The sequence below is a fragment of the Dama dama genome, chromosome X (assembly GCF_033118175.1).
Source record: "Dama dama isolate Ldn47 chromosome X, ASM3311817v1, whole genome shotgun sequence".
NCBI lineage: Eukaryota > Metazoa > Chordata > Mammalia > Artiodactyla > Cervidae > Dama > Dama dama.
This window is the reverse complement of record NC_083714.1, coordinates 114,943,570-115,059,902: the sequence shown is the minus strand read 5'-3', so window position 1 is coordinate 115,059,902 and position 116,333 is coordinate 114,943,570. Positions and strand designations below refer to the sequence as shown.

Below are 116,333 nucleotides of genomic sequence, written 5' to 3'. Positions count from 1 at the left end.
TCATGCTCACTTCTCTTTAAAAGGAGGATACACAGTGACATGTCTCTTGAGTATATGATCTGGTACATTCAAACCCAATGTTTGGTATATCTTGTTCTCAAATGGATGCTGTTGCATGACCATAATATTACACAGTTTCCTCCAACTCTTTCTTTCCCTTTCAAAAAAAAGTTGCCTAAACTCTCTGCTTCCATCAGCCTACTCCAAACTGAGTCTGTGCACACTGGTCCTCTGAAAATAACTCTTGCTGTTGTGACCTGCGTGTTGTTTGTGCCAATGGACATGTATTAGTCCTCGTTTCCATACACTTCTCAGCATTCAGTACTAATGACCACTTGTCACCAGACACGACTTAGTGACGGAACAACAACACTTCAAGTAAGTGGATAATCTATAGATTCCAGGACACCACACTATCATACCTCCAAAATCTCTGGATGCTTCTTAGTGTTTTGGGCCACCCATTCATCTCGGGGCAACCATTAAATGTTGAATTCCATGGAAATCTCTATTCTCTCTCCTAGGTGATCTCATCCATTCTCAGAGCTTCAATTACCAGCTAATCATTAAGAATTCATAAATATGTATCTTTAGACTCTCCTGTGGGTGCCTGACCTTACTATATATTTAATAACTTCTCTTGATTGTTCAGATGCACCATCAACTCCACACATACTGAATAGATTCACATCCTCTAACCTGCAAACTTCGGTGTCCTCCAGCATTCTCTGTGTCTGCGACTGGTACCACTATTCACCCTTGAATTCTTTCCTCTCCAGCCGACTCATCCCTCAGTCCTGTATTTTCCTCCTTATGATGCTTGAAACCAGCCATGTTGCTCTGTCTTCATTGCCACCCACTTGGCCCATGCTCTGTCCTATCACCTCTCAACTGGACCCCTATCAGGGACTTCCTAGGTGGTCCCTTGCATCCATTCCTGTATCTCCTGTGACTTCCATATCCTCTCCATTTGCTGCAGTCAGAGCAAAACATCACTCACTGGCTTAAAACCCTTTGCTGGATTACTGGTACATGTACTGATACATAAGAGAACAAGATTCTGAGCGTAACATACAAAGCTCTGTTTTGTCCAGACACTGTCTACTTATCCAGCCTCAGCTCTCACCACCCTTATATCAGTCTTACTATTGATAGCACTCTGACTTTCTTTAGTCTGTGCTCTGTTCCTTTCTGCTTCAGGGACTTTGCAAATACTTTCTTCTGCTTACATTTTCTATCGCTTATTCTAGGTAACATCTCCTTATTTTCAGATTTTATCTTATATACCACTTCAGGGAAGCTTTCCTAGACTCCCTAGTAGATAAAATTTCAGTCCTATGTGCTCCATATGTTCCAAGATGGCTGCAAAGTATCTCCCATCCCATAAGTTATTCTTCTAATGTGACACTGAATACTTCTCTCATCAAGGGAGCTCTGTGTTGTCTCCCCTGGAATCAAGGTGGGTCTGTGATTATGCCAGAAGCAACATGGTGTGCTTCCAAAGCTATGACACAAGAGGAGATGCAGCTTTTGCCTGGTTTTTATTTTTCTAGAAAGTTGCTCTTGGAAGTTAGCAACCATGCTGTGCAAGAATCCACATGGAGGGGTCATGTGTCTATGAACCACTTGAGAGCGCAGCTGAGATCCCAGTCAGGAATGTGTATCAACTGCCAGACACGGGAGTGAAGGAAGCCTTCAAGATGACTCCAACCCAAGTCACCGTATGACTACAGCTATATGAGAGATCCTGGCCGACAATTGCCCCCTGAACCCAGTTAACCCTAGAACTGTGAGATAAATGGTATCTCATTGTTTTAAGGCACTGAATTTTGAGCTGATTTATTACTCTGCATAGATAACTAAAACATGTGTTTCTTCAAAAAACCAAACAACTCAATCAAAGAATGGGCAGAAGATCCAAATAGACATTTTCTCCAAAGAAGACATATACACGGCCCAAAAGCACATGAAAATTTGCTCAACATCACTAACTATCAGAGAAATGTAAATCAAAACTACAGTGAGATATCACTTCATAGCAGTCATAATGGCTATTATCAAAAAGTCTACAGATAAGAAATGCTGGAGAGGTGGAGAAAAAGGAACCTTCCTACACTGTTGGTAGGAATGTAAGTTGGTACAACCAATATGGAGAATAGTATGGGAGGTTCCTTAAAAAATATAGAATGACCATATGATCCAGCAATCTCATTCCTAGGCATATACTCGGAGAAAACCATAATTCAGACAGATAGATGCACCCCAATGTTCACTGTAGCACTATTTACCTTAGCCAAGACATGGAAGCAACCTAAATGTCTATCAACAGAGGAATGGATAAAGAAGATGTGGTACATATATACAATGGAATATGACTCAGTCATAAAAAAGAACAAAATAATACATTTGCATCAACATGGATGGATCTAGAGACTGTCATACTGAGTGAAGTAAGTCAGAGAGAGAAAGAAAAATATGTTATTGCTCATATGTGGAATCTAATTTAGAAACCAAAATGATACAAATGGAGTTATTTATAAAATAGAAACAGACTTACAGATATTAAAAACGAACATGATTACCAAAGGGGAAACATGGAGGAGAGGGATAAATTGGGAGATTGTGATGAACATACAGATACTACTTTATGTAAGACAGACAACGAACAAGGATGTATTGTATAGCACAGAGAACTCTACTCAATGTTCTGTGATAGCCTGTAAGAGAAAAGAATCTGAAAAAGAATGAATATATGTATATGTATAACCGAATCACTTTAGTGCACACCTGAAACTACTACAACATTGTAAATCAACTATACTCCAAGAAAATTTTTTAAAATGACAAAAAATCTAAAAATAAGATAAGTGATTCATAGTATATACATAGCATGCTGCTGCTGCTGCTGCTAAGTTGCTTCAGTGGTGTCCGACTCTGTGTGACCCCACAGACAGCAGTCCACCAGGCTCCTCCATCCCCGGGATTCTCCAGGCAAGAACACTGGAGTAGGTTGCCATTTCCTTCTCCAATATACATAGCATATGTATACTTATTTGTGTAAAGTATCTGAATTCATCATAATATTTATGTATTTGTATAAATCCCACTACCAGTATCTGTATTCCCTGACAGACTATGATTTCTTTGACACAAGCAGGGACAGTGTCTCATTTCATCACTGTATTTATAGCACCTAGTAGGTGCTAAAATAAACTTTTAAAATAAATTAATAAATGAATGAGTTTCTATTGTTTGTACAAGGTTTAATAACTTTAAAACATGACAGCTTAAATGAACTATTCAATATATCTAATTGTGAAAGCTCTTATGCTTATTTGAGGTGACATTTCTCACTATAAAGTTAATTAGTCAAAGTATGATGAATGATGATTCAACATTCATTCATCAAATATTTGACTATGTGCAAAGGCAATTTGGAAACATCAAGAATTATACTACAGGGGTTCTGTACTGTAGTTGTTCATACGTGAAATGCTTCAAGAATTTACCAGAGACTATTGTCATTCAAGGACTCCACATTCTTTGTGTTTATTTTTGTGAGAAATTACTGAGGCATTTATTTGAATCTGGAAAGTTCTGATGCTTTGTTGTTAAGTAATGAGTCTTGACTTTCCACCATCAGGACCTTGATAGACTTTTGTTTTCTATCTGGTAATGTTCTTGAGGGTTTCCCTTGTGGCTTAGTGGTAAAGAATCTGCCTACTAAGCAGGAGATGTGGGTTTGATCACTGGGTCAGGAAGATCCACTGGAGAAGGAAATGGCAACACACTCCAGTATTCTTGCCTGGAGAATCTCACAGACAGAGGACCCTGGCAGGCCACAGTCCATAGAGTCGCACAAGAGTCAGATACAACACAGTGACTAAACAGCAACAATGATGTTCTTGAAGTGATTGAACCTCTGTGTCTCTGTGGCAGTAAATTATACTCTGGCCACATTCAGGAATCATTCATCTCTATCAAAATGTGATTAGAAAAAAAGCTGCACTTAAGTCGTTCAGTCGTGTCCAACTCTTTGTGACCCCATAGACTATAGCCCACCAGGCTCCTCTGTCCATGGGGATTCTCCAGGCAAGACTACTGGAGTGGGTGATCATGCCCTCCTCCAGGGGATCTTCCCAATCCAGGGATCAAACCCAGATCTCCCACATTGCAGGAGGATTCCTTACTGTCTGAGCCACCAGGGAAGCCCAGAGAAAAAAGCTAGGAATGTATAGAGAAATATCTGTATTTGACATTTTAGTGATTTAGAAAGCCTTTGTTAATTTTAAGTGTCTGCTGACTGACACTATGGGTGGTGTAGTCAATGAGAGATCTCAGTAGACTTGGGTGGGGGTGGGCGTCAGGAAAGCCATTATAGAGGAGGTAAGGCTTAAGATAGATTTTGAAGGAGAGAGAGCAATGTGACCAGAAACACAGAAGTGGGTGTGTGCATTGCAACAAGCCAGGAGCAGAATGGTCATGTAGGGACACAGTGGGAGAGGCAGCTGGAAAGGAAAACTGGAGCCAAATTATATAGGTTCTTTTTTTTTTTATAGGTTCTTGAAGAGTGGCGAGAAGCTATGCGCTTGATTCTAAAGCCTAGAACCTATAGGTGATTGATTCTCATGGAGAATGCAATATGGCCTCTTAGGGTTGTCAAAAATACCTGCTTCTGGATAGCCTGATTTGCACCACCTTGCCAGGGGTGGCTTTCTCCTTTGCTTCTTTTCCAGCATCCCTTTGTAGTGAAATAGTAAGTAACAAGCCTTTGTGGCTGATGGGTGTGTGTGGTTTCTCTAGGTATGCTGAAGGAAGAAAAAAAATAAAAGGAGTACAAGTATCTATAATATGATCTGTAGATACATGTTTAGAGTTTTTAAAAGCATGGAAGTCATATGAATAAAACAGACTCTGAAGAAGATGACTATGGCAGAGGGCTCCATGAGTAAGAAGGAAAATCTAGAGGTAGAAGCTGATGCCTCAGACGCTCTTGGCTGCCAACCCAATATCCATCCTTTGCATCTTCATTGCTGGCAGAGCCCCGATTTTATTCATTTCCCATCCATGCCCCACAGAATTAGGGGAGGGACTTCCCTGGTGGTGCAGCGGATAAGAATCTGCCTGCCAACAGGGAGGACACTGCTTTGATCCCTAGTGTGGGAGGATTCCACATGCCACAGAGCAACTTAGCCCATGTGCCTCAACTACTGAGCCTGCACTCTAGAGCCCGGGAACCACTGCTAGTGAGCCCGCTTGCTGCAACTACTGAAGCCCATGTGCCTAGAGCCCATGCTCCTCAACAAGAGAAGCCACCACAATGAGAAGCCTGAGCACTGCAATGAAGAGTAGCCCTCGCAAAGCAACAAAGACCTACTGCAGCCAAAGATAAATAAATAAGAATATGGGGAGTGTGACACCTTCCCCTGCTCCAGAGGCAAATCCTATTTGGTCTAAGTCAATCATGACAGTCCTGTTCTCTCTACCAGGAATCTGCTTAAGGGAGTGTTTAAGACACAGGGGTACATTGAGATTTGAGGGGATATCTGAGAAAGACTTATTCACGTCCTGTTGCAGATCAAATTCCCTAAAAAGCAGACTCTAACATTGCAATGAATATACATGAAAGGAGTGTGTGTGCAAAGTCGCCTCAGTCATGTCAGACTTTCTGTGAACCTTTGGACTGTAGCCCACCAGGCTCCTCTGTCCATGCGGTTCTCCAGGCAAGAATTCTGGAGTGGGTTGCCATGCCCTCCTCCAGGGGATCTTCTTGAACCAGGGATCGAACCCATGTCTCTTATGTCTCCTACATTGGCAGGTGAGGTCTTTACCACTGGTGCCACCTGTCAGTCAGTTCAGTTGCTCAGTTGTGTCTGACTCTTCGCAACCCCATGGACTGAGGCATGCCAGGCTTCCCTGTCCATCGCCAACTCCTGGAGCCTATTCAAACTCATGTCCATCGCGTCAGTGAAGCCATCCAACCATCTCATCCTCTGTCGTCCACTTCTCCTCCTGCCTTCAATCTTTCCCAGTATCAGGGTCTTTTCCATCAGGTGGCCAAAATATTGGAGTTTCAGCTTCAGCATCAGTCCTTCCAATGAATATTCAGGACTGATTTCCTTTAGGATGGACTTGTTAGATCTCCTTGCAGTCCAAGGAACTCTCAAGAGTCTTCTCCAACACCACAGTTCAAAAGCATCATTTCTTTGGTGCTCAGCTTTCTTTATAGTCCAACCCTCACATCCATACATGACTACTGGAAAAACTATAGCTTTGACTAGATGGACCTTTTTTGGTAAAGTAATGTCTCTGCTGTTTAATATGCTGCCTAGATGGGTCATAGCTTTTCTTCCAAGGAGTAAGCATCTTTTAATTTCATGGCTGCAATCACCAACTGCAGTGATTTTGGAGCCCCCAAAAATAAAGTATGCCACTGTTTCCACTGTTTCCCCATCTATTTGCCATGAAGTGATGGGACCAGATGCCATGATCTTAGTTTTCTGAATGCTGAATTTTAAGCCAAATTTTTCACTCCTCCTTCACTTTCATCAAGAGACTCTTTAGTTCTTCACTTTCTGTCATAAGGGTGGTGTCACCTGTGTATCTGAGGTTATTGATATTTCTCCTGTCAATCTTGATTCCAGCTGTGCTTCATCCAGCCTGGCATTTCACATGATGTACTCTGCATATAACTTAAATAAGCAGGGTGACGATATACAGCCTTGATGTACTCCTTTCCCGATTTGGAACCAGTCTGTTGTTCGATGTCCAGTTCTAACTGTTGCTTTTTGACATACATACAGATTTCTCATGAGGCAGTTCCGATGGTCTGGTATTTCCATCTCTTGAAGAATTTTCCACAGTTTGTTGTGATCCACACAAAGGCTTTGGCATAGTCAATAAAGCAAAAGTAGATGTTTCCTGGAACTCTCTTGCTTTTTCCATGATCCAGCGGATGTTGGCAATTTGATCTCTGGTTCCTCTGCCTTTTCTAAATCCAGCTTGAACATCTGGAAGTTCACAATTCACATATTGTTGAAGCCTGGCTTGGAGAATTTTGAGCATTATTTTGCCAGCGTGTAAGATAAGTGCAACTGTGTGGTAGTTTGAGCATTCTTTGGCATTGCCTTTCTTTGGGAATGGAATGAAAACTGACCTTTTCCAGTCCTGTGGCCACTGTTGAGTTTTCCTTATTTTCTGGTATATTGAGTGCAGCACTTTCACAGCATCATCTTTTGGGACTTGAAACAGCTCAACTGGAATTCCATCACCTCCACTAGCTTTGTTCGTAGTGATGCTTCCTAAGGTCCCCTTGACTTTGCATTCTAGGACATCTGGCTCTAGGTGAGTGAGCACAACATTGTGGTTATCTGCATCACGAAGATCTTTTTTGTATAGTTCTTCTGTGTATTCTTGCCACTTCTTGATATCTTTTGCTTCTCTTAGGTCCATAACTTCTGTGTCCTTTATTGAGCACATCTTTGCATGAAATGTTCCCTTGGTATCTCTAATTTTCTTGAAGAGATCTCTATTCTTTCCCATTCTATTGTTTTCCTCTATTTCTTTGCACTGATCACTGAGGAAGACTTTCTTATCTCTCCTTGCTATTCTTTGGAACTCTGCATTCAAATGGGTGTATCTTTTCTTTTCTCCTTTGCCTTTAGCTTCTCTTTTCTCAGCTATTTGTAAGGCCTCGTCAGACAACCATTTTGCCTTTTTGCATTTCTTTTTCTTGGGGATGGTCTTGATCACTGCCTTCTGTACAATGTCAGGAACCTCTGCCCATAGTTCTTCAGGCACTATGTCTATCAGATCTAATCCCTTGAATCTATTTGTCACTTCCACTGTATAATCTTAAGGAATTTGATTTAGGTCATACCTGAATGGTTGAGTGGTTTTCCCTACTTTCTTCAAATGAATCTGAATTTGGCGATAAGGAGTTCATGATCTGAGCCACAGTCAGCTCCTGGTTTTGTTTTTGCTGACTGTATAGAGCTTCTCCATCTTTGGCTGCAAAGAATATAATCAATCTGATTTTGGTTTTGACCATCTGGTGATGTCCATGTGTAGAGTCTTCTCTTGTGCCCCCTATACTTGTGGTCAATACCTGTGAGATCAAAGTGAAGGCAGCAAGATGTGGTAGAGGGAAAAGTTCAGCTATAACGTAGCCTCCACAGAGGCCTCAGTCAGTCCACCAAGGAACTCTATGGTCTCACAGAGTTGTTCTGAGCTGGGTGGAAGAGGCTGGGTCCTTATCCATTTGAGATACTTGGATGTGGGCTGCTCCCAGGTAGGCAACATGGACTTGGGAAGACAGTTATCTTCAGCAAAGAGCATTTCCAAAACGAGCTGACAGCTGTGGGCTCTCAGAAGGAAACAATCTCGGTAGCTAGGAAAATAAGTCCCTTTAAGCCTGAAGAGGGATATAGGCAGCATCCACCCTACTCCTAAAAGAATCATACAGACAAGAGAAGTCCCTCTTTTCCACTAATGTTATGTATGGAGGAGATGCATAGAATGCATCAGCCATTTTCACAACCAGCTTGAGACTGGTGCCAACACACGTGGGGAAGGGGGGAAATGAAGAAAACTGCAAAAGAAACAAGCCCAGAGCCCAGATCTAGGATGCCTGTAGCCTACCTGGAATTCTGGAATGCTTGATATCAGTGGTAAGACATATCCTTATTGTTTGTAATAGTTGAGTTAGGGTTTTCTCTTACTTGCATCCCAAGAATCCTAGCCAAGGAGGGTTAGTTCTAGCAACAGATAATAAAGTTTGGAAAAACACAAAGAATGGGAAAGAAGGCATAGGTAGAAGAAGCATGACAAAGACAGCACCAGGAAAACTGAGGTCCTGGCAGAATATGGGATATGATGGTGACTTCTTTTTTTATAGTTGCCACAACTTTGTTTTCGGAATGGTCAAATAAATTAGATGGTACTAGTATTCTGGCAAATATTTAAAGTGATTGATATGGTAGATATGTGTTTTGTGATAGCCCAACACCCCTTCCAAATAGTACTCCGATTTCTTTCTGGGGAACTCCCACTCCTGGACAATCACGGGATTTCAGGAGGTCACATTCATCAAATTCTTCCTTATTTCCCAATACAGTGTAAGTTAGGTATCTTTTCTTGGTCATTTGGACCTTGAATCTAGAACAAGTGACAGAATAATGACAAAAAAGTTGGAGGTTTGTTTTTTTCCTTTAACCCAGGAGCAGTGCCCAGGTGTTCCTACAACGCCTGTTGTTAGGGAACTTAAAATGCAGGAAGTCTTGCTCAGGTTTCAGAAGCAAGAGAGCAGGCCTCTGACCTGTCTGGACACTGCCCGGATTACATGCCTGCCCTCAAGCACATCAAGTTAGGCAGCACTTTAGATAAGAAAGAGAGTGGATCTTGAATCCTCTTAAGCTCCTGAGGGCCTGGCCAGCCCCACTGGGCCTAACAAGTTTTATGACTCACAAGGTAAAGCAAATAGCATTGTAAAAGTTAAACCAGAGCAGCATTTTTGCATGCAAACTGATGATGCCTGGTATTTTAAGCGGGAGCCCCCCCAAACTCCAATTTGAAGTCTTACCCATGGGATGGACACACTGCCCGAGACCTTTTTCCAACTGGGACTCCAGGTTGCTGTTAACCAGGGACTTCCCAGCAGTTTAAGTCTGGATATTGGTTGGCCAATTTGGTGATGTATGTGCTGTTACTTTTCTCTATTGTTTCTATTTCTCTTCTTTTAATGACTGCATATTGAAATGAAATCAAATACTATTCTATAAAAAATTGAAATTGTTTGTAATGAGTGGTTTCTTTTGGTAATGAATCCTTTGAACCTAAAACTAAAGTAAAACTTGTAGAAAAACACCTGTTTCCTGTGCGCCATGCCCCCCCAGTCAACACTGGCCTCCTTTTGCTTGTTTCCAAGTCTTTTTCTTCTGTCTCATATTGTGCACTCCTGGAAGCTTACTCATTTTCCACCAATACCTAGTCTCTCTCTTTAAAAAAAGAACTCCTACAAGGTCCTACTGTATAGCACAGGGAATGATATTCAATATCCTGTGATAAGCCATAATGGAAAAGAATATTTTAAAAAAGAATGTAGGGACTTCTCTAGTGGTCCAGTGGTTAAGATTCTTCCCTCCCAATGCTGGGGGCCTAGGTTCAATCCCTGGTCAGGGAACTAGATTCCTCATGTGGCAACTAATATATCCTGAGTGCTGCAACTATGATCTGCTGCAGCCAAATAAATAACTAAATATTTTTTTTAAAAAAGAATGTGTGTGTGTGTGTGTGTGTGTGTGTGTATACATATATAAAACTGCTGGATAGCATAAATTAATACAACATTGTAAATCAACTATACTTCAAATTTTTAAAAAATGACTGACACCACCCACTGCCAGAACTCCTGAGCTTTAGCTAGGCACTTGGATTCCCAGCTCAGGATGATATTTCATCTCTGTTTGCTATTTGGTGTCTTTATGAGGTTAAGTGTTGGTCACTGGAGTGAAGCAGAAGTAATGATATTTCCAATTTGTTCCCCTACAATGGAAGGTTCATGTGCTCTCATGAGCCTTTCCCTTTAATCTTGGCTGGGACACGATGAGAACTAGACCCAAGCTAACTTGAACCATGAAATAAATGGAAGCCCTCTATTGAGGATAGCAGAGCAGCTTTACTAGCCTTGGACTGCACATTTCTGAACTGAGAGAGAAACATATACCTTGAATAAGCCACTGAATAGTAGTTCTCTGTTGCAGCATCTTGACATGTGCCCTGAGTGATATAACTTCCAATAAGTTCTTAATTTATGATCAAATATATTTATCTGACATGCAAAAGAAACTAGTGTTAGCAATATGAAAGTTTTAATAAAATTCAAACTTTGGTGGGGTTTAGTATCCTAAATATTGGTGCATAAGAACTATTTAAACAGTTCAGCAGCCAAGAGAAGCTTCTGCAGACACTGGAATATTTATAGCGTAAGACAGGAAGAGTCATGGTATTTGTGTTTCCATAAGGCCAAGGAACCATTTTCATCTTGGATCCAATCTAGAAATTATTTTTCCTGCCAAAGCCCAACTTGGAGAAAATCCTCTCTTCACCAATGTGGAGCAGAAGCCATAGGAGGAGAAAACTGAGTTTCCACTGAAGAGAACAGAGCCACAGCACAGAGAATATGATCTTATTTCCAGAGTTGTACGATAAAAGCCATGTGTTTTTTTGCAGGGTTGGAGGAGACAAGCCTGCCTAGTAATGTAGTTGCTACATCTCACAACTGTAAACTTTGAACAATTACTCAAAATAGACATAATTTTCTATAAATTTTCCAAACAGCATATGGCACAGATATTTACTGACCACTATATATCTATGTGCTCCCCTACATTTCCCAGCCTTCTTGCAATTAGTCAGAACCATGGGGTTGATTCTGGTTACAAGTATAATGTATCATGCCTAGGTTCTAGTATTTAAGAGTCAACAAGTGTAGTTAAAAACCTCCCTATAAAGAAAATTCCAGGCCCTGTTGACTTCACTGGTGAACTCTACTTAACATTAAGAAATACCAATTCTCATAAACTTGTAGAGAAAATTGAAGAGGAGGAAGTATGTCCTAACTCGTTCTATGAGGCCAGCATTATGCTGATAGCAAAACCAGACCAAGATATTACCAAAACACAAAAACCACCGAAGAAAACTACAGATCAATTTCCCTCATGAACACAGATGTAAAAATTCTTTAAATTTTAGGAAACTGAATCAAACGATATATAACATAAAAAGTATAACACATCATGACCAAAAAGAGTTTAGCATAGGAATACAAATATTTTAACATTCAAAATTCAATCAATCTATTTCACATTAACAGACCATAAAAGAAAAACTATATGATAATCTCAATACACGCAGAAAAAGTATCTAACAAAATTCAACATCCATTCCCCATAAAAATTTTCAGCAAACTTGAAACTAGAAGGCAACTTCCTCAGCCCAATAAAAAGCATTTATTTACAAAAGAACTACAGCTGATATTATAATTTATGATGAATGACTGAATGTTTTTCCCTTAAGATCATGATAATCACTCTTGCTGCTCCTATTCATTATTATACTGAAAGAACTAAAGCAATCAGGCAAGAAAATGAAAACAAAGATATTCAGATTGGGGAGAAAAAGTAAAACTGTCTATTCAAAGATAAAATGATTGTCTATGTAGAAAACAGAGTCTTCAAAAAAAATTAGAACTAGTAAGTGAGTTCTCTATACTATATATTATACAAACAATTGAAAGTTTAGGTATAAATCTGACAAAAGCTTGTAAGATCTGAATACCCAAAACAAAAAAATATTGCTAAGTGAAATTAAAGTTCATGGAGCAGAAGACTCAAGATTGTTAAAACATCAATTCTTCCCAAACTGATTTATATATTAAATTCAATTCAATTCTCACAATCTCAGTAGACTTCTTAAATAGAAATTTACAGATTGATTCTAAAATGGATACAGAAATGTAAAGGGCCTCGAAGACAAAAAAAAAAATGTTTTAAGAAAAACTTGTAGGAACAACACTCAAAGATTTACTAAAAAGCTACATTAAAGAAGACAGAGCGGCACTGGCATAAAGGTAGACAAATCAATCAATGAAACAGAACAGAAAGTCTAGAAATAGGCCCACACATATAAGGTCAACTGATTTCTGACAAAGGTGCAAAAGCAATACAATACAAAAAGGACAGTCTTTTCCTTTAGTGCTGTAATAGTTTAACATGCATATTGCAACAAAAAACTTTGAGCAATACCTCACACTAAAGACAAACACCAATTCAAAAAGGGTAATAGTCCTGAATGTAAAACAGAACTGTAAAACATCTACAAGAAAATATAGGAGAAAATCTTAGTGATCTTTGGATAGGCAAAGATTTCTTAGATATGATATTGAACGCACAATCCATAAAAAATATGTTAAAATGACTTCATCAAAACTAAAAACATCTGTTCTTTAAAAAGCAGTGTTAGGAAAGTTAAAAGACAAGTCACAAATGGAGAGAATATATTTGCAAATCACATATCCATAAAGAACTCTCAAAACTCCATAATAATAAACAACCTGACAAGTTTGGAAAACATAATCCAAAGTAGATAAATAGATGACAAATAAGCACAGAAAATATTCTCAACATCATTAGGGAAATTCAAATTAAAACCATGAGAATGCTATGTACTATTCAGAATGGCTAAAATTCAAACGACTTACTGTGTGCACGAAGTGTTGGCCAACCCACTTTGCTGATTCACACTGAATTTCTGATCTGAGCTCAAAATAAATCATTGTTAAGCTACTGGCTTTGAAGTTTATTTGTCATCATAGCCCATTCAAGTTCGATTAGGAATGCAGAACCACTGTAAACCACACAAAATTAGAAATTTATCATAAGGATTAGATCTTAGGCGATTGTGGGAACTGGTGAGAACTCTAAGAAATGCTGTTGTCTCTGCACCTGGTGATGAGCCTGGACTCCCTGTAGATAGCAGGGGTAGCTATCAGAAAAGAAAGCTGAATGTGAAGTGGGAGAGAACAAGTGGAAACCGGAACATGCAAGGACAAAGTGAAAATTGTCTGTTATCACCATCTCCAGCTTCAGTGATGTGGGTGACCTTCAGAAATTGGCATCATTTGTTACGCAGCTGCACATGTGTGTAGCCCAGAACTTGAAGAAGCTGAAGTAGGTCAGGCAGAAGCTGAGGAACCTGTGTGTCCAACTGACATGTGGTGCTAACAAAGTGAGTCAGAGTATCAGTGGCAATGTGCGTGCTCGGCAGTATTCCCTGGCACCTTACACTGACCTGAATCTTTACCTTCTAAAACCTCTTGTGGCCAACCAGAAACCAGAACCATACAAAGGCAATTCTCAGAAACACAGTTCTGGGGTTAGCTAAGCTGACATAGTACAAAGGCAATACATGTAGCCTAACTCAATACAGACCCCAGCAGAGATGGCAACATGATCCCCAGAAGAGGACTTGTCAGCAGAACTTGAGTAACACAAAATAAAACAATACAGGATCAAAATGATCATTTTATTAGCCACACCTGGCTAAGGATATTCATCAATTCTTCAGAGGAAAACAAAGGAAATTCATGTGGAAATGACTGTACACAATGCAAAGCGTTGTGATTAACAGCACAGGTTTTATAAAGTTAGAAATCCGTTTAAAAGCTGTGCGTTCTTATGCAAGTTCATTATCTTCTCTGTGCCTCAAGTATACATTGAAAATTGAGAAAATAAAACTCTTCTCATAGTGTGAGGATTAACTGACTTAATAAAAAGAAAGCACTTAGAACAGTGTGATGTAGCAATGCTTATTAAGTGCTATTGTAATAATTATTATATATAGTCATGCTTTAACTTTGTAATGAGATATACACATGTATGATTCTTGGTAAATTTCTGGGTTGTCTTCAAGAAGTTCTGAATGAAATGCTTCTTCCATGTGTTACGGTAGGTAGATACTTGGAATGGGAGTTTCTGCCTGATAGTTGTAGGCAACATTCTGGTGTCCAGAATGGGGAAAGTCAAGTTTAAAGTCTCTCTTGCTGAATGCTTCCATTTGAGAAGGTATCTGTTACATTATATACCTCATTAACATGAATTATTATCACTTCTACATATTTATATGTCTCATCAATACAGGAGTTCTGACATAGGAAAATGATATATTCATTCCGTGAATAATCAGAGAGAAGGCAAAACTGTTTACCTTTTAAAAATCTCTTCTAAAAGCTGCCCTGTGTGTTCAGTGAAGACTTCTTCTCAGGTAAAGTCAAAGTAGTTAAGTAAGTGTGATTGCAGTTCATCAGACTCAATTCTGGACCTGGGGTGATTTTTCACTAGACTGTGTATACATGTGCACGTGTGTGTATGTGTGTATAAGACAGGCTGTTACCAAATGAGAGTTTGTATTTAGTAGATTTTCACAGCCAATTTGGTTGACTGTATTTTGCTATTTTAAAATAGCCAATACCTTTTGGGAGGAAGGCCTGGGGAGCCACGATTATGCAAGACCAAACTGGTTAAGAAAGTTTATATAAAATCATCTCTTTTTTGTAACCCAGATGTGGCTGAGCCTTTCAAATTTCTGTTAGCCTAAAGAAAAGAAGTCTTTAATGATATATAAAATATCATGGAGCTGCGTCCTAATGAATGTCATGTCTGGGGTCTTTCCAGGGTCTCCAGAGGAGTGAGCAGGGCTCTTCTCTAGTACCTGGTGGTTGTGGACAATTTCATGCCATGGTTCACAAAAGGGGTCGAATCTGTCCTTTTGTCTCTAGCGGAGCCCATAAGAAGAAACATTGCCTCAAGTTCCCGTCTACTGCTGCCCACTGTTCAACTTGAAAAAATAAATCCATACTTAAAAAAATTTTTTTATTTTTTTAAAATTAAAAACAATTTTTTTATTTAATGGATTTTTTAAAACTGAGGGATCATTGTGGAAAATATTTGTTTGATAACAGAAGCCTGATTTTTAGCTAAGGCACACTGCTTCCCAGAATAAATGACTACATCTTCTGCCTCTGACCCCCCTGTTGTGGAAACATGATCAAGTTCTAGCCAATGGGATTTAGTAGAAGTGCAACTTTGGGAAAGTTGTTTAAAGGAGCTGAATCAGTTGGGGGTGGGGGAGGGCTTTAAGTAAGCCCTTGTTTTTCTTCATTCTCTTTCCTAGACTACATATAAGTAATGGCTGGAGTTTCAGCATCCGCCTTGGAACATGGGTTGACCTTAAGGACAGAAGTAGCCACGTGGTGAAAATGGCTGAGTAAAAGTGAGGAGGATTCTAAATTACTGATGGATTTTACGGAGTTGTCCTAACAATTGAAGACTGTCTACCTGTGAACTTGTTTTATGCAAAAGAATAAAACCATTGCATTCATAGCTACTATATTCAGGTCTCTATAATTAATTTCTGAATGCAATTACTGATACAGTTAGGAAAACTTGGGTTATTTATCTCCTGGTTCAGGTCTTTGCCAGGATGGTACCCTCTGTGGATCCTCCTTCAGCTCCTAATCTAGCTTTCCCACCTCAGGTTGGTGACAACTGACTAAATTCCAATGGTCACTGAATCTTCCTCTATATGATTGCCTCATTCCTTTCTACAGGAAGAATTTAACCCCTGGGTTTCTTCAAGCATCGAGCAGTATCTTTGATTTCAGCTAGTAGACCTGGATAGAGACCAGTTGTTAGTTCTAGAGCAGTCTCAGTTTTATGAGTGAGGATGGTCTGAGTCATCCAATTCTAATTTACACAGCTCCTCAGTGAAAACTGTGAAGTGGATGGCCCATTTAACACTACACCACCCATGGTATCAGTTTAGGTCCTCCAGAAAGCAACTGCCAATGTGAATTAAATATAGAAGAGATTTATTGGGGGTAACACCTGTAAAGGACAAAGGGAAGAGGATGAAAACCCACAGATGTGCCAGACAGAAGTAATGAATTTGGTTTGTAACAGAGGGGGAAATCTTCCCAGCTTTGCTACTCCAAAGCTAAGGTCCTAGTTTGGGGCTGATCACAGCCAGATATTTAATGGGGAGATCCTAAAACCAGTGAACCATAGCAGTGCTGAGGTAAGTCCACACCAACACATGGACTGCTAAACTAAAAATATGGGGAAGATCCAAAAGATCCTGGGGAAAAGTGAAAGCCAAGGGAAATACAAGACCTGGCTGCAAGTTGGAATGCATTCCTTAACCATGCACAGTTCAATCGGCAGAGGGTAAGAAGTCCAACGAGCACAACTGTTTGAACACAACTTCTGCCAAATTCACTGGCTAACCAACTAAGCTATTCAGACACATGGGCAACCTTTAGGAAGTTGGGCTAAAATGTAAAACTAATTAAAAATCTGAATAGAGACATCAGCAGGTAGATGCTGAGTGAGGTGATATGGTGGGGGTTGGAGGTAGGTGAAGACAGATTCTATGGTTTAAGTTCAGACAAGTAACTAAGCATCAAACAAACAAAACAACTATACAAAAAACTTTCAGAAAAATAAAACAATCAAGTTATTAGAAATATTCTATAAAATATTATTTAAAATGTCCACTTTTAAACCAAAAATTACTGGACAAAGAAACGGAAAAATGTACCCCAAAATCAGGAAAAAGTAGTCAACAGAAATCAACTCTGAGTAGACCTAGATATTAGATTTAGCAGAGAATGTCTTCAGAGTAGGTATTATAAATTTGTTCAAGTAATTAAAGAAAACTATGCTTAATGAATTAAAAGAAAATATGTTAAAAATGAGTCAATAAATAATCTCAATAGAGAAATAAAAATCATAAAAAAGGACCAAATGAAAATTCTAGAGTTGAAAAGTATAATAACTGAAATAAAAAATTTAACAAAGGTGTTTAAATATCAGAAGGTGTTAAAAAAATTTAACAAAGGAGTTTAAAATTGTTTTAAGTTCCATTTTTTAAAGGCAGTTAGGATAAATTACTAGTCTTTTCCTACTAAAACAATTTCTAAAAGAAAATTATTTTCAAATGTTGCTTATGTTTCTATTTCCTCTTTTTCTGGGAACTTTTGAGGTGGTTAATAATTAATTGTTGAAATATTAAAATAATTTTCCAACTACACTGAGCCTTACACAAATATAAGAAGAAATTTCCTGCAGTAGTTTCTGAAAGGTCAGATTTTTGCCCCAAGACTTAGAGCATTTGGTAGGCTATTTTATCATTGATAAAACCATTTGTATTATTTTCAGAAACTTGGGTATGGCAGGTAGTTGCTCAAAGGAAAATGTACTATGCTTGTATTATGCAACCAAACTCCTTCAGCTTCTTCACCTATGCTTAAATCCAAATGGTTCGGGGTGGGGGGGGGGTGCATGTTTCTTTGCGTTATTTGGTTTTCCATTTCTCTTTCAACCATAGCTATTTCAATCCCTTCAAGGCCTCTTTTTACTGCCTATAGTTTACAAAATGTCACATTTCTTCCAACTTCTCTATTTTCTCTTTTATGACCATTCCCCTTAGTATTAGATACCAATCCTGACGAAAGCTAGGCCTCTTTTTGAGAATTCAAAATCTACAGAATCGGGAATTTTAAGGAAAAAGCGACATATAGGCTTGCAAATCAAACACCCACTACCTAATTGACACTGATTTTATCAGTTTACATATACTTCTTATTCCTTTTTTTATTGCTTCTCCCACACACTGTCTGAACCCTGTGTCTTATATTTCAATTCTTGTTGGAAGTAAACTTCGCTGGCTTTCTAAAGAAAAATCCTGCCACTGTGAAGTCATAACCCTATGATAGAGTTCTGACACTGACCTCATGCTGAAGACTCTGTGGTGTGGTCTTTTGGAGTACTTTCTCTTCTGACCCTTGAAAATACTTACTTTGATATATTTGTGGCTGGAGTAATCCCTTTATTAATGATTGTGAAAGATGGCCCAAATACCATGCAATTATGTTACTCTATTCAGCTTTGCGGGAAGGAGGCATAAAATCCCTTGTAAGCCATCTCTTCTTGGAAACAAAACTTGCTTTCAAATCAATGCAAATGCAGTCTGTTACAAACACAGGAAACAGACAAAATGTATTATTTCATTTGTTTGATGTTTAGGCCCTTATATAAAAATAGGGGATAAACTCCTGTTTCAGTAGATCATAGATATTTTCTACTTTTCTATTTCTTCCTCTTTCTACCTCTTCCCACATGTACAAATGCTATTGCCATCACTACCACACAAGCCAAAGAATCACTTTTCTAGCATTTTTCTTAATGAAAAATGGGGTAAGGTTACATTCCACGTGTGCATTCTTCTTGGAGTACCTCTGTGATATTCATCTCACTGACCACATCCTATTTATCATATGTGCTAAGACATACAGTACACATGTTGTGGATATAGATAACAGTTTTATATACTGTAATAATGTGTAATAAGTGAATTTTTCTCAAGTCCCTATGACGGCATGGGAAGTAGGAAGGGAGGAAACACATCTGTGTGGATCTTCACTGAATACACTGCAGAAGAACAGAGCTGATAAACAAAACCTAGAGGGCAAAACCATTCACTAGGGTACAAGGGACACAATCAGGGGTGATGTCAGCAGGTCCTTGTGATCAAAAGCAATAATAGGCTGAGAAATAGGGTGGGAGGCCTCCAAAGCCTAAATTAAACTCTTTTATGTATTTTCCAGTATTCTTAGTAACACGCAACTATGCTTTGGAAACTTGGCTTTTTATGCTGTTGGCAACATCTTAATAATGAGTTTTAAATTATAAAAAGTATAAAGTATTCCATAGTCCTTCACTCTTATTTGTGAAAATACAAGGACATGCCCTCCACTGGCACACAGATTAAGTATATTCCATTGTGTAGAGCCCTTGTTTTCCTAGGCTTACAATCACCCAACATTTTTCAGTTTCCCTTATAGAAAGTTGGGCCCATGCCATTGAATGCCAGTGGAATCTGGGCATAAGTGATATATACAACTTCCAGGCCTGGAGGATGGCAAGACTCCAAGGGAATACTAAAGCCACCAAATGATAAGAGACAAGGTTCCTGAAATACTGTGTGGAGCAAGGTCATCTACACACTGCTGGTGTATTCTGACATGATCAAGAAATAAACACTCAGTGTTAACTCAGATTTGGAGAGTCTTTGTTACAGAAATTTAACTACTAAGACTAATACAACTAGGATCTTTCAAAGAAAATGATGTGGAAATTTCTTCTAATTATTATAGTAGTTTGCTTGTGAGAGATAACATTCTGAAGTTTTCTAATAATTTGTCAGTTCAAATAAATTATTCTCCACTTGATGTTAGATCATAATTACCTTGGAAACTATTTTAAAGAGACATAACCAGTCCTAGCCTTGCCCTAGTGAATCAGAACCAGGTAGATCATAGGCAGTCACATTTGAAAAACTTTCCTGTGTTTTACACATAACCTTGGCTAAGAACTACTACTCTAGGATAACCCAAATTTTACCTTTAGATCAAAAGTTAGATTTTCAAGTCTCATTATTTAAGGTCCACCTAATTTATTTGACTGAATTAGGTTTTTTAAAAAGTCTATTTGATGTTATTGTAAAAAATCAATGTAATAAAATTGACCTTTATTCGGTGTACGTACAGTTTTTATAATGTATAGTTTTAGGCAATACCACCAAAATCAAGATATAGAACAGTTCCATCACTCCAAAAACACTGCTTCCTACTATCACTCTGTAGTCACATTCTTCTCCTACTACAACCCACTGCAATCACCCAAGGTCAGCAGAAGGAAGAAAATAATATAGATTACAGAGGAAATAAAACAGATAAAAAGCAATAGAAAAGATCAATAAACCCAAAAGCTGGTTTTTTCTGAAAAGATAAAACCAACAAACCTCTAGGCAGGCTTATCAAAAAGCAAAGAAGGAGGATTCAAACAAACAAAATAATAACTGAAAGAGGAGAAATAACAACTAATACCACAGAAATTTAAAAAAATCATAAAAGAATACTATGAACTTATGCCAATAAATTGGACAATGTAGAAGAAATGAAAATGTTTCTAGAAATATACAGCCTGCCAAAACTGAGTCAAGAAGAAATAGATAATTTGAACAGGCTGATCACTAGAAGTAAAATAGAAACTATAATTAAAAAAAAAAACTCTCTGAAAACAAAAGTCCAGGAACAGATGGATACACTGTGAAATTCCACCAAACATACAAAGAAGAACTTATACTTGCTTCTTAAACTATTCCAAAAGATTGAAGAAGAAGGAAAAATTTCAAATTCATTCTATGAAGCCATCACCCTGATACCAAAACTAGACAAGAACACTACAAAAAAAGAAAATTACAGGCCAATACCTTGATAAATACTGATGCAAAAATATTAAACAAAATATTAGCAAAACAAATCTAATAATATATAAAAAGTATCATACACCATGATCAAGTTGGATTCATTCCAGGGTCACAAGAACAGTTCAAGACATGCAAATTAATCAATGTGATATAACACAGAAACAAGAGAAAAGAACCACATGATCATCTCAATAGATACAGAAAAAGCATTTGATAAAATTCAACATCCATTTGTGACAAAAACTTTCACCAAAGCGGTAGAGGGAACATAGTTGTATATAATAAAAGACATTTACAACAAACCCACAGCCAACATAATACTCAAAAGTGAAAAGCTGAAAGCCTTCCTGCTGAATTCAGGAATAAGACAAGGATGCCCATTCTCACTACTTCTACGCAACACAGTAATGGAAGTCCTAACCACAGTAATCAGACAAGAAAAAAAAAAAAAAAAAGGTATCCAAATTGGAAGGGAAACTATAAAACTATTACTATTTGCAGATGACATGGTACTCTATATAGAGAATCATAAAGACTCCATATAAAAACTATTAGAACTAGGGAATTCCTTGGTGGTGCAGTGGTTAGGACTTGGTGCTTTCACTGCAGTGGCCCAGGTTCAATCTCTGGTCAGGGAACTCAGATCTTGCAAGCTGTGTGGCATAGCCAAAAAAACCAAAAACACAAACAAAAAACAAACCTAAAAATCTATTAGAACTAAGAAATTCAGTAAGGTAGCAGAATCCAAGATTAATATCCAGAAACCAGTTATATTTCCTTACACTAACAATTAAATATCAGAAAAAGCAAGTTAAAAAAAAATGTCAAAAAATACATATGAATAAATTTAATCAAGAGGTGGAAGACCTATATGCTGAAAACGATAAAATATTGATAAAGGAAACTGAAGATGATTAAGAGAAATGGAAAGATATCTCATGCTTTTGGATTGAAATAATTAATATTGTTAAAATGGCAACACTACCCAAAGCAATCTACAGATTTAATGCAGATTTTATTTCACTGCTGTACAATAGAAATTAACCCTACATTGCAAATCAACTATACTTCAATTTAAAAAAAAAGTACATCACATACTCTGCTGAAATTCCATCACCTCCACTAGCTATACTGGAAGCAGTGCTTCCTAAGGCCCACTTGACTTCACACTCCAGAATGTCTGGCTCTGAGTGAAAGACTATACCATCGTGGCTAGCCACATCATTAAGATCTTTTTAGTACAGTTCCTCTGTGTATTCTTTCCATCAAGGAGATCAATAAAGATAGTGGAGGTGATGGAATTCCAGCAGAGCTATTTAAAATCAAAAGATGATGCTATTTTAATATGTGATGCACTCAATATGTCAGCAAATTTGGAAAACTCAGCAGTGGCCAGAAGACTGGAAAGTCAATCCTCATCCCAATTCCCAACAAGTGCAGTACTAAAGAATGTTCAAACCACCGGACAATTGAACTCATCTCCCATGCTAGTAAGGTTATGCTCAAAATCCTCCAAGCTAGGCTTTAGCATTACATGAACTGAGAACTTCCAGATGATCAAGCTGGGTTTAGACACAGCAGAGGAACCAGAGATCAAATTGCCAATATTCGCCAGATCACAGAGAAATCAAGGAATTCCAGAAAAACATCTACCTATGTTTCATTGACTATTCTAAAGCCTTTGACTATGTGGATCATAACAAATTGTGGAAAACACTCAAGAGATATGGGAATACCAGACCATCTTACCTGTCTTCTGAGAAACCTGTATGCAGGTCAAGAAGCAACAGTAGAACCATGAACAGAACAACTGACTGGTTCAGGATTGAGAAAGGAGAACAACAAGGCTATTTATAGTCATCCTGTTTATTTAACTTATACTTAGAGCACATCATGCGAAATGCCAGACTGGATGAGTTACAAGCTGGAATCAAGATTGCCAGGAGAAATAACAACCTCAGACATGTGGATAATACCACTCTAATGGCAGAAAGTGAAGAGGAACTAAAGAGCCTCTTGATGAAGGTGGAGGAGAGTGAAAAAGCCAGCTTAAAATTCAATATTAAAAAAAAACTAAGATCATGGCATCTGGTCTCATCACTTCATGGCAAAAGAAGGGGAAAAGGTGAAAGTAGTGACAGATTTCACTCTTCTCAGGCTCTAAAATCACTGTGGATGGTGACTGCAGCCATGGAATTAGAAGACGATTGCTTCTTGACAAGAAAACTATGACAAACCTAGACAGTGTGTTAAAAAGCTATGAAAAACCTAGACAGTGTGTTAAAAAGCAAAGATATCACGTTGCCAACAAAGGTCCATATAGCCCAGGCTATGGTCATCCCAGTGGTCACGTACAGTTGTGAGAGCTGGACCAGAAAGAAGGCAGAGCACCAAAGAAGTGATGCCTCCAAACTATGGTGCTGGAAAAGACTCCTCAAAGTCCCTTAGACAGCAGGAGACCAAACAAGTCAATCTTAAGGGAGATCAACCCTGAATACTCACTGGAAGGACTGATGCTGAAGCTGAAGGTCAAGTATTTTGGTAATCTGATGCAAACAGCTGACTCACTGGAAAAGTCTCTGATGCTGGGAAAGATTGAGGGCAGAAGGAGAAGAGGGAATCAGAGGATGAGATGGCTGGATGGCATCACCAGTGTAATGGATAGGAACTTGGGCAAACTTCGGGAGATGGGGAGAGACAGGGAGGCCTGGCATGCTGCAGTCCATGGGATCACAAAGAGTTGGACATGACTGGGCAACTGAACAACAACAAAAATGGATATATATGTATTACTCAATTACTCAGCCATAAAAAATAATGCAAGATACCACTGCAGCAACATGGATGAACCTAAAAGAATATCACACTAAAATGAAGTCAGACAGAGAAAGACAAATACTATATGGGGGGGCTCAGAGGTAAAGAATCCGCCTTCTGATGCCTGCCACTGCAGGAGACACAGGTTTGATCCCTGGGTCAGGAAGATCCCCTGGAGAAGGAAATGGCAACCCACTCCGGTATTCTTGCCTGGAAAATCCCATGGACAGAGGAGCCTGATGGGCTACAGTCCATGGGGTTACATAGTCGGACACAACTTAGTGACTAAACAATACATGGAAATCTAAAAAATAATACAAATGAACCTATATACAAAAGAGAAACAGACTCATGGACCTTGGAGACAAACTTATGGTTATACCAAAGAGGAAAGAGAAGGAGGGAGGGATAAGTTAGGAGTATGGGATTAAGAGATACAAACTACTGCACATAAAATAGATTAAGCAACAAGGATTTACTATATAGCACAGAGAACTATAGTCAATATACTGTAGTAACCTATATTGGAAAATAATCTAAAATATATACACACAAACACATATATAGCTGAATCACTTTGATGCAGACCTGAAACTAACATACTACTGTAAATCAATATTCAATTCAAATATGAAAGCTTCAATTCAGTTTTCCCAAATTAGTTTACATTTTTATATAACTTTTGTTAATTCTTAATTACTATATACAGTAAGTTAAATAATTATACCAATTAAGGAGTTAATATAAATCTGATGCCAAGTTGGAAATTATAAACTACCTAAAAATATGAACTGAAATATTCCTATGTACAGAATTTTAATGATTTTAAGCAACTGATAGACAGAAATTATAAAAGAAAACTTGTTATAACAAAAAAGCTCATAGGGAAAATTCTGTAAAATTTTAGAAGTATTGTGCTAATATTTTGACAAATTCTAACAAATTACTTGTGAAGATTACTTCTGATAAACTTCAAAAGCTCTTCTAGAATATAAAACATTTTTTCACCTTGGGATAGATATTTATCACTAAATCAGACAAGTTTTCTTAAAGTTTTTACTTTACCATCATTTAAATTTAGATATAGCTCTCTAATCCACTGCTAACCTTACCTTTAAGACATCTCATCTATCATACCTGGAGAAGGGAAAGGCTACCCACTCCAGTATTCTGGCCTGGAGAATTCCATGGACTGTAGTCCATGGGATCGCAAAGAGTCTGACATGACTGAGCAACTTTCATTTCACTTCATCTGTCATAACATACATATTTATATCATATCAGATGAAAATAAAAGCAAATTTGGGAATGCAGCTTGCCCTGGTCAGATAAGACTTCCTGCTGTAACTTTTGTAAATACTTTTAGGGTTAGGATACTATTTCCTGATGTTTCAGTGACTAGGATTGTGTATTAACAGTACACCAAAGTAGTCATCCATCACAATTGTTGGAGGAACTGCTTACTATTAAGCTTGTTTGTTGTCTTTTAACTTTAATGTAGATTCTTCCAGGAGAAATATCTTACTTCATTATATTCAAGATAATAATATTCCATCATTCTCCCTCAACTCCCCATACTCCCAAGAAGGCTTAGTATACATTTGTATGCAACAAAAAATTACCTTCTTAGCAGAATGATCACTTTCTAAGTAATTCTTTAACTCTCATTTCCAGAGGCCAAACAAGGGAAGATTACAACTGAGATAAATCCAGGACCTAATTAATTATTTCAACATATTTTTCCTTGTAAACAAAATTCTCTTGCCAAAATAATGTACTTTGTTTAAAACTGAGGTCACAATTTGCCCTTTGTGGCCAAAATTGGGCCTGCAGCTACGGTTTGGTTCTCCCTGTTTATATACACATGCATGCACGCATGGACATGCACATGAATGAACTGCCTATATAAAACCCTGCTTTTCCAGGGTGAGATGTATGGAGAGAGTAACATGGAAACTTACATTATCATATGTAAAAGAGACAGCCAATGGGAATTTGCTCTATGGCTCAAGGAACTCAAACAGGGGCTCTGTAACAAGCTAGAGGGGTGGGATGAGGTGGGAGGTGGAAGGAGGTCCGAGAGGGAGGAGATATATGTATACCTATGACTGATTTATGCAGATGTTTGGCAGAAACCAACAAATTCTGTAAAGCAATCATCCCTCAATTGAAAAATAAATAAATTTTTTAAAACCCTACATTTCCAGCTTCTTTTGAAAACAGTTGAGTGTCTGGCAATACAGGGCCCAGTATTGAGAAATAGCAATTACCAGCTAGAACAGATTGGCAGCAGCTCCAATATGCTTATCTGTTTAGCCTCTGAAAATACTTTAGTTATGCGATCCCTGATTTAAATGCATTTTTTGTCCAATTTAATAAAATATTCCTTCACTCCCGAGATGAAGACTTTCCAACTTTCTAATCTGAGGCCCTTTCCCAGAATAAAACTGATATTAGCTTTCACTGCTGCATAACAATTTACCATAAACTTAGTGGATTAAAACGACATGTATTTATCATCTTGTAGTTTTCATAGGTCAGGAGCCTGGGTACTACTTAGCTAGGTCCTCTGTTCAGGGCCTCACAAAGTTGCAATCAGGATCAGCCAGGGCTATGGTCAAATATAAGCATTAAATTCCTCTTCCAGGCTCACTGGTTGCTGGAAGAATTCAGTGCCTTGCAGTTATAGAATACATAGGACCTTCAGATCCTAGAGGCGTCTCACTCTGGCACATGACTCTCTCTATAACATGGTAGTTTGCTTCTTCAGGGCTTCGCTGGTGGCTCAGACAGTAAAGAATTAGCCTGCAATGAGGGAGACCTGGGTTCGATCCTTGGGTTGGGAAGATGCCCTGGAGAAGGGAACAGCTACTCACTCCAGTATTCTGGCCTAAAGAATTCCATGAAGTCACAAAGAGTCGAACACAACCAAGCGACTTTCACACACACACACACACACACACACACACACACACACACACACACACACAAGGCTGCTTCTTCAAGGCCAACAGGAGATCATCTCTACTGCATTCTGATATCTAGAGCTTTTTTGATAGGGTTAATTCGATTATGTCAGGCCCACCTAGGATTGTCTCTCTTTTGCTTAACATTAACTGATTAGGAATTTTAATTATATCTGCAAAATATTTCACCTTCTCCACATAATATAACATAAGCAATGGAGTGCTAGCTCATCATATTCACAGTTTCCCCCCTATACTCAAGGAGAAGGGATTACTCAGGGCACATATACCAGCAGGCGGGAACCTCAGTGGCCATTTTAGGATATCTTGCCTATCACACTTGGCATGTCTTGGTATTATTTGTGAGTTTCACTTCCACTTGGTTTCTATAGTTTATATTTTTGGCGAAGTATTCTTACAATATTGTACTATAGTGGCGACAGCAAACATTTTTTATTCAATTTACCTTTAATAATATAAGAATTCTACTAAATGTAGTATGAGACTGTTTTGCAAGATTTCAAAATCAGGTCTATTCTAGACTAACATCCTTTTAGCCCTTGTGCATGAAACACAAAGATGGAGTTTATCTGTTCAAATGGAGCAATGGTCGCTGTGATTGAATAAGAAAATGATTTAGTCAGAAGCTAGAATGGGAAAAATGAAGGCAGTTGCTCAATTTTTTTTGAGTTGCTCAAAGTAGCATCTGTGAGCATAGGAAAGCAATGTTTCTATTCGACCTGACTTAGCAGCTCTACCCTTCCTATTTCTTGTGGCGGAGCCAACCCTAGTTACCACTGTCAGTGCTAGAGACAGCTGGAATGAGCCAGCCAGGCTGTGTCTGCTTCTCCTAGGTTGGTGATCTGTGGCATGGTCAAACAGTGCAGATCACACCACATAACCTGCAGTGTTTTCATGTCAAACCTCAACAGTTTCTCCACAAAGATGTCCTGTTTACAGAGATGCCCTCCTATTTTCTTTACTCAAAGGTAGATGCATTTTATGTCTTTCAATATTTTAAAATTAATATTTTTGCCCCTGTTTTGTATACTGATACCTCCAAGTACCCCCAAATTTTATTCATATTCATCCATGTAAACAGTGGAACTGACCAGATGTAGTTTATTAAAATATGTTCATTCAAAACAATTTTGACTCAGTTTTTGAAAATTGCAAATACATTCAAAACTGTTACAGTGTCATGAGGTTGCAAATATTGTCTTATGAAATTATAATAAAGTTGTTTAGCAAAACTATGAAATATTATAATTTAACTTTCACATATAAAAATATATTTTATATTGCAACACTGAACAGTTAAGGCCACAACACTTGAAGGAGAGCTTGAGATAAACATATTCTGAAACTGCTTGTCAAAACTGTCAGTATTTAAATAAACATCAAAACTGGTCATACTATTCAAATCAGATAAAAGATAAGTTATATCTTACAAGTTTTTCATCAGAAATTTCTTTCAGAACTCAAGAAGTTTTTCAAGTATAAATTACAATGTGCTTGGTGACCATGAACACACATAGATTCAAAGTATTGTACAAGATTTTGACCTTCTCTCCATATTGGGGGGTGAGGTATCCTGATGATTTTGCCCCATGTGGTTCGGGTTGGCATCTTTCTTATTTCTTTTAAAAGCTATTTGGTCTCCTATTGGTTTTCTCTCTGGGAGTGGCTCATTATTAATCTGCATAATTTTCTGACTCGTCAATGACATTCTTTTAAAGAGGAAAATCTAGGAAAAAAGCACACGCAGAGAATTCACTTCAGTAAATGAAACAGTTACTTAATAGTATTTAGAGGGTATAATTTTCATTAAGTCTTAACATTATTTCATCACATTTTTATGAGGCACCACAATGGTACATTCTCAGCATCCGCCAGCCTTTTTTCTTTTACCAATTGCTATCATGATTCTTCCCTAAAACAAGACCTTTTGGGGTTTACACTTCAACACTATCAGTAGTATTGATATCTGCTATTTGTTATATGTCATTTTTCTTCAAAGAACTAATTTTACTTTGTTTTGTTATAAGAGGAAAAAAGATGAAAACCGAGATATTCTACAGGAGGACACACCTCCCCGTTCCTTATAGATCAGAATTTCTGGCAAAATGTTACTGCTGCCAAATGAGTGGGAGCCCCAGGGGTCTGAGTAGGCAGTTCAACGCATGGACCTATGGCCCAGGCAGGGCCGGGGCTACAGCAGGCAGAATGCAGATAACAGCTGAAGAGATCAAAGTACCTCATAACCCAGGGACTCCAGGTGGGCAGAAGAGACAGAAGAAGAAAAGAAACAGAGGAAATGCCTAGTGTAAAGGGAAGCAGAGGAAGAGGAGCCAGCACTGGGAACTGAGTTTTCTAGGAACAAAATCAGCATAAAGAAGGATCTCAGAAATCAGAGGAGAAGTGGCCAAGAAGAGAGTGGCCATCAAGGCACACGCAAGACACATCAAGGAAGATGATAACTGAAAAGTGCCAAATGATTTAAGGCCTTTGAGGATTTAGCCAGAGAGAAAACAGGGTTCCTAAAGAATGGCAATCCAAATAATGGTTTTGACATGATGCCAAAACCAAAAAAGCACCCGAAGACCTGGCTCTTTCAGAAATTAAAATGGTGCTAAAAATAATAGCTCAGCCTTCTTTATGGTCCAAATCTCGCATCGGTACCTGACTCCTGGAAAAATCATAGCTTTGACTATACAGACCTTTGTTGGCAAAGTGATGTCTCTGCTTTTTAATACACTGTCTAGGTTTGTCATAGCTTTTCTTCCAAGGAGCAAGTGTCTTTTAATTTCATAGCTACAATCATCATCCACAGTGATTTTGGAGCCCAAGAAAATGAAGTCTATCACTGTTTCCAGAACATAAAGAAGGCTGAGTGCCAAAGAACTGATGCTTTTAAACTGTGGTACTGGGGAAGACTCTTAAGAGTCCCTGGATAACAAGGACATCAAACCAGTCAATCCTAAAGGAAATCAACCCTGAATATTCATTTTAGGACTGATGCTTGAAGCTGAAGCTCCAATACTTTCACCACCTGATGCAAAGAGCTGACTCACTAGAAAAGACCCTGATGTTGGGAAAGACTGAGGGCGGGAGAAGGCGGAACAGAGGATGAGATGGTTGGATGGCATCGCTGACTCAATAGACATGAGTTTGAGCAAACTCTGGGAGATGGTGAAGGACAGGGAAGCCTGGTGTGCTGAAGTCCATGGGGTCGCACAGTCAGACACGACTGAGTGACTGATCAACAACAAATATTAATAGCTTAGCTTACCTTTAAAGAATGGAGGAATGAGAATGAAAAGTTCTAACCCAAAAAGTCAAGAGTCTAGAAAAAGAGTCTACGAACTAAAATGCAATGTTCCTGTTAAATGTTCCTGTTATTGTGTAGGAATACACATCTTGAAAAATCCTGCCACGACAAAATAACTAAGAAATGCTGAAGAAGTATACAAAATATAATTTTATACTGTGTAGGCAAGCTCACATAAAAATGAAGGGAAATTCCCATGGGTCAAAAAATGAAGAGGGAGCAGGAAGCCTCAGAGATAAGTTGAGTACTGAAATGTTATTTATTGATCTCATAACTCTTGGATTTTAATGATTTCATCTCACAAAATGTGGAGAACTAGAACTGAGACTCCTGTGTAAAGTGGGGGCCCTCTAAGGACTAGGCCTTTAATGTAAGTATATCTATAAATATTGGAAGATAACAAAATAACATCTCTCTCAGCTTAACAATGTTTTCCTAACGTGAGTTTGGGGTTCACATGTACAGTAATCATGGGAAACTCTTAACTGAGACATTAACTGAAAATGGTCCTGGAACGGTAACACTAAGCGGAGCTAACAGAATTTTATACAAATTCTCTATGGATCGACTTACCCTAATCTAAGCTTTAAAGCATTTCTACAAAAAGTCCTGGTTAAACATGAACTCACAATCCAAATTTAAAAATACAGAAGGAAACAAAAGACCATTAGCAAGTGAGCCAAAGCAACAAACAGATTTAGACTCTGGAGGATGTTTGACATTGGAATAACTATATACAGAATATAAAATAAGTATGCTTACATTACTTACAGGACTATAATAAAAAACACAAACATAAAACAAGGTAATATCAGATAGATTTGAAAAAGAGTTGGAATAGAATATTTCACTTCAAAATGTGAAAGATAACCGAAATTAAAACTCAATAGGGAGGTTAAATAGCAGATTAGTCTTTAAATGAAAAGATAACTGTGAAAAAGACAAGCCCTGAAATTCCCCAAATATCACTTAGATATAGAAAATATTAAAGTAATATTTAAAAGACACAGATAACAGAATGAAAAGTTTTATTATATTTGACTTGCAAAGAGAAGAGAGGAAATATTCAAAAATATAATGGATGAGAATTTTCTTAAAATGATGAATGACATGAATTTTCAGATTCAAGAGTCATAATGAATTAGAAGTAAAAAAAAAAAGCCTCACATCTAGGCATCATATAGTGAAATGAAGCACATCAAAGACAATGTAAAAACCAGCCAGAGAGAAATGACAGAGTATATGTGAAATTATCAGACAATATACTTAAGTAAATGTCTTAATAGTAACAATGGGAGCAGATACTAAAAGAAAATAACTGTCAACCAGCCATAATATCATTTATTTTCAAGTGAAAGAAACTGAAAAAGTTAATTACAGAAAGAAATTTATGACAGTAACTTCCAAAAGATTTCTTCAGGAAGAATAAAAACAACATTACAGAAAGGACATGTGAGATGTGAAAAGGAGTGGTGAATAAAGAAAGTGGTATAACAATAACGTTATTTGACTGATGAGGTTAAAAAATTAAAATACTTGATACAATAATATGTAAAATGGGAAGAAAGGGGTGATAGAAAACTCTTCTAAGATCCTGATAATATTTGGGGAAAAGGAACATTCATTAGCATTAGATTTTAGGTACTGTATATGTTAACACTTTTAAAGTCAGAATCCAGCTTATAGGCATTTACAAGAGATGCATCTAAACTACAAATAAAAATATAAGAATGAAAAAAGATATATCTGATAAAATCAAGTAGCATTTTTTTAGGGACCAAGAAAAATACTACCAATGGTAAGAAAATAGACTTAAACCTAATGGCATCAATAATCAGATTAAATATTAAATAAAGATTAAATATAAATGGTCTAAATACTCTAATTAAAAGGCAGAGATTTTTAGATAAGATTAAAAAAAAAAGCAGGACCCATTTATGTGCGTGTGTGCTAAGTTGCTTCAGTCCTGTCTGACTCATTGCTACCCTATGGACTGTAGCCCTCCAGGCACCTCTGTCCAATGGGATTCTCCAGGCAAGAATACTGGAGTGGGCTGTCATGCCCTCTTCCAGGGGATCTTCTCAACCCAGAGATCAAACCAGCATATCTTACGTCTACTGCACTAGCAAGTGGGTTCTTTATCACTTCTTATGTCTCCTGCATTGGCAGACGGGTTCTTTACCTCTAGTGTCACTGGGGTCTAAATGCTCCAATTAAAAGGCAGAGATTTTCAGATTAAATAAAAAAGCAAGACCCATCTACATGTTGCCTAAATCAAATGTACTTCAAACGTTAAATCACAAATGGTTTAAAAGTAAAGTATGTTAAAAGATAACTCTAATTCAAAAAAAGCTATAAAGTGTCTATATAATATCAGATCAAGTAGATTTTAGAGCAAAGAATATTATTAGGGATAAAGAAAGTCATTTCATGATGACGGAGTCAATTCAGAGGATGTAACAATTCTAAACATTATATAGAATACAACCAAATAACAGCTTTAAGATACATCAAGCAAAAATTAATAGAAGCACAAGGAAAAGTAGCAAATCCACAACTCTAGTAAGGGATTTTAATACTTTTCTTTCAATAACAGAACAAGTAGACAGAAAATCAGGAAGGAAATAAACTTGAACAACACTATCGACCAACTTGACCTAATTGCCATTGATAGAACACTCCTCCCAACAACAGTATTCTTCTCAACCTTCTTCTCAAATGAACACTTACCAAGATAAACCTGATTCTGGGTGATAAAACATGTCTCAATAAATTTAGAAGGAATCAATTCATACTAAGTATTTATCCAGTCACAATGTAATTAGAAATTAATGACAAAAAGATGACTAGAAAAATCCCTTGCCTTGCTAAGACATTTCAGCCGTGTCCAACTCTTTGTGATCCCATGGACTATAGCCCATCAGGCTCCTTGGTCCATGGGATTCTCCAGTCAAGAACACTGGAGTGGGTTGCCATTCCCTCCTCCAGGAGATCTTCTCCACCCAGGGATTGAACCTGGGTCTCTTACTCATCCTTAGCAGACAGGTTCTTTACCACTAGCACCACCTGGGAAGTCCAGAAAAATTCCCAAATACATAGAAGTTAAATAACCCATGAGTCAAAGAAGAAATCAAAAGGGAACTCAGAAAGTATTTTGAACTGGATAAAAATGAAAACACAACATATCAAGTACTTCAGGGGAAATTTACAGCACAAAAAGCCTAAAAGAGAAAAGAAGAAAGGTCTTAAATCTGTGACCTCAACTTCCATGTTAAGAAAAATTTAACAAAATATTGCAAAAGGAAATTTGAAAAGATATCAGTAAGAGAAATGTCATGCTCGTGAATTAAGAGACTTAACATTGTTAAAATATTAATTCTCCCCAAATTTATCCGTAGATTCAAAAATAATTTCAAATCAAAATCTCAGCAGGCATTTTTTTTTCAGTCATTGACAAATTGGTTGTAAAAATTCACATTTTAAGTACAAAAGGTCTAGAATAGCCAAAATATGTCTGAAAACGTACAAAATTGGAGGACTAACTTTCTGATTTCAAGACTTATATTAAAGGTATAGTCATCCAAACAGTGTGGTACTGGCACAAGATAAACAGATCAAAGGAACAGAGTCCAGAAATCGGTTCACACATAAAAAATCAATTGCTTTCTGAAAAAGGTATGAAGGCAATTCAGTAGAGAAGGGATAGGCTTCTTTTTTTCAACAGATGATGCTAGAATAATTGTCCATATGCAAAAAAAAAAGAACTTCAATCCATACCTTTACCACAATAAGAAATTAACTCAAAATGGAACACCACTCAGCAATATAAAGGAATGAACTACTGATACATGCATGGATGAATCTCAAAACAATTATCAGTGATTTGCTGAGTATGGCAGGGGGATGTGGGGTGTAGACAGAGATTACAAAGAGGCACAAAGAACTGTATGCTCATGATAGCACTGTTCACACTCTTGATTGTGATTATGCTTTCACGGCCATATATTATGTTAAAATTAATCATACTACATACTTCAAAAATTCATAGTTCATTTTAGGTCAATTATATCTAAATAAAGCTATTTTTAAAAAGCAGGGGAGTAATTATTGGGTGGGTATGAAAGAGATCCTCTCATGTATTAAGCCTGAGAAAACTGATAGCAGCAGGAAACTGTAAGTGTAATTGACCTAAGATTTTCTTCACAACACAGTAAAGCTGTGTACTTGGGGCAAACGTGCTGAGTTGTGCTGCCATGGTGAATAAAGCATAGTGTCAGAGAAAAGGAAGCCATCAGGAAAGGTAAGACCCCACATACATAATTTTTGGTGGAGAAATTCTCATCTCAGCTTCTTGTTATTTACAGTCATGACAATAAATAAGAAATCAATTGACTGCACCGGCATGGGGAATTATCCAGGAATCTGCCATGTTCTAGCTAGTTTCTGAGGGACAGCAGTGGTTTTTTAACCTCTGTATACCTGCAGCTTTCAGCCTTGTGCCTGGCACATAAGAGGCTTCCAGTAAATATATGCTAAATAAATACATGAATAAACTAATTTCACGATGGGAAAAATTATTATTAATGGCTAAGAAGCTTCCTGCTTTTTTCATTAGCTTACTTAGGTGGAAATTAAGCCAATAACACATTTTTCTTAGTGGCTAACTGTGGATCCAAATTTGCTACAGTTTAGAAAAGCGTATTTGGCAATTTCCAGATATAACAATCATCAAAAATCTCTGCCACCAATTAAAATCATGGGTCCTAACCTGGCTATCCGAAACATTTAAAATCATCAAAACAAAATTCAATGGTGAATTCCGTCTTGCAGACACCAAGAGTGTAATTATTTCTTTTCTTTTTTGTTTTTTAGATTATCTCTGGAGTGGCTGTCTAATTAAGGGAAGGGATGTAAAATTTCAAACACCTAATTATTTTGATATGAGTTAATGCATCATTTATTTCCCAAATTTTAAAAACAGTTTGATTTGTTTGGCTTAGATGGTACAAACAGGTTAGAGACATTGTAAATTAAAATATATCATGTGGGAAGGATTGGAAAAAATCTCACCCAAATCATCTATTTCCTTTTTAAAATATACAGAATAACAGCCTATTCTTTAAGTTCGAAGTATATTTATTACTGCTTGACTTTTAAAAATATAATTTCCATTACCTTTTGTTTCTTTTCTTTAACATGTATACTTACTGAATTATATTTTTCCATTAGGTATAAATGAGAAATTAAGCAGAATCAAACCTTGAGACTGAATTCGTCAGCCCGGCACTCTGTATCCTGGCCCGGCCTCACCTCTGTCGTGTGGGCTGGCGGGGCTCCCTGCTTGGCCCGCTGTTAAAGGCGCCTGCCACACAGTGTTCCTTCTCTGGCTCAGGCCTCCCCTGTCCCGTGTATTCAAATGCTACCATCTATCGACAATGCTGAAGACTGGAGAGCCTGAAACATTCCCTAAACTTGACCACGTATTCTAGAATAAGCATTTTCATTTGGTCAGAGGTGTGTTTCAGTTATTTTTTTTTTTTTTTTTTTTTTTTGCTGCTTTGTTTCACTTTTCCTCTCCTTGGGTTCTCACGTCTCCTGACTCCTTTACTTTTCATCCTTCTCCCTCATATTTGATTTTCTTTGCCAGACTCTCTCCCTGAGCTCTTTATAACTGAAAAAAGTTTTCACAGGAAAGCTACACAGTGTAGTGGTGGAGTATCTGTTAAATGTTCTGTTCTACTAGACAGAAAATCTAGGAAGTTCCTAAATCCTGATGTTCTAGCGATGCTCATTATGATTCTAAAAAGGATAATAATTCTGAAGTGTCCTTTGAGCCAGGTCAAAGACATCCTTAGGTACAGTAATCCAAACTTATAAGATACTTTTAGAAAGATAAAAATGGTCATGAAAAAATTTTTAGTAAAAGATAACAATATGGATATTTGGGCTAAAATAACTGTTGACATTTCTGAAGTAATTCTGAAAGAAATTTCAGAGTGGCACATTTCCCACAAAGATGGCAAAAGACAACTGTTTACTACCCTAACAATGGCTCCTGGCTTTACCTTCATTCTTTCCTTTTTCTTACCCCCTTACATTTTACAATTCATTGTCAACCAAAAATATTTACTGAGCATTTGCCATATACCAGAAACTATGATGTGCACTACTAGAAAGCAAAACAGAAAATAGTTTCTGTCCCCATGGAGCTGAAGGCCAGTGGGGAGACAGAGACATAAAGTAAACAAATATACAAATGACTCTGTAATTGCAAACTGTGACAAACACTAAGAAGTATAAGAAAAAGGGTGCTATGTAAGAGAATAATAATGAGACATAATTTAAATAAGTGCTGTTGGTCACAAAAGGCCTCTGTGGAAATGACATTTAAGCTGAGACCTAAGGTTGAATAAGAATTTAACAAAGCTTTTCATTTGTCTTATCTTCCATGTTTCCTTCTAACACTTCTACCTGGAAATGTGGCCTCATGATTAAATAAAGTTCTTCTTCGAGTAGAAAGACTAATTTACTTCCAAGAAGAAGAAACGTATCTACCAGACTTGTAAAAACTCCAAAACAAGTATCAGCCAGGAGACACTGAAGTAGCATGTTGTCTTCTAAGCACAATCATCAGTTTTTTTTATCCATACTATTTCTTGTCTTACTCAGCCTTACTCTCTTCTAGACTCTCAGGATATTATACTCTTATAACTAAGCAATAGAGTTCTTTAACGTATCTTTTCCTGTATGATAAATCAGTATGCATGGGATGATTGAAAGGAACATGCTATCACATTTTGGCAGAGCAACTTGAATCAGAATCTTGAATCATAATGTCCAATAAGTAAATAGGCACATTAAAAATGTGAAACATCACCTGGAATTCATCACATGTTCTTGGGCCACCAAAACTCATATTAAGGGAGTTAAATTATGTGGATCATTATATAGAAGTAGAAGAAGCAATTCAATACTTTGGCCTTAACACTAAATGAAAAATTCATTTCACTTACCTTCGATTTTTTTATGTCTTTAGCTGGTGTTGATTCACTATCTTCCAGGATTTCTGAAGAACTACTCTTGGCACGATCACACATATTTCCTATAATAGGATATATTATGAAATATTTTTTCTAACTAATGAGAAAAAGAAAAGTCCTGCTGCTTTCTGTGAAACACTATCAACCATGAATTATGGGGTAATACTAAAGAGTAGTGGACAACTGCATATTTCTTGAAAAGTTAAGGCAAAATTATCAGAATGACCTAACCAATGCTGTAAATGTTTAGATGATCAGTACCCAAATATAGCAAAGATAACTATAAATGTTAGGGAAGACCTCTGTAAAATATAAAGTACCTTTTAAAATAATAAACTTAGTTGTAATGAAATTATCTGTACCCAAATGGACATGTTATATCTTTTGGTGTTTCATATTAATCCGTATGTTACATAGCTAAATAATGATCTTGCAAGTATACTCATGAAGCATGTGCATTCTTCTAATTTTATATTATCAACAGCCTAAATCTTAAATTTAATTTCTTTTTAACACTTTAGGTTATAGGATGTAGAATACTTAGCAATGACAAATATTTTAACATTTTGCTTAAAATATTCTAAAACATACTACCTTTCTGCAGAAGTTAGAAGGAAAAAAGTATTAGGGGAACTACTCCTTCTTTTGCTTAAATTCAGATGAGATATGCACTACTATGGAGAGTTATTTGTAATGACACTGCAGCAAAAGCACACAGTGATGTTATGGTATGGAAAACAATATAGGGCTCATAGAGCAAAAACACCGATGGTTTGGGTGTAGAAACTGCAGGTCTCAAGGGCAGTCACAGTCTCTTCTGTTCTGCGGCACCTGTTCTCTGACACCAGCAGCAAGGCATGGGAAAGGATTCCTCTGAAGCGCCTGTGGTACCATCAAAGACTCAGGTCTAGGCTCTGGGGGAAATAACTAGATGGCTTGCTGTGGCTCTAGGCCAGCATGGACATTGGTGACAGGGTCTGGCAGTGCTCACCAGACATATAAATGGGGATCTGGGACAAATGCCCAACTTCATAGTACTGATCGAAAAAAACCAGTAGTAAAAATGCTGTTCTAAATCACTTAACACTGACACATGAGCAGCCATGAGTGATGGGAATATTTCCATGTAAAGAAGCCATGGTGGTGATCAATGAGAACACATAATACTGTGCCACATACTTCATAGCTTATGAGGATCATGTGACAATAAAAAGTGTACAATAGAATATATGTGTGTAAGCTATGTGCTTAGTTACGGCACATATATGTATATATATCTGTAGGTACATATGAATGTAGTATGCTACATATCTAGCCTTTTTAAAAGTATGCTTTTGAAGTCAAATATGCTCGCACCTTTTGGATTTTCATTGTATTCATGAATGGCTCGTTCTTCTTGGTTGACTTTTTCATCCTATAAACAATAAAGAAACAATATAATAAGAAACATATTTGTGCTGGGCTAGAAAACCTAGTCTTGGTTTTAAGCAGAGTTCTAGAGTCGGTCTCTAGCTAATAACATAAACATGTGACAATAACTTCTCTTTGCTGGACTCTTGCCTTAGATAATTGCTAATGTCCTTCGCTAGCATAAAACTGTATGATTAACAAGAAGTGTATATTCAAGAATTCTCCTCAAAGAAGATTCAGGAACATTGATTGGTATATGAATTAGCTCAACATTTTATAATGTCAAATTGGAGTTTAATGAATTCTATACTAAATAATTTCAGGGACCACCATACCTGGAACTCATAAATATTCCTTATAAAACAGAATTTTCCCCTTATTCTGAAAGAAAACAATAACTGCTAGAATGTATTTTTCCCTCAGTGAAAGGAGTCTCGGAAAAAGAAGTAAGGGAGAGAATGACCTCTAGAGCACAATACCATTTCGTAAGTTAAAAATACATACATACAAAACATGTTTTACAAATATACATTCAAATAAAAGGAAAGCATGTTTTAATGGTTGTCTATGTTGGCAACCCACTCCAGTGTTCTTGCCTGGAGAATCTCAGGGACGGAGGAGCCTGGTGGGCTTCCGTCTATGGGGTCGCACAGAGTCGGACACGACTGAAGCGACTTAGCAGCAGCAGCAGCATGTTAAGGAAAAGGGGAATGTGGGGCTCAAAGGGAATCAATTTAAATAAAGAGAGAAGAGCCTCACACAGACAAGTGATGGTAGTGTTTCATTAATGAGATGGCATGATTAACTCAGAGCTCTTTGCAACCAATCTAAAAAATGAAATGAAAATGAATCAATACAGTATCATTCGGTTCGGGTTTCTGAATTCCATACCTCTGAAATGAATCCAGAGTAGTGCTAGAAAATGAATGATTTCAAACCTACCACTTGTCTCCTAGCAGGTTCACTCAGGGAAATCTGCCTATTGGAAGAGATGGTTTCGGCATCTCTAGCTCCACTTTCAGTATGACTTTCTTTTCCTCACGGAGGCCTCCTCCCATTCCTCCTATAAATACTTTCTCCCAGACACCTGTGCAGAACCAATCACAACCTCAAACACTGCTGTGAACAACTTTCATTTGTCCATGGCCATGTAAAAATACACGTGTGTGTGCACATACACATCCCATTTCTGCCACTAGTACTGGGCTGCTAATGTTGTAATTTTATCATTTCAAGGACCTGGTGCTGAATCTCTTGGTTAATTTCTCAAGAGTGTACTATACTGGTCCATATTAATTTACTTTCACTCATCTGAAGAACGGAATGCTACCAAAAAGTGTGGAAAGAATGCTAGAGGGAAAAAAAAAAGGTGCCTGATTCATAAATCTGCCTAAGTTTTGTTCTACAGCACATGAACAACGTCATTCACAGAAGTATTTCTGTTCTCCATGGAAGTTGGAATCTGCCCTCTGCAGAGACCAGGAGACCCATAAGCTTTTTCTTGAGCAGGATCTCAGGATTTAAGCACATATCATCATACATTTTCAATGGTTGTCAATACCTTTTTAACTGAGTTGTCAGTGTCACTGTGATTGTCTTCAGGAACACTGTTATTGTCTTCGGTATCTTTCTTCTTGCCTTCTGTATATTCACCAGTTACCTCAACCAGGTCTTCATTTTTGGAAAGTTCGTGATCCTGTGACAAAATTGATAATCAAGGAAGAGTTAAAATTTTCTTTCTTAACAAAATAAGAGATGTGATATTGCTGTCATAAATAATTTACACCATTTCAGAGAACACACAGACTATGAATTCAAATATGAAAGTCAAAGAAGTAAAATACTGAATAATCCATGCCCCATATCAAGTTACTATATTACCGAGGATTTTATACATGTTACTCTATTTCAACACTTTCAATGACTAGGGTTCCCAAAGTTCTTTTCTGCACCTACAGTAAGGTTAAAATGGAAAAACAAAATGCTTTCTGGGCTTTCTCAAAAGAACGCTTTTAAATATTAGAGAAGTTCAAAAGCTTTCTAGCATACTGTAGCATTATAACATAAGCTAATCATATGTATATACTATGTTCATTTCCCAAAACATAGGGATTTAAGATCACTTCAGAAGTATAATTCACCAGTATCCAAGAGAGAGGTAACTATAATTACTTACATTCTGGGAAAAAGATAAAAGGGACATAGGCAGTTTAAGTGGTTTGTTCTTGGTTTTTTGAAGCAGATGGAAAACCAAACAGAGGCAGAACTTTGTCCATCTGGCTCCTGTCCTGTTAATCCAAATTATAAAATAGCCTGTCTATGGATTTGGTAGACTGATAATAAATCATGTAATGCTCGTTAAAGGCAGAAAATATTAGTTTTACCCTTTATTCTATATTGATTATATATTTTTTGCCATTTCATGTTTTGGGTGGAAAACTGCTTATTTATTGTCACTAAGAGACTGGACTCTTTATTGGACATTTTTACCTACGCTTTTCATTTATGCACTTCACTAAAGGCACAATGGCCCCTAAAACAGGTAGTTTTAGGCCCCTAAAACACAGTAAGTAATCTGTGCCATTCACTCCTTTGAAGAATGTTTTTACAAAGTTCACCTTCGCCATATTTGCCTGAGGCCATATAGGTCCTTTATATCCCTTCAACACTGTAACTAGCTGCTCATGGTCACCTTCCTAGTGACTCTTTGGCTAAGGAGAAGCCTGACACCTGACAGAATCTTTATTGGGTGGTTAGAAAAGAATGTCTCTAATAATTAACTCACTTTTTTTTTTTCCCTGGCAAAAAATATAAATTGTGAGAGTTCAGGCTAGGGAAAGAATGTATTTCACACCTCAGTAACACACAGAAGTGGCATCCTCAGGCCAGTAGCACTAAGGGTATGGCCTGATAGCACTCCCACTGAGGACAAGCAATCCAGAAGTGAAGCCTTGAGATTGTAATAGAGAGTTTCAGAAGCTACTGTGGGAAGGCGTAATTTCAGCTAATCAAGGTCATGAGGTAGTGCACTCAGGAGGGGAATACAGGAGAAGGCAACAGGGTAGAGAGTTACACTGAAGGATGTGCTACATGTTTAGGTTGGCTAGGGTTCATGACAAGGTTGCTACCCTTTACCAAGGACTCCTAAAGCTTTCTTTTTCTTCTGCATGCTTTCCCCTTTAAGTGACTTATATATTATGGCTAGCCAAATGCACATGACAGTTAAATAAAATAATCAGAGATCACTTTACCTTGGAAGAGAACAGGAAACAAGATTACTAGAGTTAAGACTTAGGTCTGATAAGTAGATGTATTCATAAATGTACATTATCTGAAGGCCAACCAGAAAGGAACAGAGCTCTTGAGACAGAGAACTTCAGACTCTGCTCACTTATCTCCCAGAGGGAGGAGCAGTGAGCTGTGTCCCATCAAAGTCCTCGTTTCTTGGACAGTTTGGATAATCTAGGACCTGGGTCAATTGTAACTGTGCTAGTCTACTAAGGTATTAATGTAACCATAGGATATCATGCTCTTATGAAAAGAAACATGGAGTTTTACCTGATTTTAGAAGCAAGACATCTTGCTTTTTTTAATAATCAACTACTGGGTTGGCCAAAAGGTTCTTTTTTTCCCCCCATAAGATGGCTCTAGTAGCACTTAGTTGTCTTTAACTTCATTCAAAACAATTTTGCTAGATTGTATTGTGATGGCTATCATATCAGCATACATTAAAAAAACTTATCAAAATTGGTGAATTTTTGTGTAGCCATTTTGATATTGAAGATGGAAGAAAAAAGCAACATATTATGCTGTATTATTTCAAGAAAGGTAAAAATACAACAAAAATGTAAAAAAAAGATTTGTGCAGTGTATGGAGAAGGTATGGAGAAGTGTACGGAGAAGTGATTGATTGAATGTGTCAAAAGTGGTTTGTGAAGTTTCATGCTGGAGATTTCTTGCTGGATGATGCTTCCCAGAGTCAGGCAGACCAGTTGAAGTTGATAGTGATCAAATCGAAACATTGAAAATAATCAATGTTATACCATGAGAGAGATATCTGACATACTCAAAATAATCAAATCAAGTGTTGAAAATCACTTGCACCATTTTTGGTTATGTTCATCACTTTGATGTTTGGGTTGCACATAAGTGGGGGAAAAAACCTTCTTGACTGTATTTCTGCATCCAATTCTCAACGAAAAACAAAAACATTCCGTTTTTAAAACAAATTGTAAGCAATTAAAAGTGGATACTGTATGATAATGTGGAATGGAAGAGACCACCAACCACACCAAAGGCTGATTTTCATCCGAAGAAAGTGATATAGTGTATGTGGTGGGATTGGAAGGGAGTCCTCTATTATGAGCTCCTTCCAGAAAACTGAATGATTAATTCCAACAAGCACTGCTCCCAATTAGACCAACTGAAAGCAGTACTCCACAAAAAGCGTCTGGAATCAGTCAACAGAGAACACATAATCTTCTATCAGGATAATGCAAGACCACATATTTCTTTGATGACCACACAAAAACTGTTCAGCTCGGCTGGGAAGTTCTGATTCATCCACTGTATTCACCAGACATTGCACCTTCAGATGCCCTTTTGGTCTTTACAAAATTCTCTTAATGGAAAAAATTTCAATTCCCTGAAAAACTATAAAAGGTACCTAGAACAGTTTTTTGCTCAAAAAGATACAAAATTGGGGGAAGATGGAATTATTAAGTTGCCTGGAAAATGGCAGAAAGTAGTGGAACAAATCGGTGAACACAATGTTCAGTCAAGTTTTTGGTGAAAATGAAAAATGTGTCTTGTATTTATACCTTAAAAACCAAAAGAACTTTTGGGCCAACCCAATACAATTTTACTCATTAACTTTATATAAATCTATAACAATGAAGAACTGTTGGAACTATGTCATTTTCTAAGTTTGAGAAAGCTCTTAGAAAATGCATTGGTGATAGAAATCACATCATCAATTGCAGCACTTTGCACCTAATTAAGCACGTTTAAAATTAATCTATACACATCTGGACAACTACTTTAAGTCACATACAGCACTTACCTTCAAACTGAAACAATTTAGGAGAGACTGGCAGAATACTGTCATTTTATAAAAAGAAAGGATAAAGTTTAAATACATTCTTGTCACTAGAACCACATTAGATGTAACGAGGTATTCTGGAGTGATCAGGGGAAATCATCTTTGTGCTAGGACCCCAGTGAAGCAGTGACTGGGCCTGACTCCCGCAAAAGAACCCTTGTTTCATTGGTCAGACACAGCGAGGGTACCTGCAGTCTTTGGTCTAGACCAGGGCAATAGTTTTTACATTTCTTAGGGGAAATACTAAGAAACCAAATGTTTCTCAAAAGGTTTCAGTTTCCTTAAGAAATGAATATACTGTATGCTTTAAGAACTAGAGATTGCAATCAGAAGTTGGCCAAGTGGTGACCCTGGAGGGGGTGGCGGATGGGAGGAGATTGAAGAGGCGCTTCCTGGGAGCCGACACTGTGCTTTTCCTTGATCTGGATGTTGACTATATAGGTGTGTGCAGTTTATAGAAAATATATTGAGCTATATATGCATGAGATATATAACTGCCTATGTATTAACTTCAAAAGTTTTAAGTTAAAAAAAGACTATAACGTGTAAAATTTTGCTCTACAATTCTGGATTCATGACTTGCCTCAGTGTCACAAGGATAGAAAATATTTTCCAAACAACAAAATAAAATATAGCATAGAACTTTATACCTAAATCATCAGGTGGGAAAGTGCATATTTTAAAATCTCAGTTTCAAGGTATTTTTTTTTTTTTTAGGACAAGAAGAGCTGACATATAAATGCATGTTTTAACTACACTAGAAATAACTGAGGCTGAAGTGGAGAGTGGGAAGAGCACTAAACACAAAGATCTAAATACTGTTTTCTAAGCCTTGCTCCACCACTCTTGGCCTGAGCAAGGCACCTACTTAATGTCTGTCTATAAAATGGAAAAATTATCAAATGTTGACATTTATCAACCCCTATCTAGGAGGGTCTGTATCAAGATGAAAAAGACTGTTTACAGAGAAAATAACATGAGCAAATAAGTATTTGTATGTAAACAGAAGTGATTTTGTGAAGTCCATTCTATAAAAAGTAAGATAGAATCCCAAGTGTGCATGGAGGATTGTCACAAAACAAGAAGCTTGGACACTTTTTGCCATGTCCCAGATCTTATCAATAGAAAGTAGTTCATTTAAAGTGTACAATTCTCTGTTCTACCCTCTTGTAACACATCCCTTTATTCTCTGCCAGGTGCCTGGCAGCCAGAGCAAGAGCGGGACGAAGGTCTATCAGGAGGCCTCCACTGGGCTATAGGCCTGTGCTGCCACCGGGCATGATACTCTTAGATACTCAGGTTTTCCAAGCAAAGCCCACAAAACAGTATTTTCAATGTAAAATCTGATATTTCAATGCTGGCATCTGATTCAAATGTTTATAAAAGCACTATGTATACCAAACAAGTCTATAGGCTGGAGTGCACCCACAGGATGCCAGTTGTGACTTTCCAATTCTTTGCTTCTAAGGACACCATTATCTCTAAACTTCCCCTTCTTTCTATGTGCCCATCTGTTACTTCGTTGCTAATCCTATATTTTCAGCAGCAAATACGTTACAGTAAGACTCTGAAAAGAGGCCTGAAAAAAGGAATGTAGTCTTATTCTTGTTCTCAGCTTTACTCTATTATTTCTCCGTTTATCCTTAGAAGATTGACCTTCCTCTTTATCTTAAACAAACACATGAGCCATGATTATAATTTATGTGTCTTATTTTTTAACTATTTGATAAAAAATTAGGATACAGAGGGAACTCTGGTCCCCTGACAGCACTAATATCTAAATTTTAGGCTGAGGCTAACCATGTGAATGCCATCAGCCTTTCATCATGGTTCAAATGCTGAGGGGCAGCATTTGACTCATGTATGGTGTGGAACAGGAGTTTCACTCCACCCCATAGTTAAGGGTTATCATTATTGTAATCTATTTCATTCCCATGGATCTACCTCCATAAGCTAATTTTTGAGGGGTTGCTATGTTGTATTTAAATAAAAGTAAGGTTTACAGGCACATGAAACTATACTGATGCACATCGGCCAGTGACTTGGAGATTCATGATGATAGCATTGTACCTAACCTGATGTGATCAGAGAGGATAATTAGAGTGATACAGATTAGCATTTGCTGAGTATCGCTAACATGTTCCATGTGTTAACTAACTTAACTATTAAAAGACCCCCCTTCCTTTACTAAAAGAAGGAAGTAAAACTCAGAAATGTTAAAAAAAAAAAAAAAAACTTTTCCAGGTGTCCACTCAGCTAATCAGTAAGGGCTGGGACAGGAACTCAGGCCTACTGGACTATAGAGTCCATGCTCTGAACCAACTCTGCCCAAATAATTTGCAGACTGTAATGGCTGCCCTCAGAGTTGTTTTTGTTTTTAAGAAACCCTTACTGATATTTAAAGCACTGCAAACGTTTTTGTTGATAAGCTCACATCAGTAATATCCTATTCTTATGTATCATCATATATAATAATAGTAGATAAAAATTGAGAATTTTTCACCCCAGAGCTCCAAAGTCTCTTGAATATACATCTCCCTTCCTAAATTGAGAAATATGCCAGCAGAGCTCTTTGATATTTATTTCTCAGAATCTAGTTCTGATTCTATGTCTCTGCAAGGCAGACCTCTTGGAGTTCACTCTTTGATGAAACGTGGGCTCTGCCCCAGCCCTGTGGCCCTGCACTGCTCCTTCTTCCTTGGCTTTGGGGACCCCTGTCTCCTAGAAAGTATTCTTACCCTCACTCCTTCTTAGACTTCCCTTTCTCAATCTGCCCTTACCTACTCATGTTTCCCTAAATTCTCTCTGCAGTTCTCTTTTCTTTTCACATTCTGAATGCTGCCTCTCATTCAAATCCACAGTTTTAACTACATGCAAAAGCTGGTGATACTCAGCATCTTCCCTGAGTGCCAGACCCAGATGTGTGTTTGTCTATTGAACATCTCCTGGATGAAAAAGCCCCAAGCAGTCTCCTCAATTTGCCCCTACTCCTCAGTTCTCAGCCTCCATGCATAGCAGTCTTTCTTCCCAATTCTCCAAGCCAGAAACAGGAAAAGCTTGGCCTTTTCCCTCCCTCCAAGCTCTGTATCTTTACCCAATTCTACGCCCTCCAATTCTATCCCTATATCTCTTGTAATTACACGTTTCCAACCCTCCATCCTACTGTCCTAGTCCAGCCCCACTTCAGTCTCTGCCTGTTCAACTGTAACTGCCCTCTGACTGCTATCCCTGACTCTGGTCCTCTCACTTTCTATTCCACCCTCCATCCTGTTGACAGATGGATGCCACAAAAGCCCAAGTGTGATCAACCTTACTCCTGTTTAACACCTTTTATAAACACAGAAGGTCTCACGCCTCTCTGTCTAGTCCAAGGGTACTCGAGGCTGCAGTCACACTGAAACACTCTCCTGGCTTCCATCGCCCAGCTCACTCTTTGCCCGGATAGGTTTTACTTTTCATGACTCATTTCCCATTTCCCTATCACTCCCGGGAAGCCCTTGCCTTGTCTTTCTCGGTGGCAGCTGAAGTGCCACACTTGAAGCACTCTATTATGCTGATAAATTTTCTGGTCAATCTGTAGAAACAGCTTAGAGTATAAAAACCACGTTCTTCTTATTCATTAAGGGATTTAATGGAGGAAAGCCAGAGATTCATCTTCAAATCGTATTTTTATCATTGGGCAGATAAAACTATCTGCCCAAGAACACAGGGGTATCGGCAAATACAAGGGCACTGTTAAGCAACAGTTCAGGCAGAGTTATAGGAACTCTTTCATCCTGGTGTTCCTTCAAGAAATCTATACCTACCTAAAGTCCCTGATAGGCTGGAGGGCCACAGGAGGTTAACTGAGAGCAGCCCTCACTTCTTGAGATCCATCTGATTTGGGGTAGCTTCTGTCCTCTTTTTGGTGCTTGGTACATAAATAGTTGTTGACCGAATAATATGCACCAAATATAAGTTATGTGTCAGGTACTGGGCATGAAATACAACATTTAACTTTCACAATGGAAAGAAGGACGGAATTACGGCACCTTCCTCCGTGGTAGCATTTTATTTTTAATCTACATGTATACAGTAATAGAAATACAGTATAGAAATCAATGATTTCTATAGTGAAACAATAGAGAACATTTCAATTACACTCACCTGGAGTGCTGCTGGTCCGCAGCGGCAGATGTTTCTGTTGTCCTCCTTTGTATCTTACCTTATTTTTCTGCCAGAGTGCTCATTTGAAACTGTAATTCAATGGATTCTACTTACACAACTCACACTTGCCTCAGAAATGATCACTGATACTGCCTCAGAAATGATCACTGATAAAGTACAGTAAAAGCCTGATCAACCAGCAGATGTGGACAATAAAGAGGGAACTAGCTACTCCAATCTACCTAGCCAAGTATTAATTCAGGTCTGAAGATGAGTAGGCCAGTGCTCTTTTAGGCAGAGCACTAGGCCTGCATGAATGAATGCTTCTAAAAGAGCACATTTTTTTTGTTTGTTTTTGGCTAAAGAAAGGTAAAGAAAAGGGTACAAAATGCTGTTTATAAATGGCTATCTCAACTGGTTCAAATACTGAGAAGGACATATTTTAAGAGCATCATTTCAGTATTGAGGGCTGATTATCTCTTGAGTGGAAGATGAACACCCACACCTTTACCACTGTACTTGAGCTGAAGAGTTTCTCATCTCCTTGGAGGTTTTTCCTCTATGAACTCCACTTCTGTCATCCATCCTATTTAATCCTAAATCTACTTCTAAAACAACCACGTTTGGCACTAGAATCAACACAACACATACATTTTAATCTAGGTATTAATTCAATTCTAACACTAATGAGTGTGGTAGAACATTGCAATGCCAAACCCACATATTTGGTTAGTTAGTGGAAGCTACCAGAAAGTCTCGCAGCTAAAAGAAGATTTACAACTACCTTAAGGAAATTTTCCACTTTCTGAGTCTTTCTCCTGATGGAAAATCAAATGTGTAAAGAATTCAACCTACACAAAATTCACAGGATGTCTACCATCACAATCCTCCTTGATAAAAGCAAAGTATAAGAAATCCATCATGTCTAAGATATTGAAGGGGCTAAGGAAGGAAAGCTTTCAAGAAACAAACAAACTGGCTGCATTATATACAATGGAATTACTCTAGTGGAAATCTAGCCTCTCTAAAATTCAATATCTAAAAGTTTCTCTTTTCACAAACAACTACTGACTGTATACATTTAATTTTTATTTTACTTGAAACATTCTGACAAACAACAAACAGAGAATTACAGAATAGTGAATGAAGAATACATTGACGATAAGTAATAGACATTGGGAATGGCAGTACTGGGAACGAAGGTCTGACAGTATAGTGAAAGCTCAGAAATTATAGGAGATGGAAATACAGAATTACAGAAGACAAAAGATTATTAAAGCTGTCATAATTTAAGAGTAAATAACATTTTATAGAAAACTGGATTAATTGTAAAACATGATTTTTCTTCCTTAAAAATTTTCTTAAGCAAATCACAAACATGTTAGAGTGAAAGAATCTAAGAGTTACAAAGGGCTTTAATCATTATACCATCTAATCCAGTCTATTTTACAGATAAGGAAACCGAAGCCCAGTGAGTAGCTTTGCCTGGCCAGCAACCACTTAAAAGATTTTCATACTTCTAGAATATATGTTCATTTTCATTTCATTATATATTCTGTCATTTACCAAACAGTAACGAAAAGAGACATTAGAGTCTAAACTCTGAACCCAAGTGTCACTTTGTAGATTGTTGCAAAAGGGACACATTAAAGGTAAAAAGCACTACTTTAAAAAAAAAATGCGAATTCCTCATTTAGCTTTAAAATAACACCCGTTCTTATAAAATTATTCTATATGGTGGGCAAACTGTAGTCATAGACTGAAAAAAACTATGCTAACATAGATAGTTATAAGAGATTAGACATTTTTATAACCCTTAAAGATCTGTGCCATTTTTAAAGGGACTTACTCATATACACAAACAAAATACTTTTATAATATACTCCTTCCTAAACACTGTCTTTAGTGAGGAATTAGAATATTAACTATATGCTATGACCTTTTGATATTTTTCAACTATATATTTATAACTTGGGGGGACACCAAAATATTAGTTTAAGAGAAGCCAAAATTTACCAGTGCCTCAAGTTATCTTTATGTACCACATGTAAAGTAACCATGACACAAAATCAATGTAATAGAATGAGTGCCTATTATGCATAAGATGTTAAAATTGTTTGGCTGGACATAATCAGGTCAAATTTTAAATCTGTTACTTCAATTCCAAATAATGTGGTAATACATTATTCCAAAATTTTTTGGAACCTGGTGGCCCATTTTCTAAAAGTTGTTTTGACTGCACTGGCATTTTGAACCTCTGTACTTCATGCCCTTCCCCCTTCCCCTCCCTGTGAGTAGTAAACTTTTTTGGATGTGTTCTATCTTTGTCATATTTCCCAGATCCTCTGATTTGGCTCACTTTGGATTCCCTTCCCCCACCCTTTCTTCCCTGCCTTCCACTTTCTGCACTGCCTGTCTCCTGGCACTTTCCCTTCTCTTCCTCATCGTTCTCATCTTCTCCCTTCTCCTCTTCTCGGCCATTCTCCTTCTCTTTCCTCTTCCCCACTGCCCCCTCCTCCTCTTCTCTCTCACTGCCTTCCCTCTCTCTCTCCTCTTCTTCCTCCACTCTTTCTTCCCCCTCCTCTTCTCCCTCTCCCTCTCCTCCCAGTCCCTCCCCCTCTTTCTCTCCTCCTTCCTCCTCTTCTCCCTCCTCTTCCTCTCCTTCCCCCTCCTCTCCTTCCGCCTCTCCCTCCTCCTCTCCTTCTCCCTCTTCTAACTCTTCTTCCCCCTCTCCTTCTTCTTCTTCTCCTCCCTCATCCCCTCCCCCCTCCTCTTCCTCCTCTCCTTCCTGCTCCCCATCCCCTTCCTCCTCTCCCTCCTCTCCTTCCTGCTCCTCCCCATCCCCTTCCTCCTCTCCCCCCTCTCCTTCCTGCTCCTCCCCATCCCCTTCCTCCTCTCCCCCCTCTCCTTCCTGCTCCTCCCCATCCCCTTCCTCCTCTCCCCCCTCTCCTTCCTGCTCCTCCCCATCCCCTTCCTCCTCTCCCCCCTCTCCTTCCTGCTCCTCCCCATCCCCTTCCTCCTCTCCCTCCCCATTCCCTTCCTCCTCTCCCCCCTCTCCTTCCTGCTCCTCCCCATCCCCTTCCTCCTCTTCCCCCTCTCCTTCCTGCTCTTCCCCATCCCCTTCCTCCTCTCCCTCCCCATCCCCTTCCTCCTCTCCCCCCCCATCCCTTGCCTCCTCTCCCCCCTCTCCTTCCTGCTCCTCCCCATCCCCTTCCTCCTCTTCCCCCTCTCCTTCCTGCTCTTCCCCATCCCCTTCCTCCTCTCCCTCCCCATCCCCTTCCTCCTCTCCCCCCCCATCCCTTGCCTCCTCTCCCCCCTCTCCTTCCTGCTCCTCCCCATCCCCTTCCTCCTCTTCCCCCTCTCCTTCCTGCTCTTCCCCATCCCCTTCCTCCTCTCCCTCCCTATCCCCTTCCTCCTCTCCCTCCCCATCCCCTTCCTCTTCCTCCTCTCCTTCCTGTTCCTCCCCATCCCCTTCCCCTTCTCCCCCTTCTCCCTCCCCATCTCCTTCCTCCTCTCCCCTCTCTCCTTCCTTCTCCTCATCCCCTACCTCTTCTACCTCCCCATCTCCTTCCTCCTCTCCCCCTTCTGCTTCCTGCTCCTCCCCATCCCCTTCCTCCTCTCCCTCCCCATCTCCTTCCTCTTCTCCCACCTCTCCTTCCTGTTCCACACCATCCCTTTCCCCTCCCTCCCCATCTCCTTCCTCCTCCTCTTCCTCTCCCTCCCCTTCCTCCTCTCCTTCCTGCCCCCCCTCCTCTCCTTTCCCCTCTCTTTCCTCTCCTTCCTGCCATCTCCCCTCTTCTAACTCCTCCCCCTTCCTCTCCTGCTCTTCCTCCTCTTCTTTCTCTTTCCCTTCTTCCCCTTCTTCCTCACCTCCCTCCTCCTCTCCCTCCCCGCCTCCCTGCTCCTTCTCTTCTGCTTCTTTCCTCCCTGTGCTTCTTTCCTCCTGGTGGCCCTGTTCCCTCTCCTTTGGCTGTTGTTCCTCCTCCTCCAGGTCTTTCTCTCCCTTCCCCAGGCTCTCTATTACTCCCTCTCCCATGTCTTCCCCCTCTTGTCCTTCCTCACTTCCTGTTCTACTTCTCTGTTCTACTCCTGAACTACCTTCCTTCCTGATTCCCTCACCTCCACCTTCAGGCACGTGTTCTGCCTCCCCCGCTAGCTTTCCCTTGCCTTCACTCACCTTAGCTCTGTCTGTAAGGTCATCTGACAGGAGCTCTGCTTCCTCCTCCTCTTTTTCTCCACACTCCTCCTCATTTGCCTCTATCTCTTGCTCCTCTTTTCCACTTCCTTCTGAATCATCTTCTCCTTCCTGTTCCTCTGGGATCCTTGATAAGTGATCACACTTAAACTCATATTTTGCCATGATTCTGGATAGCCTGTGTTTGGCCTCTTCACGTTCAATAAATTTTCTGCTATACCACAAGTTTTGATCAATTTCCACTTCATCATCCTCTTTCTCGCCATTGCTAAATTCTATTGACTCAGGCTGCTCGAAACCATCAGCTATACTTTGCTGACTTTCACCTTCCAAATAACTGTCTTCCTCCTCTATAGATCCTTGTTCACTGACAAAGATCATATCTGGCTTGTTCCCTTTACTTTCCTTAACAAAATCTTTATCTTCTTCATCCTCAATATTCATGTCTCTATTTGGTAAGTCGTCAAAAAATGTATCAATATTTTTTCTATTCTCTTCAGTTTTTCTTATATCCTTCAGATCTGTCATTTTCACCAGATCAGTTTTCATATCAGAGACTATTTCTTTTGCTTCTGAATCCTTCTGACTTTGTCCTTCATCACTTTCCTTTTCTATTTCCTCACTATAAAGCGGATAGACACCATGCTTATTTTCATGTCTAAAGGTCCCTTTTTGCAAACCCTCTGCACTGGTGCTGGTCTGAGGACTTTGCAGGTCTGAGTCACTACCTACGTCCTCATCTGAAAATGCTTCCATAGATAAAGCCGCTGGCATCACGTACATTCCTTGTGCCAAAAGTTGTTTATATACTCTCCCATCTGTCACTTCTGGGGACATCTCTTCATTTTCATATTCATTACTATCATCATTTTCAGTATAAGTTGTATGCTGCTTCGGTTTCTCAATTATTTCTTGTTTCTGTAAATTTTTTGAAGTAATCGTCATACTACTATTAGCTGATAAAGGTAACTTATTTACTACAAAATACTGCCAAGATTTTGAATTATCATAAATTTCACCTGGAGAATTAAAATGCCCAATTTTACCAGACATTTTCCTCAGACTTTGGTGGGTTTTTTTTGGAGGAGGATAATTTATGCCATTCTCTGTCTGTGGAGCATCTAATTTTGATTCAGTAACATGAATCTGTGTTTAACTTTCAAATTTACCACCTGCCTTAACTTTGCCATTACTCACAGTACCAATATTTAATCTCTGCCCCTTTTCTTAATCTGAATCAATTCTTAAATATGTTTCCAGACTGATTTTGAAAAATACTGTTAAAAAATTCACACTTTTCTACTTTCCCTATTGTTTTGTCAAATTTTGATTGGTCTTTTGAGTCCACAAAATTCTCAAAATGAAAGAAACTAAATGAAAATATGAATTTTTAAAAAACTTGAAATAAGAAAAAGCTTATTTCTAGAAGAAAAAATCTGAAAATTACAATGAAATATTTTTATCAATACACTACATAATAATGAATATGTTTTTCTTTTCTAAACAAAATCTTTTGAGTTTTCAAATTTTTGACCCTCTTCCTTTTATTTACTATATTCTTTAATTATAATAATTTGCATACATAAAAAACTATGAGAAAAATACTGAAGGCAAAATATAAAATTTTATAAGCTTTCTATAAAAACTTATATAATGAACCATTGAGGTTTTAATGATACATTAAGAATATGAAATTAACTTGTTGCTAGACAAAATAAGGCAAATCAAATTGTTGATCTAAATTCTATAAGCTAATGGACTGAAATAGTTGACGAATTTGAGTCTCTAGATAGTAAAAGCTCACTAAATCAAGTTTTATAAATTGTGAAGCGTGCTAGACCTAGGAAGAGGTCATTTTTTTGCTAAACAAATTATTAAAGCAGCACACGTTAAAAATATATAGAAATGCTATAATAAATCTTTTTTATTCACTAAAGTAGGCTTGGTAGGGCCTCTACGTAAAAGGACTATGTGAAATATAAAATACATATTAGTTTAAAAGAAAGTGCCTTCCTTTTGTTTGTTCTAGGTCTCTTCTTTAAAGTCACAATTCTTTCAATAGCCTAAAGACAGAGGCCCAGCTGCCAAAAATGATTTGTAAATGCATGTGCCTTTATTTCCTTAGCACAATAAAGCAGCAGAGAAGAGGCAGCGCCCAGAGTCTAAGAGGAAGGAAAGACACACAAAAGATGTCTGCTTGGAAGTACAGTCAAGTCAACAAATCACTGAGCTTCGACAACTGTGTTAGGAAAAAAGCCCTCCCATATTCAAAAAGAATGTTGTTACTCAACATGCCTCTCAGTAAGATAGAGATATGACTAATGAGGACTGGCACTAAATTTTTATAATTTACCCAGATTCTCTTGCATTTCAGTGACTTTCATTTTAAGAATTTTTAGTTTAACAATGTGGCAAAGGTACTAGAAATATAAATGAAATGCGTTCTGTAGCCTTTGTCCCTCAATTTGCATTTCTCCAATTTATGTTTCTAATCCTGAACCCTTCATCATTTCACCTCACTGGTCTTTCAAGCCAGAAAATGCAAATGATTTCAGGTCAGGTTTTTATCTCTCCAGGGTTGTGAAAAACCAGAATATTCCCTCCTCTTCTATTCGTTATTCATTAAAAGTCTCTATCACTAATGCATGGTTTCTGACTAATTTCCAAATGTTCAATATTGTTTTTATGCTACCAATTCCTTGATAAATTAAAGCCTATTCCAAACACTGTAAAAGCAATTACCAAATATTTTAACTAAAAACCACAAAACTTTAGAACTGGAAAAGAGGTTAATATCATCCTGTAAAGTCAGCAAGGTAACTCACCCAAAGTCACACTCAAACAAAGGGTGAGAGGCACTCATAAACAACTGGAGCCTCTTCTAATACTTAAGAATGGTAATAAATATCTTTTGCCTTGATGGTAACCAAGTATGGATATTGTCACTTATTAATGACTTCAAAGAGCAAATTTCAGCAGTAAAATTCCGCCAGTCTTGTTGTATCACAGAAAATACATACCAACAGAATAAGCCCAAATGGAGACTATACATATTGTATCCCCGTCTTTTAAATCCTAAAATAAGTTGAATACTTACCTTTCTTGAGTTCTTTCCAGAAACCTTTCAACAAAAATATAAACAATTTAACCTGTTCTTCCCACCATAGTGAAAATAACTTTCTGTATCATACCTTTTGCTTTTGAATTGGCGATAATTTTAGTTTTTCATTGGAATTCAGGTGCAACATGTGTGTCTGAAATAAATTTTAAAAAATATGTTCTAAAAAAATAAAGACTATATAACTGATTATATACTTATACATATGATTATATATTTATATATCATTATATGTTGATTTAAAATACATATAAATAAAAGTAATACAAAATAGTTCAGACAATCACATAATCAACTTTCAATTGCATACTAATAATGAGGGCTGAAGTTAATTTTACAGTACTTAATCTATACTTCACTAAATCTGAGTTTAAAATAATGAATGAAACCAAGACAAAAACAAAAAGCTTTTTTCTATGTATATAATGGCTTAGGAAGTACACATATACACAGACATACACATACAAATACATGAGGAACTAAAACTCAAATTTGTATCTATATTGCACAAATAGGAAAACCAGTACCATATTTAAGATATCAGCAGTTTCTCCAAGGCTTTCTGAATCCTCTGCTGAAAGACTGTCTGTTTCTTTCTCTTTGGTCATTTTATGTTGAAAATAATCTGAATGATGAACATAGAAAAGATAGAACCAGATTTCAACAGAAAAGTGAAAGACAACTAGACAATAAACAGAAATTATTCTGCAATATAAAAGTACAGTTATAATTTTACTAATAGGTCAGTTGGTAAAGAATCCGCGTGCAATGCAGGAGACCCTGGTTCGATTCCTGGGTGTGAAAGATCTGCTGGAGAAGGGACAGGCTTCTACAGAATACACTCTGGTATTCTGGCCTGGAGAATTCCATGGACTGTATAGTCCAGGGGGTCGCAAAGAGTTGGACACAACTGAGTGATCTTCACTTTCTTTCACTTTCAAATGTCTTTTAACCTCATATTAAGGGAACTGAACAGAATTCATTCACAGTGATAGCAGGTTTTAAAATCTTTCTGAAAATTTAAAGACCCTGACACTGATAAGATAACAACTGCTTCATTCATATGAATAGAGAAACATTATTCCTTTGGGAGAAATACTACGAGGTATCAAGCACTATGATGGCCAGTGCCCAAAAAATCCCCATCAACTTATACCCTCCTGCTATGCATACACTTGTGTAGTTCCCTTCCACATTTTACCAGGTTGGTCTGTATGGCCAATAAAATAAGCAGATCAATTTGATGTTACTGTGGCTTATGTCTCAGTCCTCTCACCCTCTCTCTCCCTCTCTCTCTCTCTCTCAGATCACTTGGCTCTGGGAGAAGCCATGCTGTGAGTATACCCAAGGAGAAGCCCATGTGATAAAGAAGTCCAGCCTCCTGCCAACATGAGTGAGCTTGCAAGAGGAGCATGAAATATCCTGAACCAGAATCACTGTTAGACTGGTCCTGGATTCTTAACCCTTAGAAACTGTGTGAGATAGTAAATGTTTGTTGTTTTAGCCTAAGTTTTAGGGTCACTGCTTATGTAGCAACAGAAAAATAGTACAGAGACCCAGAAATTTTCACAGAAAACCATAAGATTATTACATCATAAAGCAGATAATGGAAAGTTACAAGCTTCATTTGACCTTACGTTTGTCTCAATTACTATATCCCCATTTAGCACATATATACTTATTTGAGAGGAGCTCCTTAATGAAGTCTTCACTGAAAATGCCAGTCCACAGTGCTCTCTCCCTTATAAATTCGTTCAATTCCAATGAATGAACAATCAGTTTGTCTTCATTCCATGTGAGGTATTAGGTAGGGGATACCAACTTAAGTAATTGCTAAATCTTAATGAATAAGGGAATATCCTTAATCTATAAGGGAATACAAAATATGTGATATAGGAGAATGAGAAATCCCATCCAAATATGGGAGATGAGGAAATTTTTCACTAAGGAGTTACAGGGAATGATGGATGAGTAGAATTCTGAGAGGTAGGGATGGAGGTAAATGGGGAAGAAAAGAAGTCTAGTGCTAACAGAAGCTGTGGAACAGCTGCCCTGAAAGCTTACCATGTGCTTGGGACAAAGGCTTTTATACATGTCAAGTTAACTTCATGATAATAAGAGAGGTAAGTGTTATATCCCCATTTCACAAATGAATACATTAAGGTTCAGTGACACTCTGCCTTCTGTCCTGATCTTTCCCTGGAACTACTCTTGTCAGGATCACCAAAAATGTCCAGGATGCCAGATCCATGGGATGCTTCTTTACACTCCTTTTTCTTGAGCTTTGAGCAGTACTTTGAATTTGTGACCCTAGTCTCTCATTTCCCTCCTTCTGCCCTACTGGCTGATAAGGTTGAGAAAAGTGGCTTTGCTGGTCCTCCGTCTCTCACCCTCTAAGCGTCAGACAGTCTTGAGGCAAAAATGCTGACTGCTCTTTTCTACTTCCATGAATTATAAATACCATCTCCACATTGATGGTTTCCAAATTTCTATTTCTTGTCCAGACCTCTATTCTGAATGTTATGCTTTCATTTTCAACAGCCTGCTTGATATTTCTACTTGGATGCCTCACAGGGATCTCAAACTCAGTTTTTAACTTTTTTCCTTCAAAGCAGTCAACCACCCTCCTGCCTACACATCTATGTGTAACTTATGAACAAGTTTAACAAGTTCACCTGGTTCTATGTGTAAAATATATTTCCCATGGGCTCACTTTTATATCTACTGTGAACACCTTAGGTCTGTACACCATCATCTCTTGCAAAAGGTTCTCAAGTTTTCTTCCCACCTCTAGTCTGGTATCCTTGCATCCACATGTAGGCAAAAATGATCATCTTAAAACATAAATGGGATTGGAGCACATTACTCCACTGTTTAAAATCCTTTAATGACTTTCTATTACACTTAAGAAAAACACTCAAATCACTTAGGCCTCTCATGGCCTATAAAACCATGAATATTTTTTTGCTGTCTCTTTTTCCAACATCATCTTGCCCTGTCTTTTCCTTCACTCTTGATTTTCCTTCACTCACTTTCTCTTCAACCGCAATGATCTTCTTTCCTTTTCCTATAGACTGCCTTTAACTACATTATTTTCTTTGCCTGGAATAGACACATCCTCTCTCTTTGTGTGGTTCTTTTCTTACCCTTTGTTTTAGCTTAAATGTTACCTTGTCATCCATGTCTTCCCTAACCGCCTTATCTCCATAAGAAACACTGAAGTCTGCAAATAATTTAGAAAAAGTCACATTATATGTTGGATGTGTGCTCAGTCACTCGTGTCTGACTCAATGTGACCCCAAGGACTGTAGACTGTCAGGCTCTTCTGTCCATGGAATTTTGTAAGCAAGAATACTGGAGTGGGTTGCCATTTCCTCCTCCAGGGATACAACTTACAAAATACTTCTTATTAAGTTTGTTTTAGTAAACAGTCACAAGAAGATAAGGGATGGCTTTTCCTTTTACTCTAAAAAATTCTATCTTCACATTCTAATCTCTGGAAGTGGCAAACAACTTGCCCCAAACCATAAACTTGTCTTTTCCTTGCACACACTGTTGTCAGAATCTACTTTTCCCAGGTACAGGGCTGAAGAGTACCAGTGATTCTTATTTCCAAAGGAAACACAAAAGTTGTGGCAAGATGTAAGAAACCCTGCTCCTTATCAAGGTCCTGGATGTAGGGAATATTCCATTCCCATGGTCCACAGTCCTTGCCTGAGTTCCTGATCCTTTGTTACCTCAACCTTTTCTGTAGGTTCCTGAGCCCAAAGATATTAAAACGATCTGTCCCACTGTTTTTAATCCCAGATGCCCACATTATCTTAATTCCAAACCTACTGCTTACTCTGCTTTCCTAGTCCTGGCTTCCTGCCCCGTCCCTATCATCTGAGCACATGCCATGCGGCAACATAAACACATTCCTAAGATACATATAGTTAATAAATGTTGGCACTGGCATCTGCTCCCAGATCAACTGGACTCTACATCCCATACTCCTAGCCATGATGCTATATTGCCTAAATACATAACTTCACATAGGGCCAAAAGACCTGTATGCAAATCCTGTTCATTTCATTTATAAAACTGAGTAACCTTGGGCAAGTCAATCTCTTCAAAGCCTTGTTTTTCTCATATATAAAAATGAAGAATCTAACTCCCACCTATTTCGGGTTGCTTCTGGGTTTAAAGGTGATAATGTAAGAGAAGGCGATATGTATGTTATACACTGCTCTATAAAGATATGCTGCTGTCATCACATGGGATTTTTAGGGTCATCAGAGATGCTTTCTATTAGTCAGCGTATTCCTGGATTTGAATTCGAATGAGATGTCAGTCTCTAACTAGGAAGAAAACAATTTAAGTGGAGAAAATATCTGAAGATGAACATGAAAACAGTAAGAATAAACGGTACATTTCTTCTGAGAGCAAGCAGAGCATCAAATGTTACCTGGCTCCATTGGGGGCGGAGAGTTTTCATTTTCAGTCATCATTTTCTCTAGCAGGTTAGTTGCAGACATAGAGAAAGGAACTAAGCGAGGCAAAAAACAAATGGGTTGTGGGGAAGTCCCTTCAACTGGAGGTAGTGTTCCCGTCATTCGAATAGAGTCTGGGGATTTCTCCTTTAAAGCAAACAGATTAAATAGACTGTTAGATGATGTCATATATTTAATATTGATGTAAACTGCCCTGAGGTTGCAAAAACTATCGAAGAGAGAGACTTCAAATTGGCCAACATCCTACAATGTTCACTCTTGAATAATCCCCAAGGGCTCAAAAATGTTTTGTTTTGTTGCCTCTGTGTCTAAGTTGCTCTAAATTGTCAATCTGGAGCTATGTTTTTCACCAGATGGGAAAAGTGTATGTGTGTTTTCTCTGCCTTCCCTGAAAGAAAACAGTTACTCAGGAAACACAAACCAACTACAAAATACTTATGGGATATTTCTTAATTTTTCCATATATACTTCTTCATAATAAAAAGCCAAATGTAACTTTTTACCTCTAAAGGCATACATTTGGGAATTTAAAGTAATTTTTATTTAAAAAGGAATGTCTCCTTTAAAAATTACTTGGGATTTTACTTTTTAAAATATAAGTGTCATTGTAATGATCATTTTATTTTTTTTTTTTTGGTGATGATTTGTTTTTGTTATTATTATTACTTTTTTTCTTTCCATTTATTTTTATTAGTTGGAGGCTAATTACTTTATATAATGATCATTTTAAAGCACAGAATGAGAATCCCTAAATTTAATTAAGAAAGAACATTCCGTCTCTCAACCCAAAGTCCTTATTTTTTGTTTTTAACCTTTCATTACTTATACTATATAACCTTTCACTGCTCATGAGGTATTAGCTTTAAAAGACAAAACCAAAATAGAAGTCAATTCATATACGGTTGAGACAACAATTTAGCAGTACCACTGTCTACAAAGGTTATCTATGATCATCTCAATTTTCTAATTTAACAGTTTAATTCTGAGTTTTCTTTAAAAGTTTGTAAGCCATTAATTCTAATCATTTTATATAGTAAATTTATCTAAGAAGATCCTTCTTTGGTTTACAAAGAAAATAAATTTGTTTTCTTCCAGTTTTCTTTGCAGCACTAGACAGTGTTATTATATAGAACAGGTCACAAACGTACCCTCTCTCTACGGCGCACACGTGCTGATAAAGATCCCTGCAGCATGTTTTCTAAAGGTGGATCACTGATAGGCACAGATATAGCCGAAGGTAAGCAAGAATTATTTATTTCATCTGGCTCAACATCTTCTGCCATACCAAGTCGTGGAGTGGCAAAAACTAGCATGTGACATCCACCACAAGCAACCTGCAGCATAAATTCACCGATAAATTCATCAACATTGGCTTCAAACACAAATGGGTTTTTAACAGTTTTTAGCTACAAAACATTAACTTAGCAGTAGACCTCCTAGACTGAATGATTGAATCTATCTCCTTCTCTCCCTCCACACACACACACACACACACACACACAAAACACACGAATTACAATATATATTCTTTAAAAACTATTACGGAAAATTAGACCAAATCTAATACATCATTTTACTTTCAACTGAATATATAGTATAGAGAAAAAACTATCTGGCACATTATATTTCTCTTCACAAGTTAGAAAATGCTATTTTAATCTGGGAGCAACACTAACAACTTGAAAAAAATCAGACAAGTTCTACTTAAATATAAGTGATCCATGGGTCATGTCATTGTACAGCAAAAACCATCACAATATTGTAAAGTAATTATCCTCCAATTAAAATAAATTTAATAAATTTAAAAAAGTAATAAGGGACCCAAGAATACATCAGTCTCTTGGGATAAACATGTCTTCAAGCCTTTCTCTTTATATGAAGGTTTCTTAAGTTTAATGCTTAAAAGCCCCAAAAGCAAAATGCAAGCATGCACAATGGTGAAAGAGTGAAAAACGTAATCAACATTTTAAGGACTTTAAGAAATAAGTAGTTTTCAATAAAATGCTTAAAAAAACATTATGTAGTGTTTACAATATAGAGACTTTTGGTATCTTCATAGAGTTCTACATTGCAACATAGAATAGCATACCCTGAACCTTTCCTTCATAATGTTTCCAAAGTTAAAATGGATCTGTTTTATGTATAGCATTTAAAAAAAATTATCTTCCCCATAAGATTATACAGGGGCTTCCCTGGTGGCTAGATTGTAAAGAATCTGTCTGAAATGCGGGAGACCCGGATTTGATCTCTGGGTCAGGATGATCCCCTGGAGAAGCGAGTGGCAACCCTCACCAGTATTCTTGCCTAGAGAGTCTCATGGACAGAGGAGCCTGGGGGACTATAGTCCATGGGGTTGCAAAGAGTCGGACACAACTGAGCAACCAACACACACCTGCACACAAGATTATAAGCTCAGTGAGTGAGAATCTGGTCTCAGTGTTCATCACTGCATGCTCTGTATTTCTCATCCTCAGTCCAGTATCTCGTACCAAGCAGGTATTCATCAAATAGGTGTCAAATCAAGGAATGGGAAGTGTTCCACAGTATGAGGCTCTGAGCCTCTGGGGAACAAATTCCAAGTGATATTGTTAGGGGAAGCACACTGACTGAAACTGTGCACCCTGGCCAGGCACCACAGTAACCATTTGCATGAGTTATTTTACGACAGGAGGTCCTGGTAAGGAACAGGGAACTAATAAGCTACCACCAACCAGAAGAGTTCAGGAAAGGTCAAAAGAAGACACCACATGTCCGACCACCTCCCAGAATCCTTCTGTCTGGCATCCATCTTGGCTGAACAAGGCGTGCACCACCAGGAAGGACTCTGAGTCAGAATGACTGGCTAACGACAACCCAGAAACTAACCCCATCACCGTGAAACCTGAGACTGCGAGCCACGTGGCAGAGCAGTTCTCCTGGGTTCCCGAACCTACTGCTCTCCACCCGGGCGCCCTTCCCAATAAAATCTCTTGCTTTGTCAGCACATGTGTCTCCTCGGACAATTCATTTCAGAGTGTTAGACAAGAGCCCAGTTTTGGGCCCTAGAAGGGGTCCCCCTTCCTGCAACAATATTATCATCAGTGTATGTGTGCATGTGTGTGTGCCTGTGGTGTATGTGCACACAGTTGCTCAGTTGTGTCTGACTCTGCAACCCCATGGACTGTAGCCTGCCAGGCTCCTCTGTCTGTGGGATTTTCTAGGCAAAAATACTGGAGTGGGTTGCCATTTCCTCTTTCAGGGGATATTCCTGACTCAGAGATCGAACTCAAATTTCTTGCATCTCCTGCACTGCAGGTGGATTCTTTACCACTGTGCCACCTGGGAAGCCCTTACTATCATCACAGACTAAACAAAATTTTCATCTATCGTTCTTAATTGGCAAGTGTTAGAAACAACAGAGATATGGTGCCTAATGCGGACAATACTGAAACAACACTTAATCCAAATAGCACTTAGCTAAATAAAAGTATTTTCAAAACTCATTTATTATCAGCAGGATCTGAGGGTCTGAATGGTATCTAACCCAACAAACATTTACAGATGACTACTATGAGTGAGAAGAAACACTAGAAAAAGGACAGATTTTCAGTGTTGTGATGTCTGACATTTGGCCTTTAGGACACAAGTATATTCACTAGATAGAGCCATGATATTATTTCATCTAAATGTAAAAGGACTCATTTTCTATGAAATCCCAAAAGAATCAAATATAGGAATATGAACACGTAAACAGGGAAATGTGAAGCCCTTACCAAATGTACTATATACTTCAAAAAATTAGAACACAAAGCGGGAACGAACTGATTGGTAAAATTCTCCATTCCGAGTCCCAGTTTTCCATGTCGACCGTCTCCAAAGGTATACAAAAGGCCTGATTCTAAAATGAAAAAAAGAGAGAATTATGAAAGTGTTACTTTGATGGATCTATTTGTAAACAGTAGATATATTAATTGACATTGCAATTTTCCCCTCATATTCTGCATTGAATTTACTCTGGTCCATTGATGTTTCCACACTATGGTTTCTGTTGTCCACACATAACATTAGGCAATAGATACCGCGAGAATAAATCACTAAGCCCTTGGTGGCTTGTGAAGCTGAGACCCAGTCCTGCGAGGTGTTGTATGGAGCAGCAGCAATCCAGCATGAGCTCTCATGATAAATACCACCTTATCAAAGAGAAGGAGATTTTTGTATTCTGACCTTCTACATCCCAATTTATTTTCTTTTTCCCTCAGGTCATTGAGGGTTTGTCGACTCTGGCGCTACAGACATTTGAGGTTGGATAATTCCCAACTGTATGGGTTTGTCCTGTGCCTTGTGGAATGTTCAGCAATATCCATGGCTTCTATCTATTAAATGCGTGCCTCTGCAACTATGACAATCAAAAATATCTCCGATATTGCCATGTGTCCCCTGGGGAGACCACAACACCACTAGACTGGATCAATCCTCTCTCTTACTTCTGCTTCGGGGTTGTGGAAAGCTCCTGAAGGAAATGCCATAAACCAACCATGCTGCTTGTTGGGGATACCAACATTGGCGGGGGAGGTCCCCTGTATAGCCGGGCCCAAGATAATGATGAGTAATTTTGTCACCTCGCCAGTTAATCTTTCTGTCTGCGGCCACAGCAGCTAGTCTGAACCTTCACTCTTCAAGCCTTTCCTGCATACTCTCCATCTCAAGTGAGGTCAGTGCCATGGAAGCAGAAATAAAGGAAACGGTGCCAGTACAGGTACAGAGGAGGGGCTCTCCCTCTAAGCCAGGGATTAGGAAAGGCTTTCAAACTGAAGCTGAAAGGATTAGGGTTTAGCTACAAGAAGGAGGGAGCAAAGAATTTTTCAGGCAGAGGCCAGCAGTACATATCAAGCACAGAAAGCATAACACAGTCAAGAAGCCAAGAGGCAACCAATATGTCTGGAGCACAAAAGAGAGAGTGGTATGAGATGAGTCTGAAGAGGTAAAAAGGAGCCACACTGCAGAGTATCTTATTAGCTCATATTAAGCATTTTTGAACTCTACATTAAGAACAAGTAAAAGTGAAAGTCGCTCACTCACATCCAACTCTTTGTGACCCCATGGACTATACAGTCCATGGAATTCTCCAGGCCAGAATACTGGAGTGGGTAGCCTTTCCCTTTTCCAGGGGATCTTCCCAACCCAGGGATCGAACCCAGGTCTCCTGCGTTGCAGGTGGATGCTTTACCATCTGAGCCACCCGGGAAGCCCAAGAACACTGGAGTGGGTAGCCTATCCCTTCTCCAGGAGATCTTCCCAACCCAGGAATCGAACTGGGGTCTCCTGCATTGTAGGTGGATTCTAAGGCAGATATTAAGAACACCAATAACCTAAATGAATGGCTTTAAGCTGGGAAATGACAAGATCATATTTGGGAACTTGCATTTTAAGATGGCAAAGTAACCGTACACTAAGAAAAACCAAGAGAATTTTCTGAAAAAATAACCATAATTCACTGAAGTGGCAAGTTCAAAACTTAATATATTAAAAACAAATAGATTCCCTATAAATAACCAATAAACCAGCATTTAGATTCTCAATTTAGATTGTTATAATTCTTACTATTAGGTATTTGTTTCCTTTCTTTATGTGTACTCCCTATTTTTGTTGCTTTCCTCCTCCTTTTTTTGACCCTGATTTCCTTATTCACCAGGGCTTCCCTGGTGGCTCAGCTGGTAAAGAATCCGCCTGCAATGCGGGAGACCTGGGTTCGATCCCTGGGTTGGGAAGATCCCCTGGAGAAGGGAATGGCTACCCACTCCAGTATTCTTGCCTGGAGAATTACGTGGACTTTGTAGTCCACGGGGTTGCGAAGAGTCGGACACAACTGAGTGACTTTCACTTCGCTTATTCAAAATGTTAAGGTTTTTTTTAAACTTGAGTATCTTTAGCCAGAAAAAATAAGCTCTGATCAAGCTGTCTGATCACACTTCCAACCTCAGAGAGCTTTTAAAAACATGAACCACTGGTTATAATGGGGAACTGGTAAGAACTTCCTGATAACTCACTACATACCTCTCATTAGTCTTGAACAACAACAACAAAAAAATTCATAACATCTACTCCTGTGGAGGATTCACGACCAAAACAGTCAAACAAAATTAACAATTCAATTATTTGTGCTATAATTTCTTTCATCAGGAGGAAAGGTATTACAAAATTTTAACCAAATAACCTAATTACATGTTAGAGGATCTGTAAAAAGTGTATATTTACTATTGTGGTGACCCAAGGATGAAAGAGCAGATAAAACCAAGGAGGGTCTTGTAATGCAGGAATGGAAAAACCAGACCCTTATCGTCCTTCCCTCCTCCATGTTGTAACTATTAATGGAACAGTATAACCTGTCTCCCCTCCTACCCCATTCAGTTAGTTCAGTCACTCAGTCGTGTCCAACTCTTTGCGACTTCATGGACTGCAGCACGCCAGGCCTCCCTGTCCATCACCAACTCCCGGAGTTTACTCAAACTCATGTTCACTGAGTCGGTGATGCTATCCAACCATCTCATCCTCTGTCATCCCCTTCTCCTCCCACCTTCAATTTCCCCCAGCATCAGGGTCTTTTAAGTCAGTTATTTGCATCAGGTGGCCAAAGTGATGGAGTTTCAGCTTCAACATCAGTCCTTCCAATGAATATTCAGGACTGATTTCCTCTAGGACGGACTGGTTAGATCTCCTTGCAGTCCAAGGGACTCTCAAGAGTCTTCTCCAACACCACAGTTCAAAAGCATCAATTCTTCAGCACTCAGCTTTCTTTATAGTCCAACTCTCACATCCATACACTTCCCCCACCCAGTATACTGGGTGTATGCCTCATCCAATCAGCAAATGACCCACAAGACCCCTATCCCACTCCTTGTACCCTGGGTATAAAAGTGTACTGAGGACCCCTATTCAACATCGGTTCTTCCTTGAGCTGGCCCACTGTTCTTAACAGTGTCTCCCACTCTAATAAACTTTATTTTCCTCTCATTCTGTCTCATGTCTGGAAATTCTTTTCCAGTCTGCGCCCAGACCACGACAACTATCAGTGGCAATTTAGAGTTGATGGAAAATGGCAGTAAGGACAAAGAAACTGAGCTTAAGGGCCCAGCAATAAGGCATACATATCAACAACTTTTCTGGGACTATGAATGAATAATTCTTTACATTCTATATAGTTCAATTTCATGCTACATTAACAAGGACTTTAATGTAGTAACAAGGATGTACATTAACATAACAAGGATGCACATTAACAAGGACTTTAATGTAATGGGCTTCCCTTGTGGTTCAGATGGTAAAGAATCTGCCTGCAATACAAAGACCCAGGTTTGATCCCTGGGTTGGGAAGATCCCCAGGAGAAGGAAATGGCAATCCACTCCAGTATTCTTGCCTAGAGAATTCCATAGACAGAGGAGCCTGGTGGGCTACAGTCCATGGGGTCACAAAGAGTCGGACACGACTTAGAGACTACACTTTCGACTATACTTTTAACAAGGACACTGATACTGGAAAACAGGCAACCAGTGCTCTCTGAAAGGTTCTTTGGGGAACAAGGGCCAGTATATGGTAGTACCTTGCATTTGCTGATCCCTATTTCCCCCACCCAGATACCATTAGATGAGCTCCACCGTAGCAGAAACTTTTGTAGAGAAGGAGGAAAACACAGAAATACCAGTATCTGGATTATTTCAAAATATTATATGAGTTACGACTTTTCAATGCTTTGCTTTTTCGATAGAACTGTGAGCTACAAATAAAAAAATTACAGAGCCTTTTGTTCCAAAGCAATTAAAATTGTGCAGTGTATTAATTATCTATGGGTGAGTCAGTCATTTTAGGGAAGCACCTTTACTGAGTCCTACACTGGCAGCACCTAGTTTCTGAGGTTGAGAAGTAGGCCCAAAGCAGCATCTTCCCAGATAAAAGGAGAAACTACAGAGCACGAGAGCGAGAACTGCTAGCACTGTGGAGAAAGCAGGAAAGTCACTCCTGAAAACACCTCCTAGTGGCAGAAGCATTCTAAGAATTTACTCAGCCTGAATGGTACTGTCAGATTGAACACGGAGAATGTTTTAAAATAAGTTCCTTCTTAGGAGATTTTTCCTCTTGGTGTGAGCAGAGTTTAGAGCCTTCAAATCAATCGTTTCAAAAAGACTCCAGCTTTCTGCCAAAGTATAATACTATGGTCTCACCTCTGAGAGCACTGACGTATTTTGAGGCTCTAAATCTTTGGATCATTTACACTGATTTTAAATTGAACTAAAATATGAAAAAGGAGTTTACAACTTTATACATTGGCAATATTAAACAAGGAATTACATTTTCTCACTTATTAATTCCTCTGTTTTAGTTAGATACATTCATTCTATATAGTATTTATTTTGTAATAAAATATACCCAGTTCCATTATTAACAGAAATTTGATCCGTACCTGTTATCAAAGCTGTGTGATTTTCTCCACAGCAAACATGACTTATTTTCTTATCCTTAACACTCTCAATGACTCTGGGTTCTGAAGTTTCAAAAATGAAAGTGCCAAGACCCAGTTGACCAAACTGTCCCAGCCCAAAGGTATACACGGCTTTCTCTGAAAGGGGAGAGGCAAATACAAGAAAAGGATTTCAGAGATACAGATACTGTCATCATTATATCTGGAAAAATGGTGATATATCCTCTTCTATAAAGTACGTTAAGGGTCTCTCAAAGAAACACTCATGTAAGAATACCTAATACTTAACTATACATTCGATAAAGGAAGAGAAAAATGACAAGGTACACAGTTGTAACAATTATGTCATGGGCCTAATTCCATCTCTTACATATAATGATAGAAGGAACTGCTAAATACACAAAAGTCAGTGAAACCAAAAAAGTCCCTATAATTACCACTCAGTCAAAAAGCATCAATTGTCATTAAGCTAATTCCTTTCACTGACTTAAATAAACAAATAGTGTTTCCCACAGAAAAAGTCCTTACTTTTAACAGTAGTTTAATGGAATAACCTATTTTAGAAAACAATCTCAGAGGAAAATCTGTATGAGAATTAAAACTTACAGCAGATATGCTACATTTATTCACAGGTAAAGCTCATTTAGGGCTTCCCTGGTAGCTCAGCTGGTAAAGAATCCACCCAAAATGCAGGAGACCCCGGTTTGATTCCTGGGTTGGGAAGATCCCCTGGAAAAGGGACAGGCCACCCACTCCAGTGTTCTTGGGCTTCCCGGGTGGCTCAGATGGTAAAGCATCCACCTGCAATGCGGGAGACCTGGGTTCGATCCACGGGTTGGGAGGATCCCCTGGAGGAGGGCATCACCACCCACTCTAGTATTCTTGCCTTGGAGAATCCCCATAGACAGAGGAGCCTGGTAGGGTCCATGGGGTTGCAAAGACTAGGACACGACTGAGCTACTAAGCACAGCACAGCACACAGCTCATTTATTAGGAAGTGCAATAATAATCAGAGGAGGGGAAAAGCCTTTCCTCTATATTATTTAAATTTTTTAAAGATTTTTATTGAAGTATAGTTGATTTACAATGTTGTGCTAATTACTGCTAGACAGCAGAGTGACTCAGTTATACATATATTCTTTTCATATTCTTTTCCACTATGGTTTATCATAGGATACTGAATATAAAATATGACCTTGCTGTTTATCCATCCTATGTGATATTAGTAGTTTTGAAGTGATTCCAAATGAACTCCAAAAATTTACTAAGTATTAGCTCATACAGTCTTGAGAAATGGAAAAGCCCAAGAACAGGATAAACAAGTGGCTTACTCCTTTTAGACACACAATGCTTCCGGGCCCCTGCCTCAGAAGTACAGTGTCGACTGCATTGGTGTGCTTCTCCGCAGTGCAACACATTGCCTCTCCTGCTGCAGTTATAAAAGCGAGAGCTTCAGATTCAGATAGAAGCCCAAACCTTCATTACTACTAGCTGTGGCAAGCGGACAAGCTACTTAAATTCCCTAATGCTATAAACTCTATCTAAAAGACCTGCTGCGAGGATTAAATGAGAAAACAAACAGGAAGGTTTAAAAACACAATGGGACAGTCAGTAGTAAAAGAACAATTTTCTAAAAAGTAATTATCTAATCAACTCACCTTATTGGGACAACACAGGATACTGATGAACACATAACTATTGTCATATAGTTTTACATTTTTCTTTCTAATGTTTACTTCATGAATAAGACACAAAGATATTATTGCTTAAAGACAACACAGTGTCAAGGCTATGAAGCCACACTGAGGCAATGGCAAACAGACCTTTATTTTAGTGTAAAAAACACTATCTCTAGTAAAACTAATAATCACATAGCATATCTCCAATTCTGAATGTTCAGCTTAATAGGAGGATGTTGGGTAAGTGAAAAAACTGTCTATCTCGAGCTAGCCAACAATTACTCCAAGTTTCTTGGGCTGTGAAATTAGTCCGTTCAGGCAGACTGAATCAAGTTACAAAAGTTTTGTCCTTATTCTGTTCCCTTGTGTGCTTGAATGATTAGCAATGACAAGTTTCAATTATTTTTAAATGACTGAAGACTCTTACCTAAGGACATTATATACAAAAATCAATATAAATTTTAGTCATCCCACCTTCGTAACATTTTTAACAATGTAATTCAATGTTAATAAATAATACTGTCTTAGGAAAACAGATTTGATTAGTTGGCTTCAGATAAATATTACTCTAATTTCACAGAATACATTTCATTTCACAACTAGATACTTGTGTAGCCCTGTAGAGATCTTATGTTTGTCTAAATATAATCTGGAGAAGTTAAGTTCTTATTTTCTTTGGGGGTCCAGACTTCATGGTGGACCCAATCTAATAACCAAGCCTTTCCTGTCTTCTGATAACTGCTGTGGATGACATACAAAATAATATGATCACTCGGTCTCACTTAGTCTGTCCCAGTTCCAGTGTGATACTTTCTCAACAGCAATCCATCGTTTCCCTGACTATCGCTACAACCAGTAGCTATATTGTGTAATCTATCGTAGTTATATAAAAATATCAAGTTTTAAATTAATTTATCAACAATGAACTAATTATCTTTAAAGTATTTTATTGACTTTAAGATCAATAAAGTCGGATCTAAAGAGACTTTAAGATTAGAATTACAGACACAAGAAAAAACAAAGCTGGGGAGGGCCTCCAGAGACTCATCTAATCCAAGCCATTCCCTTTAGTTAAGAGAACCATTTAGAACAGATGATTAGCTATTCTTGGCTTTATGATCTTGCAAAGTATCTGATAACTCTTAGGTATTTAACTTAGTACTTACTCAAACTGATGATCATACACTCTTTAGGTTCATTTCTTTTTCAATTAAGACTAAATATTTAATATTTCTATCCATACTACTTCAGAACACAGGTTTCTCACCAGGACTGGCTCATAATAAAGCCTTCAAAGGTCCATGAATAAATTTTAAAACATAGGCAAAGTAGTGAATCTTTCATACAGATAAATTTATAAAATTTAAGGGGGTGTCTTTTATTATAAAATTAAGAGCTTTAAAATTTTTGTTTTGAAAATGACCCTTATTTTATGATATAATGGTGAAAACAGATTGCATTTTTCTTGCAATGTTCATATTTAGCCAAATGCAAACTGGAAGTTGGCAATCTTCTGTAGGTCCTCATATTTTCTTACAAAATAAAAAACTTAAAATATAAAAACTTTAATGATCTGTGAGATTCAAAAGTCTCCAAAAATCTGGAGAAAACAATCAGTTTCTGGCAACATGGTTTTTTACTTCAAAACAAAGCTCACAGAAAGCTAAATGTCTATTATACTATAAGAAACTATCACACTTATGTGCATAAATGTGCATTTTAAATTTTAAGTATAATTAAAAGATTATCTTGAAAATATTTTATAATATATGGTTTAATGACACATTATTATATAGTCAACATTGCGTCCTTCAGAATAACTGTCAATTACCTGGTAAATTAATTCTTTCTATAATCTTGGTATAAACCAGAGAAAATACATGACGCAAGAATAAATTGCATTTCTGCCTACAGAATAAATTTTCAGATAATTTATAAAGAATAAAGTTTAATTCCTAGAATAAATCTTTCAGAAATTATATAAAAATTCACTTTATCAGCAGAAGTTTAAAAAAAATCTTAAACTTCAGAATTATTTCCAAATTTAGAGTGGAGGACCTGGAAAAAAATATTTCTCACTTTGAAAATATTCCATCTGGAAATTGCAATTCTGGGAAACCATAACTTTATAAGCATGACCAGGACTAGAATAGGAAGTTAAGGAAAAGTCATGTAAGAGAGGAAAATCTAAAGATAATGTACTGCTTAATCACCTTGCAACATTTAAACAATATCTAAGAATTGGATGTTATTTAAAAATTTGTCTAGAACACTTCTAGCTTTGGGTTACTGAAGATTAAGTGGTGACTTCAAAAACTGTTTCTTTTTACTAAAAAGTATCATAATTATTCACTACCTAACTGCATTACCTCTATACTACTCATTTAAAACAAATCTAATGCTGAACAAATCTGGGAGCATCAATGTAAGCATATTAATAGGTAGTATATTTTAATTATATTGACTAGCATCCTAAGAAGTCACATATCATACCAAAAACAAAATTCAGAAGCCAAAAGGGACATTATCATTAAGGTTCTAACTCTGTATTCTTATCTGTCATTTAAAATCTTAACCCCCTTTAATGAATTACTGTAACAGACATAAAAATCACAAAGAAATCACCAAGTTAGATATTGTGAATATCAAAGAAAAGAATTACCAATGACAAGTAGAAAAGACTATTAACAAGGAGTTTCAAAATATACTTCAAAATAAAGTATTTCAGAAAAATTAATGTCAATTTTAAATAAATATGGAATACATATACATGAGGAAAACAAAGTGTTCTTGAAAATAAGCTAAAAAAGTTACTTACTTCCATTAAAGGTGTTAAGGTCATGAAAATGTCAATTATGTAAGCAAAAACGATTCAACAAGATTCATTTTTTTTTCTATTTAGCAATATCTTCCATAGGCCAGAAATGTTTACTAACTATACGAACAAAAAGTAGAGATCTTAACGGAAAAAGATGCAAAGTCAACTTACATGAAGTATCTGAAACATACAAACTCACTGAGGCAGAGACTTGAATGGTGGTTGCCAGGGACTAGGGTGGTGGAGAGGGGAGCTGCTAATAAATGGATTTCAGCTATGCAAAGGTGAAAGTTCTACAGACCTGTCATACCAGATTGTGCCTATAGATAACACTACTGTACTATACACTTAAAATTCTGTTAAGATGGTGGATCAGATGTTAAGTGTTCTTACCACAATAAAAATAAGCGAATGTTAAAAAAGGTTTTCATTAGGTACCACAGAAAGCAGGGAACGGAGCTGCACCCGTACCTGTAAGAACAACTGTGTGCCCTCCACCACAAGCAACTTGGATCACCTTCTCAGAAATTCCAGGCACCAGCTGGGGCACTTTGTGATTGACCAGGAGCTTTCTGGGAAGACCTAACTTCCCACTCTCCGGTTCTCCAAAGGTGTACAGTTCTCCCTCAGCTATTGAAGAAAAAAAAGAGGGATCGATGATGACAGAGACATGAACAAAACACTGGTCTTTTTGGTACATGTTCTTACGTTTGATAAAAAATTTAGAAAATATAAACTTAATAAATCTGACCTTTCTTGAGATACTTTTACTGAATAGTAAGGAATAAAGGTAGATTTTCCCTTCCTCTTGATTATTCTAATCCAAAATCTTCATGAAGAATTCATGACTATCACTACCAGTAACAACTAGAAAATTATTTTATCTGTTTCACAATACATAGACAAGATGGTCTTACTTCTTCCACTTACTTTTAATAAAGAAAAATGTCTAGACATTAAACCCCCAAAAGGACACGGATTTTGTCTTGCTCACTATGATATTTGTAGAACCTAGTAGTGTGTCTAGTCCATTAAATATAACACTTATTGCATAAATAATTGCTTTTCATGAAACTTTCTGTAGAAAACTCACTTATGTGTGAAGCAAATATGGTGAGTGAGCCTAAAAATGGCAGGTTTTACTCAGATGGCACTTTTTCCAGATAGACACTCCTACTAAGGAACTCATGTCATTTAATTGCTGCCTTGTCCATACCAATACTATTGATTTGCTTCTGTTATCACACTTAGCACACTATACTATGAGCTTCATGAAATCAGGAACTATTTTGTTCATTTCTATGAACTGAAGTGAGTCCTATAGAGCAGGAATTTAAAAACTGTGGTAAACACATAATCTAATCATAAGCTTCTACATCACTCATGCAGAAGAGGTGACACAGCACGTCTTGTTGTATTACTCGCATGTCTCCAAGAGAACCACACCACGACTGACTGCTGACTAACCCCTGGGAATGCGGCCCTTGGGTGTTTTCTTTAAGCTGGTGATAGGTGATTCTGTTACACACACCTGGAGAAATGAATTATGCCAGCTTAGCCAGAAGCTAAGAAAGGGCTGCTTTGCACAAACATCAACACTGATGATGTACACCTGGTTTCACTGTTGAAGGGCCTGAGCTGCACGTACCATGACGAGTTGCTAGCAGGATGTGCCTACATGACCAGCCACCCACAGAAAAGCCTCAGACCCTGAGAATAGAACAGGGCTTCCCTGGGCAGAGACATCACACACACATCCCTGTAGTTCAATGCCAAAGAGAAAACACATCTCGTGTGGCCCTGGAAGAGGAAGGACTGGGAAGTGCATATGGGACCTCTCTGAAGGATACGTATCTTTCCTTTGTTGTAATAAATCTTAGCTATGAGTATAACGAGCTGTCGAAGACAGAGCCCTTCTAGCAAATCAAAACCTAGGGAAGTTGTGTGACATCTAACACACAAGGTAGGTGTCACTTAAAACTTGGTCAAATACTGCAAACACAGCCAAACTCATTTTCTAGATTGATTTGCACAAAAGTGAAGTTTTCTGTACCACAACTTTTTCTGAAGTACTCAGCACGGAAGTGCTCAGTAAGTCAGCATGCCTCCCCCTTTCCCCATGCTTCTTGCTTCTCATATGAAAGGAATTTCTAAGTCTAGACAAGTCTCTTTCTACTACTGTCTGTAAATTCCTGCTGCTCCCCACACCTTCAACGAATGAATTGCATGGTATGTGAACTATACACCAATATAGCTACTTTTTTTAAAGGCATAAAACAGAAAACAAAACAAAAAAGTTCAATGTAATGCCTATCAGTTAAAACGATTAATTGCACTTGTTTCTCTAATGGCTAAAGCAGTAGTAAATAAAAACTGATACTGGCAATTTTATTAAGGCCTAAATATAAGACAATGCTTTATTTGTTTTTTCATGTGTTTTTTTTTTCTATTTTTTGTTTTGTAAACAAAGTGAGCACAGACTATACCAATCTCAGGAGCCCTAAAGTTGGAAATAAGTTGGTATGTGGTATTGGCCCAAGGGAAACAATTTATCATTCATTCACTTATCTCCTTGTTCAACAAGATTTATTGATTGTCAGTTTCTTCAAGACACAAACTGACACAATAGTGAACAAAACTAGCCAAGTCAGAGTTTGCCTTTTCTTAGGGCAAACTACTACCAAGTCATTGGTAAAGCTGGGGGGCACTAAGATGGGACAATAAGCATTTTCTAAACCTGAATCTGAGGTGCGCAGAATAAGAAATAAATGTATAACTATTTAAGTGACATCTATACTGAGAGTTATAACTACTCTAAATATAAATACTTAGAAAGATATCTAAGAGGATCTATAAAACTGTTTTCCTAGGGGTTTTTATTGTTAGAAAAACCATCAATAGGATGGAAAGCCAAGATCATACTTTTGCTGTTACTGCTAGAGTAGATGGAGGTTGTAATAGAGTCTAGCATTTAAAATATTTTAATTAAGGTAAAGAAGGCTGCCAATGAGTCCAGGAAAAGGAGAAACTGGAGATCCTGAGAAAAGTCCCACTGAAGGAAAGCATATCCCATATTCTTTTTCCATCAAATCTTCAACCCCATTCCTACAATGAAAATCTATGACTTATGTGCTGAAATGATAAAAGCAGATTATCAGGACAAGATCAGAATACGTCAAAGTACAGAACCAAGCAGATCCAGAGAAAAGAGGCTCATGGGTCTTGTTTTTAATGGCAAATTTGAGAACCAACATTTAGAAGGGTTTTTTATATATGAAATTTGTTTTCCTAATAGATCTAATTAATTCATTAAAATCAGTTAACATGTCAGATAGTTTGAAATTATAAACACTCATTATTAAAATGAAGAAACACTGTGACCAGAACAGACCAAAATTATTTCGTCAGGAGTACCATGACGATAGTTCTATAGAAATGTAGAATGTTATGTTATTTTATTATTAATTTAGTAATAACTTAGACATGGGAGATAACATAAGAAATTCAACTGTTCTGTCTTACTTGTTACAAAAGCTGAATGGTAATATCCGCAAGAGATCCAGGAGATAGGTTTTCCAATGGTCACTTGATGTGGGACACATATATTTGTTATATTTTGTAAACCAATTTGCCCTTCGGAATTGTCACCCCACATGAAAAGCTCGCCATCCTCTATAGATAAAACATGAAGAGGAAAAAACATTTTAAGAGGTAGCAGGGATAGCAAGTTATTATATTCCCAACAGAACATTTATTTTTTAATTTAGAAAAAAGATGTATCTTGAAAGAAAAGTACTAAAGACATTTACACCAGGGAACTACTTAATAGTACTATTTCTATTATGAAATATTTCTATAATGATAAAGGATAGAGAATAACCTAAAGTATATCACTTTAGTCACACCCATATTTCTATCTCAATAGCAAACACAGAATACAATAACCTTTCCTTATTCTAAAGTCTCTCAACAGAAGATGGTTCCCTCCTTTCAAGCAGTCTGCCTGTAACTGAACTGAATGCCGGCACGAGTCACACTGCACATCTCCCAGACAAGCCCCAGGTCAGAAGGACTGGGACTACTCTGCTCTGAGAACACTGTGGGAATGACGCTTTAGAGGAAGAAAAAAATTAAATTTATTTTGCTAACTTTTTCTTGTACAGTTGAAAATACATAATCTAACTTCAGAGACTAGGGGATACATTAGCATACCTAACATCTCAAAACCAGGCTAACTTCTGTGCTTTCTAATAAAGGTTGTGTTGTCAGGGGGCAAAAAAAAAACTAAGAGAAATATTCTGGAAAAGAATGATCAAGACTTATTTACTTGTATCTTTTAATTAAAAGTTTTAAAATCTGAAGTGTTTCATGATAAAGCAAATAAAAGGAAATATGAAAATAAGAACCAAAAGGAGGAGGTCTAAACGCTAACTGTGTGGGTGAGAGAACTGAAAGGATGCAACTGCAGATCCGACTCTGGCTCTCCCGCCGGCCAGAGCGACAGCGCACCTCACACACCTCTCTGGACTGGAACAGAGAAGGACACGGCAGCTTCTTCAGTGAGACATGTTAATCTCGGCTCCAAATTTTAAAGAAATTTCTCATATGGGCTTTTGATAGGCAGAGCAGAGCGATGCAATGACCATTACAAACTATAGTTTAGTAACATATATCCCGCAGATTTCTGGGATATTTCTGACAGCAACTTCACTAAAGCTGAAGTATAACTTTCAGAACATGCAACGAAGGTACTATTTAAGAATATCTAAAGAAACAGATGGGTAGTACAGCTTAGAAGTTACGTAACAATTACCTTCTGTATGTATATAAGCATAAACTTGTAATATTTGTCATGATTTTCAGTTCTATTTTAAATGTCTTCTGAAAACACATGGTCAATGAAAGAAAACGAAACAGGACTGCTATCTTCAGTTTACTGATTTTGTATATCCTGGTCTGAAAAAAAGGGCTGTGTCCCAGTTTGAAATGGAAAAAGAGTCTTACCAGTCAGTGCAGCTGAAGAGTTAGACCCAGCAGACAGTTGTTTAATCTTATGCTGGGATGTAAAGAAACTAATCAGATGGAAGGCACTTCTTTCGTCAGTATCACCAAGTCCAAGCTGCCCTTCATTATTTCCTCCAGTGGCATATACTTTGCCTCCTCCTGCACATGGAAAAGAAAACATCAGTATATCACAGTCGTCATCTTTAGGAGACAGTCCAGTGTATACTAGATAGTCTATTACCAGTGAAGAAAGCTGAAAGCTTGCATTATCCTACAATTTGGTGAACAGCTTCCTTTTGGTGTCAAAAATACAGCAAAACAAGCAAGGCTCTACATTTCTGTGAGATTTTATAAATTATTCTAGGGTTTAAGTAGCAATCGAAATGCAGAACTATTAATTCAGAGCAAAAAAGAGGAAAGTAATTTCCAAATTAGTTTATAATCCAAATCAAACCATTTTAAAAGAGATGTGGTTCATTAATTTTAACTTCCATACCCATTAAGGCTAAGATATAATAGGTAACAAATAAGTATTCAATAAAATGAGGCAAATACAAGAAGAATCTAATTAGAAGTGTGGAAACTCTATGTTGCATAATTATTTTAATTTTCTATATTTAATTTTCTGCCTTCCTAAATAGGAAGGCAGTCCAGCACTATGTCTAGGCAAGAGCACACAGGACCAGACTTTCTGGGTGCAAATTCTGGCTTGCCACTTATCAGCTGTGTAACTTTGGGCAAGCTATCCTTAACGTCTCAGTGTCTCATTTTCCTCATCTGTAAAATAAGATAATGATAGTGTCTACTTCATAGAGGTGTTATGAAGACTAAATGAATTAACATTTATGAAATTCTTAGAATAGAATCTGGGACACTATAAGCACTGCATAAATGCTAGTAATTTTCTTAATCACATAGTGTATCATTCCTAGATAATAAACACTGCCAGTAAGCTCTAAAGTAATGAAATGTAAAGATATACATATTAAAATGACTTGTATCTGTCATAAAAATGCACATGGCAGTAAAGCCTCACTAAATTATAGGGGAAACTGAGCACAAAACCATTCTGTATCAGTAAAAATTTTAAATTAGATATTATGTTAGAAAGAAATGACACCTAATTGAGGAAACAAGACTAGCTTTCAAATGGAAGAGGTTTGAAGGCCACAGGAAATTGAACCACACAATTTAAAACATATGGAGCATATCAGAGTTGGTGGAATGCTGAAGCATTTCAGAGAATGACACAAGGAAAAAGTTGAATAGTCACAAAAAGCTCTATGGAAAAAGGAAGACTTACACTGGATCTTAAAAAGACAGAAATCTGAATAAGAGAAAGAGAAAAGACACTTTAGCAAAGGGAAAGTGAGGGCAGAGAGGTGAGGTGGGGGCTGAAGCAGCGAGAGCAGCCTGAAGACAGAAGCAGCTGTGTGTGGGGGATGGAGGTGGGAAAGACTGCTGGGTGGTCAGGGCCTGGATATCTAATTGCTCCAGCAGGATTTATTGGAAACTACCTTTCCTCACGGAATTGCCTTGGCACCTTTGTCAAATATTACTTGGGCATAAACATGTGGCTTTATATCCGGACTCTACTCCGTTAATCTTTGTCTATCTACTTACTAAGAGCACACTGTCTTGATCACTGTAGCTTTGTGTGTGTGTTAGTCACTCAGTCGTGTCTGACTCTCTGAGACCCCATGGACTGTAGCCCATCAGGCTCCACTGTCCATGGAATTCTCCAGGCAAGAATACTGGGGTGGGTTGCCATGCCCTTCTCCAGGGGATCTTCCCAACCCAAGGACTGAACCCGGGTCTCCCACACTGCAGGCAGATTCCTTACCCTCTGAGGCACCAAGGAAGCCCCACTGTAGCTTTACAGTAGGTCTTAAAACCAGGTAGTCCTCCATTCTGATCTTTTCAAAACTGTTTTGGCTATTCGAGGTCCTTGGCTTTTCCATATAAACTTTAGAATAACCTTGTGAATTTCTACACACACACACTCATACACACACACGGCCTGTTTGGATTTTGACTGGAACTGTGCTAACTCACATCAAAAGCCTTTTAGGAAGGGCTTCCACTCACCCTCTGAAAAGAAGAAGGAAGAGCAAGATCAGGAGCATGCGGCCCCTGAAGGTGTGCACACACATAAGGAGATGCTGTCCCTTGACATCATCCAAGAAAAGAAGCTTTTTCTTCATCCACTTAACATTTATCTGCGTATTTTCATAGGCAAACAAGTGTACTATCCATTTCCATTTTTTAAAAATCCTAATCTTACTGTTACCAAGGTACCATTTCTATTAATTTTACAAAGTCACAAATGTTACTGGAGTGAGACCCCGGTCCTCAGACTGGACAGGAAGTCATACAGATTGAATGAAGTGAAGTGAAAGTTGCTCAGCTGCATCCGACTCTTTGTGACCCCATGGACTATACAGCCCATGGAATTCTCCAGACCAGAATACTGGAGTGGGTAGCCCTTCCCTTCTCCAGGGGATCTTCCCAACCCAGGGATCGAACCCAGATCTCCTGCACTGCAGTCGAGATTCTTTACCAGCTGAGTCACCAGGGAAGCCCAGAGATTGAATACTATACCCGTTAAAACCAGGGTGTGGTTCCTTCCGCAAGCAACAAATTTCACTTTTTCCGGTTTTAAAGCTAAAAATATAAAAATATGACAAGTAAGATATTTTATGATTATATGGAAATGATAAATAATCCAGGTCAAATGATGACCAAGTTGTAGAACAGATTTAAACCCAGGCCTGTCTGACTTCTAAGTTGATTTTCATAACTAATAAATCAAAAGTTTTTGGAGATAGTTGTGCATCATAATAACCAATGATGTTCTGAAAAAAAAAAAAAATACAGATAGCTTAGCCTGACCCCTGGAGAATCTGAGTTAGTAGGTCTAAGGTAAGACCTAGGCATCTATATATTATTTAAAACTCCACAAGTAATTAGTATGTGCTGAGATCCACTGCATTGTTACGCTGCCTTTTCTCCAACCTGATCTATTGCCTAACCTGGCATTACCCTCATCAAGTTTACTTTCTACCTCACACAACAAAACACTAAGTTAACATTCATAGGCATTTGTTATTGTTTAGTCATACAACTACGGTAAAGTTCTTCATTCATTCATTTACATATCAAAAACATTTACAGAACATCTCCTAAGTGCTCAGCATAGGGGCTGCAAATAGCACTAAGACAGAGTCCCTGGCTCAAAGATCTCATAGTCTAGACAATCTTGTTAGCTTGTCTATTAGATATATTGGACTTCCCTAGTGGCTCATATGGTAAAAAATCTGCCTGCAGTGCAGGAGACCCAGGTTCAATCCCTGGTCGGGAAGATCCCCTGGAGAAGGAAATGGCAACTCACTCCAGTAATCTTGCCTGAAGAATGCCATGGACAGAAGAGCCTGGTGGGCTACAGTCCATGGGGTCTCAAAGAGTTGGACACAACTGAGCGACTAACACGTTCTTTACGTGTTAGTCTCAGATTTTTTACCATCTGAGCCACTAGGGAAGTCCAATATATCTAATAGACAAGCTAATAAGATTGTCTAGACTATGAGATCTTTGAGCCAGGGACTCTGTCTTAGTGCTATTTGCAGCCCCTATGCTGAGCACTTAGGAGATGTTCTGTAAATGTTTTTGATATGTAAATGGATGAATGAAGAACTTTACTGTAGTTGTATGACTAAACAACAATAACAAATGCCTATGAATCCACTTTCATTAGATTTTGAACAGTAAGCATAGTGGGCACTGTAAATAAACCCAAGGGTTTAGTAGCCTGTGCTCAATAAATATTTTTTGACTTAGTGGAATATTTTAAAAGTTCCACAACAATATCTACAAATAGCATGTGTGAGTATGTGTGTATTCGTCACCCAGTCGTGTCCGACTCTTTGCAACCCCACAGAACCCGCCAGGCTCCTCTGTCCATGGAATTCTCCAGGCAGGAATACTGGAATGGGTTGCCATTCCCTTCTCCAGGGGATCTTCCTGACACAGGGATTGAACCTGGGTCTCCTGAATTACAGGCAGATTCTTTACTGTCTAAGCTACCACGGAAGCATGGATATGATAAATTACACTGAAATTCTGAGCTCAAATAAAAAATCTGGCTACAAAGATAAAGAATCCTGCTCCTGTCAAGGAGTCTCTATCACCATTCAAGTATAGCTGACGTTCATGGGTTAAACCAGACAGAAGCTTTTGCACATAATGGCAAGAAAGCTTTGTAAAGGTATTATATTTTCTGGGACAATCCTGATTTGAAACATTTTGTCCTGTTGTTCTTGTAAGAACACTAGTACTAATCAACTCCTAAGTCTGATGTTTTCTTCAGCACATCTGCTAACTACATACAGCAGGGTAAAGTGTGTTTTATAAAAACCTGCAACTACATAGAACCATGATGTTCACAACTCGTAACAAGTGACACAGAACTCAAAATCCTATCATATTGTTTGTTCTCTGTATATACAATAAGAGTAATATTTAAGTAGGTTTACAAAACAGGCGAAAAAAGAAACAATGTTCAAGTACACAGTACTAAGGAATCATTATTCCCTTTGTGGTCTCTGGGTTTAAAATCAATGCAATTTTTAAATCCTAACATATAAAAGTAGTTCTGAATATCACATGAAAAATAAAGTTAAATGCCAATAATATTCAAGTAAATCTCAGTGAACAAAGAACTAAAGGCTTTATTGTTTATACTAAAGAATTACACAATCAATAGAAAAGTACTTTTAAAGTGATAAAGAAGAAAAGACCCCAAACCTTTGACACATGTTGGCTTGTTAACAGTTGCTTTTGATCCTAATCCTAACTGTCCCCAGTTGTTACTGCCAAACATGAAAAGCTTATTATTTCCTGGTGGGAAAGAAACAGAAATAATAAACTGAAGCATTTTCAACATAATGTGAGATGAAGTCATTAGAAAACAACAAAAAAGCTGTACTTAAACAATGTTATCGGTTTTACAGGTTACCTTGCCCATCTACCTATAACTATATTCTGTTAGTTGTGAAGAGTTTCTAAGATTATACAGTAACAGTTTTTTGATGTTGTGAATATATTCAAATAGATTTATTCTAAGAAAGCAATACGCAAAGAAAATCACGTGTCAGTATACTAAGGGAACTTAAAAGTCTTCCCTGATAAATCAATTTGTCAAGAATTCTCTGGCAAAGTAAAAAAACAAAAAACAAAAATTCACTTTCTATATATCTTCAACATGTTTCAAACAACATATCTACAATACTTAGGATTCTCTAAGTATTACTATCTTCATTTAAGATTTTAACACCTACCTGTAATAATAGCAGTATGTTCATCTCCACATGAAAGAGACATAGGTATATCATTTTTAAACCAAAATTTGCTGGGAATATTTCCAGCAAATCTGGTTTTTCCAAATGTAAACACAGCACCCGAATCTGCAAATAAATGAGACAAATATATGAGAGTTTTGATTTCACAAGTTTATGTTGCCTGTTAACTAAAATACTTTTCCAGTACTTTATCTGCTCCACACGGCCTACACCCTCCTTCCAACTTAACTCAGTTTTACTCCCCAGACTTCATTCTAGTTTTATTTATAAGATCTAATAAATCAAGTAAATATTATCTGTTTACTGGTGTAAGGTAAGACATATACTGTCACAATGACTAAGAGTCCTGCTGCCACAAGGTGAACCATCTACTCCTTGGAAATAAGCTGATACCCTCAATCCCCCACTCACACTGGTGAACGTCGAACAGTCTAGCCTCTGACTGAAGGCTTTTCTCCACACACAGAAATAGGACAGCATTGAGTTTCATCAGTAACATTGTGAGGATGCAGGATGTTGAGATTTGGACATTCTTAAATGAAGTCATTAAATACTACCTGATAAGAGGAGTATTCACAAACTGGTTTACTCCAGTACTATTTTGGAGAGAGACCAAAAACTTCTATGAGATCCCAAAGGTATTAATATCTAAACACACACACACTATATGGGGAGAGAGACCAAAAACTTCTATGAGATCCCAAAGGTATTAATATCTACACACACACACACACACGCGAGACCACATTCCGCTTTTGAGGAAACCTCAAGGAGGATGACTACACACAAAGAAACTAAACAGGTATCAGAAAGAAAAACATAACAAACCTAAGTATTAATAATAAATACTAATGCTCAAGAGACTTGCCACTGTGGAAAAACCTTTTGAGAACTGTGAGGTGTGCGAGTTCAAACCGATAATGATTTAGGAGGCCAGGTTCTAGAACAGGGTCTGACTTTTTAATAAAAGGAATAATTACAACTGTTTTGTCCTGCTCTGGCTCCCCAAGAAGCCTTCCCCCGGTTACCCTCCCCCCAAGCCAGGGGGCCAGTGGCTCTGTGCTGGCCTGGCGGCATCTTCTGTCAATTGATACTGCCATTTTGTTTAGTTTCTTGTATGTCTCACTAGCTTGTGAACTCGAGGCAGGAACTGAATCACGTTTGAACCCAAGAGCCTGGCAGAAACGCAACGATTCTGCTCTAGTGTTTTTTTTCAAACTGTTGCTCCTGACCCATACAAGTGAAAGTCGCTCAGTGGTGTCCATTTGCCGACCCTATGGACTATACAGTCCGTGGAATTCTCCAAGCCAGAACACTGGAGTGGGTAGCCTTTCCCTTCTCCAGGGGATCTTCCCAAACCAAGAATCGAACCCAGGTCTCCTGCATTGGGGGCAGATTCTTTACCAGCTGAGCCACAAGGGAGGCCCAAGAATACTAGAGTGGGTAGCCTAGCCTTTAGCCAGATCTTCCTGACCCCAGGAATCGAACTGGAATCTCCTAAATTGCGGGCGGATTCTTTACCAACCGAGTTATAAGGAGTGGGTCAGCAAATCAACTTAGTGGGTCATCTATAAAACTCCTAGAGGAGAACATAGGCAAAACACTCTCCGACATAAACCACAGCAAGATCCTCTATGACCCACCTCCCAGAATATTGGAAATAAAAGCAAAACTAAACAAATGGGACCTAATGAAACTTAAAAGCTTTTGCACAACAAAGGAAACTATAAGTAAGGTGAAAAGACAGCCCTCAGATTGGGAGAAAATAATAGCAAATAATGACCATTTTTAAAAAGTAAAGTATTACAGGAAATATCTGAGCACATCCCAAGTGGCTAAAATAAGTATTGCTTCATGAAACGTCTATTTCTGTTACACAGAATGTACGTGGTACTCGGTCACAATGCCAAAGGTTATTCCTGAAGCTCAGGGGTAAAGTCTCCTAAAAACCACTCGCTAATGGCTCCCTCCTTTCTCCAATTTGTTTCCCCATCCTTTTACCGCACGTCCCCCGGTTAGCCAGTCTTTACTGCGTTCAATACACAACCGGGTTCTGAGAATCTCAAAGGAAGTACTTTGGGAAGATCATAGGGAGGTGAAAACTGCCCCTGCCTTCGAGAAACTATCTAAAACTTACTAAAAGAATTAGAAGACCGGCACCCCCTTCCCCCGTAGTCTCCCTCCTCTCCCTCCTTTCTTTCCCCTCTCAGTCAAGCCCAGGGGCGCGGCCAGACTCCGACCCTAGTCGGGTGGCCGCGGCCCAGGCCTGTCCCCCGACGGGGCCGGCCCAGAGGCGGGGCCTGGCCGTCCGCCAGCCCGCTGACCCTCCCTCCCGGCCCGCCGCCACCGCCGCGGGCGCCACTCACCGGGCACCATCTCATCGGGTTCCCCCATGGTAATGGCGCTATCGAAAGCCTGCTCCTCGGCCAGAAAGTCGGCGGGGTCGACTCGGCTGGGCCTAAGGCAGTGCCTCAGCTCCCAAGCGGGCGCCGGGAGCCCCTTGGGCCCCCATAGCGACACTCCGCGCATCCGCGACGCCAGTGTTCCCGGAAGTCAACAAACGGCCGCTAGGGGCAACGGGGGCGGAACGTTCTGGCGCGAGGCAGCGTGGGCGCTGGGGGGAGGGGAGTGGAAGGTGGGCAGCCAGCGCGGCGCAGGCGCAGACTCAGCGGACGGTTAAGGTAGAGGCCGCGCGCCCTCTGGTGGCCGGAGCGGAGGTGTGGTCGCGCCGCGAGATAATCCCGGCCCCCGTCTGGATGGTGACCAACGTCACAAATGTCACACCCCGTCTCAAGCTACGTGACACAGGCAAATATCAACACACAGCTGTGTTAATACTAGTACCTGTGACCATGTATAACTGAGATAGGCGCTCTGCCCAACATCCTAAATCATATTTGTATCCCCATCGTCTAACCCCAAACCTGGTATATACTAGATGCTCATTAAATACGTATTAGATGAACGAGTCCTACTACAGCCCTGCAAGTTGGTTAATGTTACCCGTTTAGAGATGTGAGGATTATACGGTGGGAGAACTCGGGTCCAGTTTACCTAGTCCTGCTGGTAATCTGAACACTTCCTCCACCACCACCACCACCCCCCCACCACACACACAGAAGGCTGAGGTTTCCTGAAATCTACAACTGACTTGAACTTGCACAAAGAGATTCACCCACACTAGAACACACACAGTCCTAGTATTAGCCAGATATGTCAACATTTTTCTCCAGTTTCTCCTGTGAAGGAGAAATGTTGCCAGTCGTATTAACAAACAAAGGATGGCCATCAAGCCATCAGGCGCTTACCAGAGCCTCCAGTGGTGAACCCTGAGGGAATTTAGGATGGAGACGAAGGACCTACCCAGAGCTAAGCCCCGCCCCTCACTGCAGCCACCCACAAAGGTGTGCCCTGAGGGGCCTCAGCATGGGGAAGAACAGGATATTGGCCCTAGAGAGCTAAGGTGCATATCAAAGGAATGATTTCCCTGAGCACAGACTCCTGCATCTCCCTAAACACAGAAGAGAGCTAAATTCGTAAACTTGGGTTTCCGAGGTTGGCTCTAGAGGTAAAGAATCCACCTGCCAATATGAAGGTTCGATCCCTGGGTTGGGAAGATCCCCTGGAGGAGGAAATGGCAACCTGCTCCAGCATTCTTGCCTGGAGAATCCCATGAACAGAGGAGCCTGGTGTGTTACAGTCCATGGAGCTGCAGAGAATCAGACATGACTGAGGGATTAAACACACACACATTAATTTGAGCTATCTAACAGTAAACTTTTGACTATCTGGTTTTTGTTATAAAACTCCTATATAATCCTGGCTCCTCCCTTACCTCTTTGGAACAGTCCTTCAGAGCTGAGAGGCTGTCTCCTGGGCTTAAGTCCTCAGGTTCATCCACCAAATAAAGCCTAATTCTCAACTTTTAGGCATGAGCTCTAAAATCAGACAAAGTTGGATTCAAGGATCCTGGACTTTCTGTGTGTACTAGTAGAGTACTGACTTTCTCAGGGAGTTTGCCTGAGTTTTCTAGAGTTTGTAGATTAGGAGGGGAGATTAAACTATCCAATATACAAATAATTGTTTACTTACAAAGCAAAGTGGGGGTTACTAAGAAAGTGTTTAAACCAGGAGCACTGACCTGGAGTAAGAGGTTAAGAAAAACTTAACTGGGTGAAACAGATCACCAGCCCAGGCTGGATGCATGAGACAAGTGCTCAGGCCTAATGCACTGGGAAGACCCAGAGGGATGGGATGGAGAGGGAGGCGGGAGAGGGGATCGGGATGGGGAACACATGTAAATCCATGGCTGATTCATGTCAATGTATGGCAAAAGCCACTACAATACTGTGAAGTAATTAGCCTCCAACTAATAAAAATAAATGAAAAAAAGAAAAACTTAACTGAAGAAAGGACATTGAATCTAAGAACTGAGGAAGGAGAAGCTGGGAGAGTGAGAGAGCTGCGGAGCAAAGAGTAAATTAGCTACCGAGATGTGTAAGGAGCTTGGCTTTTTCCAGGAGCTCAAAGAGGTGACACTGGCCCATGGCAAAGTGGCAGGATCTTGGGCCTGTTGCAAACCTGAGATTTTATCCTGAGGACAATGGGAAGCCACTGAGAGTTTGTAAAAAGTGAATTGATGGAATCCGTTATATATATATTCCTGCAATCACCCTACCTGGCTGCTTTGTAGAAAATAATTTGGAGCAGGAAGGAGGATTTGGACCTATTGCAGAAATTTAGATAATTGTCATGCAGCCTTAAAATTGGCACCTGAGAGGAGCAGACAGCTTCAAAAATATTTTAAGAAGGAGAATCAACAGGAAATGGTGTCTGACTCTTGACTCCTAGGCAGGCCAGGGGCTCTTATAGCAATAGCAAAAGAAGGGTTCAAAATTATTTTGGAAAGGATTCAATATTCTGTTTTAAAAGCATCAGAATAGTCCCTGTGGGAAAATCAAAATGTAAAAGACTTACTTTAGTTATGATAAGCTTTAGTTTGTTTTTTCATTTCAAAATAGAGTTAAGCACATTTTTGTGCTGAACCCTCCCAAAAGGATTGATGCAACACTATTCCCAAGTTCCAACATAAGCAAATAGGTGGAGGATGGCGCCATTTACTGAGATGAGGAACTCAGAGGATGGAGCAAGAGGGGTTGAAGTTAAGTAAGCAGAGGGTTTTCCCAGGTGGCTCAGCGGTAAAGAATCCACCTTCCAATGCAGGAGACACGGTTCGATCCTTGGGTCGGGAAGATCCCCTGGAGGAGGAAATGGGAACCCACTCCCAGTATTCTTGCGTGAGAAATCCCATGGACAGAGGAGCCTGGCAGGTTACAATCCATGGGGCCACAAAAGAGTCGGACACAACTGAGGGGCTGACCGTCCAGCCTTGCCCACACTAAGACGTCAAAGTGGAAGCATGGAACTGAGCAGGCAATTGGTGAGCAGAAGCTCCAGGTGGAGTCACCCACTTGAGGGATGCCTGGGTCTGCATAGTGATAGCAGCCTTAGCAAAGACTGCTAGGTGAAAGTGACTACAGGATGAGAAGAAAAGAGAGGCTAGGATGAGTTGTGACAAAGGCTAAAATATAATCACCCAGTACCCGATGATGAAGCTGCAAAGGAGTCAGTGACCAGAGAGAAAGAGCATGAGGCTTCATCAGGAGGCTGTGGATAATCTTGTCACGTGATGCTGAGAAATGATGTAAGGTGCAAACCATCCACTGAATTTAGCCACACGGAGATCATCATCGGGGTTGAAAGTAGCTGTTTGGTAGAGCGGTGACAGAAGAACGGTATCGTAGTAGTTGGAGAGGGGGGACCCTGAGGGAAGGAAGTGAGGGTGAACACTTCAGAGACAGGAGAGGAGGAAATGAGGTGGATGGTGGGCTTTTGTGAAGCTTGGAGAGACCTGGGAATGCTGAGGGACAAACTGAATAGAAGGAGGGAAAATACAGATTCGGGAGAGTGAAGGAATAATCACTAATGGAAGGGAGGAAGAGACAGCATCCAGATCTCATGTGGAGGGACTGCCTTACTGAGAAGAAGAGACACTACTTCTAGCATAACGAGAGGAAAGGAAGAACACATCCTTTCACAATATACTACAGCTACACATGGTGGCTCAGACGGTAAAGCGTCTGCCTACAATGCGGGAGACCCGGGTTCAATCCCTGGGTCGGGAAGATCTCCTGGAGAAGGAAATGGTAACCCACTCCAGTATTCTTGCCTGGAAAATCCCATGGATGGATAAGCCTGGTAGGCTACAGTCCATGGGGTCTCAAAGAGTTGGACACGACTGAGTGACTTCACTTTCACACATACATCTACCATTTCTTGGTGGCTCAGATGGTAAAGAATCTGCCTGCAGTGCAGGAGACCCAGGTTCAATCCCTGGGTCTGGAAGATCCCCTGGCAAAAGGAATGGCAACCCACTCCAGCATTCTTGCCTGATTTGGGCTTCTCAGGTGGCTCAGTGTTAAGGGATCCACTTGCAAGGCAGGAGACGTGGGTTCGATCCCTGGGGCGGGAAGATCCCCTGAAAAATGAAATGGCAACCCACTCCAGTGTTCTTGCCTGAGAAATCTCATGGACGGAGGAGCCTGGTGGGCTGTAGTCCATGGGGATGTAAAAGACACATGACTTAGCAATTAAACAATAACAGCCCATATATCTATATCTACACAGTAATGATATCAAATACAATTGATACATATGATATAGATATCTCTCATATAGGATAATACTATGGTCTATTTCAGAAAGTTGTTATGGGGTTCTGGGTAGTACTCACTGCTTGGTGTCTGGCATAGAGTAACATGCAACAGTATTAATAAGGCAGAGTCTGCTATGCTTTCAATGCATCAGTCAATGTAACCCAGGCTATGCTGCAGTGTGAACACCACCCACATCTCAGTGGCTTAACACAAAAAAGTTTCCTCTTCTTACCACCCATTGGCCAGATCCCGTGTTCTGTTCTCCTGAACAATGTATGGTGGTGGGGAACTGTGGGAGCACTTCTGACAGTCAGTGAATAGGAAACACCTCTGCCACATCCCTGTAGCAAGATGTTTTCAACCTGTGGAGTCACCTCCTTCATGTTGGAGAAGGCAAGGAGTTTGAAAGTAAAATTTCATGACTCCCCACTGCAGTCACGTGATCTTTGGTGCCCTCTTCATACACGGCCAACCACTCATATGTGCTGTGTTTAGTCGCTCAGTCGTGTCTGACTCTTTTTGACCTCATGAACTGTAGCCTACTAGGCTCCTCTGTCCATGGGATTCTCCAGCAAGAATACTGGAGTGGGTTGCCATGCCCTTCTCCAGGGGATCTTCCCAACTCAGGGATCAAACTCAGGTCTCCTGCATTGTAGGCAGATTCTTCACTGTCTGAGCCAGCAGGGAAGCCCAAGAATGCTGAAGTAGGTAGCCTATCCCTTCTCCAGGGGAATTTCCCGACTCAGGAATCAAACCAGGTCTCCTGCATTGCAGGTGGATTCTTTATCAGCTGAGCTACCCAGAAAGCCCAACCACTCATCCACTCCTTAGCAAGTCACGCTGATATACACAAGTCATCACACATCTGATAATAGGTACAACTCTTGGCAAGTTCTCCTATTAATTCTTGCTGTGACTCATTTATGGAGCATTTTGTGTCAGCTAAAAATACACACATCTATGAACAAGGAAGACATTTGATGGATTATACATCCTAGCTAAACTAGTTCCTTTCTCAACAGCATTCAACAAAACTTCCAAAGCCTGAATTTTGAACGTTATCACAACTCAGCTACTATCGCTGCTTATCTCTCTCTTTGGAATCAGATAAACAGATGTGTCTCCACTTTGAGAACATCACTATGAAATCCCATAAACATGTGAATTTACAAATCAGATTCTAACAGCTTCTTTTATTTCTGAAATTTTGTAGTGTTCTTGGTAGCTCAGATGGTAAAGAATCCACTTATAATGCAGGAGACCCAAGTTTGATCCCTGGGTCAGGAAGATCCCCTGGAGAAGGGAATGACAATCCACTCCAGTATTCTTGCCTGGAGAATCCCCATGGACAGAGGATGGGGATGGGCTACAGTCCATGGGGTTGCAAAGAGTCAGACACGACTGAGAAATGCAGCACACACACACACACACACACTCCAAGATATATGAATTGAGGACCTACAGGTCCAAGGCTGGACTTTTATTTATAAAGAAGAAACAGAAAGGTGGGGATTACTGGGCTATTACCCCAGGGAAGAAAATTTGCATATTTCTTAATCATTTAATCTAGTATTTAAAAATCATTCACAGACATACAGATCATCTACTGGTCTTGTTAAAATTTAGATTCTAATTTAGTGATCAGAGTGGGTCCTAGGAATCTGCATTTATAAACAAGTTTCCAGATGCTATCAATGCTACTGGTTCTTGGATCACACTCGGGGTAGCAAGGGATTAACTTGTGGAAGAGCATAAGTAGTTTATAGAAGCAGTAAAGGAAAAGGCTGATAAATTAGATTTTTGCTGTTCATTACTGAGTTGTAGCTGACTCTTTGCAACCCCATGGACTGCCAGGCTCCTCTGTCCATAGGATTTTCCAGGAAAGAATACTGGAGCGGGTTGCCATTTCCTTCTCCAGGGTATCTTCCCAACCCAGGGATCAAACCTGCATCTCCTGCACTGGCAGATGGATTCTTTACCTCTGTGCTACCAGGGAAGTCCCTGGTAAATGTAATTATGGACATTTAATGGATAAAGGATCTAGTATTCAGAATATGTATAGAGTACTAACAAATTGATAAGAAAAAGACAAAAACATAAGAAAGAAAAAATGAGCAAAGGGCATTATATTAATAGAGATAAGTATTCAAGTGGCCAATAAGCATGTAAAAAGATGTTTAATCTTACTGGAAATGAGGAGAATGCAAAATAAGTGATAATGAAATGATATTTTATATTCACATTATTGGCAATATAATAATATTGATAAGTGTTTTTAGGAATACAGGTAACTTGCTAGTGAGAGTGCAAATTAGTACAAATGCATTAGAAAATAATTTGTCAAAACTGAAGTTGAAAAGATAACCTGTCCCAAAGAGGCATACATGAGGATATACATCTCAGCATTGTTTATCCTAGAAAAAAGTGGAAACAACCTAAATGTCCATCAGTTGAGGAATGGATACTATTTATTCACACAGAGGACTATCATATAGCAGTTATAATGTCTGGACATGAGGTTTTATATGTCTGGACATGAGGAATTCTCAACAATTTCTCTGTTGAGAAAAATTTTAAAAATACAAAATATGTGCTATGTCATGCTATTTTATCTTATAAATTTTAAACACATGATAACTAGAATATTTGTATAGAGACATGCAACATGATCATTCATGGGAAGGACAAACATCATTTTAGGAAGAGTTATTTCCTCTGAAACAGGAAGGAAGGGTGAGAGATGAACAGTGAAACTTCATGAGTTTCAATCATGGTTTACTTCTTTCAAAAGAACAGAGATCTCAAACAAATATGGTGAAATGTTAACGTCTTTTCAATTAGAGTGGTTATGTGTGAGTGACTATTATAGTATTTTCTATACTAATTTCCTGTACTTTAATGTACAAGCGAAATGTTTTGATTCAGGAACAAAACAACTTATTTCTCTTAAAGTCAACATGATTGAGGCATAATTTACTTAAGAATGGATACACCCATCTTAAGTGTATACTTTGATGGGCTTTGACAAATGTATATACCATTATGCCATTTAATTACCACCCTAAGCCAGATATGTGTTTTCCTCCTCCACTTCCACCTTCTAGGAAAAAAACCACCATTCTGATTTTTCATCATGCATAGATTAATATTATCTTTTGTACAATTTCTTTTGTGTCTGGTTTCTCTCAGGAAAATGTCTTTGAGAAGATATCATTATATATTGGTAATTTGTTCATTTTTATGGATATACCTTTATTTCTCTGTTTACCTATATTGATGGACATTTGGGTTGTTTCCAGTTTGGGTCTCTAATAAACCAAGGTGCTATGGATATGCACAGGGTTTTTTGTGGACAGATGCTCAAACTTCTTTTGGGTAAACATCTAGTGTCATTTGTCAATTTATGTACTGCAAATATTTTTCCTTAGCCAATGGCTTGCCTTTTTTCAAATTTTAAAGACAAGAAAAGGAAAAAATAAATAAAAGGAACTCCAGCAATGGACAAAAGTAGGAAGCTTGTACCGAAAAATCCAAATTTTAAACACATGAAAAGATAATTTACTATTAAAAGTGCAAGTAAAGCAATAATATTTATTTATTTTGCCTATTAGGCTGGCAAGGATTAAGAAGATTGCCAGGACCTAGTCAGCAGGAGAAATGAGCATATTTATTCACACTTTGTGGAAATTTGAAAAGGTGTGACCTTTTCAAAGGCAATATAAATTAAACATATTTTTTAAAAAGCATACAATTCTTACTCATCATACTCACTTCTGTAGACATGTGGTTCCAGAACTTTTTTTTACAGAAAGTTTGTTTTTTTACAGAATTTACAGAAATATACAAATTTGCACCAAAAATATGTACCAGGGCATTTATTACAGCATTGTTTAAGAAAAATTAAAGACACATAAAATATGTCAATAAGCTAATGAATAAGTAACTTATCAGGCTTCCATACAACAGAATACTATGCAACCATGAAAATCAGTATAATGAGTTTGTGTGTATTTATGTGGGAAGATATCTAAGATCACATTTTTAGTGATAAAAACAAGTTGTAAAATAATATGCAGAGTATTACCCTACTATATAAAAGTAAATTAATAGATATAGCTACATGGATAGGTTTGATATACACATAGGTAAATATCTGGACCAACCTTTACGATGCTATGCGGTAGTGGTTACCTCTGGGGTGAGGAATTAGAGGGGACTTCTAATTTCTAATTCATCTATATCTGTATGGCTTTATTTTTTTAATAATGAACAAATTTGCTTCTTCAATCAAAATAAAAGGTTTGAAATGAAAAATAATAAATAGAAAAGCTGATAGAAGCTGACAATCATTAACAGCTAACATTTAATGATTATTTATGATGTGGTAGGCATATTTCTCAGCACTTTACATGTATCAACTTATTGAATCCTCACAAAACTCCTTGGGGTATATTTTATTGAGTCCATATTACAGATGAAGACACTGAGGTACAGAGAGATTAAGCAACTTGCTTATGATCAAACAGCTAGTAAGCAGTGGAGTCAAGATTTGAAGTCATACTTGTCTGTCTACAATACCGTAACTCTGGGGACTATGCCATTTGTCTACTGAGGAAAAATTAAAATATGTTAGGAAGGAAAAGGATATCTTAGAAGACCCTAGTTCATAACAGTCCTGAAAAACTGGCTACCCATTGACTACTGTACAAGTTGTGAGCATAAAGTAATAATGACTGTGTCTTTTTTAATTTTATTTATCTATTTATTTATTTTTGACTGTGTCTTTTTATTGGTTTCAATGTATACCAGATACCTTATTGGGGCCTTCTACTTACATTATTCCGTTTGGCTACAAAATATCAAAATATATCTGCAAATTCCTCATATTTTATCATCTTCAAAATTACCTCCCTGCTCCAAAATACCATCATCTGTCATCCGGAGTACTGCCATCATTTCTTTTTTGTTTTTTTTTTTTTTAATGATCCAAGTTTTTATTTGTAGCACTAGAGTACAACATACATTATCAATTATCTGTTAAAGTCAAATGTCACTGTAATTAGTTTTTTTAATTGAAGTATAGCCGATCTACAATGTTGTATCAGTTTCAGGTTTACAGCAAAGTGATTCAGATATGTGTGTGTGTGTGTGTGTGTATTCTTTTTCAGATTCTTGTCCCTTATAGTTTATTGCAAAATATTGAGTAGAGTTCCCTGTGCTATATAGTGGATCTGTGCTGGTTATTTATCTCACATATAGCAGTGTGTATATTTTTCTAATTATCCCACCACACCCTTTTCCTCTTTGACAACCTTAAGTTTGTTTTCTTTATCTGTGAACCTAGAGGTTATCATACTAAGTGAAGTAAGCCACACACAAAAAGACAAATGTCATATGATATAGTTTATATGTGGATTAAAAAATAAAATGATACCAATGAACTTATATACAAAACAGAAATATACCCTGCACATCACAGTGTCTGCCTCCATCATAACAGTTTTCACAACCCAGGAGTCAGAATGATCCTTTTAAGGGATATGCCTTCTTCTTTTCAAGACCCTCCAATGGCTTCCCTACTCATTCAAAATAAAAGGCAAAGTCCAGCCAATAGCCTACGTCATTTGGCTCTCTACCTCAATGAGCTCATCTCCCATCCCAGACTCATAAGCAAGGAATCATTAAATCACTCTACATGTGTTAATGATCTGTAAGTGATTCTATTAGTAAGTATTGAACCAGTAATCAAGCTGAGTTTTGACACTGGTTACTGGACTCCCTACATTACACTGTACTTTGATAAAATGGTTATTTTTTTTTTTTTGCAGGAATCTGAGACATAACTTAGATATCCAAATGAAATTTCTCCTTCTCTGTGCAGCCACTTGGTCTAGCATTGCTGAAACTGCTGGGAATGTGCTTTGACTCTTTTGGAAGAGACTCTGGAGCCTGAGTTATGTTCTAGTAAAAAGCCATGGAGGTGAAAATCCTAAATCTCTGTACTTGTACTAGATTCATAAAAGAGATTTATTTTGAAGAACAATTTGGAACTTAAATGGATGGAAAATATTAAAGATTTTCAAGAAAAAAATATGCTTTGGGGTGACAAAGAGTGGCTGTAAAGAAATGGACTTGATGATCTCCTGTGACTCATAGACTAACTCAAGAGACAATTCGACAAGAAGAATTATGAGGGGTATATGGCAGTAGTTGTATGACTAGGTTATTTCCTAGATGACTACTTCTAAGGCTCATGTGATGCAATGATAATGCCTTAGATTATGACACTCTTGTTTGTGCCAGACATTGGTTTAAGCACTCTATGTATTAATTAAGTTTGCCTATCACAGAAAACTGAGGTACAGAGAAGTTGTGACCTAAAGTTAGCTAAAATGTGGTAGGGCTGAGGTTTGAATACAGAGTCTAGTTCCAGAATCTAAGCTCCAAAAACTACACTATGTTGTTGTTGTTGTTCAGTCACTAAGTTGTGTCCGATTCTTTGTGACCTCGTGGACCGTAGCCCGCCAGGCTTCTCTGTCCTTCACCATCTCCTGGAGTTTGCTCAAATTCATGTCCACTATACTGCCTTTTGAAAGAGCACAGAGTAGTGGTCTTCAAACTTATAGATCACACACCTCATTCATAACCAACCAGAAACCAGAAAATAAAAGAGATCGTCTATGTACCCATGCACCTCAACTTTCCTAGGTAGATATCTAGCATTTGAAGCTTTCAACTGGTAACAGAATCAGTGAAAAGTTGGAGTAATGAGACTCAGAAAAAATAAAGGCAGAGATCGAGAAAAGGTACACAGCAGAAGCAATACGTGTGTGTATGCATGTACTAATATACTGTGTATATTGTAAAACATACACAAAAACTTAAATGATGAGATAAAGAATGCTGCTGCTGCTGCTAAGTCGCTTCCGTCGTGTCCGACTCTGTGCGACCCCATAGACGGCAGCCCACCAGGCTCCCCCGTCCCTGGGATTCTCCAGGCAAGAACATTGGAGTGGGTTGCCATTTCCTTCCCCAATGCATAAAAGTGAAAAGTGAAAATGAAGTTGCTCAGTCGTGTCCGACTCTTAGCGACCCCATGGACCGAAGCCCACCAGGCTCCTCCGTCCATGGGATTTTCCAGGCAAGAGTACTGGAGTGGGGTGCCATTGCCTTCTCCAGAGATAAAGAATAAACATAACTAAAAGCTCTAATATTTGGTTTGCTCCACCAAGATGGACTATCTTGAGCATCCCCTCGGTGGGGGAGGGGAGGATCACACACCTTAATTGAGAAAATAGGCTTGTGATTGCATGGTTTTGAATTCTGGCTTTACCACTTGTTACCTGAGTCATCCGGGCAAGTTGCTTATTCTTAGCCTCTGATTCTTTATCTGTTAAATCAGGATAATAACTCCTAATGTGCTCGAAACCTGTAGTGCCTGGCTTTCAGCAAGTTTTTTCCATATGGTTTACTTTCCCTCATAATACAAAATTCTCCTTATTTGCTTTATGGTCTGTGTCTTAAAATTCACTATTCCATTAATGAAGTTGGAGGCGGCTCTGCAGTTTGATTTGGCGTGTCTAGGTGGCGCTAGATCAATAGCTTTGTCATGCTGCATAATTCCAAACATTGTACTGCTGTCTGACAGCAAGAAAACTGTTGGGCAGAGACATGGAGAAGAATCAATGTGCATTTTAATTTGCACAGAACACTATAGGAACTGGGAGGGAAGGAGGACTTAACGACTGTCCAGACACTCAAAAAATGAATGGCCCGACTGTTCAGTAATTGTGTATCTGTGAACAAAAGTTCCCTTTTACATGTGCTATTTGTCATCGCCCTTTGTGATTGGAATCGGGCTTGAAGACTCTAAGAGCATTTTGAACTATTTTTATCTGTGCCTTTACATGGGTAACTTTTTCCTAACAGGGTCCCTTGGCTACAGTCAGCGACTGAAAATTTCACCTTTGACCCCAACTCTGGGCTTTTGTTTCTTCTTTCCCCTCCTCCTAGATTGCTAGGACTGTAGGGTTTCTTTGCAACAAAGCTAACCAGAAAATGAATATACTTGAAGGCATGTCAGTCAGGTTTCTGACAAACAGGTGAAACCTTCTTATTAGAATAATTTGAAATGGGTTTATTGACAAAGGAACAAATGTCAAAGGGCTGGAAGGGGGTTGGGGCACAAACACAGGTATAGCCAAGACCCAGGGCTAAAGGCCAGGAACTGTTGCTCTTCCTTGGCCCAAAGAGATGGAGGGATGGAGAGTTCATTGGAACTTGGAAGGAGCATGGTATAAAGTAGGTCACCTTGATAGGAAGATGCATTTCTATCAAGGAACAGCCAACCCAAGGCAATCTCATGGGAAACCAGGAGAATAAATCTGATTTCACTCTACTCCCCCCCCCCCCAACTTTCCTGGGTAGATATTTTGCACTAGAGGCTATCAGCTGGTACAGAGAATCAGTGGGAAGATTGGGGAATGAGGCTCATTTAAAAAAAAAAAGGCAGAGATCAAGGAAAGCTACCCAACAGGAGCAATCTGACTAGGATACCACTGCTGGATGGACACCTGCCCTCACTATCCTTCTAATCTCTTCCTTCATCTTTCAGTTACATTCTTGAGAGCAAAGTCCTGGATGGGAACATCCAATTGGCTGAGGTTAGTTCACCTGCTAGATCACCCTCTTTGCTAAGAGGTGGGGACAGGAAATATTGTCTCCTTTGCTTCATCGGGGGCTTCCCAGGTGACTCAGACAGTAAAGCGTCTGCTTGCAATGCAGGAGACCAGGGTTCGATCCCTGGGTTGGGAAGATCCCCTGGAGAAGGAAATGGCAACGCACTCCAGCATTCTTGCCTGGGAAATTCCATGAACGGACAGTCCATGGGGTCGCAAAGAGTTGGACATGACTGAGCAACTTCACTTTCTTTCACTTTGGCTTCCTTGATGGGAACTGGACTTCTACCTTCTTTTAAGACTCACACACTTGGGAATTTCTAGATATTCAGAAGGGCTCAAAAAACAAGGCAGTTTTCTGTCTCCTCTAAAAAAAAGACAAATCTCCATTAACAAATGACCTCCTAAATATCCTTTGTAATCTGCAGCAGTAAAACTGTCAGACAAAAGTAGAGATTTGGTTTTTATTTCCAGTTCTCTGTCTTTTCTCTCTCATTTCCTTCCTTCCCCATTTCCTGATCTTCGGAAGTTCCCTTTATCTCTCTAGATCTTTCTACAAGAAACCAGGACTAAGATCCTCAAATCTAATCAGGGGTTCAACTGTTGGACAGCCAAATAATATAATCAGCCCACCCAATAGAATGCCTTAATCAATGATTTCCTGATAGAACACCTAAACCCATTGTGCTGTTAATATCTAAACTTTATTGAGCATGTATTTCTCTCAATACAATGTTGAGTTTTTGTTTTTTGTTTTTGTTTTTGTTTTTTTTGCAGCTACTATTTATATAGAAGGGCTTTCCTGGTGGCTCAGTGATAAAGAATCCTCCTGCCAAGTAGGAGACTCAGGTTTGATCCCTGGGTTGGGAAGATCTCTTGGAGAAGGAAATGACAACCCACCCCAGTATTCTTGCCTGGGAAATCCCATGGACAGAGGAGCCTGGTGGGCTACAGTCCATGGGGTCACAAAAGAGTCAGACACGACTTAGCGACTAAACAACATTTACATAAAAAGTGTTTATATTTCTGTCCATAACATGCAGTGTAGCATTTTTTAACAGATACAGTAATAAATGAAATAGACATAAGAGACTTTTGCTTTTTTGTGTGTATCACAAGGAACATCAATATTTCCTCTGAGAAACCCACTCACAATTTTCTTGAGACTTCCTTGTCTCCAGTCTCGAATTGTATTCCTTCCATGCACCTAATCATCTGGCCAAATTAACTAGTGTTTATGAATCAGAATAGACCCATGCCTCAGGGCTTCTCTCCCTCCAGGTCAAATGTCAGGAGGTATAAGGCTTGATACCTGGGAGCATTTTCCTTCTTCATCCCTTGGATTCAATATAGCTGTTCAATCTACAGTGAATCTTTCATTATTGTATCCAGACAATCCAAAATCACATTTCTCATCCTTGACCAAGCATCCTAAGGCTTTATTCTCACACACACTTCCCAGAGTTTTTCAACATAAACTAGATATCTGGGAGTTCTTTGGCCTTCTCTGGCTTTGACTTTGTCATTGCCAGCCCCCTCCAAGGGCCATGCTGGAATGTGACAATCTTGGGGGTTGGTGGAGAAGGATGAAGTGAACTGACTTCAGGTTGCAAGGCAACTCCCTTAAGTAATAGAATGTCTTCAATCAAGAAAAGGACAGTTTCATCAGACAAGCTAAGGGAGATTTCTTGAGCTGACAAGGGAGATTCAGTGAGACTTAAGGGTTCAGTACTCTTAGGATTCTCTAAATCCTCTCATATATTTCCATGTCAATTTTCCAGCATTCGGTCTAACCCAAATAATGCCAAAATGTGCACCTCAGAAACCTGTCAGGGTTGTGAATACCACTGACACTAATTCATCAGCACCCAGGATCAGACCAAAGTTTGAGTTTATCTTTGACCATCTCAGATCAGTGCAGGCCAATGACTTTTTCCCGCCATTGAGCCATACATTATAAGAAGCAGCCACTTCATTGGCTGTCATTGAACTCTTCATGCCCTTCACGCTATTTTTAAATCATATTCTCCATCAGCATTCCAGGTGGCCATAAGCAATGGTTTAAGCAGCTGTTTTGCCACTGTATTTCCGAGGGGGAGTTTTAATGTCATTTAATCATTCTAGATTTTTTTTCATTTATTTTTATTAGTTGGAGGCTAATTACTTTACAATATTGTAGTGGCTTTTGTCATACATTGACATGAATCAGCCATGGAGTTACATGTATTCCCCATCCCGATCCCCCCTCCCACCTCCCTCTCCACCCGATTCCTCTGGGTCTTCCCAGTGCACCAGGCCCGAGCACTTGTCTCATGCATCCCACCTGGGCTGGTGATCTGTTTCACCATAGATAATATACATGCTGTTCTCGCAAAACATCCCACCCTCGCCTTCTCCCACAAGGTCCAAAAGTCTGTTCTGTATATCTGTGTCTCTTTTTCTGTTTTGCATATAGGGTTATCATGAAGCTGTGGTACATATACACCATGGAATATTACTCAGCCATTAAAAAGAATTCATTTGAATCAGTTCTAATGAGATGGATGAAACTGGAGCCCATTATACAGAGTGAAGTAAGTCAGAAAGATAAAGAACATTACAGCATACTAACACATTCCAGATTTTTTATCACTTTTCCCTAAGGGTCAGTTGCCTGCAGTTCGCTTTGTGGTACAGATTTCTGAATCAGTCAGAGTTCTTGGGGTTAAAAAAAAAAAAGACAGTGGGAAATCATCAGGAAACTCATAGAATTCCTGGAGAGGAATGCTTGATTAAAGTATGGAAAGTAGCGAGGCAAGGTAGCAGATTGGGTTAGGATGGTACTGCTGACTCTGCTGTAGTCCACGGCCACTGCTGGCTCTAGTCACTGTGGCAAGAGTGTGCCAGTCGCTAGACACTGCCAGAAAGGCTGGTAGATCACAGCATTGTCGACTCATCTCCCAGGCTCTTTTTCCTTAGTCCTTCAAGATTCAAAGCCCCAGGTGAGAGAATCTGCTGGATCACGTGCCCATGATCTGACTTTGCAGGGGGTGGAGAGAGGGAGAGAATGTTTTTAACACCAAGGCTCTACACTAACACTCACACAATGAGAAATGGAAGGGGTTTTGGAAGCTGAGTACAGTAAGTCCCCTACCTATGAACCTTCAAGTTGAGAACTTTCAAAGATGTGGACGAGCCTTCGCATGTCTAATCATGTAAGTTAGTGTTCGTGTGTGGTATATACATTGTCATGTGCATGTATCCCTTATAAGTGGTTATGCTTTTGTGTACTTTACTGGACAAGACGGTGTAGAGTATCTTTATTTCAAGCCCAGGAAGTCTGGAAGCAAGTATAAAAGCAGCAGTGATGTAGCTGGTACTGCTAAGAAGTGCCAAACGATAACAATGGAAATAGAAGATAAAATAATTGAGAGAGTGGAGTGAGGAGATAAGATGGTAGACGTTACTCATTTTGTGTTTGCTTTTTATGTATTATTTGCGTGAAAAGTATTACAAACCTATAACAGTACAGTACTGTATAGCTGATTGTATTAGTTGGGTACCTAGGCTAACTTTGTTGGACTTACAAACAAATTGGATTTATGAATGCACTCTCAGAAGGGAACTCGTTTGTATGTAGGGGATTTACTTAGTGAAAATTCCTCCTACTCAATCATGGAAAGAGCTTTCACTACGAGTCCACAAGCTGTTTTCTATTTCTCATTCCCTCACTGGCTTTCTTTTTCCCTCCATTACCAGATTTTGAGAAAATCAGTGTACCTCTCTGGTCCTCTGGAGAAGAAGTGAAGTTGCTCAGTCCTGTCTGACTCTTTGCGACCCCATGGACTGTAGCCTACCAGCCTCCTTGTTCCATGGGATTTTCCAGGCAAGAGTACTGGAGTGGGTTGCCATTTCCTTTTCCAGGGGATCTTCCCGACTCAGGGAATGAACCCGGGTCTCCCGCTTTGTAGGGATGCTTTACCATCTAAGCTACCAGGGAGGCCCCTCTGGAGGAAAGAGCTGGACTAAGATATCCATGGTCCATCTATGTCTAACACTCTATGATCTCAGATCTCTGAAGAATCTAGTAAGAAAGGTGCTATGATTACATTAAAAGTTTAATAAAGGCAGAATCTAACATCTTTCCTTTTATCTAATGAGTAGTTTTAGAAGATCATTTTTGACACTGTTTCTCATTGTATGTGAAAGTTCTACATATGTCAACAAGCCATAATATGTATAGAATTCCTCTTATATTAGTAGATATTGAAGAATTTTGACCATACTTGCATTTTGACATTTCATTTTTATTTCAATAGCTCCCTCAGTACCTGTCTCCCTCCCATCCCCCACCCCACAATCCCACCCAAGTTAAAATGTATATAAAAATCAAGGTGAATCTTAGGGAAAGCAGTGATAAAGGAAGTTAATATTCCAAGAGGCCTTAGGGTCTTATCAAGGTTGAATCATCAGTTTTACTTTAAATCTCTTATCTATCTAATTATTTCACCACTTTGATTAAATGAAGCTAAAATTGGTATTGATGAAAAGAGAAAGCACAATCAAAGAAGCAGATAAGCAAATAATTGAATGCAAATAACGTTTAATTATACTCACTTAATAAAGTTAAGGAATAGTGTCAGGTGCCAACATTACTTTGTCAAATCAAAGGGCAGTGTTGGGATAAAAATAAAATCACAGACGGATTTGAAAATTGTAATCAATTTCAAAATCATTAAATACTTTTATATGAATTTGGTTCGAAAACAACCCTGTATCCTGGGTTGTGAATATGTTCAGAGCTTCTAATAGAAACCCAATTCTTTTCATCATGCCACATGTATTATTCATTTGTCAAATCCTACTAAAGTCCCTAATCTTCCCTAAACACAAAGAAATAGGTGGGCTTCCAGGTAAGGCAATTATACTTAATTTAAACCACTCTCTATAAAATATATATATATATATTTATATATATATATTATATATAATATAAAATAGATAACCAACAAGAACCTACTGTAAAGCATAGAGAAATATATTCAATATCTTTTAATAACCTATAATGGAAAAGAATCTTAAAATACATTTTTTATATACATATATATAAATCACTTTTCTATGCACCTGAAACTAACACAACATTATAAATCAACTATACTTCAATAAAAAAAATTTTTTTTAAGCTGTCCTATCCCAGGTAGCTCAGTGGTGAAGAATCTGCTTGCCAATGCAGGAGATGCGGGTTCGATCCCTGGGTCGGGAAGATCCCCTGGAGTAGGAAATGGCAACCCAACTGCAAGATTCTTGCCTGGAGAATCCCATGGACAGAGGATCCTGGCAGGCTACAGTCCATGGTGTCACAAAGAGCTGCACACGACTGAGCGACCAAGCATACACATGCACATAGGTATCGTAATAGGAAAATGAGCAAATAGCTTTTCTGTAAGTTGATTAAACAGTGTCTTCTAAACTCAATAATGTGTTTACTCTGTCCTTTACCTAATCCAAGGTTACCTGGATGATTTCTTCTCTCTGTCCAGTTCTCTGCTGCTCTGAAGCAGGGTGCATAGGAAACACCGGGTAGTGATATAAACTAACAAACACTTGCCGAAGAGATGAGGACTGCATATTCATTGCAGACAAAGAGCTCGCAGGTAAGGGAAGAGTCACTGATGTCATTAGAAACTGAAGATGATCATGATGTGTTATTCTCATATGGATGCTGCAAAATGAATTTGCTCACATCTCCAGAGACATTTTATGTTCAATTGATTAGGGACACTGACACCAACTTTAGAAAATGACGGGGTTGTTTTCATGTCCCTCATGGCTTTGAACAAACAGGCTATAGTTGTAAATTTTAACTGGCAAAAAAGAGTAGGGTCCATGGTAGCAAAGAGATTTTATGATCCATTTTTATTATACCATTTTGCTATACTGGAAGGCAATAATGACTCTTGGCATTTAGAGAGTCCTTCATATCTTCAAAGCACTTAGTAATCAGTAATTCCTTTATCTCCCTTCCATCTCAAATGGGATAGGCTGGTTAGCGTGGCAGGGTTTCAGAAGGAAAATACTATCAGACAATAAGAGATTAGAAACCTGAATAGTTAGGCAGTTGAAGTATTAAGGGTGAATAAGTCCCTGGTTTTTTCATCATTTAAGGGGAAAAGGGAAAGAGAGGACAACACATCACAGGTCTTCACTGAGAAACATTATCTTTGTTTCTTTCTTATTTCTAATTAGTGTAGAGCATAGCAATGAAAAAAAGTAGGGCACCTCCATACTTCCATTTAGGAAAGCAAAAATCATAAGGCAACAACTAGGGCAGGCATGGGGTCTCTCACCACATGTACTGATGCTAGTAACTAATAACAGCTAACATCTATTAAAAACTGAGAGAGGTACGGTACTACAGGGCTCTATATCCATCACCGCACTTCATCTAAACAACAAAACCAAGGGATGGGGCTGCTGGTACCACCAGTTAAAGAAAGGGGAAATTGAGGCTTAGAGAGAAATTTGCTCACAACAAAGAGCTCTCCAACAGAAATGGAATGACTCCCACATCCCTAGATTCATTCTCCTTCTATTGCTTCCCAGGTGATTTGTTTATTCCTTAGTAATAACATGGGCTTCCCAGGTGGTGCAGTGGTAAAGAATCTGCCTGCCAATGTAGGAGACATGGGTTCAATTCCTGGGTCAGGAAGATCCCCTGGAGGAGGAAATGGCAACCTGCTCCAGTATTCTTGCCTGGAAAATCCCACAGACAGAGGGACCTGGTGGGTTACAGTCCATGGGGGGTCACAAAGAGTGGGACAAGATTGAGGAACCGAGCACTAGTAGAAACACAGTGTAACAATTGAGGATGACCTGGGAATTCATGAACTCCAGTTAATGAATGCTGGAGGATGAGGGACTTCCCTGGTGGTCCAATGGTTAAGACTCTTCATTTCCACCACAGGGGGCGTGGGTTCAATCCCTGGTCCAGAACTAAGAACTCCCACTTGCTAGGAGGCAAAAATGAAAAAAAAATGCAGGAGGAATGAAATCGGTATTGGTAAATGCCCAATCCCCACGACCTAGACGCCAAATACTCAGAAAAATTCCAGGAAAAGGGCTTGTTTCTCTCCTGTTTTGGAGGCAAGATTCCCATAGTTAATCTTCTGGACGCTGGGTAGGTCCCATCTTTAGAAGCCACAGAATTATTACCAGTGGAGCAGCCTTAAGAGAAGAAGGCTGCGATTTCCTGTTGGCTTAAGGTGAGGACAGAGCCCTTCCTTAGCAGAGGTGGCTAAATACAACAATCATAATCAGGTCAAGTGAATTTTCCAAGTACTATCTAGAGGGAGACACCAACCACAAAGATGATTATAGCTTTCACCAAGAACTAGAAATGGGCATGGAAGTCGTTCACTAAGCTGTAATTTTTGAGAACATACAGTATATATGTCCTAAGCTCAGGAGAGAATATCCCTGTGTAAGTTATTATTGGGACAGTGCTTCTTTTGGTTTTGTTGTTGTTTTCTTTGCTTGTTTTTGGTCACACCTCGCAGCACATGGGATCTTAGTTCTCTGACCAGGGATCGAACTGCCCCAGGCAGTGAGAGCACAGAGTCCTAACCACTGGATCTCCAGGGAAATCCAAGACAGTGCTTCTAAGCCAAGTCCTGGACAGCAGGAAAGTGATCCCCATAGCCTCACAGGGGCCCCACATCACTCAAACTCTAGAAGGATCTGGCTGTCCTAGGGAGCATCACGGATGATTGTTGAGACAGTGGTGAACTTTGAACGTCTGTGATTTCCCTGTTTACTTAATGCCTGATAGCCTCTGGTCTGCTAATAAATCTCCTTTATGCACAGCTTGACCTCTATGCTTCCCAGGGGAGGAATTGGAATCAGCCTATGGGGGAAGAGAAGGCTGTAGGATTCTGGGTGGGAGCTTGAGTAAACAAAAGTGCACTCCTGAAAGATAACCTCACCTTTTGTATCTCATCTGCCATTGACATAAAGGTTGGATCAGATTTATTTACCCTTTATCTACCTCCTGAATTTCGTGTGAATTTCCCAATCTTGTTTTCTAATGCTGAAATTTACCAGATAACAAAATAAAAAGCCCCAGGCTTGAAAACTTGAGATTTTTATCCTTATCTAAGCTCTGAAAAATCCTAGACTCTGCTTAAAATCAACAACTGCCAGAGTAAATGATTAACAGAAGAATGACTTCAGTGGAAATATAGTTTATAAGACAACAGAGAAGAGAGATTACACTTGAATTTGATGATCAGCATTTCACGCTCTGGTTCAGAATTTTGGTCCTATGTTGGTCTTCATGTAGCACCCTGTCTACCTTCTTCATATGCCTTGGTTGAAAGGGTATGGTGGGAAAAGGAGTGGAGAGGGGATCAGAGATCATCTTCACTGATTTCACAATCTCCCTTAGGGCCTGCATGTTTGAACAAATACTTAGCAGTGAGGTAGCAAGAAAACACCCCCGAATCAATATTTCAATATTTTGACGAAGTCCCATTACCATCTGTTAATTAAAAAGTAATTTTCAGATTATCAGGTGCTCTGTGGTTGACATATTTATGAGTGGAGAGGAATATAATAGTAGCCAGCTGATGGGTGGTTTACTTCATAATTCTGATTTGTTTTCTTTTGTCAATTCCTATGCAGATCCAGACCTCATAAGAATACATTTTTACAGTAGGGCACAGGTTTATATTTTATGATATAGTGGCTCAGATGGTAAAGCATCTGCCTGCAATGCAGGAGACCCAGGTTCAGTCCCTGGGTCGGGAAGATCCCCTGGAGAAGGAAATGGCAACCCATTCTAGTACGCTTGCCTGGAAAATCCCATGGACAGAGGAGCCTGGTAAGCTATGGTCCATGGGGTCGGTCCATGAGGTCACAAAAAGTCGGACATGACTGAGCAACTTCACTTCACTTACAGTTTATGAAGCACTCCAGGGACATTAATACAGAAGGATTTTTTGGATTCTTCAGCAAATTAGATATGACCAAGGACATAGAGAGCTCTTCATAAAAAGGAAGCTGTACATCCTTATGCCCCAACTGACCCTGCAAATCTAAACCTCTTACCTTAGATAAGACATCTCAAAATGGATCATAGATCTAAATGTAATTTATAAGGCTATAAATTTTTCAGAAGGCATAGAAAACCTTTGTGACTTTGGGTTAGCAAAGAGTTCATAAATATAGCAGCAACAGTGTAATTCACAAAAAGAACTTGATCAAAATTTAAAACTTCTGCTCTGTAAGAGAATGAAGAGACAAGCTACAGTCTGAGAGAAAATATTTGCAAGTCGCATATCCAATAAAGGTCTTGTACCCAGAATATATAAAGAACTCTCAAAACTAAAAAAAAAAAAAATCAGAAAACAAACAACTCAGTTAAAGAATAAAGTAGGGCAAATAGGCACATGAAAAGATGCTTGTTTCACTAATTATTAGAGAAATGCAAATCCAAACTACCTCACATTGGTCTGAGTGGCCATTATTAAAAAATCTACAAATAATAAATGCTGGAGAGGGTATGGAGAAAAGAGAATCCTTCTACACTGCTGGTGGGAGTGTAAATTGGTGTAGCCACTATGGACAACAGTATGGCAGTTCCTCAAAGAACTAAAAATAGAGTTGCCATATGATCTAGCAATCCTACTCCTAGGCATATATCTGGACAAAACTATAATTAAAAAAGATACATGCATCCTGACATTCACAGCAGCACTATTTACAATAGCCAAGGCATGGAGACAACCTAAATGTCCATTGACAGATGAATGGATAAAGAAGTGTGGTACATATACATACACAATGGAATACTACTCAACCATTAAAAGAATGAAATAAAACCATTTGCAGCAACATGGATGGACCTAGGGATTATCATACTAAGCAAAAGTAAGTCATAAAGAGAAAGACAAATGCCGTATGATATCACTTATATGTAGAATCTAAAATATGACACAAAACAATATATCTTTGAAACAGAAACAGACTCACAGATATAGAGAGCAGACTTGTGGTTGCCAAGGGGGTGGGGGAGGGATGGATTGAAAGTTTGGGATTAGCAGATGTAAGTTCTTATATATAGAATGGATAAAAAGCAATATCCTATAACATAGCATAGGGAACTATATTCAACATCCTGTGATAAAGCCATAATGGAAAAGAAAATGAGACTATGAAAAAGAGTATGTATATGTACAACTGAATCACTTACTGAACAGCAGAAATTAATACAACATTGTAAATAAACTATACTTCAATAAAATTTTATAAACAAATAAAGTAGCCCAACTTGTTAACAGATACACCAAAGCTTCCCAGATAACTCAGGTGGTAAAGAATCTGCCTGCAATGCAGGAGACCCTGGTTTGATTCCTAGGTCAGGAAGATCTGCTGGAGAAGGGATAGGCTATCCACTCCTGTATTCTTGGGCTTCCCTTGTGGCTCAGCTGGTAAAGAATCCGCTTGCAATGTGAGAGACTTGGGTTCAACCCCTGAGTTGGGAAGATCCCCTGGAGAAGGGATAGGCTACCCACTCCAGTATTCTGGCCTGGAGAATTCCATGGACTGTATAGTCCATGGGGTCACAAACAGTCGGACAGGACTGAGTGACTTCCATTTCACTTCACCAAAGAAGATACATGGATAGCATGTGGAAAGATGCTCAACATCATTAAGCTTTAGGGAAATACAAACTAAAACCACAATTAGAAACCACTACATACCCAACCGGCGGCAACTATGAAACATACTGATAATGTCAAGTGCTGACAAGAGCACAGAGCAACTGGAACTCTCATGCTTTACTAGGGGAACCACAAAATGGCACAGTAACTCTGGAAAATATTTTGGCAGTTTCTTCAAAAGTGAAGCATGTACTTTCCATATAACCCAGCCATTCTACTCCTAAATATTTACCCAAGAAATAAAATTTCTGTTCACACAAAATCCCATACATAAATGTTTGTAGCAGCTCTGTGTGTAAGTTCCAAAACCAGGAAACAACCCAAATGTCCCTTAATGGGGAATGGATAAACTGTGATATACCCACACAATGGAATACTAGTCAACAACCAAAAGAAAGAAACTAATGATAAACACAGCAATACAGATGAATCTCAAAGGCATTATGCTGAATGAAAGAAACCAGTCTCAAAAGATTACATAATGTATAATTTCATTCACGGTACACTCTGGAAATGGCAAAAGTATAAGGAGAGAGAAAGCTCAATATGCCAGGAATTAGGGATAAGAGGAGGGTGTGACTACAAAAGGATTTAAAGGAAGGTTTTTGAGGGGAACTGTTTTGTATCTTGATTGTGGTGGTGGCTACATCAATCTATACATATGTTACAACTCATAGCACCACACACACAGAAGTTATTTACTGTGCTAATTCTAAAAGTTTAAAAATTACAAAGCATATTAAATACATTCATTTAACCAGAAGAATAGAGAGAGAAAAATAATATTGTTTTCATTGGCAGATAAGGAAAGTAACTTATGATATCCAAGGTCATTCAACCAATAAATAGTAAGTTCTGAAGTAGAACCTGGACTTATGAAATACATGATTCTTTTCCTGTTTTTACATGAGTATTAAATTTCAAAAACCTAGCCAAATTTTGTATTAGTTAGCATGCATTTGGTTGTGTATGTGTGTGCTAAGTTGCTTCAGTCATGTCTGACTCTCTGCAACCCTATGGACTGTAGCCCGCCAGGCTCCTCTGTTCATGGGGATTCTCCAGGCAAGAATACTGGAGTGGGTTACCATGCCCTCCTCCAGGGGATCTTCCTGATCCACGTCCCTTATGTCTTCTGCATTGGCAGGCAGATTCTTTACCACTAGCACCATCTGGTTGTCGGTAACAAAAATCCCAATTTGGAGGGACTTAAACAAAAAGATCATTTACTATTTTATTTATAATTTTATCATTTATTTTTATTAATTTTTTTGAGCTGTGCTAGGTGTAGACTTTCTCTAGTTGCTGCAAGTGGGGGCTGCGCTTCCTTGCAGTGCTTGGGCTTCTCATTGCAATGGCTTCTTTTGTCACAGAGAATGGGCCCTAGAGCGCACTGACATCGGTAGACTTGGCTCCTGGGCTCTAGAGCACAGGCTCAGTAATTGTGGCACACTGGGTTAGGTGTCTCTCAGCTTGTGGGATCCTCCTGGACCAGGGATCGAACTTGCGTCTCCTGCATTGGTGGGCGGATTCTTTACTATTAAGCCACCAAAAAAGCCCCTATTATTTTACTGAGTTGGCCAAAAAGTTCATTCAGGTTTTTCTGTAACATCTTATGGAAAAACCCAAGCAAACTTCTTGGCCAACACAATATTCAGATGGTAAAGAATCTGCCTGCAATGCGGGAGACCTGGGTTTGATCCTTGAGTTGGGAAGATTCCCTGGAGGAGGGCATGGCAACTCACTCTAGTATTCTTGCCTGAGAAATCCCATAAGAGGAACCTGGTGGGCTACAGTCCATGGGATTGCAAAGGGTCAGGCACAACTGAGCGACTAAGCAGAGACAGCACAGCAATGCGTAACAAGGTGTCCAGTGGTAGGGAGAGTTGTGAGATTGGTTGATTTTACAACTCAACGATGTCATAAATGATCAAGATTCCTTCCTTCTTTCACTCTGCCAAACCACAGTTTCATTCTAAGGCTGCTTCTCCTCATGGTCACAAGATGCCTACTGGTCTCAGGCAGATATATGCTTCTTTATTCATATCTGGTGGAAGACAGACTACCGGCAACAATCCAACAGAGCTTGTAACTGAAGTGTGTACTGCATGCAAATACTGTGGTTTCTTAGGATCTTAGAGACTCTAGACAACCTGCCATAAAAAGTATTTATGTAAATAGTAACCCTTTGAAATAAACAGAGCCTCTCACTGCAATTAACAGCCATATGTCTTATTTGTACAGAGCTCAGATTTGCAATAGATCTTTGGCAAAATAGCTATGTCAATGCTCTTAGACACTGCACCCCATGTTTGGTTGAAGCTGAAGGTGAAAGTCGCTCAGTCATGTCAGACTCTTTGCAATCCCATGGACTGTAGCCTGCCAGGCTCCTCTGTCCATGGAATTCTCCAGGCCAGAATACTGGAGTGGGTAGCCATTCCCTTCTCCAGGGGATCTTCCCAACCCAGGGATCGAACCTAGGTCTCCTGCGTCACAGGTGAATTCTTTACCCTTTACCATCTGAGCCACCAGGGAAGCCCATATTTGGTTAGCATGTTAAAATTTCCCAAGCAGTGTCATAGCCCATTTTGATAAAACCTTTAGTTGAGCAGATGAGGACTCTGAAGGTCTTAGAGGAGTCAAGCGACTTGGCCAAATTCACCATTAGTTAGTGACTCACCCGGAGATCACATTTGATCTTCAAACGTCCTTCCCATAATTCTTTCCTTTACGTAACATTGATTCCCTCTTCAGTGCTTAGATTTCACTAGGGAAGTGCCGTAGCACTTGCAAAGAAATATTGCAAGTTCATATATGATACTTTCAAGCTCTAAATGTCAGGAAATGATTTTTATATCCCTAATGGTGACATTTAGCTATTTGGAATTTTAGACCAAGTGTGATAGAATACACTTGAAATCCTGGAGTCTATGTAACTTCTCCATCTCTCTTCCCTTACCATCTACCCAATTGTCCTGACAGGTGGATTCTAAGCCCTAAATCTCTCTTGCATCCATCTCTAGTTTTCTATTTCCACCGCCCTAGTATGTTCTCAGGCCTTTATTATTCTATTTATTTACCTTCACTTGGAGGATATTTGCTTTACAATGTTATATTGGTTTCTGCTCTCCAACAAGGCAAATCAGTCATAACTATATATATAGTTATATATATATATATCTTGTCTGTCTTGAGCCTCCCTCTGACCCCCTCAATCCCATCTTTCTAGGTCATCACAGAACACCAGGCTGGGCTCCCTGTGTTATACACCCGCTTCCCACTAGCTATCTATTTATACATAGTAGTGTATATATGCCAGTGCTACTTTCTCAATGAGTCCCACACAATAACCTCTCTTTGTCTCCATTTTCTCCCCACTGTACTTCTTACACAGTACTGCTGGATTAAAGCTTTCGAAACACAATGCAGACAATGGCATATGTCCTCCTGTCTGCCTGAGCTCTAAAACTTTAACAATCTTCCTCTGACTATAAATTCTTAATTCCATAATCTGGATTTCAAGGCCCTCAAAAATCTGGTTCCATTATTCCTTTCCAGTCTTGAGAGAATCCTCCTTTCTGGGTGGGAGTTGTCAGCTCACAATGACTTGCAAGAGTCAATCTTACACCTCTCTTCCCAACTCTGTGTTCAGTGATGTCACTTTGTAGCTTGAAGCCGTCCATGGTGGGAACATTTATACCACACACATTGGTCAATGCCACAAGTCAGAACTTTTTTTCTTTTCTGAAGAGCTGGTTATTAAATATTTAGCAGCATACCACCACCATACAGGGTAACCAGGACCAGACCTGAGAGTGTTTGAAATGGTATAGGATACAAAGATGTTGACACTGAAAGCCCAAATCAGAGATAGGAGGGCCCTGGGGAAACGAGTAAGAAGCAGAGCACTGAAAAACTGTAAAAAAGGTAGACCTGGGCAAAGGCTGGGTTCCCATAGAAACAGATATTGAGAAAGGGATTTGGGTTCAAGTAGTTTATTTGGGAGATGATCCCAGGAAGCACTGGTACAGGATGGAGGGAAGTAAGACGGTGAAGGGAAGGCAGTTAATAGAGGGTGAATCGATAGGCAGGTGACTACTGTGGGCGATCAGGGCTTAGTACCACTGGGGACCTATGGAAGGGCATGTAAAACATGCCTCCTGGTTGCCCACACAGGACTGAGGAGTATGAGGACTTTATCCTCAGCCAGACAGCTGTAGGCCTGTGCATTAAGAAGTGATAGGAGACTTCCCTGGTGGTCCAGTGGTTAAGACTTTGTGCTTCCCCTGAAGGAGGCCCAGGTTCGATCCTTGGCCTAGAAACTAAGATACCTGCATGCTGAACAATAAATCCAGAATTTTTAAAAAAAAGTGGCAGGTATGCTTCCCCAACAACAAAAGTCATCACCCCCTCACCATGATCTCTGTCCTAGGAAACTCTTACAAATGATTTTTTTTAAGTTCATTTCTATGCCAGTATTATTATTGTATGCCAGTATTATCCTAACCAGTTGCTGTTTTATGCATTTTATATAGTAAATTTCATCTGAAGTAATGAGAATCACTGCAGATGGTGATTGCAGCCATGAATTTAAAAGACGCTTACTTCTTGGAAGGAAAGTTATGACCAACTTAGACAGCAGAGACATTACTTTGCCAACAATGATCTATCTAGTCAAGGCTGTGGTTTTTCCAGTGGTCATGTATGGATGTGAGAGTTGGACTATAAAGAAAGCTGAGCGCAGAAGAATTGATGCTTTTGAATGGTGGTGTTGGAGAGGACTCTTGAGAGTCCCTTGGACTGCAAGGAGATTCAACCAGTCCATCCTAAAGGAAATCAGTCCTGGGTGTTCATTGGAAGGACTGATGTTGAAGCTCAAACTCCAATATTTTGGCCACCTGATGCGAAGAGCTGACTCATTTGAAAGACCCTGATGCTAAGGAAGATCGAGGACAGGAGGAGAAGGGGACGACAGAGGATGAGATGGTTGGATGGCATCACCGACTCAACAGACATGGGTTTGGGTGGACTCCGGGAGTTGGTGATGGACAGGGAGGCCTGGCGTGCTGCAGTGCATGGGGTCGCAAAGAGTCGGACATGACTGAGAGACTGAACTGAATGCTTAATCCCAAACAATGATACTATGGATGAAAATTTCAAGTAGAAGAAGAAAACTTTTGGGGGCAGGAAGGATTTTGTACCTGAAATCACCAAATAATAAGTGATTATTATTATTATAAGTGATTATTATATTAATCACTTATTATTATGGTGTGATTAATAATATGTATCAATAAATGTAATCACAATAATAATCATTTATGGGGAAAAAAGACAATAAAAAATAGTATACTCCAATTATAGACTTATCCTCTATTTCCTTCATTTTGAATAAAATATTATGTCAGGAAATTTAAAAAAGAGTCGGCAGGTATGTAGGGGAAGACCAAATACCAAGGGGTTACAAACAGGACATCGATGCTCATGGTTTTGTGTTTTTCATAGTGGGCCTGGTGGTGGCAGGGCTTCATTTAAATGGTCAAGGATAGAGTGGATCCACTCCCCTAATTCTTGTTACCCCACACACCCTATTTGTTCCTTTGGGTCTATCTTTTGTCGCTCCCCTCCAGTTTTGACAATTCCCTAATTCATTCCAGTTCATCAAGGATCAGTGCTACTTCCTCCAGGAACCCCACCTAATCCCCAACCACCAGTAATGGAAGCTGGATGAGAGACCCTCCAAACTGGAGGTCCCAAAAGGCCTGAAGCAAGGGCACAAGGGATAAGCCCTACTCTCTTGGTGAGGATGCACGAGGTCAGGGGACAGAGACAGAAGTTCTGCTCTGGAGTCATTCCAAATGGTGAACTCCCTGTGGGAAGGGACTCATCGTTCCTGGTTTTCACTGTATCCCTCAGAGCCCGCCCAGCACAGAGCCCCGGCCTGCTGGTGGTGGTGGCAAAGGAGAAGGGCTGGGTGAACAAAGGAACTAGGTCAGGAGCCAAAGCCGGCAGTTGAAGTGGAATTAGAGGAGTCATTGGGTTGGTCCATAAGAGCGCCTGGACGAATTCTGAGGACTGATGGCAAACCCTGTATGCTCTCTTTCCACCTGTGACCCAAATGTTCGTTGAAACAGCTTGTCTTTTGGGATTCAGTGAAATGACCTTTACGTTCATCGCACTTGTGGTACAGCACCTCTCTTCCAGTCTCTCTGGGGGTGAAGTGGAGGGTAAGCTTCTCTTAGTCCTTTCTGGGAGACTGAACTCCTACCTGCACAGAAGGATGAGAGCTTGTGAGTCACTTTGGCATCTCAGCAGTGCTGCCCACATTCTCTGCTGTGTGGCATGGCAGACTGCATAGTTTCTCCCTGAGCTTTGTTCAGATGAATTGTTTGTGTAGGTAGCATCCTTGACTGAAGAGGTGGGCTTTACATTAGCACGCAGTTGAGTGCAGTTTGCCCACTTCTCTTCGTGTCTCCCTGCAAGCATCCAGTTTCCTTTCCTGTATTAGGTAGATCAAATTTGTTCACTAAAAGCTCTCCAACAAAAGGCCAGTTTCTTCGCTTCAGCAACGCTTTCAAAGTGATCTTTTCAAACAGAGCTGCCATCTCGTCTCCCACGTGATGCATTCACTATCTGCTTTCTCACCACCACCACCACCCCCTCCCCGCCCCGCCTCTGCAAACAGTCTGCCTGGAATAGTCTTTCCAGAACAGAAGATGTGACAGAGGTTTGAAGATTTCAGTCTTTTCCTCTCTATCCCACCTCATCCTCTGTGAGTAGAAGGGAATTATGTCAATAAATTTCCCTGCTATTAATTATGACATCACATCACAACCCTCCCTACCCCTGAAGTGGCCATAGTTGGTTTTAAAATGACATTTTTTTTTTTGCATTCCACAAACATCAAGAAAGTGTTTACCTTGCCCTCTTACTCTGCTTCCCACCCTCCCCAGCTCAGAGTTCTCCCTTCTCTGTGATGAGGTTGCACTTTACCTGGACATCTCCAATAAGGCATCCCCTATAGGCGTCTATTATGGGTATTTATTTACAGATCTGTGACTTTTACCAAATTCTAAAGTCTGCCAAGATGAGATCATCTTCCTTCCCTGAAATTCCAGTCTCGCCCAGTATCCGCCACAGAACAGATTTTGAAAACATCCAATCTACAACTACGGATGAATGACTGAGTGAGTGTGAACCTCTGGATGGCCCCTTAGTGGTCCAGAGAGGCTACAAGGGGAGGAACATTTGGTACCCCACCTCCTCACTTATGCAGATGATGGGTTTCTGCAGGAATTAATAGGCAGCTCCTTACTTATTGAAGACCTACTGTGTGCAAGACACAATGGGAGCTCCAGGCTTGAGATCTTTTTACTCCATCTCCAGCCCCTCTCCAGCTTTTTTGCCACCAAAACAAACAAACAA

General features: G+C 39.0%; 1 protein-coding gene across 3 annotated transcripts; it reads right to left on the bottom strand.

Moving 5' to 3' along the window:
• Positions 1-18,513: 18,513 nt before the first annotated feature.
• RPGR (retinitis pigmentosa GTPase regulator) lies at positions 18,514-85,412 on the bottom strand. 3 transcript variants are annotated; one of them, XM_061135927.1, is made up of 18 exons: positions 85,181-85,412; positions 82,794-82,919; positions 82,261-82,353; positions 80,059-80,121; positions 77,458-77,616; positions 75,976-76,125; positions 72,925-73,083; positions 67,939-68,094; positions 63,256-63,380; positions 60,652-60,837; positions 59,458-59,629; positions 55,538-55,635; positions 55,084-55,146; positions 51,875-52,810; positions 40,012-40,146; positions 38,397-38,454; positions 37,014-37,102; positions 18,514-18,585 (listed from the first exon to the last, which is right to left on the bottom strand). In XM_061135927.1, the coding sequence occupies exons 1-18, from the start codon at positions 85,341-85,343 to the stop codon at positions 18,565-18,567; spliced, it is 2,952 nt and encodes a 983-aa protein (XP_060991910.1). In that variant the 5' UTR covers positions 85,344-85,412; the 3' UTR covers positions 18,514-18,564. The 3 variants fall into 3 exon arrangements, with proteins under 3 accessions (XP_060991910.1, XP_060991909.1, XP_060991911.1); XM_061135926.1 differs by lacking the exon at positions 18,514-18,585 and adding an exon at positions 27,772-28,416 and having other exon boundaries at positions 85,181-85,411; XM_061135928.1 differs by lacking the exons at positions 18,514-18,585; positions 51,875-52,810 and adding an exon at positions 27,772-28,416 and having other exon boundaries at positions 85,181-85,391.
• Positions 85,413-116,333: the final 30,921 nt, after the last annotated feature.

Excerpts from the sequence above, each read along its gene's own strand:
- RPGR (XM_061135926.1), bottom strand. The coding sequence starts at position 85,343 with ATGCGCGGAGTGTCGCTATGGGGGCCCAAGGGGCTCCCGGCGCCCGCT. Across the intron at positions 63,381-67,938 it reads TCACACAGCTTTGATAACAG|AATCAGGCCTTTTGTATACC; the intron begins GTACGGATCAAA and ends TTTTCATTTTAG. Across the intron at positions 40,147-51,874 it reads ACCTTACAGACAGAGCTAAG|GATCACGAACTTTCCAAAAA; the intron begins GTGAGTGAAGGC and ends ATTTTGTCACAG.